This window comes from Heteronotia binoei, chromosome 15, assembly GCF_032191835.1.
Source record: "Heteronotia binoei isolate CCM8104 ecotype False Entrance Well chromosome 15, APGP_CSIRO_Hbin_v1, whole genome shotgun sequence".
Taxonomy (NCBI): Eukaryota; Metazoa; Chordata; class Lepidosauria; order Squamata; family Gekkonidae; genus Heteronotia; species Heteronotia binoei.
The window spans coordinates 30,315,511-30,459,167 of NC_083237.1; the positions used below are offsets into that span (position 1 = coordinate 30,315,511).

A 143,657-nucleotide genomic window follows, 5' to 3' on the forward strand; every position below is an offset into this window, starting at 1 on the left:
GGCTGGGCTTCCCCTGTAGTTCTTGGCATTGGATCGCCACCTCTTTCATGTTGGTTTTGATCTCTCCCACCAGTTGGATCCACTCGACCAGGGTGTCCGGCCGGACATGTTGCAGGGCCCAGTCGAGGATCCCGGGGTTCAGCCCCTTTCGATACGCCCTGATTTTCATCGCCTCGCTCCAGCCTTTGATTTTGCGGCTGTGGTTCCTGAACTCCAGGGAGTATTCCCGGATGGATTTGCTCCCCTGGCGGAGCCCTTCGATCGCGGCGATGGCTAGGGTCTCCCGCAGGGGGTCTTCGAACTGGGATAACAGCGCCTGTAGGAACCCGGCCACCGTAGTCACCTCTGGGCCACGGGTCTCGAACAGGGTCACGTACCACATCTGCGCCTCGCCCTTCAGCCGGGAACCGAGGTACGCCACTCGGCTGTGCTCGTCGGGGAAGGACGTTCCCCAGTAGCGCATGTAGCTGTTGGCTTGGATCACGAAGTATTCCACTTTATCTGCGCTCCCGTCAAAGGTGGCGTGTAGCTCCCGGGTTTTGACTTTTGATCCCGGGGGTGGAGGCCCTGGGGGTCCGGGTAGTGGCTCCGCCGGCCCCGGGGCTGGTGATGGTTGGATGGGGAGCGGCGGAGTCGGGCTTCTTGGTAGCGGCCCTGCCGGGGGGGCGGCCAGTCTTCTCTCCATTGTCGCCAGGACCCGATCTACTTGCTTCGCCACTTCGTTCAGGGTTAGATTCATGTTGCTATGCATCTCTCGGTGGAGATCACACCCTAGAATCTCCATCTCCCGCCTGATTTCTTCCAGGGGGTCGGTTTTCGGGGAGGACGCTCGCGAGTCGCCCTCGCCATGGGAGTCTTCCCCATTGTCGCCGCTGCCGCTGCCTCCGCCGGCTCCGGCGTCGTCGGGTACTCCCCTCTCGCCTTTCTCCGGCTCGCCCGGGTTGCCGCCACCTTCCGGGTCCTCCGGGGTTGCGGAGGATATTCGCATGCCTTTGCGCCGTCTCGCCCATCAGCTTGGTGGAGGCCCGGGGCTTGCACGGTGCCTTCGGGGTGAGGAAGAGAGTTTGGCTGCTCACTCTCTGAGGTCTCCTCTTTTCGGTGATGTACCACGCCGGTGACCCAGGCAGGCCGGGTATGCAGGGCTCTCGGTCGTCTGGTGCTTCGGCCATCCGCCAGAAGTAACCCTCGCCGATGAGTCCCGTTAAATAGAGATCACTTTGAAAATGTCAGCGTAGGGTTCATGGACGCTCCAACAATGGATAGACTCTTTTCATTTGAAAATAAGTTTCATTTATTGGATACATACATGTTACTGCTACAAGAGTTCTTTGAAAGTGATAAGGTACACACACACTAGCTGGCCTTTATGGCCCAGGATCAAAGCTAGGGGGTTTAAATCATTCTCACAATACAGTTGCATTCTACTTCTAAGAGGTGCGAGGTTCACACACTGATATCTTGCATAGCTAGCCGCGTCCGTTCTCTCTCCCCCACAGGCGGCCTTGCAGCGGCTGAGAGCCGGTCGCATAGTTTGCACTTCAAACACCTTTACAGCTTTTGGCGCCAAGCTCCTCTTCCCCCCCCCCCACACCTCCTGCTCTCACAGCTGAATTATAGTTACAGTTCACAGGGTTAGTAAGCAATACAACAGTTTAGGCATTCTGGTTAGCATCAATTTTGAACACAAGCTGACAGGGAGATAGCAAAGGTGCGGGATCTTCCTCTCCCCCCATTTAAACACCCCGCCGTGCTGTTTAAATGGGGGGGCGCATGGCAACTCTCTTTGCTGTCTCTCCGCCTGGTGGGGAGATAGCAAAGGTGCAGGATCTTCCTCCCCCCCATTTAAACACCCCGCCGTGGTGTATAAATGGGGGGGGGGCGCATGACAACTCTCTTTGCTGTCTCTCCGCCTGGCGGGGAGATAACAAAGGTGTGGGATCTTCCTCCTCCCCCCATTTAAACACCCTACCGTGCTGTTTAAATGGGGGGGGTGCATGGCAACTCTCTTTGCTGTCTCTCCGCCTGGCGGGGAGATAGCAAAGGTGTGGGATCTTTCTCCCCCCCCCCATTTAAACACCCCACTGTGCTGTTTAAATGGGGGGGGTGCATGGCAACTCTCTTTGCTGTCTCTCCGCCTGGCGGGGAGATAGCAAAGGTGTGGGATCTTTCTCCCCCCCCCCATTTAAACACCCCACCGTGGTGTTTAAATGGGGGTGTGCACAGCAACTCTCTTTGCTGTCTCTCCGCCCGGCGGGGAGACGGCAAAGGTGGGTCATCCTCCTCCCCTGGCAGGGAGACAGCAAATGTGGGTGATCTGCCTCCCCCCGCCATTTAGGAAAGGTCCCCTGTGCAAGCACCAGTCGTTTTCGACTCTGGGGTGACGCTGCTTTCACAAAGTTTTCATGGCAGACCTTTTACGGGTTGGTTTGCCATTGCCTTCCCTGGTCATTACACTCCCCCCCCCCCTCAGCAAGCTGGGTACTCATTTTACCGACCTCGGAAGAATAGAAGGCTGAGTCAACAATTGCTGGCGCAATGATATCATTTGGAGTGGGCTCTTGCAGGGAAGCGGATGTGCGCTTGTGAAGAGTCAGCTACAATGGAGTGTTCAAACATAGAAAGTACGCGCAGGAGTCGTCAGAAGCATTCTTATTCCGGATTTAATGTACTATCAAAAAAGTCCGCGTCTCAGTCGTTGCAGTTCGGGACACGAACGAGCCAATGACCATTGCCAGATGATGATGTTTGGACAATGGCATAAAATCCGACATGCATCTGGCTTTCATCCATGCCCATCTCATCAGTTTATGTGCGTCTGACCTTGGCCCAAGAGAGTTCTGCCATCACATTTAAAGGGATAGCACACCTTTTAAAATGTCTTCCTTCTATAGGAAATCATGAAGAATAGGGGCACCTTCTTTTGGGGCTCATAGAATTGGACCCCCTGGTCCAATCATTTTGAAACTTTGTGGGGGGGGTACTTTGGGAAGAGGCACTAGATACTATACTGAAAATTTGATGTCTCTATCTCAAAAAACAGCTCCCCCAGAGCCCCCGAAACCTCCAGATCAATTCACCACTGTACCCTATAAGAATCGATCTGCACATAGGGAATAATGAAGTGCTCAGCAGACGTTTCCCTCCCCCCCCCACTTTTCTGGCGACTCTGAAGTGAGGGATTGGCCTCTCTACTCTCGAGTTGCTGCCAACTTCTTCACAGCAACACAGACACACCATCCCAAGAGGAAGCTTTTCAATCGAAGACTGAACCTCCGGAGGTGCAAAGGCATATGGTCCTCTGGGGGCGGGAAGGAGCCTGGGAAAGCAGAAGAACTCCCACTGGGACCTGGGGATTGGCAAGCCTAGTGGCAACTCTGTGGCAGTTGGGGCTTCAGGACAGTGGCTATGGCAGCTGACTAAAAGGTGACTATACATGAAAGAGATTCATTGCACAAATATGCTAGCCAAAAACCAAATGTCATGGATATAAGTAACTAATGGACTATATTATTTCAAAAAAAAATTAAGCAACAATTTCAACAGTGATTACATCAGCAACACAGAATGGTATGAATAAAGTGCAATGCTATACACTTATAAGTGTAGTAAATTCATCCATTTCCCAGCTTTTAAACAAAATAAGTCTAATGAATATGCCGACTTATGGACTCTTTTCTTAATGCTCCTTCCTCAGAGAGGCATAGTATCAGTCCATATCACTCACAAACAAACAGCAAAATCTCAAGCACAAAATTTTCTGGAGAAAAATCTCTCCAGAAAATTTAGTGTTTGAGATTTTGCTGCTTGTTTATGAATGGACTATTGTTGACTTGTGGAAACGATTAGAGCAGGAGTGTCGAACTCATTTTTTTATGAGGGCCAGATCTGACATAAATGAGGCCTTGTTGGGCCGGGCCATGTGTGTCATAAAATGTTATGCCAGGTATCAGAGGGATAAATTTTATAAAAGGCACAGACAAACACAAAGATTTTTTAAAAGCTTAAAATAAATCATGATTAAAACATTAGTGCTCATTTGTCTTAAAGGTGCTTTCTTTGTATCTCTCTTGTGCAATCCAGGGAACTGGGCAAGGGAAGCTCTGGTTCTTTCCTTCCCCAGGTGACCAGGAGGGGAGGAGCCTCAGCTCATAGAAGGAAGAGAGGCTTGGCTCAGTAGCTCTGCTATGCAATTGAGAAAGCCTGGCAAAGCAAGCTATTCCTCCCCCTCCTTCCTCCCAAGGGAAGAGCCTTAGCCAATGGAGAAAATAGAGGCATTGCTCCATAGCTCCTGTGCAATTGAACAAGCCTGGCAAAGCAAGCTGTGATGCAGAAGGAAGCAAGAGAGAGGGAGAAGGAAGAAGATGACAACCAGTTGCTTGGAGCCTGATAGGAGTCCTCTGGGGATCTGATATGGCCCCTGCGCCGCATGTTTGACACCCTTGGCTTAGAGGGAACATTGCCTCTAAGCCTCTCTGACTAAACATGGGACACTTCTGAGCAGACCTATTTAAGGATTGCTACTTTAAGTTCTGTTGTCAGTTCTAGAAGGGGAAAGGTGGATTCTTCGTGTTCTTTGCTTCTACAGCTTCTGAATTTACTAGGCAGGCAGCTGATTTTTTTTTCTAGGCCAAGATTCTTGGATTCTATCCAAAGAGGATGTCTACAAGGTGAAGCAATGTTTTAACAAAATAGCAGAAGTTTGGGAGTGTCCAGGGGAACAGCATATCCAGTCTGGCTGTGCTTTTTGCTTTGCTGTTGCTTCACCAAGCTGGCAAGCTCCGGGCAGCAAAGCAATTTATTTTCTGGTGTTTAACATTGCTTAATATGAGAAAATCCCAGTGAAGCAGGGAAATATGTGATGTCATAACTGGGCTTTGGCACCCACTTCCTGAAGCAATAAAAAAGCCTTTCCTGCCGGAGAACTGCCCCAAGCGACACTCCACCTCACAGAGGAGCCTGGCGCAGGCACCATGGCTAGCTGGAAGCCTAACAGTGAAGCTCTGCAGCAACTCAAGGGAATTGTCCAGAGGTTTCCACTAGTTCCAGTCCATGGGATCCCCCTAATGGGACCCATCAGCCAACAATGGGCTCGCATTGAAAATTTTGAAGCACATCCGGATGACTTGGTCATCGCCACCTATCCCAAAGCAGGTGAGATGTTAGCAGAGGTCAATATAAGGCATGGGGGCTGTACAGTAGCTAACCCACTTGTAATGTTTTGTGAACATGCCTGGTGCTTTCAGTCATCCATACAAAGCTTACTTGGGACTGTGCCTGTATTTTTTTTGCAAGGGAAGGAGGAAGGAAGGAAGGAAGGAAGGAAGGAAGGAAGGAAGGAAGGAAGGAAGGAAGGAAGGAAGGAAGGAAGGAAGGAAGGAAGGAAGGAAAATAGATGGGGGAGAGAGAGGTGGAAAGAAGGCAACTTTAATTTGAAATTCATTCTCCAAGCTGCTGGTTGACTTGGCTTGGAGAAGTGATTTAATTTAAAGGGGGGGGAAAGCCTTCTTTAAAATCTCTTCTGCAGTTGTAGGAAGAGAAAAATCCTTGTGATATATGTGGGGTGACAATACAGCAGTCACTCTTGAATGGAGACTATAATGTTCCTTTTTTTACCTATGACATTTTGGAGGTTATAACATTTTGTCATATGGTGGTTGCAGGGCTTTTTTGAGCAGGAACGCACAGGAATGCAGTTCTAGCTGGCTTGGTGTCAGGGGGTGTGGCCTAATATACAAATTAGTTCCTGCTGGGCCTTTTCTCAAAAGAAGAAGAAGCCCTGAGTGGTTGTAATAATTCTTTGGATAGTCTTCTCATTTTTCCTATTGATATGGTGAATGAACTTTTCATCAGATACTAGATGGAAAGTAGGCAGGCCTAACTGTTGGCTCCTCATGGGGTCTTTCCCTCTGTACTTTCAGGTACCACATGGATCCAGGAGATTGTTAGTCTAATTCTTGCCGAAGGAGACACAGAAAAGACTCGGCAGACTCCAACACAGGTCCGAATCCCATTTTTCGAGTACTGTGTTCCACCCCCTTTTCCTTCAGGTGAGTCCAGAGAATCCTAACATCTTTAGTTGTTGAGCTACTCCTAGACTGGACGGAAGGTGGCCTGATCTTGTCATATCTCCAAAGCTAAGCAGGGTTCGTACTTGGATGAGAGACTATCACAGAAGACTTTGCAGAGGAAGACACTGGCAAAGCATTTGTTCTTCTCACTTGTTTCTCTCACTTTAGAGAGCCAGTTTGGTGTAGTGGTTAAGTGAGCAGACTCTTATCTGGGAGAACCAGGTTTGATTCCCCACTCCTCCACTTGCAGCTGCTGGAATGTCCTTGGGTTAGCCATAGCTATTGCAGGAGTTGTCCTTGAAAGGGCAGCTGCTGTGAGAGCCCTCTCAGCCCCACCCACCTCATAGGGTGTCTGTTGTGGAGGAAGGAGATAAAGGAGATTGTAAGCCGCTCTGAGACTCTGATTCAGAGAGAAGGGTGGGGTATAAATCTCTGATTTTCTTCTTCTTCTTCTTCACTTGCCTTGAAAACTGAAATCAGTTTTGACTTGATAGCACCCATAAGAACATAACAGAAGCCATGTTGGATCAGGCCAACACTCTGTGTCACACAGTGACCAAAAAACCAGGTGCCATCCGGAGGTCCACCAGTGGGACCAGGACACTAGAAGACCTCCCACTGTTGCCCCCCCCCAAGCACCAAGAATACAGAGCATCATGCCCCAGACAGAGTTCAATCAATACCCTGTGGCTAATAGCCACTGATGGACCTCTGCTCCATGTTTATCCCAATCCCCTCTTGAAGCTGGCTATGCTTGTAGCTGCCACCACCTCCTGTGGCAGTGATTTCCATGTGTTAATCATTCATGTATGTTCTCCTATATTAACTCCTCTATACGCTTTCTGGTTTCCCCCTGTCAGCGCAGGGTTCATTGAGTTTCAACAATGAGAAGACTCTTTTCTTTTGAAAATAAGTTTCATTTATTGATTACAACAATGTTACTCTTGCAGAAGGTCTTTGAGAGTGATAACGTATAGAGAACAAGCACTAGCATTTATGGGGACACATCAAAGCCTAGGGGTTTTAAATCATTCTCATAATAAAGTTGCATTCTGCCTTTCAGAGGTGTTTGATTCACACGCCTGTTATCTTCCAAGCTGGGCCATCTCCACTCCCCCTTCTAGCTGGTGTCCTTGCAGGTGCCTGGGAAGCGGCCGTGTATTCCTGCACTTCAAAACCGTTTATGGCCCCTGGCGCCCAGCTCCCTCCTCCCTTCTCTTCACCCCTCAGGCATGCCTAGAATTCTACTGGGGATCATTGGGGTTAGTCATAAGCAAATAAACAAAGTAGGCAACATGGTTAGTATCAATGGAGCACAAGCTGACATACTGCCCCCCCTAAGCTCTTGCTCGGGGTTTTTCTGGGTGCAGTAGGTAAAATTGCTTAAGCAGTTGAGGAGCGTTGAGATCCGAGGCTTTCACCCACTCGTCGCAGCTAGGCGGGAAGTAGCGCCAGCGTATGAGATACTGCAAAACCCCCCTCTGCACTTTAGAGTCGAGAATCTCCTTCACCTCGTGGTGCTTCTGGCCCCGGACCATAATCGGTTCCGGATCGGGGCCCCGGGGATGCCACCTCGACCCACCCGGATCTTGACGGATAAGACTGCAATGGAAAACAGGGTGTATTTTACTGAATAGTTTGGGCAAGTCCAATTCTACTGTCACTTTATTGATCACACGTTTTATCTGGAAGGGGCCCAGGAATCGATATGCCAGCTTCCGGGAGGTTTGGGGCAGTGGAAGGTTCTTAGTTGATAAAAACACAGTCTCTCCGACTTTAAAATCCCACCCCGGGTTATGTTTCTTGTCAAATTGCGCCTTGTAATCCTTTTTTGCCTCTTCCAAATTCTCCTGAATGACTTTCCAGGAACTCTCTAGAGTTTTCCACCATTGTTGGCACTCAGGGGATATCGGAGGAGCGCCGCTGCCTGGGAGGGTTGGGAAAGGCTTCCCCTTGTAGCCGCGCACTGCTTGGAACAGGGACACCTTGATGGAGCCGTGCAAGCTGTTGTTGTAACTATACTCAGCAAATGGCAACAGTTCCACCCAATTTGATTGCTGGAAGTTCACATAGCACCGCAAATACTGTTCAAGAAGCCCATTAACCCTCTCGCTTTGACCGTCGGTTTGCGGGTGGTAAGCGGAGCTCAACCCCTGCTCCATGCCAATAAGTCTACAGAACTCCCGCCAGACATTGGCAACGAATTGCGGCCCGCGGTCACTAATGACCTTGTCTGGGAATGAGTGGATCCGGGCCACGTGCACGAAGAACAAGTGGGCCAGCTCTTTGGCCGTTGGAAGTTTTCTGCAGGGGATAAAGTGGGCTTGTTTGGAAAAAGTATCCACTACCACCAATATTACTGTCTGACCATTTGAGGGGGGCAGCTCCACAATAAAGTCCATCGAGACCACCGACCAAGGCCTCCCCACTGAGGGGAGGGGTTGAAGCAGCCCCGGCACCTTCCCCCCCCCCTTCTCTTCGCCATGATACAGGTGGGGCAGGTTTGCACAAATTCTGAAATGTCTTTCTTCATCTGTGGCCACCAAAATTGCCGGTGCACCATGTGGAGCGTTTTCACGTAGCCAAAGTGACCGGCCAACTTGCTCGTGTGGCAATGTTGCAGGACCTCTACCCTGAGGGATTTGGGGACATAGATTTTACCCTCATGGTACCAGAACCCTCCTTCTCCCTTCTCTATTCCCTCGGGACGGTCCTTTCCCTCCGCTTCTGCCTCTGCGATCAGCTTACTCCCCCCCCATGGGCTCTTGCCCTGAGCCGCCGTTTTGGAGCGGGTCTGCACGGCCCCGGCCACCACCCCGGGGGGAATTAGGGAGTCTACGATCTCCTCCCATTCGCTCTCGTGCTGAGGCAATCGGGAAAGTGCATCCGCCAAAAAGTTCTTGGACCCTGGGATGTGGCGGAGGGTGAAGTCGAATTTGGCAAAAAACCCTGCCCATCGGATTTGTTTCCTGGTCAGTTTTCTGCGCCCCGTGAGGGCCTCTAGGTTTTTGTGGTCAGTCCAGATTTCGAACGGGACTCGGGCCCCCTCCAGCCACGACCACCATGTTATTAAAACGAACGTGACCGCATAAGCTTTTTTGTCCCACACTGACCAGTTTCGTTGCTCGCTCGAGAATTTACGGGATATATAGGTGCAAGGCTGGAGACACACCCCTTCGTCTTTCTGCATTAGTATTGCCCCCACAGCCATGTCAGAAGCGTCGCACTGGACCACGAAGGGTTTGAGCTCGTTTGGATGTACTAACACGGGTTCACTCGTGAAGAGGCGTTTTAGAGTGTCGAAAGCCTCCTGGCACTGGCTAGTCCAGTTTAGTTTTGCTCCAGGCTTTTTTGCCTCAGGACCCTTCCCTTTGGTCTGCAACAGGTCCGTCAGGGGCAGGGCCACTTTAGCGAACCCTTGTATGAACGTTCTGTAAAAATTTGCGAATCCAATGAACGATTGGAGCTGTCTACGTGTCCTCGGGGGTTCCCAGTCTAGAACAGCCTGTATTTTCGCGGGGTCTATCGCCAACCCCCTCCCCGAGACCCGAAAACCCAGGTAGTCCAGTTCCTCTTTGTGGAACTCGCATTTGGATAGCTTTGCATATAGTTTGTTTTGATACAGGGTGGTTAAGACATCCCGGACGAATTTCACGTGGGAGGGCAAGTCCTTTGAATAAATAATGATGTCATCCAGGTACACCACCACCCCCGGTACAGGTACTTCCACAAGACTTCATTGATAAAGTTCATGAACACCCCGGGGGCCCCTTGCAGCCTGAATGGCATCACCAAGTACTCAAATTGTCCCATTGGCGTGTTGAACGCCGTCTTCCACTCATCCCCCTCTTTTATTCTGACTCTGAAGTAGGCATCCTGTAGGTCGAGCTTAGTGAAGATCAACCCCTCCGAGACCGCGCTCAACAAGTCCTTGATCAGGGGGATGGGGTAGGCGTTCGACATCGAGATCCCATTAATCCCGCGAAAATCTGTGCAAAGTCTAAGACTCCCATCCTTCTTCTTGCGGAAGAGGACTGGGGCCGCATGCGGGGCGGTGGCTGGGCGGATGAAACCCCTGCGAAGGTTTTTGTCGAGGAACTTCCGCAGCTCCTCTTTCTTTACCCACCCCATGGAGTACAGTTTGGCTTTGGGCAGGGGTTGGTCAGGGATGAGTTCAATGGCGCAATCGGTGGCCTGGTGAGGTGGTAGTTCATCGGCCTCGATTTCGCTGAACGCCCCCTTCAAGTCTTACTTCCTCTATGGTCACGCACAGTTTCTCGTTTTTGGGTGGGGGTCGGGGTCCCCAGGACTCTCGCCACAGGTGAGAGGTGCACCTTCGATCCAAAAAGTCTATCGTGTGCTCCCCCCACTGGATGTCCGGTTGGTGCCTGGCCAGCCATCCCACCCCCAACACAATGTCGAATGAGCAAGGGGGGGCAATCACAAACACTTCTAAGTCCCAGTGATCTTCCACCCCCATCTCTAGCATGTCCACTAATCGCGGGGTGATAATTTCCCGCGTGCACCCGGAGTCTATAAGGGCTCGGGCGTGGACAAATCTCTTTAGTTTTACATCTAATAAAGTCAATGGGATAAACATCAGTTCCCCTGAAACTCTCACCCGTAGTGGTGCCGCTTTCTCCGAGACTTGCCGCTGGGCACCCTCTAGTGCAGGTCGGTCTCATTTCCCACCGGCTCGGTTTCCCATGGGTCTTCTCCGAGCTCCTCTAGCATTATAGAATCCTCATCAGGCACCGCCGACAGTGCGGTGCTGCTACGGCCCGACTCTTTCGGCTTGCCCGGCTTCTGGGGTTTGCCTGGCAGCCCCTTCGAGGACGGGGTGCTGGTGCGTGTCTTCTCTGGGCAGTTGGCGGCCAGGTGTTTGGGGTCCCCACACTGGTAACACTTGCGGGTCCCGGCGAAGACCTTGGGGGTAGCCCCCCCTCCAATCTTCCTCACCTCCGGTTTCAAAGCGGGTCGCGTATCCCGGCTCGGTTTTCCCTGGAGCCCTTGGCACTGGATTGCCACCTCTTTCATGTTGGTCTCGATTTCCCCGGCGAGTTGGATCCACCCGAGCAGGGTGTCTGGGCGAACCTGCCCCAGGGCCCGATCCAGTAAGCCGGGGTTCAGCCCCTTCTTGTATGCCCGAATCTTCATGGCCTCACTCCATCCTTTGATTTTGCGGCTGTGGTTCCGGAACTCCAGGGAGTACTCCCGAATGGACTTGCTTCCCTGGCGGAGCCCGTCTATCGCGGTGATGGCGAGGGTCTCCCTCAGGGGGTCTTCGAACTGCGACAGGAGCGCCTGCAGGAACCCGGCCACCGTGGTTACTTCTGGGCCCTTAGTTTCGAAGAGGGTCATGTACCACATCTGAGCCTCGTCCTCCAGCCTCGATCCCAGGTACGCTACTCGGCTGTGCTCGTCGTGGAAGGTCGACCCCCAGTAGCGCATGTAGCTGTTGGCCTGGATGACGAAGTATTCCACTTTGTCTGCGCTCCCGTCGAAGGTGGCATGCAGCTCCCAGGTCTTCACTTTCGCTCCCGGGGCGGCAGGGCCAGCGGGCCCCACTGGGGCTGGTGGCATAGCCGGCTGGGCGAGGATCGGTGCCGCCGCTCCGGCCGCCCCCCCTGCGATGCCCGCGATCGCCCGGCCGACCTGCTTCTGCACTTCACTTAGTGTCAGTTTCATGGTGATGTTCACCTCCCGTCGGAGGTCGCACCCCAATATTTCCATCTCCCTCCGCAGCTCTTCCATCGTGCTGGGCTTTGGGGAGGACGCTCGCGAGTCGCCCTCGTCCTCGTCCTGGGAGTCTCTCCGTGGCACGCCCGGCCCCCCTGGTTCCGTGCCTCCCCCGGGCCCCACCACCCCGGCGGGTTCGCTGGTGCGATCTGGTGGGTTCTCTTGGTCCTCCGGCTTCCTGGGGTTGCAGAGAAGAGTGGCGTGTCGCTGCACGGCCTCGTCCATCAGCATGGTGGATGTTCGGTGCTTCCACGATTTTGGAGTGATGAAGAGCACCTGGCTGCTCACTTTTCTCGGTTTTCGCGGTTCGGTAACGTACCATGCTGGAGACCCCGGTAGGGTTGGAATGCAGGGCTCTCGGTCGTCAGGTGCTTCTGTAGCCATTCGCTAGAAGTAACTCGTGCCGATAAGCCCCTTTTAAGGGATCACTCTCAAAATGTCAGCGCAGGGTTCATTGAGTTTCAACAATGAGAAGACTCTTTTCTTTTGAAAATAAGTTTCATTTATTGATTACAACAATGTTACTCTTGCAGAAGGTCTTTGAGAGTGATAACATATAGAGAACAAGCACTAGCATTTATGGGGACACATCAAAGCCTAAGGGTTTTAAATCATTCTCATAATAAAGTTGCATTCTGCCTTTCAGAGGTGTTTGATTCACACGCCTGTTATCTTCCAAGCTGGGCCATCTCCACTCCCCCTTTTAGCTGGTGTCCTTGCAGGTGCCTGGGAAGCGGCCGTGTATTCCTGCACTTCAAAACCGTTTATGGCCCCTGGCGCCCAGCTCCCTTCTCTTCACCCCTCAGACATGCCTAGAATTCTACTGGGGATCATTGGGGTTAGTCACAAGCAAATAAACAAAGTAGGCAACATGGTTAGTATCAATGGAACACAAGCTGACACCCCCCCCCCCAGGGGTTGACAAGCTAGAGAATGCACCATCTCCTCGTGTGATAAAAACTCAGTTGCCATTCCAGCTTCTTCCTAATAGCTTTTTGGAAAACAATTGCAAGGTATAATGAGTCTGTGTTGTCACCCTCAACCTTCTTGGTCCTAATCCACAGCACTATATAAGGTTTCCTTTTGGTCCTTACAGATTATCTATGTTGCTCGCAATGCCAAGGACAACCTGGTCTCCTATTAATAATAATAATAATAATAATAAATTTATTCTTATATCCCGCCCTTTATTACTTCTTCGACCAGCTGCATTTGATGCAGCCAGACCCAGGACCATGGAACGGATATGTGAAAAAATTCATGGAGGGCAAAGGTCAGTTCTAGGGCAGTGTCTCCAAATCTTGGGTCTTCAACTTTTGCTTAGCACTTGGGTGTTGTGAATACAGCCAAAAATAGGTCAGAAGCCTCCATCCAGTAGCTAGAGGGAAAATACTGGAAACACTGAGTGTAGCATTCTCTGTTAACAAGAGGAGCTATTATGGTCTTAGGGGGCAGGATTCTTAAGGTTGGATCCACTAAGCTGTTTTGCTGGTGAAAAAGGCAGAAGGTGGGTCTTTTTGACCACCAAAATGGCTATGATCAGGATCATGGACCCAACATAGACAAAATCTATATGGGAGGGGTACTGTACTAAGAAGAACTGGGTAAGATTGAATACAAAAGTTGGCTGGACACTGTCCTTCAGATCTCAACCATGCCTTATTCCTCACTTAGTTCCATGGGGCTCTTGGTATGACCATGTGCAGCATTACTGGGAGGAGAGAACGAATCACCGTATCTTGTATCTTCTCTATGAGGACATGAAAGAGGTTAGTCTCTGAACTCTGTAGCTTGTTACAGATTGTTCAGAAGTGTATATAAAACATTCTTCTTACATTTTAGCCTTGCTGTAAAGCGTCACTGATGTATATGACATTTTAAGCAGTATTCTAAGCAAATTGCTGTCCTTAATAAACTTACAGTCTTTATGTCCACTACTGGAGAAACAAGTGTGTGGTACAGTGATTAGTGATGGATCTGGGTAACTCAAGTTTGAATCCTACCTTTGCACAGAAGTTTGCCGACTGATTTTGGGTCACTCACACACTCTCATCCTAACCTACCTCACAGGGTTGTTGTGAGGATAAAATGGAGGAGGCGAACAAAGTAGCTTGCTTTGGGAGCCCATAGGGAAGAAAGGCAGAGAACAAATGAAGTAAATAAACAAGTGGAGGGGAAAGTTGGCATGGGGAACAATGTGTACAGATATAATGGCATACTCTTGAGTTTTATTTGATTTGGTATGAGGAATGAGAAACTAAACAACCAGTGTACCTTTTTAAAACACTGTACAGTTTCCTTCATCACATTGTTCCATCACATATATTGTTCCCGCATGGTGTAGTGGTTAGAATACTGGATTAGGATCAGAGAGACCCTGGTTCAAATTCCTGCTTGCCTTGAAACTTACAGGGAGACCCTGAGCCAATCATTCTCTCTTAACTTTACCTACCTTGCAAGGTGGTTGTCAGAATAAAAGGGAGGACCCTTTGGAGGTGCAGTAAATGAATATCATATGGCTGCAGTATGAGTCTATGTAACAGTAATTAGATCTTGTTCCTGTGCTGCCTTCCACATCCCTGCACTCCAAGATTTCTTTTTCATTCCCTTGTCTCAAAATTAAGCCTTCTGATTTTTTTTGCCCTTTGGAAAAGGCAAGAGGGAGAGCAGGCAGAAAGGAAGAACGGGCTGGCTTTCCATGCAAAGAGAGTAGTTTGTTTACTTTGTAAGGACTTGGCTTGGAGACACAGCAGAGCTTACAAAGGCTTTGTAATGGGAACTATTCAAGGAACTCTCCTCTCCAGTTCTTGAGGGGCAGTGGGGGAGGGAAGCTCTTTATCCCTCATTGTCCATCAAAATCTTCATGCAGATCTCAAAGGTAGGGCAGATACAGTACTGTGATTCTTAGCTTGTTTTGCTGCAAGAGCACTCAGAGAGAAGAGGGGGAATGTTTTCTCCCAGGAGGGAAAATCCTTTCTTTCATTTTCATGCACAGGAAGGTAACCAGCTCATGCAGGCACATGCAAATGAAGCAGCCCTTTTCTCAACTTCATGCACATTCAGAACTTTAAACATCTCTCTTTTAAGGCAATGGGAGAGAGGCAGTTTGGAAGTGCATCTCCTCTTTCCACTCAGAAGAATTCTGGTCCAAGACATTCAGCTACACTGGCATGAGAGAAGACTCCATTAAAAATACCTCACACAGCTAAAGCATTCTTAGAACTCCTACTAGTACTTCAGACAGTGTTATTAGGTTAGGGATAGTGAGAGTTAGCTGAGAACTGGCCGAATAGACTGATAAGAGTAGGCGCGCCAACAAGGAGAGACTCCACACCAGTTCTTCCAGAACTATAAGTGTATTTACAGATATTCACAGAAGTGTAGTATATATACAGTATTCACAATACAGAGCTCCGAAGTGCTTCGCCAGACTACCAATAATACAGAGAGGAAAAAGTCTCTGGCACTCAGCTCCTTATATAGTTCAGCCCACCTATCAGGTGAATATGCTGACTCATTGTGACTACAGCACTTTCCAGGCATTACATCAGCCTACCTTGTGATCCTTATCACATGACTTCAGTACTTTGACAGTAGATGATCTACATGCTTAACTTGTAAGCTATCCAGTCACTGACACACCTCCTTAGATTATAAATTAATGCATGCCTAACAACATTGTTGGTTTGACATGTTTTTCTGTGCACAAACATTTGGTATACAGGTCTGCAATATTATCGTCTGTGGAACATTTTACCAAGGACATAACACCACGACTAATTTTCTCCTTCACATTGTAATACCTTATTAATATGTTTGTTCCTCCCTTTTGCACGGAGGTTCTCAGCCAACTGTTTGGCAGCAGAACTATCACTCATTACAGACATTGGCAATTTACAATGCATATTCATATCCTGTAACATTTGTACAATCCACTCAATACTGAGTACACAGTCATTCAATGCACTAAATTCAGCCTCACACGTGCTGCATGCAACTAGTGACTGTTTTATAGCCTTCCATTGAATGAGTGAGAAAACACATTATTTTCGTACAGGGAACAATACTCTCTTTTCATGGCTGTCAGCCAAGCTTCCTTCTCCTCCTCCGGCAGTGATAAAACCTCATTATAACTTTCATGCTCAGTTATATATACATGATTAACACTGTTATTGTATCCATATTGGACAGGAGGAACTCCCTTGGTGCTCCGGGAAGACACTCTCGGCACCTGATCAGCACTCTGCTCATGCTCAGACACTTCCTGTTTTACATTAATAGGCACTTACTCAGATTCTGATTTAATCTCTAACTCAGAACTATTACCAGTTAATGGCAACCACACAGGAGTCTTTCCCTCAGTTCCATGAATTCTTTGCCAATTTCCATGCTCACTGAAATTTGCTGATCTGCTTAATGTGATCTTTTATCTGCATCACTGAATCTGTATGATTTCATGTGTGTCTGATACCCTAGAAATACTAGTTTCTTGGACCTTACACCTCCTTTCCGTCTTAGTGGTAAAGGGATGTTAACCCAAGCTTTAGATCCAAACACTTTTAGAAATTCTAAGCTTGGTTCCTTGTTATACAGAGCTAGATAAGGAATATTATCTGTAGCTTTGGTCCATAGTCTGTTATGCAGAAATGTAGCCACCCATATTGCTTCAGCCCAATAAACTGTAGGTAAATCTGCATCAGACAACATGGCATACATCATTTGTTGAAGCACGGCACCACCGCTTTCCGCAATCCCATTCTCTGCGGGGGTTGCTGGGTTTGCTACTCTGTGCACAACACCCTGTTTTTCCAGCCATGTATTAAACTGATTAGACATAAACTCTCCGCCTTTCTCAGATTGTACAGCTTTAAGCTGCATCCCAAGTTGTTTTTGCACTTTTGTTGCCCACAACTTGAAACAATTAAACACTTCAGATTTCTGTTTAAGCACATATGACCAACAATATCTGCTATAGTCATCAATAATCAATAACAGATATTTGTTAGATGAGTGGCTCTTTGGGAATGGTCCCACTATGTCGGTATGGACCAACTCTAGTGGCTTTTTAGACACTCTCAGACTTTCTTTAGCGACAGGAAATGGTTTACTTTTCACCTGTTTACATATTTGGCAGTCTAAATATGCCTTGCAGTTCTTCACTCATGCATGTGGTAACAATGACAAAGTTTTGTTTATTGTGTGAAAGCTAGAATGACCAAGTCTGCAGTGCAGTAAATGAACACATGAATCATGTGGACATATATTAGACACTTGCTCTGCTTTTGCAGACACGCTTTCCACAACATATACACCATCAATCATTCTTCCTCGGGAATGAACTTTGCCATTTCTAGACACTTTGCAATCTGTAACAGTGAAAGACACATCAAACCCTGCTTTTGCTAATGCACTTACACTTAGCAAATTAGACTTCAGCTCCGGTACACAGAGCACCTCCTCCAGCTCACACCCCAGAGCTGGAAAACTTACCCGGCCTTTGCACACTACCTCTGACCCATCTGCGAGGTTTACATGTGTTAAAACAGGCTTTTGGGCATTTTTAATCAAAACTTTATCAGTACAGATATGACTGGTTGCACCAGAGTCCACCAGCCAAACAGACTTTAGTCCATTCGCTCCTGCAGTCACCAGTCTTGCTTGCTCATGGCTCCCAGTGTCAGAACTTGAAGAACTTCAGACGATTCCCAAACTCGTTACAAAGTATAGGATCTTTATTGAGAACTATAGTGCTGGAGGTACGAGATAACAGTAATGCCAGTACTGGCATTTGGTTACATTTTATGCAGTCAGAAGAGATACCATAAAGTCATCTTTCACACGGATTGCAGACAAGTGTCTCCTTCCCAGGCTATGTTATCAGAAGGGAGGATGCTCTCCTGCTGTGAAGGCCAAGCGGCCTGGCTTCAAAAGGCCACCTGCAGATGTGGACCCTAGGCTATCGGTTACCCTTCAGTGATCACAGAATATTGCCAGGCCCTGGGATCTGGTGTTAGTTGTTTATACAGCATAGCATGGGTTAGTATCAGGTTACAGCATGGAGTTGGTCTGGCTAACAGCACATAGGAAAGTTACAAGTTCTGACATACTGCCCCCTCTAAGCTCTTCGCCTTGGGCTTGTGTGGGTACAGTAGGTGGAATTTCTTGAGCAATTGCGGGGCGGATACATCTTTGGCTTTGACCCATTCGTCACAGCACGGGGGGAAGTATTTCCACCTAATAAGGTAGTACAACACCCCTCGTCTGACCATGGAGTCCAGGATCTCCTGCACCTCATGGTGGCTCTGGCCCTTCACTCGAGTAGGAGGTGGCTCTGGAGGGCGAGGGTGCCAAGATGTAGCTCCAGGATCTTTGCGAAGAAGGCTGCAATGAAAAACAGGGTGGATCTTACTCAGTAACTTGGGTAGCTCTAATTCTACGGTTACCTTGTTGATTACTCTTTTGATCTTAAAGGGACCAAGGTATTTGGAGGTTAACTTGCGACACCCTTGAGGCAGAGGGAGGTTTTTGGTCGATAAGAACACCGTTTCCCCCTCTTTGAGCTCCCATTGGGGGGAGTGCTTTTTGTCAAAATGGCGTTTGTACTCCTCCTTCGCTTCCTCCAGATTTTCTTGTATCACCTTCCAACCCTCGCGCGCCCCCTCCCACCACTGTTGGCAGGACGTTGGTTCAGGGGACCCTGCTGGGAGAGGGAGATGCGGGAAGGGCTTCCCTTCGTAACCATTAACTATCTGGAAGGGGGAGGTTTTTGTGCAGCTATGTAGGCTGTTGTTGTACCCATATTCTGCGAAGGCTAGTAGCTCGACCCAGTTCGTCTGTTGGTAGTTGACATAGCAGCGGAGGTACTGCTCCAGAAGCCCGTTCACCCTCTCCGTCTGTCCGTCTGTCTGGGGGTGGTAGGCAGAGCTAAGTCCCTGCTCAATGCCTGCAATTTTACAAAACTCCCGCCAGAAGTTGGCAACGAACTGCGGCCCGCGGTCACTAATGACCTTGTCCGGAAATGAGTGAAGGCGGACCACGTGGTTAAAGAATAGTTGAGCCAGCTTCTTAGCCGTGGAGAGTTTTTTGCACGGGATGAAGTGGGCTTGTTTTGAGAACGTGTCCACGACCACCAAGATGACGGTTTTCCCTTGGGAGGGCGGTAGCTCTACTATAAAGTCCATAGAGATGACCGCCCAGGGTCTGGCCGCCGTGGGGAGGGGGACCAAGTGACCCGGCGGTTTCCCCCCCCTGCGTTTGGCCATGATGCAAGTGGGGCAAGAGATGACGAATTCCGACACGTCTCTTTTTAGCTTGGGCCACCAAAATTGTCTACTTACTAAATTCAGTGTTTTTACGTAACCGAAATGCCCAGCTATGCAACTGGAGTGGCACTGTTCCAGCACGTTTTTCCTCAGGCTTTTGGGTACGTAAATCTTGCCGTCGCGGAGCCAAAGCCCCCCGTCCCCTTTCTCGAGCCCTTCGGGCCGCTCATCCCCTTCCGCCTCTGCTTCCGCTGCGAAGCGCTCTTTCTGTTGGGGCTCGGGGGCTCCTGTTTGTTTCCCTGAGCGGGTGGTGACTCCTCCGGCTACTACTGAGGGGGGAATGAGGGAGTCTATCACTTCTTCCTTTTGACTGTCATGCTGGGGCATGCAAAATAATGCGTCGGCTAAAAAGTTTTTGGTGCCGGGAATGTGTTTCAGCACGAAGTCGAATTTGGCGAAAAAACCCGCCCAGCGAACCTGTTTTGCAGTCAGTTTTCAGCGGCCGGTCAGGGCTTCTAGGTTTTTGTGGTCAGTCCAGATTTCGAAGGGGACACGGGCTCCCTCTAACCACGACCGCCATGTTTTTAGGGCAAACGTGACTGCAAATGCTTCCTTGTCCCACACCGACCAATTTCTCTGTTCGTTAGAAAACTTGTGCGAGATGTAGGCGCACGGTCGGAGCCCCCCCGCTTCATCTTTCTGCATCAGTATGGCCCCCACCGCGACGTCGGAGGCGTCGCATTGCACCACGAAGGGTTTTAACTCATTGGGGTGGGCTAGGACAGGTTCGGATGTAAATAACCTCTTGAGCTCATTGAACACCCGTTGGCATTCGGGCGACCACGTTAGGCGTGCACCTGGTTTCTTTGCTTCCTCCCCCCTCCCTTTCGTCTTTAGGAGCTCGGTGAGTGGGAGCATGACCTGGGCGAAGCCCTTGATAAATCCGCGGTAGAAATTTGCGAACCCGATGAAAGATTGGAGCTGCCGTCGGGTTCGGGGCGGCTCCCAGTCTAACACCGCTTGGATCTTGGCGGGGTCCATGGCCAGTCCCTCCCCCGACACCCTGAAACCTAGATAGTCTAGTTCCGTTTTGTGGAACTCACATTTGGACAGTTTAGCATACAGTTTGTTTTGATACAAGGTGGTCAACACTTTTCTCACTAACGGTACATGCGATTCAAGGTCTTTCGAGTAAATAATGATGTCATCCAGGTACACCCCCCCCCTTGTACAGGTATTCTCTCAACACTTCATTTATAAAGTTCATGAACACCCCCGGCGCCCCCTGTAGTCCAAAAGGCATTACTAAGTACTCAAACTGTCCCAAGGGCATGTTGAACGCTGTTTTCCACTCATCACCCTCCTTGATCCGCACGCGGAAGTACGCGTCGCGGAGGTCGAGTTTGGTAAACACCTTGCCCTCGGCTACGGTGCTCAACAGGTCCTTTATCAGGGGGATCGGGTAGGCATTGGACATAGAGATCCCGTTTATCCCGCGAAAATCTGTGCAAAGCCTCAGGCTGCCATCCTTTTTCTTGCGGAATAGGACGGGGGCAGCGTGGGGGGCCATGGCCGGCCTGATGAACCCCCGCTTTAAGTTTTTGTCAATAAACTTTTTTAGTTCCTCCTTCTCCGCCCAGCCCATCGAGTAGAGTTTAGCTTTTGGTAGTTCCTGCCGTGGTATCAGTTCGATGGCGCAGTCGGTAGGGCGGTGGGGGGGTAGCTCGTCCGCCTCCCGCTCGCTAAAGGCCTTTTTAAGGTCTCGGTACTCCATCGGGATCGTCCCCACCTCCTCCATAGTGAGGCACAGTCTTTCGTTTTGGGGTGGTGCTTTGGGGCCCCAGTCGGTTCTCCAGTGGTGGTGCTCACATCGCCAGTCAGGGAAGCGCACAATTTGCTCTTCCCACCGTATGTCCGGCTGATGCCTTGCTAGCCACCCCGCCCCCACCACCACGTCGAAAGAGGATGAGGGTGCTATAACAAAGGTCTCTATCCCCCAGTGGTCCTCCGTCCCCATAGGGGTCGCTTGGGTCTCTTGGGTGCACGGTTCCCCTTTCATTGCCGACCCGTCCATCTGCTCGAATTGGATCAGGTGGGGTAGGGGGGAATCGTTTAAGGCCCAGCGCCTCAACCAGGCGTGGGGTGATAATGTCCCGTGTGCACCCGGAGTCTATCAGGGCGCGGGTGTGCATGAAGCGTTTTAGGCTAGGGTTCAGTAAAGTCACCGCCATGAACAATAGCCCCCCGGTAGCTCTCACCGTTACTGGTGCCAGTGTCTCCCGGACCTGCTTTGCGGCACCGATTAAAGCAAGTCGTTGTCGTTTTCCACCGGCTCTGTGTCCCAGGACTCCTCACTCGACTCCTCAATGGTGGTAACATCCTCGTCAATCGCCATGGAAGCGGCGACGGTGCCCCGACTGGGCTCCTTGGCGCGGCCCCCCCTTTCTTCGGGGTGCCCGTGGACGGCTTGGGCTGGGTGGGGGTCGGTGTCTGCTTCACGGGGCAGTTGGCGGCCAGGTGCCTGGGGTCGCCGCACCTGAAGCACTTCCTGCTGGCTGCAACGGGGGTGGAGGTCGTGGGGGACCGCTTCCCTTCGGTCTTGCCGGCGGCGAGGCCTGATTTCCCCCCTTTCTTGCTCAGTTGTTGCTGGCGGCGCATCCCGACATGCTGCAAGTTGGTCTCCACCTCTCCCGCCAGCTGGATCCATCCCACCAAGGTGTCGGGTCGCCCTTGGCTGTAGCACCGGTCGAGGATGTTCGCGTTCAGCCCGTTTTTGAACGCTGTGTACTTCATCACCTTGCTCCATCCCCTCGCTGCCGCGCAGTGCCCCATGAACTCGGTGGCATATTCGCGGGTCGTGCGGTTCCCTTGCTCGATTCTCTGTAGGGCCTCGATGGCTTTCTCCTCTCGTAGGGGGTCCCCGTACTGGCGCAGCATGGCTTGGAGGAAGTCGGCCACCGTGGCTAACTCGGGTTTGCGCCCGGCGTACAACCCCACGTACCATTTTCGCGCGGCCCCCTTCAACCTGGATGCGATGTGGTCCACCCGACTCGCCTCCGTGGGGTAGCTTGCTCCCCAGTGGGTGAAGAAATTGTTGCACTGGATGGTGAAGTATTCCACTTCGTCTCCGTCCCCATCGAACGTGATCTTCAATTCTCGGGTCCCCCCCCCCTTCCGCTCCCACCGGGGCGGCCGGTGCTGCCGGTGGCGGCCCCGCAGGAACTGCGCCCGGGTTCTGCTGCATTTCTTCGGCCATCTGCACCCGGGACATGTGGACTTGGTCGTGGATGTCTTTCACCCAGTCGAACAGCTCGTTGCGTAGGGCCCGGATTGGGTCCCCGCCTCCGGAGCCGGTGCTGGGGCCTTCTTCTCTGTCGGCGTCCTCCTCGCCTCCCCCCACGCCGGTGGCGAGGGCCCGGTACCTCAGGTCCGCGGCGTCCATTGCAGCCATGGATTTTCTCGGGCTCCAACTCCGCAAGGGGAAGGCGTCCGTAGAAAAATGAGCGGGGTCTTTGATCTTGCGTCTCACCGCGTTCACCCCCCGGTCTAGTGGCCTCTCCTCTGGGGGAGTGTTGGGTTCTCTGTTGTCTGGAGCCTTTGCTGCCATCCAACCAGGTTGCCAGTTCGGATAAATCCCAAAAAGTAGATTACTGTTATAATGTCAGAACTTGAAGAACTTCAGGCGATTCCCAAACTCGTTACAAAGTATAGGATCTTTATTGAGAACTATAGTGCTGGAGGTACGAGATAACAGTAATGCCAGTACTGGCATTTGGTTACATTTTATGCAGTCAGAAGAGATACCATAAAGTCATCTTTCACACGGATTGCAGACAAGTGTCTCCTTCCCAGGCTCTGTTATCAGAAGGGAGGATGCTCTCCTGCTGCGAAGGCCAAGCGGCCTGGCTTCAAAAGGCCACCTGCAGATGTGGACCCTAGGCTATCGGTTACCCTTCAGTGATCACAGAATATTGCCAGGCCCTGGGATCTGGTGTTAGTTGTTTATACAGCATAGCATGGGTTAGTATCAGGTTACAGCATGGAGTTGGTCTGGCTAACAGCACATAGGAAAGTTACAAGTTCTGACACCCAGATGATGATGACGATGTCTTCTTCTGCTACTTTCCAGCCTTAGTGCAGAACAGTTTGATATGAGTTGTAGATCCACATCAATAGCACTTACGGACATGAAGAGCAACCGGGCCGACCTCCTGCTGCTGCCTTGCAACAGGCTTCAAACTTGGCACAGAGCTCCACTCACTCCTACCGGCAGGTGCACTGGCTCCATTCCCAGAATGGGATGCTGCAGTCATCCTGTCCTGATAGTTGTAGAGTCGAGCACATACATAGTCCATAGTCAGCATTGTACTATCCACAGCCTCCAACCATGTAATTAGCTGCAAATATTCACCCGGAAACGATGAAAGTAAAATATAAACACAGTAATCAGCTGCAACAATTTTTCCTCTTGTCTCCAGTTCCACGAAACAATCGGTCAGAGCCTTAATATGCTTTTTTACACAACTGCCTGGGCTCATCAGCGTACGGTACATTCTACGCGTCAAGGCCATAAGCAAACCAGCGGTTGTGCGCACATACATACCACGCAGTGCATTCCAAGCCTCACTGGCGGTGGCTTTGCCTTGAACGTAGATAAGTTGGTCATCTCCCACACAAAGAATAACGTGGGCAAGAGCTTTCTGCTCTTGTGCTGCCTCATTAGCTGTAGGATTCACAGGAGGGTTAGAAACAAACACCCACAGTCCTTCCCTCCGTAGAAAATATTCCATCCGGAGAGACCACACAGCATAATTATTTGAGGTTAGCTTCTCCACCGGCACAGCCTGCAGTTGCACCATATCTCCAACCTCCTCAGATAGCTGGACTCCATCCTCCCCCTCGTCACTCACCGACAAGGATAACAAGATGTCCTCAGCACTTTCCTTAGATTCGCTCATACACTTCTGCCCTGCACGTCTCTTCTCCACACGAACCTGCACAGCCCAAACCAGCCTCAACAACACAGCTCGCGGACTGGGCCCATAACCCTGACGGATAGCGAGAGTTAGCTGAGAACTGGCCGAATAGACTGATAAGAGTAGGCACGCCGACAAGGAGAGACTCCACACCAGTTCTTCCAGAACTATAAGTGTATTTACAGATATTCACAGAAGTGTAGTATATATACAGTATTCACAATACAGAGCTCCGAAGTGCTTCGCCAGACTACCAATAATACAGAGAGGAAAAAGTCTCTGGCACTCAGCTCCTTATATAGTTCAGCCCACCTATCAGGTGAATATGCTGACTCATTGTGACTACAGCACTTTCCAGGCATTACATCAGCCTACCTTGTGATCCTTATCACATGACTTCAGTACTTTGACAGTAGATGATCTACATGCTTAACTTGTAAGCTATCCAGGCACTGACAGAAACATCTTCCATCAGGGGTCATTTTGTAGAAAAATAAGTGGAGGAGCTAATTAGCATAACTCATTAGCATATGCCCCCCCAGCCAAAAGCAACCCAATGCAAGAATGGAGAGCCCCAGGCAAGTGAGGCCTTCTTTGGCTGGCTAGAGATTCATGTATGGGTCAAAAGGCCAGCAAGCCATCCACCACCCAAAATCACATAAGAAGTGGGGAAAGGGTGGCACAGGTTTCTCTAGGGGTTAATGAAGGCTGGTGGGGTGTGGCAAAGCTCCTGGTGGCTGGCTAGCTGCCCGCTTTCCTAATCCAGGGATTGTTATGCAGCTGCACCTACTATTCAATGGACAAGGTAGGTGGGGATGAAGAGGGGGAACCATTAGAAAGGTTCAGGAGCTGCACTCCTGTGAGCTCTTGCTGAATCTGAGGCCTGTCTTCCATTAAGAATAGAATGAAACTGTTTTAAAACCTGTTCCTTTTTCACACAAAATTACCATTTTGATTGCTAAAAAGAATCTTCACTACTGAGAATTCTTTGCAGAAACGCAAGATGTTTCTTCTCAGATAAACCTTTGTCATGTCATGTCGATCAGCCTAGGAGAAACCCATATGACCAACCCAACACAGCCTATAATGACTGGGAATGGTCTTGGGGTCAAAGTAAGTATTATGGTGTCTATAGGTCAAGACCTGTGGATGATGATACCTGTGGATGATGACACTGTTTTAGAGGTGAACTGGAGCCATTTAAAAAAGTCATGAGGGTCTGATCCTGATTGGACCTCTAGTATAGCACAACTGGGTGATCTCCCCTCCCACCCTATCCCCATTGTGGCTTTTCAAGCACTGAAACAACTGCTGGAGACTTGTAACATTTTAAAATGACCTAAGAGCACCTTTAAAATGGTGTTGTCATCTGTGGGTTGGATAGGGCTGCCAAGTTCCCGGGCCAGGCGGGGGTTCTCCCACCCTGGAGGTTCCCAAAGTGCCGGCCCACATTAGGCCAGTGGGGGGATCCTCCCCAATGTTGCTGTTGTAATGACGTCACTCGGAAGTGACGTCATCGCACTGTCCGCTCTAGGAGTGTCTGGAAAAACTCTATGGTTTTCCTGGATGCTCTAGCAATTTGGAAAGAAAATTCTATGGTATCATAGAGCCGGAGGCCGTGGGGGACTTGGCAACCCTAGGGTTGGATCAGGCGATGCTATAATATCTAGTTTGGCCCTCTGTGGTGCAAAGTAGCGAAACTTCTGTAAAATGAAAAAGAGTTGGTCTTTTCCCCCTTTCACTCTGCCAGTGTGCCACACTGCCACAACTGACTTCTTTGGCTAAAGACTAATATAGGGAAGGCCAATCTGAAGGGGGCCATTTGCCATTCACTCGCTTCTCTGTAAGGAAGTTTCTCATGGCATTGGGCATTTCCTGCACGGTCCTCTTTAGACACATCAGTTCCCAGATTCTCACTGTGTTTGTGATTTCTGACCAGATACTGTATGTCAGCAGGGCAGAGGACCTGTTGCCACAGACAGCATTTCAAGATATGCTTAAATCTCTCCCTCGCCCCATCAGTAACATCTTTCAGGCATAATTTTCAAACTCATGCAAAAGCATGTGAATTGCATAGAGATTTTTTTCTCAAAACAGATTTTCATCTTCTGCTTCTTCAGTTCCTTAAAACAATTTTGAACAGGTGTTGAGTAACATATCTAGAAGGTCAAAATCTGCAGAGGTGGAATGGGGAAGAATCAAATTAATGAATTGACTGTTTCAGTTTGAACTAGAATGCTTAGATAAATGTAAGCAATATTTTTGCTACATTCTTTAGTGACAGAAGCCATTTCATCATTTGCAAATAAATAGTCATACACATGACTTCGCATTCAGGAGTATGGATGTCATTCATGGGTGGATTCTACCAACTTTTCTGCTGATGGCAAGGGAGGAGGTGCCCACCCCCATGCTGGCGATCAGGGAACGTGTATGAACAAACACCAGGTGGAATGGAGGTTGTAGTAAGGAGGGAAATTTAAAAAGATGGAGTGAAAAAGCTGGCTGGATCCCCCCCCTTGTCCCTCTCTATACATTGGAGAAGGACTCTGGCTCAGTGGAAGAGTCTCTGCTCTGCTTGTAAAAGCTCTCAGATTCAATTCCAAGTGTCTTTGGTTAGAAGGACCAGAGAGGTGATATGAAAAACCTCTACCTGAGAATCTAGACAGCTACTGCCAGTCTGAATAGACAATACTGACCATGAGTGACCAGGGCCAGCCCTAGGGTTCATGGTGCCCCAGGCAGACTTGCTGCACCCCACTGCCCCTCCCTTCTGGAACTGGAAGGGAGGGGGGAACAAAGCCTCGTTGGATACTCTGAAAAGAGAACGTGGTACTGACCATCTAAGCGGGTAAAGAGAAGGCTGGCATTGCTCCTCTGAGCACACCCTTGGGAGGGGGTGGAAGGTGACCTGCCTGCTGCTCCCCTTCCCTGAGCCAGACTGGCAGGGGCACTGCGAAATCCGTGTCTGGAGTTTCCAGCGGTTTTCAAAACTTCATTTACCAGGAGAGTGGAGGCCATTTTTTCCTGAGATGGGGGGAGCTGAAGGAGGCACGTCAAAGACAGGGGAGAGGAAGTGAGGAGGCGCCTGCCCCCCACTGCCACTGCCAAGGAGAGCCAGTGAGCCTGTAGACAAGCAGGGCATGGGAAAATTAGGCATTTGTCTGGGGTGCTGGGAGGGGGGGAGCCCAATATGGCACCTCCCCTTCCCAGAGTCCTAGGCAAAAGCCTAATTTGCCTAGTGGGCTAGCTGGCCCTGTGAGTGACCAGGGGTCTGAATTAGTATAAGGCACGTTTATGGGTTGAAGGACAAAACTCTCCATGAAAGGAGAGGGCTTAATGCAAATAAAAGGTCAGTATGACTGTGCTGAAGAAATTATTTTACATGATGAAACGTGTAGAACTTTAAAAAGGATTTTGGATTTTTGCAGCCATCAGCAGTGACTCATTCCGTTTTACCGAGAGCATGCCACTGACAGATTTTTGGCTTATTTCCCCCCCCCTTCCCACCCCACACACTGCTACCTTACTGAGAAGCAGTAGGGGTTAGAGGCTGACTCTGGGAAGTCTCCTCCTACACAAGGAGATCTGGCAGCCGCCCGAATGCTTATAGTCCTCATATAGAAGAATCTATGGGAACTTTGAAACAGCCACTCATCAGACTCACCACCTGTGGTGACTTCAAGTTACAGTTTTAAGCGACCAGGTTGCAAAAGGTCTTTGAAACAGCTGGTCTCTTTTTCTTTCAGGCTGCCAGTCTCTTTGAAATAGCATCAGTATTCATTAATGTGAGTTATAAAAGCCTGCTCTGACAGGGCCCATTTGCTGCTATCTTCCCAAATGTCACATTTCTCATGGCATTAGGCAACTTCCTACATTATCCTTTTTAAATAGGAGACTGGTAAAAAGGCAGGCCAGTTCATTCTAGCATCACTTTACATCATTTAAGTTCCAGCCCAGAAAAGCTGAGGCTAAAATTAAAAATTAGTCTTTAACCTAGGGTGGCCATAATGTCTGAAGGCCAGCCAGGGACACCTTTGGGAGGGGAAAGGTAGGGTTGTGCGCGCGCTCCGCCGGAAACAGGAAGTGATGTCACTTCCGGTGATGTCATGCCACCGCCGGAAACAGGAAGTGACATCACTTCCTGTGACATCATCCCCCCCCCCGCGCCACCTGCCGGAAACGGGAAGTGACGTCACTTCCTGTGACATCATTTCCCCCGCGCCACCTGCCGGAAGCAGGAAGTGACATCACTTCCTGTGACATCATTTCCCCCAAATGCCACTGCCGGAAACAGGAAGTGACTTCACAGCACTTCCTGTGACGTCCCCAAAAATCCCCCAAATATCACCGCCGGAAACACCAAGATTATTTATAGAGAGGGAAAGGGGGAAATAAAGTTAAATAAAACTCTTTTTTAACTTTTTTCAAAGTGAGAAGACTAGAGAGAACGGGTTCCACGCTGAGAAGCCAGTCAGATTCCAGTGAGATTCCAGTGAGACTGTGCTGCATAATGCAGCCTATTTATTTTGTCCTGTTTGCTCTGTTGGCTCTATCTGCGCCACCTTCATCACTTTCGGGGTGTGGATCCCCCAGTGGGGTGGTCTCCCGACTCCCTCCGCTGGCTGTTTCTGATAGCCCTGCGCCCCCTCTTTCATTTGATATGTGTCCCGTGCGAGTGCCACCCTCCTGCCGGGAGATGCCCCAAAATGAGCCCCCTTGAGGCTTATGGCGGCAGGGCTCGGGGGAAGCGAGCTAGACTGCTGTTCTTTTGAGGGGTCATAGAGTGTTTCGAGCCCGTCCCTGTGGCATTGGTCCTATCGTTGTGGGACCCAGGGGGCCGGCGCAGCGGCACGCCGAAGCAGCCTGTCACTAATAACACAGGTCGAGATGCAGGACAGGAACCTGGAAGTGACCGACAGCGGCCTCTCCGCTGCCTCCGTGGGCCTCTGGAGGGCCTCCAGGGACCCGCGGTGGCCTCTCCGCAGCCTCCACGGGCCTCTGGAGGCCCTCCAGGGACCCGCGGCGGCCTCTTCGCGGCCTCCCCGGCCTCCGCCACCGCCGCCGGGCCCCGCGCGCGGGCGGGGAAGGCGGGGAGTGAGGGAGCCAGCGTCCCTGCACGTGCGCACACCGCCGTGCGCACACGGAAAGACGCTGGCTCCCTCACTCCCCGCCTTTCCCGCCCACGCGCGCGGCCCGCCGGCTCCCCGCTGGCTATACCGGGACTTCTAATGGTCCCGGTATAGCCAGCCCGGGAGCCGGGAATTGGTGGCCAGAACCGGGAAAGTCCCGGGAGACCGGGACGGTCTGGCCACCCTACTTTAACCTAACACAAGTTTCCTGTCTCCACCAGGACCTGGCCCGTGAGATCCAGCGTGTGAAGGATTTCCTGGAGGTTGACTTACCTGAGGATGTTGGTCAGACGATCGCCCATCACACCTCCTTCCAGGTCATGAAGGACAATCCAATGGCAAATTATGACAGTGTTCCCAGCTTCATCTTTGACAGGACGAAAAGCTCCTTTATGAGGAAAGGTGAGTAGGTGACTTAAGCCCTCTGAGAACCCAGGAACGATGGTTCCCAAATGCTTTTAGTAGGTTCCTTTCCAAAACAAAAGTATAACAGAAATATTGGAAATCAGTTTAAATTAATACATCCAGTTGAACCAGCCCTGACCTAGATAGCCCAGGGTAACCTGATATCATCAGATTTCAGAAGCTAAGCAGGGGAGGTCTTGGCTAGTATTTGAAAGGGTGACCTCCAAGGAATACTAGGGGTGTGACACAGAGGCAGGCAATGACAAAACCACCTCTGAAATGTCTCTTACGTTAAAAACAGGTCTAGCTCACCATCTAGTAGTGCATAATGCTAAAAAAGAGCTAGAACCTCTGGCTGCCAGTCAAATCTTAGGATCTCCTGGCTATACTATACACACCGCCATAGGATAATAATTATTATTATCCAGCTGAACCTATCTTTGGGGTTTTGTAGTTATCCTACCCATAATTCTTTGCTCTTTCATTTCCCTCTTCTTCTTTCCCTGTCCCTCAGGTGAAGTTGGCGACTGGAAAAATTATTTTACAGTGGCTTAAAGAGAAGCTTTTGATTCTGATTACCTGCACAAGATGAAAGGAACAACGCTGCATTTTCGAGATGTGTTATAGGCTCAGACAATTATCTCCTGGGACTTTTTTTGATGGACAAAAACGTTTCTCCTTGCTTTATGCTTTTATCACAATAAAAACAGGTAGCTTAGAAAACAGTGTGAAGTGTTTGGATGCACTGGAGGAATGACAAAAATGGGTTCCAAAAGGAGTGAGTGAAAGTCAGGAGCCTAAATGAAACAGGAAAAGTAAAAGCATGTAAAACAGGGTTACCAATTTCCTTCCCAGAGTCTATCAGCAGTTATCAGGTGAGCCTGCTTTATCTCACCAGTTCATTCCTGAGAGGCACGCTGCTTTTCAAGACACAAGAAAAGGCCACCTCGTTATTGTTGTTTTTTTTTCCTGATCAGCTGGCAACTAACATAATGGGGGAAATGAGAAGAAAATTAAATTATAGTTTTGGAAAATTCCCAATTCAAGGCTAGGGGCAGTGTCCAAACAGACAACAGATGGTTTTCTGAATTGATAACAGCTCTGTAGACCAAGTGAAGCCCAAGAATTTCAGGAAGAACACAGTGAGACGGGAGAGGGTTGCCATCCTCCATGTGGGGCCTGGGTTTCCAGACTACAGAGATCAGTTCCCTTGGAGAAAAAAATCAGAAAGGAAAATGCTTTGCAGGATGGGATCTTACTGGCATTGTACGCTGCTGAGGTCCATCCCTTCTCACACGGTGCCCTCTTTGGGTTCATATCTTCAGAAATTCTCCTACCCAGAGTTAAGAACCCCAGCAGACAAACTATATCAGTCCAGCACTAGCATATCTAAGAGGCTCTAATTACAGATCACATTTTCCCCTGGTTTAGGGCTCTCACGTGGATATGGGAGAGGGTGCGTTGGGGAGGGCCTCAGCATGGTACAATGTCATAAAGGAGCCATTTTCTCCAGGGGAGGTGATTCTGACTTGGCCAGCTCAAACAAGCCTGATCTCATCAGATCTCGGAAGCTAAGCAGGGTTGACTCTGGTTAGGAGACCTCCTTGGAATACCAGAGCTGGTGAAGAGGGACCCCTGAATAATTAATGAATACCCCTATAATAAATGAAAATATGGTTTTTGCGTCTTCAGAAGAGAATGTCTGATGCAACATTTAAAGTGACAGAGGCCACAGCCCAAATGGGTGTGAATCCAGGGTTGTAAAAGTAGATAAGAGAGGCCCCTCTGAGGAAGCTCCTTGTTAAAAACTGATAAGCAGAGGGACAGAGGAGTGGAAAATTACAGGAAGGTGGGACATGGAGTAGATAAGGGGGAAGCTTGGCTGCTTGTTTTGGGGGTTGAATAAAAATGGCTTGCATGACGAAAACTTTAACTTAGTCATTTTTGGGTGGGCTATGCCCAACTAAGTTCAGCTTTGATGTCAAAGTAAAATACTTCGTTTCATACCAAGCAATGTGTGGGACTTCGTTATTTTCCTGCTACACTGGGAGGCAGGGTCAGACTTTATTCAGCCACCTCTCTGAATATCCTCCAGGCACCAGGTAAGGGTCAGTCACCAGAGGTCATTATGACTTCAAAGTGCACTTACACATGCCCACACACACACACATAAAATACAAAAATACCACCCCCCCCCTCCAAAGAGCTGCTTTTAAAGGTACTTATAAAACTTGCTAATGCTGGCCATCAGCTTTGGAAGCTGGAAAAAGGTCTCATATTCTCCTATGTAATGTAATGTAATGTAAAATTTTTATTTATATCCCGCCCTCCCCCGCTGGAGCAGGCTCAGGGCGGCTAACAACATTTAAAAGTGAAACAGTACAATAATAAAACATTAAGTTCACATTAAAACCAATCAATCAGTAATCAAAACATTCCTAAAACTAACATTGGCGGTAAACATTATTAATTTAGCAGTAAACATTAGCTCAGTCATTGGTGAACGCCTGTTTGAAGAGGGCGGTCTTGCAGGCCCTGCGGAACTGGTCTAAGCTCCGCAGGGCCCGCACCTCCTCTGGGAGCTGGTTCCAGAGTTGTGGGGCCGCGGCTGAAAAGGCCCGGGTGCGGGTGCTTTGAAGTTTAACTTCTTTTGGCCCAGGGATATTCAGTCTGTTTTTGCCTACTGACCTCAGTGCTCTCTGGGGCTCATATGGGGAGAGACGGTCCCTCAGGTAGGTCGGTCCTTGGCCATATAGGGCTTTAAAGGTTATGACCAGCACTTTGTACTGGATCCGGTATACAATTGGCAGCCAGTGCAGTCCGCGTAGCCCCGGCCGTATATGCTCCCGTCTTGGGAGACCAAGTAGCAGCCTGGCTGCCGCATTCTGCACTAGCTGCAGTTCCCGGGTCCGGTACAGAGGCAGCCCCATGTAGAGAGCGTTACAGTAGTCCAGTCTTGAGGTGACCGTCGCATGGATCACCATTGCTAGGTCCTGCCGCTCTAGGAAAGGGGCCAACTGCCTCGCCCGCCTCAGATGAAAAAATGCTGACTTGGCAGTGGCCGTTATCTGGGCCTCCATTGATAATGAAGGCTCCAGTAAAACACACAGGCTCTTTACCCGTTGCGCCGTCTTCAGAGGCACCCCGTCAAAGGCCGGGAGAGATATTTCCTTCCCCAGAGTGCCACGACCCACATGGAGAACCTCTGTCTTCGCTGGGTTCAACTTCAGCCCGCTCAGTCTAAGCCACGTTGCAACAGCCTGCAAAGCCCGGTCCAGGTTCCCCGGGGCGGAGGCGGGGCGGCCGTCCATTAGTAAATAGAGCTGGGTGTCATCTGCATATTGATGGCAACCCAGCCCAAATCTCCGGGCAATCTGGGCGAGGGGGCGCATATAGATGTTGAATAACATCGGGGAGAGAACTGCTCCCTGGGGCACCCCACAGTCTAGTGTACGCCTCTGGGATCGCTCACCCCCAATCGCCACCCTCTGTCCCCGACCCATGAGGAAGGAGGAAAGCCATTGTAAGGCCAGCCCCTCTACCCCTATGTCGGTGAGGCGGCGGATCAGCAACTGATGGTCGACTGTATCAAATGCAGCCGACAAATCTAATAACATCAGCACTGCCACACCGCCTCGATCCAGTTGCCGCTGGAGGTCATCCACCAAGGTGACCAGGACCGTCTCCGTCCCGTGACCCGGCCGGAAGCCAGACTGGCACGGGTCCAGGACGGAAGCGTCATCTAGAAATCTCTGTAGCTGCAGCGCCACTGCCCTCTCGATAATTTTACCTAAAAATGGTAAATTGGACACCGGTCGTAGTTTGCCAATTCGGCTGGGTCTGCTGTAGATTTTTTCAAGAGGGGGCGGACCAAGGCCTCTTTCAGGGGCATTGGGAAATGCCCCTCTAGGAGGGATCTATTTATGATGTCCCGTAGAGAACATCTAAGCTCCCTCTGGCAAGATTTAATCAGCCAAGAGGGGCAAGGGTCCAAATCACACGTTGTTGGGCGAGCAGCAGAGAGAACTCCATCGACTTCCTCCAGGCTGAGGGGGTCGAAGTGGTCCAGTATTAAATCTGAAGACAGGCGCGGAGCCTCAGTTTCACTTACTGTATCTAATGTGATAGGCAGGTCTTGGCGGAGCGACGAGATTTTATCTGCAAAATATTTCGCAAATGCCTCACAGCCTATCTCTAATTCTCTAATATTTGGTTTGCCTTGTGACAGTGTTATAAGATCTCCAATTACTCTAAACAATTGTGCTGGGCGCGATTTTGCAGATGCAATCTTTATTATTTAAAGAGATTTGTGTTCCTTTATTAGCAGTTGTTAAGCATCATCATTAGTAACCATGGCCAGAGCAATTAACATCTTAAGGGGCCCAGCTCAATTACCACCTGTTGCTTGCTGCAAACCCTGATGTCATCTTAAGAACATAAGAACATAAGAGAAGCCATGTTGGATCAGGCCAATGGCCCATCCAGTCCAACACTCTGTATCACACAGTGGCCAATACACACACACACACACTGTGGCTAACAGCCACTGATGGACCTCTGCTCCGTATTTTTATCCAATCCCCTCTTGAAGCTGGCTATTCTTGTAGCCGCCACCACCTCCTGTGGCAGTGAATTCCACATGTTAATCACACTTTGGGTGAAGAAGTACTTCCTTTTATCCGTTTTAACCTGACTGCTCAGCAATTTCATTAAATGCCCACGAGTTCTTGTATTGTGAGAAAGGGAGAAAAGTACTTCTTTCTCTACTTTCTCCATCCCATGCATAATCTTGTAAACCTCTATCATGTCACCCCGCAGTTGATGTTTCTCCAAGCTAAAGAGCCCCAAGCGTTTTAACCTTTCTTCATAGGGAAAGTGTTCCAAACCTTTAATCATTCTAATTGCCCTTTTCTGGACTTTTTCCAGTGCTATAATATTCTTTTTGAGGTGCAGCGACCAGAACTGCACACAGTACTCCAAATGAGACCGCACCATCGATTTATACAGGGGCATTATGATACTGGCTGATTTGTTTTCAGTTCCCTTCCTAATAATTCCCAGCATGGCGTTGGCCTTTTTTATTGCAATCGCACACTGTCTTGACATTTTCAGTGAGTTATCTACCACGACCCCAAGATTTCCCTCTTGGTCAGTCTCTGCCAGTTCACAACCCATCAACTTGTATTTGTAGCTGGAATTCTTGGCCCCAATGTACATTACTTTGCACTTGGCCACATTGAACCTCATCTGCCACGCTGACGCTCACTCACCCAGTCTCAACAGATCCCTTTGGAGTGCCTCACAATCCTCTCTGGTTCTCACCACCCTGAACAATTTAGTGTCATCTGCAAACTTGGCCACTTCACTGCTTACTCTCAACTCCAGATTATTAATGAACAAGTTAAAGAGCATGGGGCCCAGTACTGAGCCCTGTGGCACCCCACTGCTTACCGTCTTCCACTGTGAATACTGCCCATTTATACTCACTCTCTGCTTCCTATTAATTAGCCAGTTTTTGATCCACAAGAGGACCTGTCCTTTTACTCCATGACTCTTGAGCTTACTAAGGAGCCTTTGATGAGGAACTTTATATCAAAAGCTTTCTGGAAGTTAAGGTTGCCAAGTCCAATTCAAGAAATATCTGGGGACTTTGGGGGTGGAGCCAGGAGACACTGGGGAGGAGCCAGGAGCAAGAGTGTGACAAGCATAATTGAACTTCAAGGGAGTTCTGGCCATCACATTTAAAGGGACCATACATCTTTTAAATCCCTTCCCTTCATAGGAAATAATGAAGGATAGGGGCACTTTCTTTTGGGGCTCATAGAATTGGACCCTCTGGTCCAATCTTTTTGAATCTTGGGGGGTATTTTGGGGAGAGGTACTGGATGCTATGCTGCAAATCTGGTGCCTCAACCTCAAAAAACAGCTCCCCCAGAGCCCCAGATACCCGCGGATCAATTCTCCATTATTTCCTATGAGAATAAGTTTCCACAGGGAATAACAGAGTTCCCTCCCCTCCCCCCGTTTTCTCTCTCTCACTCACACACACACTTAACTGTCTCTGGTGCAAGTGGGCATCCGTGTTGGTCTGAAGCAGTAGAAGAAAGCAGGAGTCTCTGGTGCCTCCACAACCAGGTCTGGAAAGTACAGGGGCTACGCTGCTCTTTTACACACACTCACTCGTCCGAAAGGAAAGCAAAACAAACAGAGGGGCTGCACTCTCGAGGTCTGCTGTTGCTAACCCTTCCCCATGAACTACTTCCTGCTCCAATTTAAAGGCAAACACACATTTTAAAACTGGAGCTGTTTTCAGGTCCTGCCCAAGATCTAGAGGTACAGGGTGGCTGTGGGGGAGGAGCTTCCCTCACCGGCCAGCTGGCTGGGGGCAGGGAGAAGCCTGTAAAACTGGGGAATCCTCTGCTGGGACCTGGGGATTGGGAAGCCTACTGGAAGTCAAGGTAAACAACATCTATTGGGTCCCCTTTGTCCACATGCTTGTTCACCCCCTCAAAGAACTGTAACACGTTAGTGAGGCAAGACCTTAACTTACAGAACCCATGCTGAGTCTTCCTCAATAACTTGTGCTCATCCATGTGCCTACTCATTCTGTCCTTGATAATGGTTTCTACCAACTTTCCTGGTATTGAAGTCAGACTGACTGGCCTGTAATTTCCCTGATCTCCTCTGGAACCCTTTTTAAAGATGGGGGTGACATTTGCTACCTTCCAGTCCTCAGGAACGGAGGCAGATTTCAATGAAAGATTACATATTTTTGTCAGAAGATCCACAAGTTCAACTTTGTTCTTTCAGAACTCTTGGATGTATGCCATCCGGACCTGGTGACATTAGTTTTTAATTCGTCAATCAGTTGTAGGACCTCCTCTCTTGTCACCTCAATCTTACTCAGGTCTTTCAACACCCCTTCCAAAATTAGTGGTTCTGGAGCGGGCAAACACTTCTCATTTTCCACAGTGAAGACGGAGGCAAAAAAAATTTCAGCTTCTCAGCCATTTCCCTATCATCCTTCAGTAATCCTTTTACCCCTTGGTCATCCAAGGGCGCCACTGCCTCCCTGGCTGGTTTCCTGCTTCTAATATATTTGAAGAAATTTTTATTGTTGGTCTTTATGTTTTTTGCAATATCTCCTCATAGTCCCTTTTTGCCTGCCTGATCACAGTCTTGCATTTGATTTGCCACTGGCTGTGTTCCCTTTTATTAATCTCACTTGGATTAGCTTTCCACTGCTTAAAGGAGTCCTTCTTACCTTTACAGCTTCTGTTACTTTGTTGGTTAACCATGAAGGCCTTCTCTTATACCTGTTTGTGCCTTTCCTAACTTGTGGTATATATTTTATCTGAGCTTCTAGGATTGTAGTTTTAAATATCCTCCAAGCTTCCCCAAGGATTTTGACTGTATTTACCTTTCCTTTCAGTTTCCTCTTCACATGCCTCCTCATCTCAGAGAATTTACCCCTTTTAAAGTTAAACGTGGTTGTGCTGGTTTTTTGGGGCAACTCCCTATTTATACAAATGTTGAAATCAATAATGTTATGGTCACTGCTCCTAAGCGGTGTGATCACTTTTACATCTCTCACCAAGTCTTGGGCATTACTTAGGACCAAATCCAGGATCACCCCACCCCTGGTAGGTTCTGTGAAAGGTAATTATCTCTTGAAAGGTAATTATCCACCAGGCTTTTGGTTGAGGCAACGGGAGTCCTATTCCACCAACGATTCCATCCGTCGGCCTTCCTTGTTGTGACGTCATGCTTTACAGCCTTGTGATGCTGAATCTGATTATTAACACCATCACTTCTTCTTGAGCCAAAAACTGTTGTATTTGTGAAATGTGCCCTTTCCGCTGGTCATGCACTTTGTTTCATTTTATTGTTCTACTGTTTTGGTCTTATTGTATTGTATTAAATTTGAATTGTAGGTTTTTATTGTCCAATTTATGTTGTGATTCGCCCTGAGCCCGTATGCGAAAAGATGGAATATAAGCCTACTAAATAATAAATAAATTCATTGGGAATGTTGGAAGGATTTGATGTGTCCTAAGTGCAATATCCCTGGTCAATATCACTACCTCACTTCCTGGCAGAGCTTCCAGCTTCCAGGTGGTAGCTGTGGATCTCCTGGGGTTACAATTGATCTCCAGTAGAACAAAGTAGTCAAGTTCACCTTTAAGACCTACTGCTTCAGACCAACATGGCTGCTCACTTGAATTGATCTCCAGGTGACAGAGATCAGTTCACCTGGAGAAAATCACCACTCTGGAAGGTGAACTCTATGGCATTATGCCCCTATGAAGTCCCTCCCCTCCTGAGCCCTGCCGTCCCCAGGCTCCACCCCCAAAATCTCCAGGTATTTCCCAACTCAGAGCTGGAAACCCTTTTAAAAACCGTGGAGTTTACCAAACTGTTTCCAACCATTCCTAGGGCTATTCTACACAGATGTCATGCAGCGGTGTCAATGGCATTGTTGCCCCCACATATCCTTCCCCTGACCCTTCATCTTGGACTGATAACCTTATGAAGAGGAGTTGTTGGAGACAGGAGCCATCAAATTCCCAGCAGAGAGCACTCAAACTCTTAGTAACAGGAATGGCTTACTACTCCATTTCCTGCTAGCATGTCACACCTCCAGCTGTAAAGCTGAGTGAGAAGGCTAAAGCAATTGAAGGAGAACTCTTTCTTTGTGACAGGAAGACCACCCCAAAAGGGGGGAGGGACAAATGCTCTTGTGTACTGCCTCTTTAAGAGGCTAGCACAAGCAGGGGAGTAAGAGTGACATAACTTCACTCTCTCCTGGAGTGCTGGGTCTTCACAACCAGGCCAGGACAAACCTGGGCTGAGTGGACAAGAAATAGTTTTTAGTTAAGAACAGTTATATCTCTCTTTTTCCGAGCCATGTTATCTGCCCTGAAGTTTCAGTGTTAATAAATAAACCATTACAATAAAAGAAACTGGCTGTTTGTGATTGCTGTACGCATCAAGTCCTTGCTGTGATTGCAGCAGAGGTTATAAAAAGTCTGGAGATGAGGGAAAGGTGCCCTTTCTGTTTGGGGCAGCTTTTTGGATGCACACAAGCCATGACGAACTAATATTTCACCAAGGGGCTACTACGTCTTGTCCACGAGGTGGGGAGTCCCAACCCAGAGACTGAAGGTAATGATTGACTCTTAACTTACTGCAACTTTTGTCCACCTTCAGCCACTGCATCAGCTGCGTCCATTCTTGGTGTAGTCAGATCTAGCCAGAGTGATCCATGCCTGGCAAGTACTTGGATGGGAGACCTCCCTGAAATACCAGCAGTCCAGTCTAAACTGGACTATTGTGATGCATTTTATTTGGGGGCTACCCTTGAAGAGTGTTTGGAAGCTGCAGCTCATGCAAAATGCTGCAGCTAAACTGCTGGTGGGGGGCAAGCACTAGCAGCGTACGATCCCAATATGACAGCAATTCCACCGGCTACTGATTGGCTCTGGAGCCCAATTCAAGGTGTTGCTTTTGTCCTTAAAAGCCCAACATAGCTTGGGACTGGGGTATTGGAAAAACTGTCTTCTCCCATACACTCCTGCCTGGGAATTAAGATCAAACAGAGGGGCCCTCCTGACTGTCCCACCAATCGAAAAAGCTTATATGATGGGCATATGAGAAAGGTCCTTTTCAGTGGCAGCCCCATGAATATGGAACAGTCTCCCCAGGGAGGTGTGTCTGGCCCCCCTCACTGTCAATTTTTAGGAGGCAGTTGAAGACAGTTTTATTTAGGATTGCATTCTGACTGATTAGTTTTTATTTATTGGCCGCCCTATTGAAGTATTTAGATTGTGACCCTTTTGTATGTTTTAAAATTATTTTATTTATAGTTTTTCATTGTGTTTTTATAATCATTTTATTCATATTGTAAGCCAAGGGAGAATGGTGGCTAATAAATATTTTAAATGAATAAATAATAAACTTCAAGTAAACCTTGCCTGTCCTACCAAAATCAATCAGCAAGTACCAGGTGCCCTGACCAGGATAGGCAAAGCAAGCCAGAAGCTAAGCAGGGTCGTCTAGGGTTGCCAGGTCCAATTCAAGAAATATTTGGGGACTTTGGGGATGAAGCCAGGAGCAAGGTTGTGACAAGCACAATTGAACTCCAAAGGGAGTTCTGCGCATCACTTTCAAAGGGACCACACACCTTTTAAATGCCTTCCCTCCGTTAGAAATAATGAAGGATAGGGGCATCTTTTGGGGCTCATAGAATTGGACCCCGGTTCAATCTTTTTGAAGCTTAGAGGGTGTTTTGAGGAGTGGCGTTAGATGCTATGCTGCCAATTTGGTGCCTCTACATCAAAAACAGCCCCCCCCCCGAGCCCCATATACCAGCAGATCAATTCTTAATTATACCCTATGGGAATCGATCTCCATAGGGTATAATGGAGTGTCCAGCAGACATTTCCCTCCTCACCCCCTGCTTTCTGATGACCCTGATGCAGGGGGAGGGCCTCCAAAGTGGGGGACTCCCTGCCCCCATCTTGGGATTGGCAACCTTAGGACTGACTCTGGCAAGTACTTGGATGGGAGACCTCCTTGGAATACCAGTAGTGGGGCAGGCTCTATTCAGCCACCTCCCTGAATATCCTCCAGGCCCCCAGTAGGGATCAGTCACCATGACTTCCAGGTGCAGACATACAGATAAAAAATATGTCCCCAAAATTAGCCAGTACAAGGTGTTCCCTTGCTAAACCTGGAACATGAGAATTCGTTCATTTCTTAAACTTTCTTACATTTTAATGCTCTTAAGCGTGGCCTGTGGAAGAACACCACCACACCTATTGGGTGACGTTATCTGGAGGGTGGTACTGGGGAGAGGTATCAGAAAAGCCCCCCCCCCCCAGAGGATGATAGCCTCAAAGTGCAACATCATCACAGATCACTCCTGTGCTTGCTAGCAGAAGGCTCACAAGGACGGGCAGCAATTAGGTGAGGCCTCTAAACAGCAATGCAGGTACAGATCAAGTTGGTCTGAAGCAACAGAACAAAGTTTGACTCTAGTGGCACCTTTAAAACCAACAAGTTTGATTCTGGGAATAAGGCTTTGTCACACTTCATTAGAATAGAGTTCGATGTATGACCCTGTCTGGCAAGAGTCTAGAGGCCAGTCACTGGAGGCAGCTGGTGCTTATCCAGTTTGTAACTGGAACCTCAGAGGAGTGAGGAGGAAGGGCAAGGACTTGGGGCAGCCATGGAGTTCTTCTAACATCCCAGGAGTACAATCACAAGGGAAAAGGAAGGCCCCCCCCCCCAGTTTGTTCCTTCACAGGATGATAGTGACCTTACAGTGTGCTGGCTAAGGATGACTGAGAAATAGGACTAACAAGGAAAACAGTGGGTCTCTAGACAAAGATTCCTCTTGCCCCCTACCCAGTTCAGAAGAACACACATAACATGCTTGATTAGAATAGATATGCTGCTATTATACCCCAGTGGCAACCTGCCCAACTCCCCAGACTGCTAAAGTTATGGGTCCTTGAGAGTGCATTTAGGGTTGCCAATCCCAAGGTGGAAGCAGGGGATCCCCCAGTTTGGAGACCCTCCCCCCGCTTCAGGGTCATCAGAAAGCGGGGGGAGGGGTGGGAAATGTCTGCTGGGAACTCTGCTATTCCCTATGGAGATTTATTCCCATAGAAAATCATGGAGAATTGATCTGCAGGTATCTGGGACTCTGGGGGGGGTCCTGTTTTTTGGAGTAGAGGCACCAAATTTTCAGTATAGCATCTAGAGCCTCTCCCCAAAATACCCCCCATGTTTTAACAAGTTTGGACTAGGGGGTCCAATTCTATGAGCCCCAAAAGAAGATGCCCCTATCCTTCATTATTTCCTATGGAAGGAAGGCATTGAAAAGGTGTGCTGTCCCTTTAAATGTGAGGGCCAGAACTCCCTTTGGAGTTCAATTATGCTTGTCACAGCCTTGATCTTGGCTCCATCCCTAATGTCTCCTGGCTCCACCCCCAAAGTCTTCTGGCTCCACCCCCAAAGTCCCCAGATATTTCTTGAATTGGACTTGGCAACCCTAAGTGCATTCCTAAACAGATCAACATCTTTCTAAGCCCACTGGCTTCAAGGACTTACATGGATCTGTGTTTAGTACTGGCTGTCCTTCTCTCCTGCTGAGATGGGAATTGTTTTTGAGTTCTTTGGAGGACAAGCATTATGTAACACCCACAAACACTACAAATGTAAAGATCAGGAAGGAGGCACAGGAGAAAGGTGCTTCCCCCTTTCTCCCTGCCCGTTCTGATCTAAAGTCAGACCAATTTGTCCTTTTTCCCGATGGAGATGCAAGCACAATTGAAATGGGGACTCTGCCCATATTCTCCCTACAAATCTAACAGTGCACATGCTCCAAGGGCAAGATCTCCCCCCCCCCCATTTGCTTTGAAGTATGTCTTATTCAGCAAGCACATCCTTCTTCTCTCCATCATTGTCCCTGTGAACTTGCTTCCCATCAGAGCAGCCCTGATGACTCAGAGCTCAGAGCCACTACACTGACTCTGTTAGGAAAGTAGAACAAAGGAGGGGTCAAGTTGCACCTTTAAGACCAACACAGTTTTATGCAGAACGTAAGCTTTTGTGTGCTCCAAGCACACTTCATCAGACGAGGAATCAGGTACAGTGAGCAGAGCTAAGTTTGGTGTGGTGGTTAAGTGTGTGGGCTCTTATCTGGGAGAACCGGGTTCGATTCCCCACTCCTCCACTTGCACCTGCTAGCATGGCCTTGGGTGAGCCATAGCTCTGGCAGAGGTTGTCCTTGAAAGGGCAGCTGCTGTGAGAGCCCTCTCCAGCCCCACCCACCTCACAGGGTGTCTGTTGTGGGGGAGGAAGGGAAAGGAGATTGTGAGCCGCTCTGAGACTCTTCGGAGTGGAGGGCGGGATATAAATCCATTTTTTTCTTCTTCTTCTTCTTCTTCTTCTTCTTCTTCTTCTTCTTCTTCTTCTTCTTCTTCTTCTTCTAAACATAGCTGGTAGGCAGTGGTTTAGAATGCAAAATGGTACAAGTTTAAGATCCAATGACAGAATAGTAAAATTAACAAACTGAGTAAAGCTTTGATCTGGGTAACATGAGCATGTGAAAGCAATAAAACAGTAACATGTCAAAATGTGAGGATGTCTGTAAATCACTCTATTGTTATATGCCTGGGCCAAAAAGAGGGTATTACTTTCTCAGAAGTTTTCCCCATCTAACTAATTTACCTTTTAACATGAAACATACATATAGTTTGCCATTAGAAGAAAAATACATTAAAAGGTGCAACTTAACCCCTACTTTATTCTACTGCTTCAGACCAACACAGCTGCTCACTTGGATTTATCTGTAATGAAAGGTAAGATGAGATCCCAAGTCATTCTTTTCTACTTTTGCAGGCTGCAATCGTATCCAGATGTTTGTGTCCCACTGATAAATAAAGTCACAAAGTTCCTAGCTCTGCTTTGAGCTATCCAAGGACATTAAATGTAGGCCCTGCCCTTGTTATCAGGTATATAGTGGAACAAAAGCCATAGGGCAATGAAACAGACTACTGGGACATTGGGCACAAAGGTAAATGCTCTGAGGGTTTAAAAGAACAATGGATCTGGAAATCAGCTGTCACAAAATATAGTCACTCCTTCTTTCTCACAGAGGATTAGGGCTTTAGAAAAAATGATACATGAACCTGCAGGAGAATTGCTGGTTTAATCCCCAGTTCCAGCCTGTGAGAATCCTGAACGAGGAAAACACGCCCTACTACTTACAGCCAACAGTTTTCTTGAACAAAGCAGAAATCTCAGGGAGTACAAGAGGGAGCAGCGGAAGAGCGAATGAGAGAGGAGCAAAGCTGGTAGGTGAAGTTGCCCCTTTACAGCGGTGTCAGTAGGGGGAAACAAAGGGTGTAATAGCCAGGGGTTGATTTGTAGAAAAATAGGTGGTGGAGCTCATTAGCATAACTCATTAGCACATGGAGACCCCTGAATAATTAATGAATACCCCTATATAATAATAAATGAAAATATGCTCTTGAAGCAAAAAGGGTGTTTGATATAATGGTTGGAGAAGCTGTAAGTGATAAACTAGACAGGCCTTCAATGGGTGTCAGTCACAAATGTGCATTGATAGCAGGAAACTCCTTGCTGAATAAGATAAGCAGACACACTGGAAAACTACCAGGGAGAAAGGAGAGGGGGGAAGTTAAATCTGATAACTGTGAGGGCCAGCATGCAGGCATGCTTTTTGCTTAAAACGGATGGTTTGAGAAGTGTGTGGGGTTCATTATTTTTGGAAGCCTTGCTGCTCAAATGAACCTTGCTATTGGTGCCAAATAGTAAAATACCTCATTTTCAATCAGTAAGTGTGCACCTTGTTATTTCCCTGCTACACCCCCTCACTAGTCAAAAGCAACCTGAGGCAAGGAGAGCCCCAGGTGATGTAAGGAAATACCCCTTCCAGAACATCATAATCACCAGCTTGGTTGCCAGAGCACCTGGAGAAGTAACTCACACACGTCTGGCCAGAGAGTGTGGGTAAACCTATCCAGGGGCATAAGGGACTTATGTAGTACAAGCAGCCATAACACTACAAGGGCACTCTAGACCGGTACAAGAGTGCCCACCAGAAGAGCGGACGGCTTCCCGTCATTCCGTATGACGTCCATCCCAGCCATGAAGCGGAAGAGACTGCACTGCCAGGAGCTATCCAGGTGAACGGTTATGAAGCACTGACCATGGAATCCACCGTGGAGGGCTAACACCATACACAGCCATCTTCCTACCAGGCTTGACTCCATTCCAGCAAAGTGGTCGGCTCACATACACACCAGATGTCACCTTTGGCCTGCAAGCAACCTACCCACCCCAGGAGTGGTTAATCGTCCAACTGCCACTTTGTTTGTTAACGGAACTCAAGACAAAGACTAGTGCCCAGGAGAAGACAGAAGAAGAGGAAGACCATCTTCAGCCAGAGCCAAGTTTCTTTATGTAAACTGGGTGTTACCTAGGTCATGATTTGACTCTCTATTGTCACCCTTTCAGATAAGTTCCTTATCCCCCACCCAGTAATCACCTATTCTCCTTCCCAACGGTCACTTTGGAGCCTCCCCCTGGTCCATTTCAACCTGAAAGTTTACTCAGATATCCCTGGATCCAAGCAAGTCCATTGGTCAGCCATGGGCACCCAATTAGGTGTCACCAGTGAACTTCCTATTGATTGTCGCAGTAGTCCAGCCCTTATGGTCACTGCGAAACCTCCCCTTTTTGGGAGGGCATGCATCAGCTGACCTCCTTCCTCCTCCCTCATACCTCCCATTCCCTGAGGGCTCTAGAAAGTCCTTATAATCTGTGGACTAGCTACCCACAGGTGTGCTTCTAGCAGTATCCCAATTTCTGCTGCATAGATCCATCCCCGATTCTAAGGCCAAGTATTGGGTTTCCTTTTTCCACTTCCTTGCTTGTCACCATTGGAGCCTTCCTTGAAGACTACGATAGGTAAATATCACCCTGTTTGTCTACCCTTGTGTTCCTCTGTCTGTCTGTCTGTCTGTCTGTCTGTCTCTCTCTCTCTCTATCTATCTATCTATCTATCTATCTATCTATCTATCTATCTATCTATCTATCTATCTATCTATCTATCTATCTATCTATCTATCTATCTATCTATCTATCTATCTATCTATCTATCTATCTATCTATCTATCCTAGGACTGTATGTGTGATTTTATGAGTATTTTATCTTGTATGGAAGCCTATATTTTTCTTAATAAATTTTAATTGGTTTTACTTAATTAGAGTCCCTAATATTTTAAGCATCACTTGTCTGGACGGTTAATCTTGTATACATAGGTAAAAAGATCCTGAGTTAGCCAGGTGCCCACCTGACAATTCCCCATCCTCGTTTTGAGGGCATTTCGGCTTACAGTGAGGGAGGCCTGCTTGGGCTGGCAAGAGATCCAGTTAGCCCAAGCAGGCATTGCCCACCTGAGGATCTCCTTGGCTGACACCTCCTCGGAGTCAAAAGGCCAGCAAGCCACCCGCCACCCAAAATCGCATAAGAAGTGGAGAAAGGGTGGCGCAGGCTTCTCTAGGGGTTAATGAGGGCTGCTGGGGGCGTGGCAAAGCTCCTGGAGGCTGGCTGGCTGCCCATTCTCCTAATCCAGGGATTGTTATGCAGCTGCAGCTACTATTCAATGGACAAGGTAGGTGGGGAGGAGGAAAGGGGGCTGTCAGAAAGTTTCAGAAGCTGTGCTCTTGTGAGTTCCTGCTGAATCGGAGGCCTGCTAATAGCCATTTGTGAATGGAACAGCACTTCAGGTTCTCCCATTATCCCTTTTGTTGCCCTGCCAGACAATGGATCATGAACCTGGAATGGAAGATTTCGAACCCCAGCGTGAAACACTAGTGGACATTCAGGGAGTGTCTATGTTCAGCAGCACTTCTGAAAAATGGGGTCCCATATGGAGTTTTAAAGCCAAACCTGATGATCTTCTCATCTGCACTTACCCCAAAGCAGGTAGGCTGGAGAAAAGGAGAACTGAAAGATCTGGCAAACTAGGGGTGGAGTTATGGAGTTGGGAAAACTGAAAATCTCTGACTGAATAATGGAATCTCCCTGCCTCCACCAGGGACCACCTGGCTTCAGGAAATCGTGGACATGGTTCAGTCAGGAGGGGACTTGCAAAAATGTGCTCGGGCTCCTATTTATAAACGGATACCCTTTATAGAGATTGTTCATCGTGTCCTCTCAGGTGAGGATGTGGTCTTTCAGGGCGCAGAATGGTGAAGAGGGGAAAAGATCTTACACACCTGGCTCAGTGTTTAATCTTTTCTGATTATCCAGGCTTGGAAGACGCAGAGGCAATGCCTTCTCCACGAACGCTCAAAACTCACCTCCCAGTTCAGCTCGTGCCCCCTTCCTTCTGGGAACAGAATTGTAAGGTCAGGACAAGTGGGCTGAGGGGGTACTAAAGGGGTGTGATTTAATGGCAGACAAGGCTTGCCAGGGAGGTGTTTCAACTTGTCAAATCTTTACTACATCAAGAGAATATCTTTAAGGATGTGCAGAAGGCCTTGGCTGTCTTTCATCTCAGGGACTCTCAGTTAACTTCCCACAATTAGAAAAGATTCCCTTACACACTTATCTCCTGTTTTGACATATTGGCTGTGATCACACACATTAATTAACACACTTTCAATCCACTTTCAATGTACTTTCCAAATGGATTTTGCCAGTTCACACAGTGAAATCCAGTTGGAAAGTGCACTGAAATTGGATTGAAAGCACATTATTTAATGCGTGTGACCACAGCCATTTATTGCTTCAACCCTTGTTCCTCTTAATTGGATCCATACAGCTGTTGACGCTGTACACTTGGCTTCTTGTTCCTGTTTTCTCTCAAAATTTCTTTATTCTGTTATATGCTGATTTGCTGTTCAGCCCTGCCTATAAGTTTGGATAGATTTTATCCGAAGAAGTGTGTGTGCACACAAAAGCTCATACCTTGAATAAAACTTTATCTTAAAGGTGCTGCTGGACTCTAATTTTATTCATCTGAGCTAGCCAGATTTGAAGTTACCAGAATTTATTTAAATATTTATACCACGCTTCTCTCCCTAATGGAGATCCAGAGTGACTTACAATGTCATTCTCCCCTCCTCTGGTTTATCCTTACGACAATCACCCTTTGAGGTAGGTTAGGCTGAGAGTGTGTGACTGGCCCAAGGTCACCCAGCAAAGCTTCCATGGCAGAGGGGGGATTGGAACCTGGGTCTCTGAACCCCTGGTCCAACAGCCTTTACACTTTTATTTTTTTAAAGGTTGGGGAATTAAGTTCTGCCAGTGGTAGAGATTATAGGGCTTTTTTTGTAGCAGGAACACCTTTGCATATTAGGCCACACACCCCTGATATAGCCAATCCTCCTGGAGCTTACAGTAGGCCCTGTACTAAGAGCCCTATAAGCTCTTGGGGGGCTGGCTACATCAGGGATGTGTGGCCTAATATGCAAAGGAGTTCCTGCTACAAAGGAAGCCCTGGCGGAGAACAAACAGCTAGGTAGCTAGGATGCTGGGTTCTCTCTTCCTTCCGTTCTGTTTCTACAGATAATTTATGTGGCCAGGAATGCCAAGGATAATGCAGTCTCCTACTTCCATTTCCACCGCATGGACCAAGAGATGCCAGAGCCTGGAAACTGGAACCAGTTTCTAGATAACTTCATTGCTGGGGCGGGTGAGTGGATGCTTGAATCAGAAGTAGAACACAGAGAGGCTGCACCAAGGTACCTATTTGGTCAAAGGTACACAACTAGGATTCCTGAGTTCAGTTACTAGATATAGGGAGATGGGAGTATCATGGGGTTGCCAGTCTTCAGTTGGGACCTGGTCATCTTCCAAAATTACAACAGATCTCCAGGAAGATAGATTGAGGTGGGTAGCCGTGTTGGTCTGAAGACTAACAGAATAAATACCTTGAGTCATACCTCGAATAAAATTGTCAGTCTGAAAGCTGCCACTGGACTCAAACTTTGTTCAACTGATCTCCAGATCAGTTCCCTTGAAGAAAATGTCTGCTTTGGCGGGTAGACTCTGGCACTATACCTGACTGAAGTCCCTCTTCAAACCCTGCTCATCAGGTCCCACTTCCAAATCTTCAGGAATTCCTCAGCTTGCAGTCCTATAGCAGGAGAGCACTTAAGTGAGCCTGTGAATCGCTTCACAATTTCCCTTTTACTCCTGAAAAGACACCATGTTACTAAGGTCAGGGTGTGGTGGGTAGGAGGAAAACAAAGAGTCAGATCAGAATTGTGTGGCTCATTCCACTCCTTGCTTTTCTTCGCAGTCGCTTGGGGTTCTTGGTCTGACCATGTCAAGGGCTGGTGGGAAGCCAAGGACCGTCACCCGATTCTATATCTCTTTTATGAAGACATGAAAGAAGTAAGTAACTGATGTATGAACAGACCCTATCCAAAGTATGGATTTGAGATACCAAGGAAGTTTTCTGCTGGAATGCTCCAGGCAATGGCTGTGAGTAGGGTTGCCAGCTTCCAGGTGGTGCCTGGAGATTACCTGGGATTACAACTGACCTCTAGGGACATAGATCAGTTCACCTGGAGAAAATGACTGCTTTGGAAAGTGGACTCTGTGACATTATGCCACACTGAAGACCCTCCCCTCCCTAAGCCCCACCTTCCTGAGGCTCTACCCCCCAAATCTCCTGGTATTTCCCAATCCGGAGCTGGCAACCCTAGCTGTGAGTGTTTCTTACTGTGGTACTCTAATCAAGAAGGAAAAGAAAATGCTGCATTCCTCCCCCATCAACCATCTGGTCTCTACCCATTGCCAGGACTTACCCCGGGAAATCCGAAAGGTGGCCCAATTCCTGGACATAGAGCTCCAGGAACCAGTCCTGAACAAGATTGTGCATCATACAACATTTGACAACATGAAAGCCAACCCAATGGCTAATTACAGCACCATGCCTTCTTCCATGATGGATCCAGCCGTGTCGACCTTCATGAGGAAAGGTTAGAGGCAAAGGCTGGGTTTCGGCCCGGATTACAGTGTGGGAGGGTTTTTTAAAAATATTGTTTGTGCTTGTGTGTATGTGCTTTCATGCCTGAAAGTCATGGGGACTTCTGGTGACACCTACTGGGGCTGGGACATTTCAGAGAGGTGGCTTGATATTGCGTCTGTGTTCCAGCCCTGTTATTCCTTGGAGGTCTCCCATCCAAGCACTTGCCAGGGTCAGCCCTGCTTAGCTTCTGAGATCCGATGAGATTGGGCTTGCCTGGACTATCCAGATCAGGATGTGGAAGGGGATTTTATGGGGCTTTTGGGTCTTGTGGTAAAAGTGAGTGGAGTATGGTCATATTCAGAAGAGTGGCATAGAGTTTAGCAGAGATACAATACTACCTGCATAATCTAAACATTTCTAGACTTTAGAAATAAGCAGGGCTTTTTTTGAGCAGGGACATACAGGAACGCAGTTCCGGCTGGCTTGGCACCAGGGGCTGTGGCCTAATATGCAAATGAGTCCCTGCTGGACTTTTTCTACAAAAAGCCCTGTGGAGCAATGGTGGTGTCAGGAGATGTGGCTTAATATGCAAATGAGTCCCTGCTGGGCTCATTTGCATATTTAAAAAGCCCTGGAAATAACTAAAGAAGTTCTTTCCATGAAGATAGATTAAGGTGGGTAGCCATGTTGGTCTGAAGCAACAGAACAAAGTTGAAGTCCAGTGGCACCTTTGATGTGCATGCACACAACAGTTTATACCCAGAATTAAATTTTGCTGGTCATAATGGTGCCAATGGATCCAAATATTGTTCTAAAGAAAATACTTTCTTTGGGACAAAAAACAGTCAAATCAAATTTGACATTCAAAGTTCCCACTTGCCAGTAAAGTGATATCATGTCTCTTTAGGAATCTCCAGAAACTCTGTGGTAAACCATAGAATCTCTTAAGGTAAAAACCACAGTTTCTGGACTGTGCCAGGAGCCTACTGTGTTTTGATCAAGCCAGAGGTGAGATAAAAGAAGCATAATTAGGATCTGCTACAATGTAAAACAAAAAAAGTCTCCTTCAGAGTTGTTTTGGGGAAGAGTCTCTGAGGGAGTGGTGGGTTTATAACTATTGACCAGGGCAGCTCGCAAAGAACAGCATTTTTTCTGTACATGGAAAATCTGAAATCCACTGAATTTGAATGCAATAAGCTAGATATTCATAACATGCTGCCAAATGGTGAGAAGAATGGCATGTCTTTCCTAATTCATCAGCCTTCTGATAAGGTGGTGATGTGTGGTCAGAACTTTCACAGTGCTTGACTGGATGTTACAGATCACCCACTTAACACTATGTGGCTACAAATACAAATCAGAAAACATAGACCACAGATTTCCCACACTGAGGACCTTCTCCCCCCCCCCCTTTCTCCTGTTCTGGCCTTTTGTCCCCTTTCCTCTAGCCACACCTCCTTGTATAACAAATCATAGGCTTTTATGCATGAAGAAGCCCCCCAAGAGGCTAATAGTGGCAGTCAATGCCTTTGCCTGCTCCTAGCTGCCCTCTAGGGTTGCCATCCCTGGCTTGAGACATTCATGGAGATTTGGAGGCAGTGGCAGAGTGAAGGAAGGGAGAACAGTAATGCTGTGATGTCACATCCTGTGATGTCCCATGCCGTGATGTTGCATATAGGTAGCCATGCCAGATCTCCTGCTTTGGTGAGAAACATCCTGGGGCTACTGGCTCCCTCTGCTGCTTGGTGGAGTGTTGGGAGTAAAATGGGGGAGCAGGTTTGTGCCAACTCCACAATATCTAATGGGCGTTTTCGCACTCACCTTCAGCCGACGCGACCCCCCTCTTCACCGTGCAGGATCTGCGCGGATTTCGCACTAAACGCCGCGGAGCAGCCGGAAGAGCCTGAAACTCCCGGCGCTTTCGCGGCGCAAACGGAAACCGCCAAAAAGCAGTTTCCGTTTGCGCTGCTTTTGTGCCGGGAGTTTCCGTCTCTTCCGGCTGCTCCGCAGCGTTTAGTGCGAAATCCACGCAGATCCTGCGCGGTGGAGAGGGGGGTCGCGCCGGCTGAAGGTGAGTGCGAAAACGCCCATAGTGAACCTGTAAGTGATGTCACTGTGTTAGCGCAATGCTCTAGGATTCATCCAAAACTGTGGTCCACCCTGCCATCTCCTGGAGGTGTCAAGTCGGCAGATTCAATAACGAGTCGTTGTTGATACAAAGAAACTACTTTATTGATACTGATACTTGAGGCCTGAGCCAAGCATTGAAAAGACTAAAGAACATACTGTAGATACATTGCATATAAGGGATACTTATGTGTCTCCTGTGATCCTCTCCTACTTTCAAATTCAGTGGATTTCAGATTTTCCATGTACAGAAAAAATGCTGTTCTTTGCGAGCTGCCCTGGTCTGAAACCCAACTATTGCTTGTAATCCTCTGCAGTGCAACTTGGGTTTCAGACCAGGGCAGCTCGCAAAGAACAGCATTTTTTCTGTACATGGAAAATCTGAAATCCACTGAATTTGAAAGTAGGAGAGGATCACAGGAGACACATTTGCTGACTTTGCTTCTTGGTTTGTTTTTAATCTCCCGCAGGCACTGTGGGAGACTGGAAGGAACATTTCACAGTTGCTCAAAGTGAACGGCTAGATGAAGTCTGTGTCCGAGAACTGGGAGGCAGTGGCCCGACCTTCCGCACGGAACTCTAAGCACACCTTTCTCTTCATCAAGGAAACTTTCACCCATGCTTGGCTAGATTATAGGCAATGTTCCCTCTAAACTGCAGAGTCTTGTGAGCAAAAATTCTACTTTGTGAGCTACTGGTATTAAAGTTGTGAGCTACTGCATAAATTATTGTGCTCTGGGGTCATCCTTCCTGAGCCAAGACAAAAATCTGTGGGCTGGAGATTAAAAATTTGTGAGCTAGCTCACACTTAGAGGGAACACTGCTGATAGGTTGGGTCTGCCTTAAATAAAATAAGTTCTGAAGCCGCAAGCAAGGGCCGAACACATCAAAGTTCGTGTGTAGCTTTTTAAAATAATCACTATGTGTTTCCATTTACCAACTGATTTTAATAAAATAATGGGACTTGCTTCCTAGTACTCCCATTTTGATGTCTGTTCCTGAAAACATTTTGTAAACCATAAGCATGTCTGTCTAAGGAGCTCAGTAGACATTTGACCCTCCAACTGTCTGTGCCATCTGTCATCCTCTAGAAATGTGCCTCAGCCACCGCAGCAGCAAGCTGTGCTGGAACAGGCAGCAACAGCATCCACACAAATCCATTCCCAGGCTTCATGCTGCTGCTGGGGCTGTCCCTAGACTGTCTGGCACTCTAGGAAAGGTTAACTTCTGGTGCCCCCTGTCAGACGTGTAACTTGCTGAAATTGAAATGTAGAGTAGAATGCTTGACATGACTAACGCCATGATATACCCTAGTATGAACTCTGCTTTACTAACCCTGAAAGTTGTAGCAAATGCCTTTCCTTCCCCCCCCCCCTTGCACATTGTAACCGCAAGAGTGAAATCTCACCTCTATACAAAAAGTCAGCTGCAGCTTTGAAGTCCACATCCTCAAGGACTCTTCCTCTGGGAAAGAGATAACACCCTGGGAAGAGCTGGCTGTCTCTGGGGGTGTGAAAAAGACTGTATTGTTTCCCGCCTGTAGAAACCTAGAAAAGACTGGCCCCAATCTTGGGCCAGTATCAAACTCAATCTGCCTCCATACTGTATGTGTGTTCTCAATAAATGGATTAATTGTTAAAGCAACATGGTCCGACCTTGTTTGAAGTTCCACGTCTTGACATTTTGAGTTTGATTCTTTTGGGAACTTATCCGAACTGAAAACTTGGCTGGATGGCCGCCAAGACGCCAGATAACGGAGAGCCCATCGAGCCGATTGAAGAACCGACCATCCCGAAGGGAGTAACGGTGGTGCGGAGGAAGGTAAAGTCACCGACACATTTCTCGACCCTACTCTACACCCCAAAGCAGTGGAAGCCGCGGACCTCAACGGCGTTGATGGACGAAGCGGCGGGGCACTACACAGCGCTACTGACCATGGGCCGAGGGAGGAGATGCCGTCGTGGGGAGAAGCGGGGACGAGGAGGAGAGAGAGAGGCCGCACCAGGGCGAGGACCTGCAGCTTTTACGCAGCGAGATGCTCCTCTGGGCCAGAGAGATTCAAAACGAAGTCCAAGCCAGCCACCTCCAGATCACCCGAGAGATCCAGGAGCAGCTGGACGCAATCCGGAGGCAGGTTGGAGCCATCTGCAGAGAGGAGCCCAGAGGTCCGCCCGGGGGAGAGCCAGGCGAGGAACCTAGAGATGAGCCGGAGACACCACCGGGGGGGGGAGAACCGGCGGAGCCGCCGGAGGGGCCGCCAGACATGCAGGCACAACCAGTACGGCCGGTGCCCGCCCCGCCACAGGCGCCCATCCGACCCAGGGGACCTCCGCCACCGCCTGCGCCAGCTCCGTGAGATGGCGTGAGGGGAAGGGAACTCCAGATCACCTTCGACAGGGATCCAGATGAGGTGGAATACTTCACGATCCAATGCAACAGCTTCATGACGCATTGGGGGGGGTGACCTTCCCCACCGAGGCCAGCAGAGTAGACTACCTGGCTTCCAAACTGAAGGGGGCTGCCAGAAAATGGTTCGTTAGCCTCTACGCCGCGAGGGGCCCTGTGTTGGGCTCGGTGTATGAATTTCTACAGGCGATGCTCCGCCAGTTCGGGGACCTGCTGCAGGAGACAAAAGCCCTGGCCCAACTGCACAAGATTGAGCAAGGACCGAGGTCGATCCGAGAGTATGCGGCGGAGTTTCAATCTCTCTGCTCCAAAGTGAGGGGTTGGAGCGAGCGCATGAAGTACGAGGCATTCATGAACGGCCTCAATGCGAGCGTTCTCGATCATTGCTATACCCAGGGCCGGCCCGAAACGCTCGTAGGATGGATCCAGTTGGCGGGTGAAGTTGAGACGAATCTACAGCATGTAATAATGCACTGCCAGCAGCAAATCAGCGGGAAGGGGGCACCCTTAAGACCCCCCCTAGGCTAGAGGCGAAAAAGACCCCGATCCCGGTAGTGAGCTCCACCCCGAGTGCGGGGAGAAAGTGCTTCCGATGTGGAGACCCCGGGCACCTAGCTGCCAACTGTCCTGAAAAGCCGCAAGCCACCCCTCCCTTGGCAAAGGCACCGGCAAGCACCCCGAAAAAGGGAGTGGGAAGGCCTAAAGAACCAGTTGGGGCAACGTCGCCACGTCGGTGGCGATTGACGAGGATATTATGACCATTGAGGATTCCAGCGAAGAGTTGTGGGATGTCGAGCCGGCAGGAAACGACAGCGACCTGCACTGATGGGTGCCAAGACACAGGTCGTAAAGCCACCGGCACCAATCACGGTGAGCATAACGGGAGAACTGATGTTTATACAAGTAACCCTCCTGAACCCCAACCTGAAGAGATTCATGCATACCCGGGCACTAATAGATTCAGGGTGCACCAGGGAGATAATTACTCCCCGCATGGTGGAGGTCCTTGGGTTGGCTAGGACCCCCCTCCCTCAACCCATCAGGTTTGAGCAAATGGACGGGACGACAATGAAGGGGGAGCCGTGCACAGAAGAGACTCAGGCGGTACCAGTGGGGAGAAAAGAACATTGGGGGATCGAGATTTTTGTAATAGCTCCCTCATCGACGTTTGACGTGGTGGTAAGGGTGGGGTGGCTGGCCAGGCACCAGCCCGACATCCAGTGGGGTCCCCACACCATAGACTTTACGGACTGGAGGTGCACCCACTACCTGTGGAGGGAGGAGTGGGGCCCCAACCCGCCACCGCGGAACGAAAAAGTCTGCGTCATGGTGGAAGAAGTTAGGTCGATCCCCAGGGAGTACCGGGACCTGAAGCAGGCGTTCAGTGAGGAGGAAGCCAATGAACTGCCGCCCCACAGACCCACCGACTGTGCGATCGAACTGATCCCGGGGCAGGAGCTTCCCCGAGCAAAATTGTACTCCATGGGGTGGGCAGAGAAGGAAGAACTTAGGAAATTCATCGACAAGAATTTGAAACGGGGGTTCATTAGACCCTCCACGGCACCTCACACCGCCCCGTCCTATTTAGGAAGAAGAAGGACGGGAGCCTTAGACTTTGCACCGATTTTAGGGGGATCAATGGGATTTCCATGTCTAACGCATACCCCATCCCCCTCATAAGAGACCTCCTTAGCACAGTGTCAGAAGGGAAAGTTTTCACCAAACTCGACCTCCAGGACGCTTATTTCCGCGTTAGGATCAAGGAGGGGGACGAGTGGAAGACAGCGTTCAACACACCGATGGGACAGTTTGAGTACTTAGTAATGCCATTTGGCTTACAAGGGGCACCAGGAGTCTTTATGAATTTCATTAATGAAGTGTTATGGGAATTCCTGTACAAGGGGGGGGTGGTGTACCTGGATGACATCATTATTTATTCCAAAGATCTAAAATCCCACGTGCCCCTGGTTCGGAAAGTATTAACCACTTTATACCAGCATAAGTTGTATGCCAAATTGTCCAAGTGCGAGTTCCATCAAACGGAACTCGACTACCTGGGGTTTCAGGTATCGGGGGAGGGGCTGGCAATGGACCCCGCGAAGGTCCAAGCCGTGCTGGACTGGGAGGCCCCTCGAACCCGACGGCAGCTACAATCTTTCATCGGATTCGCAAATTTCTACAGGGGGTTCATAAAGGGGTTCGCCCAGGTGATCTTACCCCTGACTGAGCTGCTAAAAACGAAAGGGAAGGGGACCGAGGCAAAGCGACCCGGGGCAAGCTTGCACTGGACACCGGAATGCCAAGCCGCTTTTGAGAAGCTGAAAAGTCTTTTCACTAGCGAGCCGGTGCTAGCCCACCCCGACGAGCTGAAGCCCTTCGTGGTGCAATGCAATGCCTCCGACGTAGCCGTAGGAGCAATATTAATGCAGAAAGACGAGGATGGGAAGCTGAAACCCTGTGTATACATATCCAAAAAATTCTCCAATGAGCAGCGAAACTGGTCAGTGTGGGATAAAGAGGCGTTCGCCGTCACCTACACCCTAAAAGCATGGCGGTCATGGCTAGAGGGGGCTAGGGTCCCCTTCGAGATCTGGACTGACCATAAGAACCTGGAAGCCCTAACAGGAAGGAGGAAGCTAACTGCCAAGCAAATTAGATGGGCGGGGTTTTTCGCCAAATTTGACTTTGTGCTGAAACACATCCCCGGGTCGAAAAACTTTCTAGCGGACGCACTCTCGCAGCTGCCGCAGCACGAGAGCCAGAGGGAGAAAGTAATAGACTCTCTCATTTCCCCCTCAGCCATCGCAGGGGGCGTAACGACCCGATCAGGGAAAAAGACCGACCTTGAGGGGCTATGGGGAGGAGAGAAACTGAAAGATGAAGTAGAAAAAGAAGCAGGGAGCCTCCCCGACAGGGTTGAAAAGTGGGAAAAGGGGTACTGGTACTATCAAGGGAAAATCTATGTGCCCCAGAGCCTCCGGTCTGAAATTTTACAGCATTGCCATTGTAACAGACTAGCCGGGCACTTCGGGTACGTGAAAACCCTGCATCTAGTAAACAGGCAATTCTGGTGGCCACAAATGAAAAAGGATATTTCAGAATATGTCAGCTCCTGCCCGGTCTGCATCATGGCAAAAAGAAGGGGGGGAAACCCCCGGGGGCTGCTCCAGCCTTTTCCAACGGCAACACGCCCCTGGGCCGTGGTCTCCTTAGATTTCATAGTGGAGCTACCCCTCTCTCAGGGCAAAACGGTGATCTTGGTTGTAGTGGATACTTTTTCTAAGCAAGCCCACTTTATCCCATGCAAACAACTCCCCACCGCAAAGAGACTAGCGCACCTCTTCTTCCACCATGTGGTACGGCTCCACTCATTCCCCGAAAAGGTAATTAGTGACAGGGGGCCACAGTTCGTTGCCAACTTCTGGCAGGAGTTTTGTAAAATAACCGGGATGGAACAAGGGCTGAGTTCTGCCTACCACCCTCAGACAGACGGACAGATGGAGAGGGTTAATGGGCTGCTGGAGCAGTACCTGAGGTGCTTTGTCAACTACCAACAGACCAACTGGGTGGAGATGCTGGCCTTTGCTGAATATGGGTATATTGGAGCTGCTGGCCTTTGCTGAATATGGGGTGGTGGTGTACCTGGATGACATCATTATTTATTCCAAAGATCTAAAATCCCACGTGCCCCTGGTTCGGAAAGTATTAACCACTTTATACCAGCATAAGTTGTATGCCAAATTGTCCAAGTGCGAGTTCCTATTATACCTATGGGTATAATAATAGCGTCCACAGCTCTACCAAGGCCTCCCCTTTTCAAATTGTCTATGGATACGAAGGAAGCCTTTTCCTGCCTTGCCGGCCCAGAATGACTTGCCCGTTTCGAACACGTGCCAACAATGGTGGGAGGGAATCCAAAAGGGGTGGAAGCTGATTCAGGAAAACTTAGAGAATGCCAAGAGGACTTATAAAGACTACTTTGACAAGAAGCACTCCCCCCAGTGGGAGTTTAAGGTGGGCGAGACAGTGTTCCTATCCACAAAGAACCTTCCCCTGCCCCAGACTTGTCGCAAACTGGCATACAAGTTCTTGGGACCGTTCAAAATAAAACGAGTCATCAATCAGGTCACTGTGGAGCTAGAACTGCCTAAAATGTTTAGTAAGATCCACCCTGTTTTTCATTGCAGTCTTCTTCGGAAGGACCCTGGGCCCACATTTTGGCACCCCCGCCCTCCAGAGCCACGTCCTATTCAAGTGGAGGGCCAGAGCCACCATGAGGTGCAAGAAATCCTGGACTCCAGGGTCCAGCGGGGGATTGAACATATTGTATTGAACATATGAAGCTGCCTTATACTGAACCAGACCCTTGGTCCATCAAAGTCAGTATTGTCTTCTCAGACTGGATCCTGTACTATCTGGTTCGCTGGAAGTATTCCCCCCCCAGCTGCGATGAGTGGGTAAAATCGGGAGACCTACGAGCCCCTCAACTGTTGAAAAAGTTTTACCTACTGCACCCAGACAAACCCCGAGCGAGAGCTTAGGGGGGGCAGTATGTCAGACGTGTAACTTGCTGAAATTGAAATGTAGAGTAGAATGCTTGACATGACTAACGCCATGATATACCCTAGTATGAACTCTGCTTTACTAACCCTGAAAGTTGTAGCAAATGCCTTTCCTCCCCCCCCCTTGCACATTGTAACCACAAGAGTGAAATTTCACCCCTATACGAAAAGCCAGCTGCAGCTTTGAAGTCCACATCCTCAAGGACTCTTCCTCTGGGAAAGAGATAACACCCTGAGAAGAGCTGGCTGTCTCTGGGTGCGTGAAAAAGACTGTATTGTTTCCCGCCTGTAGAAACCTAGAAAAGACTGGCCCCAATCTTGGGCCAGTATCAAACTCAATCTGCCTCCATACTGTATGTGTGTTCTCAATAAATGGATTAATTGTTAAAGCAACATGGTCCGACCTTGTTTATAATATAATAATAATAATAATAAATTTTATTTATATCCCGCCCTCCCCGCCTAGGCAGGCTCAGGGCGGCTAACAACAGTTCAATAAAATTATACAATATAAGGTAAATTAAAACAACAATTAAATTATACAGTAGTTTAAAAACAACAATCTAAAACCAGTTCCAGTTGTCTGGGTCGTTCCATAATTTAGACGGCGGTGATCTTCTTGATGTTATTCTGTATATTTATATTATGGCAGGGGTCACTAGATAAAATCGTTGGTGGATTAAACAGCCATCCTATCAATGGTATACAAAGGCCTGCTTGAAAAGAGTGGTCTTACAGGCCCTGCGGAATTGGTCCAGATTCCGCAGGGCCCGTACCTCCTCCGGGAGTTGATTCCAAAGGCACGGGGCTATAACAGAGAAGGCCCGTGCCCGGGTACTCTGTAATTTTGCCTCCTTTGGCCCAGGGATAGTCAGCATGTTCTTCCCTGCTGACCTCAGTGCTCTCTGGGGCTCATAAGGGGAGAGACGGTCCCTCAGGTAGGCAGGTCCTCGGCCATATAGGGCTTTAAAGGTGATAACCAGCACTTTGTATCGGACCCGGTATGTAACTGGCAGCCAGTGCAGTTCACGCAGCCCCGGCTGTATATGCTCCCATTTCGGGAGTCCTAATAACAGCCTGGCCGCTGCGTTCTGCACTAGCTGCAGCTTCCGGGTTCGACACAAAGGCAGCCCCATGTAGAGGGCATTGCAGTAATCTAGTCTTGAGGTGACCGTCGCATGGATCACTGTTGCCAGGTCCCGGCGCTCCAGGAAAGGAGCCAACTGCCTTGCCCGCTTCAGGTGGAAAAATGCCGACTTGGCAGTGGCCGCTACCTGGGCCTCCATTGATAGTGAAGGCTCCAGTAGGACTCCCAGGCTCTTGACCCGGCCCGCCGCTTTCAGCGGCGCACCGTCAAAAACCGGGAGAGGTATTTCCCCTCCCAGAGCGCCGCGCCCCACGCAAAGGACCTCTGTCTTCGTCGGGTTCAGCTTCAACCCACTCAGCCTAAGCCAAGTTGCCATGGCCTGCAGTGCCCGGTCTAAGTTCACTGGGACGCAGTCAGGCCGGCCATCCATTAGCAGATAAAGCTGGGTGTCATCCGCATATTGATGACAACTAGGGTGGCCAGACCGTCCCGGTCTCCCGGGACTTTCCCGAATCTGGCCCCCAATTCCCGGCTCCCGGGCTGGGTATACCGGGACCATTAGAGGTCCCGGTTTAGCCAGCCAGAGAGCCGGGGGCCGCGCGCGCGGGCAGAGAAGGCGGCGAGTGAGGGAGGGAGCGACCCTGCGCGTGCGCAGATCGCCCTGCGCACGCGCAGGGACGCTCCCTCCCTCACTCGCTGCCTTCCCCGCCCGCGCACGGGGCCTGGCGGTGGCGGCGGAGGCCCGGGAGGGCGTCGGAAACGCCCGCGGTGGCCGCTGGAGGCCCTCCAGCGGCCACCGCGGGCCTTTCCGACGCGCTCCCGAGCCTCTAAACCCCCACCCCCCCGTTGTCCTCCGCCCGGGAGGGCGTCGGAAAGGCCCGCAGTGGCCGCTGGAGGCCCTCCAGCGGCTACCGCGGGCCTTTCCGACGCCCTCCCGGCCTCTAAACCCCCACCCCCCTTTGTCCTCCGCCCGGGAGGGCGTCGGAAAGGCCCGCGGTGGCCGCTGGAGGCCCTCCAGCGGCCACAGCGGGCCTTTCCGACGCCCTCCCGAGCCTCTAAACCCCCACCCCCCTTTGTCCTCCGCCCGGGAGGGCGTCGGAAAGGCCCGCGGTGGCCGCTGGAGGCCCTCCAGCGGCCACTGCGGGCCTTTCCGACGCCCTCCCGGCCTCTAAACCCCCACCCCCCTTTGTCCTCCGCCCGGGAGGGCGTCGGAAAGGCCCGCGGTGGCCGCTGGAGGCCCTCCAGCGGCCACCGCGGGCCTTTCCGATGCCCTCCCGAGCCTCTAAACCCCCACCCCCCGTTGTCCTCCGCCCGGGAGGGCGTCGGAAAGGCCCGCGGTGGCCGCTGGAGGCCCTCCAGCGGCCACCGCGGGCCTTTCCGACGCCCTCCCGGCCTCTAAACCCCCACCCCCCTTTGTCCTCCGCCCGGGAGGGCGTCGGAAAGGCCCGCGGTGGCCGCTGGAGGCCCTCCAGCGGCCACCGCGGGCCTTTCCGACGCCCTCCCGGCCTCTAAACCCCCACCCCCCCTTTGTCCTCCGCCCGGGAGGGCGTCGGAAAGGCCCGCGGTGGCCGCTGGAGGCCCTCCAGCGGCCACTGCGGGCCTTTCCGACGCCCTCCCGGCCTCTAAACCCCCACCCCCCTTTGTCCTCCGCCCGGGAGGGCGTCGGAAAGGCCCGCGGTGGCCGCTGGAGGCCCTCCAGCGGCCACCGCGGGCCTTTCCTACGCCCTCCCGAGCCTCTAAACCCCCACCCCCCTTTGTCCTCCGCCCGGGAGGGCGTCGGAAAGGCCCGCGGTGGCCGCTGGAGGCCCTCCAGCGGCCACTGCGGGCCTTTCCGACGCCCTCCCGGCCTCTAAACCCCCACCCCCCTTTGTCCTCCGCCCGGGAGGGCGTCGGAAAGGCCCGCGGTGGCTGCTGGAGGCCCTCCAGCGGCCACCGCGGGCCTTTCCGATGCCCTCCCGAGCCTCTAAACCCCCACCCCCCGTTGTCCTCCGCCCGGGAGGGCGTCGGAAAGGCCCGCGGTGGCCGCTGGAGGCCCTCCAGCGGCCACCGCGGGCCTTTCCGACGCCCTCCCGGCCTCTAAACCCCCACCCCCCTTTGTCCTCCGCCCGGGAGGGCGTCGGAAAGGCCCGCGGTGGCCGCTGGAGGCCCTCCAGCGGCCACCGCGGGCCTTTCCGACGCCCTCCCGGCCTCTAAACCCCCACCCCCCTTTGTCCTCCGCCCGGGAGGGCGTCGGAAAGGCCCGCGGTGGCCGCTGGAGGCCCTCCAGCGGCCACTGCGGGCCTTTCCGACGCCCTCCCGGCCTCTAAACCCCCACCCCCCTTTGTCCTCCGCCCGGGAGGGCGTCGGAAAGGCCCGCGGTGGCCGCTGGAGGCCCTCCAGCGGCCACCGCGGGCCTTTCCAACGCCCTCCCGGCTTCTAAACCCCCACCCCCCTTTGTCCTCCGCCCGGGAGGGCGTCGGAAAGGCCCGCGGTGGCCGCTGGAGGCCCTCCAGCGGCCACCGCGGGCCTTTCCGACGCCCTCCCGGCCTCTTAAACCCCCACCCCTCCTTTGTCCTCCACCCGGGAGGGTGTCGGAAAGGCCCGCGGTGGCCGCTGGAGCCCTCCAGCGGCCACCGCGGGCCTTTCCGACGCCCTCCCGAGCCTCTAAACCCCCACCCCCCCTTTGTCCTCCGCCCGGGAGGGCGTCGGAAAGGCCCGCGGTGGCCGCTGGAGGCCCTCCAGCGGCCACCGCGGGGCCTTTCCGACGCCCTCCCGAGCCTCTAAACCCCCACCCCCCGTTGTCCTCCGCCCGGGAGGGCGTCGGAAAGGCCCGCGGTGGCCGCTGGAGGCCCTCCAGCGGCCACCGCGGGCCTTTCCGACGCCCTCCCGGCCTCTAAACCCCCACCCCCCTTTGTCCTCCGCCCGGGAGGGCGTCGGAAAGGCCCGCGGTGGCCGCTGGAGGCCCTCCAGCGGCCACCGCGGGCCTTTCCAACGCCCTCCCGGCTTCTAAACCCCCACCCCCCTTTGTCCTCCGCCCGAGAGGGCGTCGGAAAGGCCCGCGGTGGCCGCTGGAGGCCCTCCAGCGGCCACCGCGGGCCTTTCCGACGCCCTCCCGGCCTCTAAACCCCCACCCCCCTTTGTCCTCCGCCCGGGAGGGCGTCGGAAAGGCCCGCGGTGGCCGCTGGAGGCCCTCCAGCGGCCACCGCGGGCCTTTCCGACGCCCTCCCGAGCCTCTAAACCCCCACCCCCCTTTGTCCTCCGCCCGGGAGGGCGTCGGAAAGGCCCGCGGTGGCCGCTGGAGGCCCTCCAGCGGCCACCGCGGGCCTTTCCAACGCCCTCCCGAGCCTCTAAACCCCCACCCCCGTTGTCCTCCGCCCGGGAGGGTGTCGGAAAGGGCCCGCGGTGGCCGCTGGAGGCCCTCCAGCGACCACCCTGGGCCTTTCCGACGCTTCCCGGGCCTCTACCACCACCCCCCGTGCTCCTCCGCCCGGGAGGGCGTCGGAAAGGCCTCTCCGCCGCCGGACTCGTCGCCGCCGGACTCGCCGCAGGTAAGGGGGCCGAAAATGGGGGGGGGCTGGCGGGAGGGGGTGGCCTTCCTTCCTTCCCTCCCTCCTTTCTTCCTTCCTTCCCTCCTTCCTTTCTTCCTTTCTTCCTTCCTTCCCTCCCTCCTTTCTTCCTTCCCTCCTTCCTTCCTCCCTTCCTCCCTTCCTCCCTTCCTTCCTTCCTTCCTCCCTTCCTCCCTTCCCTCCCTTCCCTTCCTTCCCTTCCTTCCCTTCCTTCCTTCCTTCCTTCCTTCCTTCCTTCCTTCCTTCCTTCCTTCCTTCCTTCCCTCCCTCCTTTCTTCCTTCCTTCCCTCCTTCCTTTCTTCCTTCCTTCCTTCCTTCCCTCCCTCCTTTCTTCCTTTCTTCCTTCCTTCCTTCCCTCCTTCCTTCCTCCCTTCCTCCCTTCCCTCCCTTCCCTTCCTTCCCTTCCTTCCTTCCTTCCCTTCCTTCCTTCCCTCCCTCCCTCCCTTTCTCCCTTCCTTCCTTCCCTCCCTCCCTCCTTATGTTCTTATGTGACACAGAGTGTTGGACTGGATGGGCCACTGGCCTGATCCAACAGGGCTTCTCTTATGTTCTTATGTGACCCAGAGTGTTGGACTGGATGGGCCACTGGCCTGATCCAACAGGGCTTCTCTTATGTTGTTATGTGACGCAGAGTGTTGGACTGGATGGGCCACTGGCCTGATCCAACAGGGCTTCTCTTATGTTCTTATGTGACCCAGAGTGTTGGACTGGATGGGCCACTGGCCTGATCCAACAGGGCTTCTCTTATGTTCTTATGTGACCCAGAGTGTTGGACTGGATGGGCCACTGGCCTGATCCAACAGGGCTTCTCTTATGTTCTTATGTGACGCAGAGTGTTGGACTGGATGGGCCACTGGCCTGATCCAACAGGGCTTCTCTTATGTTCTTATGTGACGCAGAGTGTTGGACTGGATGGGCCACTGGCCTGATCCAACAGGGCTTCTCTTATGTTCTTATGTGACGCAGAGTGTTGGACTGGATGGGCCACTGGCCTGATCCAACAGGGCTTCTCTTATGTTCTTATGTGACGCAGAGTGTTGGACTGGATGGGCCACTGGCCTGATCCAACAGGGCTTCTCTTATGTTCTTATGTGACGCAGAGTGTTGGACTGGATGGGCCACTGGCCTGATCCAACAGGGCTTCTCTTATGTTCTTATGTGATGCAGAGTGTTGGACTGGATGGGCCACTGGCCTGATCCAACAGGGCTTCTCTTATGTTCTTATGTGACGCAGAGTGTTGGACTGGATGGGCCACTGGCCTGATCCAACAGGGCTTCTCTTATGTGACAATACTGACTTTGGTGGACCCAAGCACTGATTCAGTGTAAGGGAGCTTTGTGTTTGTGTCTTCTAGTGCAATTTTGTTCTCAGATCCTGTATTTACTTCATCAGTATATGGGATAAGGCACTTTCTCAACTGTGCTGCATAATGCAGCCTATTTATTTTGTCCTGTTGGCTCTGTTGGCTCTATCTGCGCCACCTTCATCACTTTCGGGGTGTGGATCCCCCAGTGGAGTGGTCTCCCGACTCCCTCCGCCGGCTGTTTCTGATAGCCGTGCGCCCCCTCTTTCATTTGATATGTGTCCCGTGCGGGTGCCACCCTCCCGCCGGGAGATGCCGCAAAATGAGCCCCCTTGAGGCTTATGGCGGCAGGGCTCGGGGGAAGCGACCTAGACTGCTGTTCTTTTGAGGGGTTATAGAGTGTTTCGAGCCCGTCCCTGTGGCATCGGTCCCATCATTGTGGGGCCCAGGGGGCCGGCGCAGCGGCACGCCGAAGCAGCCTGTCACTAATAACACAGGTCGAGATGCAGGACAGGAACCCGGAAGTGACCGACAGGCTGCTTCAGCGTGCCGCTGCGCCGGCCCCCTGGGCCCCACAACGATGGGACCGATGCCACAGGGACGGGCTCGAAACACTCTATGACCCCTCAAAAGAACAGCAGTCTAGCTCGCTTCCCCCGAGCCCTGCCGCCATAAGCCTCGAGGGGGCTCATTTTGCGGCATCTCCCGGCGGGAGGGTGGCATCCGCACGGGACACATATCAAATGAAAGAGGGGGCGCACGGCTATCAGAAACAGCCGGCGGAGGGAGTCGCAAGACCACCCCACTGGGGGATCCACACCCCGAAAGTGATGAAGGTGGCGCAGATAGAGCCAACAGAGCAAACAGGACAAAATAAATAGGCTGCATTATGCAGCACAGTTGAGAAAGTGCCTTATCCCATATACTGATGAAGTATATACAGGATTTGAGAACAAAATTGTTTCCGGCGGTGATATTTGGGGGATTTTTGGGGACGTCACAGGAAGTGCTGTGAAGTCACTTCCTGTTTCCGGCAGTGGCATTTGGGGGAAATGATGTCATTTGGGGGAAGTAATGTCACAGGAAGTGATGTCACTTCCCGCTTCCGGCAGGTGACGCGGGGAAATGATGTCACAGGAAGTGGTGTCACTTCCTGTTTCCGGCGGTGGCATGACGTCACCGGAAGCGACGTCACCGGAAATGACGTCACTTCCTGTTTCCGGCGGTGGCATGACGTCACCGGAAGTGACGTCGCCGGAAGTGACGTCACTTCCTGTTTCCGGCGGCGCGCGCGCACACTTCGCACACGCGCACCCCTACCTTCCCCCCCCAGAGATGTCCCTGGCTGGCCTTCAGACATTATGGTCACCCTAATGACAACCCAGTCCAAAACTCCGGGCAATCTGGGCAAGGGGGCACATGTAGATGTTAAATAACATCGGGGAGAGAACTGCTCCCTGAGGCACCCCACAATCTAGTGTGCGCCTCCGGGAAAGCTCACCCCCGATTGCCACCCTTTGTCCCCGACCTTTGAGGAAGGAGGAAAGCCATTGTAAGGCCAGTCCCCTGACCCCTATGTCGGCGAGGCGGCGGGTCAGTAGCCGATGGTCGACCGTGTCGAACGCTGCCGACAGGTCTAACAGCATCAGCACCGCCACGCCACCTCGATCCAGTTGCCGCTGGAGGTCATCCGCCAAGGCGACCAGCACTGTCTCCGTCCCGTGGCCCGGGCGAAAGCCGGACTGGCAAGGGTCTAGGACGGAAGCGTCATCCAGAAAACCCTGTAGTTGCAGCGCCACTGCCCTCTCAATAATTTTACCTAAAAACGGTAAATTAGAAACCGGTCGGTAATTTGCCAATTCGGCCGGATCTGCTGTACATTTTTTCAGGAGGGGGCGGACCAAAGCCTCTTTCAGAGGTGATGGAAAACGCCCCTCCGAGAGGGATCTATTTATTATGTCCCGTAAAGGACATCTAAGCTCCCTCTGGCAAGCTTTAATCAACCAGGAGGGGCAAGGGTCCAAATCGCAAGTTGTTGGGCGCGCAACAGAAAGAATTCCGTCGACTTCCTCCAGGCTGAGTGGGTCAAACCGGCCCAACTCTAAACCCGAAGACAGGCATGGAGCCTCAAGTTCCCGTACTGCATCCAATGTGATAGGCAGGTCTTGGCGGAGCGACGTGATTTTATCTGCAAAGTATTTCGCAAAAGCCTCACAGCCTATCTCTAATTCCCTAACATTTGGTTTGCCTTGAGGCAATGTAGTAAGGTCTCCAATTATTCTAAATAATTGTGCCGGGCGCGAATTTGCAGATGCAATCTTGGCTGCAAAGTAATCTTTCTTTGCAGCCTTGACTGCCATCTCATAAGACTTCATAAACGTTCTATAAGATGTTCTCGTCGCTTCGTCCCGAGTATGCCGCCACTGCCTCTCTAGTCGTCTGAGCCCCTGTTTCAGCCGGCGTAGCTCCAGGGTATACCATGGAGCCAGCCTCCTGCGAGGGCGCAGAGGACGTCGAGGTGCGATCTCGTCGATAGCCCTGGTTAGTCGGCCTTGCCAGGCCTCCACCAGGTCATCGAGGGAATCGCCAGGGGGCCAGGGATCCCCCAGTGCCCTTTGGAACCGTTCCGGGTCCATCAGGCTCCGGGGGCGAGCCAAAATAGGCTCTCCGCCCATACAGGGTTGGGGTGGCATCCCCACACGGGCCTTGAGGGCTAGGTGATCCGACCATGGTACCGCTTCTACCGCGATATCGTTTACCGAAATCCCGGACGCAAAGATCAGGTCTAACGTGTGCCCGGCCTGGTGCGTGGGTGTCGTAACAAATTGAGAGAGTCCCAGTGTCGCCATGGAAGACACTAGGTCCATCGCCTGAGTGGAGGCCAAGTCGTCGGCATGGACGTTGTTTGAAGTTCCACGTCTTGACACACACACACACCCCAATGATAATATCACCGAGTCACATGGTGGCAATACTCCCTCTAAGCTGTGGGGTTTTGTGAGCAAAAATTCTACTTTGTGAGCTACAAGCATTAAAGTTGTGAGCTACTGACATTAAAGTTGTGAGCTACTGCATAAATTAGTTTGCTCTGGGGCCATTTTTCCTGAGCGAAGACAAAAAAATGTGTTAACAGAAGGCTAAAAAACTGTGAGCTAGCTCACACTAACTCAACTAGAAGGAACACTACATGGGGAGGGCAATTCAGTGTACCCAGAAGACTGGCCCCTTAGGCAATCACCTAGTTTGCTAGTGGCAGAGCCAACCCTAGCTGCAGCCACACTCTCCATCCCACTTGCTCCCCCCCCACCCGACCCCAGTGCATATGCAATAGCTCAGGAGCAACAGTGTTTGTACTTTTGAGTCCTGACCACCTCCTTTCTCCTCAGTATCCCTTTCCCTGCCAACTGGGCTCTAGCAGTGCAACTAGTTTTGGCAAGAAAGGGGGGGGGGAAGCTTTTTGAATGGCTAAGGTTTGTGTGTGTGCACTGAAAATAGACTTGATGTTCCTCCCCTCTTCATCTAACACTGCCGGAGGGATGTCCACATGGATGTTCTTACCAGCCAGTCAGGGCTAGCCCTGCCACTAGCAAAGTAGGTGACTGCCTAGGGCACCAGCCTTCTGGGGGTTACCAAACTGGATACCCCCCATGTGACTCAGTAATGTTATCGGTGCGGGGCGGGGCACCAGAAGCTAGCCTTGTCTGAGGTGCCAGACAGTCTAGGTCTGGCTCTGCTGCCAGTTCAAAGGTTCCACTTTAAACTGGAGAAAAATATGTTGATTCCCTCCCCCGCCTTCAAATTAACTGGAAAATGACACATTAAATGATACCAATTTCACATTAGGATCCTAGCTTCAGCAAGGTATACAAAGCAGTATATACCACAGCCCCCTATAATTTTTCCAAATTGCTTTGTGAATTGTTTCATACAGTTAGATCCAAACAAACAGAAATTTCCTCATCTGAAGAAGTGTGCATGCACACGAAAGCTTACGTTCTGAATAAAGCTAAGTTGGTCTTAAAGGTGCAATTGACTCCTATTTTGTTTCATACAGTGTGACTCTTTTTTGTCTGAGTGGAAAAGCCCTCTTGAATAATGTAGTTTTGCATCATTTATAGAAAGCCATGAAAATGGGAGTCTTCCTGACCTCAGACAGGGCAAGCTGTTCCACAAGGTAGGGGCCACGATGTAGAAGGCAGATGCAGAGAGGCATCCTGGTTCTCTATCTTGTGTGCATGGAAAGGGGGGGAGGGAATGGAAGGAAGTAGCTTTCCCTAAAGAGTGTTGATCTACACTTCAAAGGGATTCAGTGACAGACCCTAAGGGTCTGTCTATCTGCCTGCAACTCTGTGGTCACTCACTCCTGGAACATTGCATCTGGTTCTTCGAATGAGAAGAAAACACTCCTTCCACACAGTCCAAGGGAAGGGTGATATTTTCCTCTTGCAGCAGCCCCTGAGGGTGTAGTTCTGAAGGAGCCCCCAACCTTCAGGTGTTTTTGAGGAGTTGCGCAGAGGCCCTGCTGGAATGGGGATCTGAAACGCCCCCCGTATGTGCAACAGCTCATCCCAGAGCAGACCTTTTTGCAATGAAATGGTTAACTTTAGTTAAAGTGGTTAAAGACCAGCCACCTGTAGGAAAAAGAGCATGTCCTGATTTTATATTCATCACACAGTGGGTGTTCTTCACAACCTGAAGGCAAATGAAATCAGGGAACAAAAATCATGTACCTCAAAGCTGAGTAGTTTTTAAACGGACAAATGCAACTTAAAAACTTTTTTTAAAAAAATCCAAACATTATTTCAAAGTTTATGGATTCACTATTTTTTTTTGAAAATGCAAATCTCTGAGTATCAGTGCTATGTACAGATGCCAACCTCCAGGTGAGAGCTGGGGTTTCCCTGAAATTACAGCTCATCTCCAAACTATAGAGATGATTTCCCTTGGAGAAAACAAATGTTTTGGGGGGAGGTCTGTAGGGCATTGTATCCCACTACAGTCCCTGCCCTTCCCAGGCTCCATACCCAAATCTCCAGGAGTTTCTCAACTTGGACCTGGCTACTCTAGCTAGGAGATAACATCACAGGAAGGCCTATGTGCCCTATTAGCTGGCCCTCCGCAGCAAGTGGTTAGCCACTGTGTGAAACAGGTTGCTGGATTAATGGGCCCCTGGACTGATCTAGGGGCCCATTAGCTTTGACAGACTGGCTTTGACAGACTAACAAACTCATGCATGCTTACCAACAAAATAAACTGATGTGTTTTTTTATGTATAAGGGACCCATGGCACAGAGTGTTAAAGCTGCAGTACTTCAGTCCTAAGCTCTGCTCACGACCTGAGTTCGATCCCCGGTGGAAGCTGGGTTTTCAGGCAGCCGGCTCGAGGTTGACTCAGCCTTCCATCCTTCCAAGATTGGTAAAATGAGTACCCAGTTTGCTGGGGGGGAAGTGTAGATGACTGGGGAAGGCAATGGCAAATCACCCCGTAAAAAGTCTGCTGTGAAAACATTGTGAAAGCAACGTCACCCCAGAGTCAGAAACGACTGGTGCTTGCACAGGGAACCTTTCCTTTCCTTTTCTTTGTTATGTATGTGTCTGCCATGCTAACCTCAACCTGTATAACTAGTCACCACCCATTCTTGTCAGGCCCAAAGGAAAAGGGTCTTGATCAGTAGCACTTTCATAGTAGTGCTTTCAATCCACTTCAGCGACGGTTGCATGTGGACTTTGCCATTTTACACTGTCAAATCCAATTGCAAAGTTCATTGAAAGTGGACTGAAAGTGTGTTATCTGGGGTGTGAAAGCACACCATACTCTCTTGTAAAGGATTAAGGAATCCTGTGTGCTTATCAAATAAGAGACACTAATTTTAAAAAATCCAGTTTACCTCACATACCTAAAGTTAACAGTGGACTTGGTATAATTACATAATAGGAAGGAATGGGTGGTGAGGCAGGTCACAGCTCTCCAACCTGAGGGACTTCCTGTAGGCAAAATGGTGGAAAATAAGATAACAAGAGAAAGACCTGGATCCGGGGTTGTGCCACAGAGTTTTTTTCCTTGGCTTTTTGTAACGAACTGCATCTTCCCCCACCAAGCTGAGAAGGAAGGGAAGAGAAAGGATCTCTTTTTCTTTTGTAGTGGAAAAAGCGCACCTTCTTTCCCCACCCAGCTTGGAGTGACAAGAAGAGCTCCCTTTAGCGATTTCATTGTGTAGCTATTTTGATAAGACAGCGCAACAGGTAAGAAAGACTGACTCTCAGCTGGTCCCCAGACCAGCTGTGAGTCATCAGGTGACCCACAAGTAGCTGCCGATTTATTGGGCAGCTGTTTTAGTCATTCAGTGCAATCCAGTTTGGTGTAGTGGTTAAGTGTGAGGACTCTTATTTGGAAGAACTGGGTTTGATTCCCCACTCCTCCGCTTACAGATACTGGAATGGTCTCGGGTCAGCCATAGTTCTCTCAGGAGTTGTCCTTAAAAGGGAAGCTTCTGTGAGAGCTCTCTCAACCCCATCTACCTCATAGGGTGTCTCTTGTGGGGGAAGAAAATAGAGGAGATTGTAAACCACTCTGAGACTCTTTCAGAGAGAAGGACGTAGATCTTCTTCTTTGGTCTTCCAAACATATCACAAAATGAGTGCTTGTAGTATCTATAAATTACTACTTCGCCTAAGCATTGTTCCAAGGTTTGTGGTCCATCATCTCTTCTCTTATTAAACTTATTCTGAAAATAAATATGAAAAGATAGGTTGCAGAGAACAATGGAATTATTGTTTCAGGGGTCTTAGATGTCCAGTGGCTAGTGGTTGTCTCAATGTGCTCTTTGATGAAGGTGTCTATTTGGAGCATACTAGACGACATGCAACCTTAAGCTGCAGTGGTAAGTTGCAGTATTGCAGTCTAAGTTCTGCTCACAACCTGAGTTCGATCCCAGCGAAAGCTGGGTTCAGGTAGCTGACTCAAGGTTGACTCAGCCTTCCATCCTTCCATGGTTGGTAAAATGAGTACCCAGCTTGCTGGGGGTAAATGTAAATGACTGGGGAAGGCAATGGGTTAGTAACAACTCAGTGCTTGCACAGGGGACTACCTTTACATTTATGTCCGGCATAAAAGGGTTCACTTTAAATCTGCAATGAGATATGATGGACATAAACCTGTGTAATATCGAATCAGAAAAAAACAGAAATGTACATGTGAGGAAAATGAGAATGCAGAAAAGACTCATGTGTCAGAACAAGAGCAAAGGCAGAGCTTGCCCCACAACATGAAACTCCACTATTCTTTGCAGGCATGCAACTCACAGTGTGCAACCTCAGACAATAAGAGGTGGGACTGGATCACAATCTCTGTTTATGCTCACTAACTGTATTGGTTTCTGAGGTCACTCCTATTGAAACCAAAGGCCCTGCCCAGCCTTTGTTATCTTGGTATATGGTGGGTCAAAGGTCAAACTCTCCTCCAAAGACACTTTTATTCTCTACAAAGGGGGCTGTTTTAAAGGCTATGTAGCATAAAAACCAAAGTTTTCAGGCAGCAGCTGTTAAGCAATATTGTTAAAACAAACATGATGGCTTCCCACTAAGGTTTTACCCAGTTATAACATCTAGCCGGTGATGTTAGCATGGGATGGTTCTGGCTTCGTGCCCAAGCTTTGTGGGAGAGACACTGTGGCCTGAAAACCACATTCCCTCAGTGCTTTCCTTGAAACACACTTCCGACGCAGTTCCTGGGCCACAAAGGACTCTTAGGAAGGGAGAGAGGCAAAAAGGGAATTCTGACCATTGGAAAGGAGACTGACTCGGGTAGGTAATTATGTTCTTTGCTTTGCTAATCGATGATGTCAGGAGCAGGGGGACGAGGAATTCATAATTTTGGAGGAAGAAAGGTTAAAAGGGGTCACCCATAATAATCTCTCTGTTTGCCTGCCCTGCCAGGTCATGGATTTCAGAGCTAGGCTAGAAGCCTTGGACCCCAAGTCCATCAAGCGTGTTTCCCTGGTGGAGATCAAGGGAGTCACTTTGGCCGATTCAACGGCAGAGGAATGGGAAACCTTATGGGGCTTCAAAGCTCGACCCGATGATCTTCTAATATGTTCTTACCCCAAAGCAGGTAAATGGAGTTGCTGGAGAGGGAGGGATTTGGACAAAATTGTGAAGAGATTTCTACAGGTCAAAGGAGCTACAGGAGGGGTTATAGAACAGTATGGTATGCTCTTCTCAGTTTTTGGGAACAAAGAGGGTTGGCTCTTGGATGGGGGACCACCAAGGAAGGCTCTGTTGAAGAAGGCAATGGCAAACTATCTCTGATTCTGACTTGCCTTTAAAGCCCCTTACAGGGGTTACCATAAAGCAGTTTTGACTTAATAGCCCATACATACATAACAGGTTGCAGGAGATTAGGGGTCCTTGACTGATAGGGTTGCCAAGTCCAATTCAAGAAATATCTGGGGTCTTTGGGGGTGGAGCCTGGAGACTTTGGGGGTGGAGTCAGGAGCAAGGTTGTGACAAGCATAATTGAACTTCAAAGGGAGTTCTGGCCATCACATTTAAAGAGACAGCACACCTTTTAAATATCTTCCTTTCATTGGAAATAATGAAGGATAGGGGTACCTTCTTTTTGGGCTCATAGAACTGGACCCCCTGGGTTCAATCTTTTTGAAACTTGGAGGGTATTTTGAAGAGAGACTTCCGATGCTATGCTACAAATTTGGTGCCTCTTTCTCAAAATACAGCCCCCCCAGAGCCCCAGATACCAGCAGATCAATTCTCCATTATACCCAATGAGATTCAGCATCCATAGGGAATAATGAGGTGCCCAGCAGACAATTCCCTAACCCCTCCCCCAACACACTTTCTGATGACCCTGAAGTGGGCCTCCAAACTGGGGGATCCCCTGCCCCCACCTGGGGATTTAAACACGAACAGGAAACCACAGCGTCAGATGATAGGAAACAAGAAATAAAACACTGTGTACAACGTACTTATGCTTATGCACATTTAATGCATTGTGGGAAGCCCTAACTTTGAGAACCCATTACATGGAAACTGTGAATGAAGCATTAGCAAGTGTGAACAGATGCCTTAGCATGGGGTAAGAGCTTTTTGGTTGAGTCATTTGTATGATATAATGTATATAACTTGGTGTTTTAATTAATTTGTGGTAATATCAGTTCCCAGTGATAATTGCGGCCATAGTAGTAGCCTATATGAAACACGACAATAGCTGGAATCGTGTCGCTGCCGCACCAGTTGAATTGAGGACTGCTGCCTTAAGAACATCATTATACAGTACGTTTACACGGTATTACCTGCATCTGGAAGTCATCAACTCAGCAAGGACTGGTACCGTTTATTTCAAGCATCCAGGATTAGATTATTTTTTTATTTGTATGAGCTATATCAGAATTGGGACTGTTAATGTGAAGAAATCATTGTGTGAATTGTCTGAAAAATGTATGATGAATATATGTAAATGAATGCGCATAAGCACATTGTGCACAGTGTTTTATTTCTTGTTTCCCACCTGGGGATTGGCAACCCTACTTATTGAATTCTGTTATCTGCATGCCTCTCTCCCCCTTCTCATCTCCCCAGGGACCACTTGGATCCAGGAAATTGTGGATATGGTTCAGCACAGAGGGGACCCACAGAAATGTGCTCGTGCCCCAATACATGAACGCATGCCCTTCATAGACGCGTTTCTCCCCAAGCCCATCCCCTCTGGTAAGAAGATGGTCTTTCTGCAGGGAACAGAGATAAGGGGTGTGGTGGAATTTATTTTGGGTTGGCCCTCTTTATGATCCTAACCATATTTTTTATGATCTTAAACATACTTTTAAACATACTCTTTATGAAATTGCTGCAAGGCGGTGAACTGAAAGTGAAGGGGAGTGGAATTTCCTTTTCCAAAATTCACTGTTTTAGTTATAGCCACTGGTTTCATTTAGTCTCTTTCAAAAGAGGATTTTCTCTTTAATCTCTTTGTGATTTTCTGTTATACCACACACTGGAGCTCTATAGTCCATTTTGTAACTATGGTGCTTGAACTTTTGATGTTACACACCACAGTGTGGCAGTGTGGTGCTCCAGCAGGAAGAGAGGCGTCTATTAGCCACAGTGTGTATATATATGCGTGTGTGTGCATGTGTATATATATATAATTTTTTTGGCCACTGTGTGACACGGACTGGATGGGCCATTGGCCTGATCCAACATGGCTTCTCTTATGTTCTTATGAGGAGCACTCAGGAAGACATTGGCTCCCTCTGAATATCTGTAAAATGAAATTTGGCAGCAAACTCAGAAGTTAAATGTCGCTTTTCAATACATTGATTCAAACCAGGCTCCAAATTCCTAAAAGAGAAGATAAATGGATTGTTGGGTGCCAGAGGAAAACTGGATAAAGAACTATTAGGCGACTTTCACTTAACAGTGCAAGTTGAATGGCTTCTTAGTGCAAGGCTGAATAGTCACCTCCTTATCTTTCAGGGTTAGACCAAGCAGAGGCGATGCCCTCTCCACGCATGCTCAAAACTCATCTCCCAGTTCAGCTCATTCCTCCTTCCTTTTGGGAACAGAATTGCAAGGTAAGGACAGCTAGGCGAGCGCTGAGGGTGAGCCAAAGCAAAGTTTGAGGAGTTATGCTTTTCTGGGCTCTAGTTTGGAACATATGAAGTCTTAATAAAAAAAAGACCTGCCTATAAGAATGTGGAGAGGTTCAGGGCTTTTTTTGAGCAGGAATGCATAGCAATGCAGTTCTAGCTGACTTGGTGTCAGGGAGTGCCGCCTAATGTGCAAATAGTTACATCAGGGGTGTGGCCTAATATGCAATATGTTCCTGCTGGACTTTTTCTACAAAAAAGCCCTGTGCAAAAGAATGGTGATGTCAGGGGCATGGCTTAATATGCAAATGAGTTACTGCTGGGCTTTTTCTACCAAAAAAAGCCCTGGAGAGGTTAATTTGGCCCAGGGTCTCCAGGACCTACCTGGGTGCTAGGACAAACAAAAAAAAACTGTGGAAGATTAACGAAGTCCCAAATACTAGAAGTCGCTACTGTTAAACCTAGTTCCAAAACTCTCTTGAAGGTGAACAGCCTAAAGAATAAATTTTAAATTTCAATATTACATATATTTCATTATTATCACAGTAAATTATACACAGTCAAACATAAATTATAACAACCAAAGTCCCAGTCCATTCAGTCCCATTTAAGCATGTCAGTTTCAGACTTCAGTAACTTCGTCCCCCCACTCCTGCAGGGCAGGTTAAAGTGCTAATGCTTGTGCTGATTCCATTGACGAAATTTACTGTGATAATAATGAAATATATGTAATATTGAGATATAAAATTTATTCTTCAGGCTGTTCACCTTCAAGAGAATTTTGGAACTAGGTTTAACAGTAGCAACTTCTAGTGGACTTCCTGTTGTCAGCGCAGGGTTCATTGAGCTTCAACAATGAGAAGACTCTTTTCTTTTGAAAATAAGTTTCATTTATTGATTACAACAATGTTACTCTTGCAGAAGGTCTTTGAGAGTGATAACGTATAGAGAACAAGCACTAGCATTTATGGGGACACATCAAAGCCTAGGGGTTTTAAATCATTCTCATAATAAAGTTGCATTCTGCCTTTCAGAGGTGTTTGATTCACACGCCTGTTATCTTCCAAGCTGGGCCATCTCCACTCCCCCTTCTAGCTGGTGTCCTTGCAGGCGCCTGGGAAGCGGCAGTGTATTCCTGCACTTCAAAACCGTTTATGGCCCCTGGCGCCCAGCTCCCTCCTCCCTTCTCTTCACCCCTCAGGCATGCCTAGAATTCTACTGGGGATCATTGGGGTTAGTCATAAGCAAATAAACAAAGTAGGCAACATGGTTAGTATCAATGGAACACAAGCTGACACCTGTTTGGACTGAAAGACAGTGCTGCTGCCCTCTAGTAAGGGTGATTTTTTTTCTTCTGTTCAGGGTATGAAAGACCCTTCGGGGGGGGGGGGTCTATGCCCATCAATCTTAGTAAAATATTAATCCAAGAAGACGTCAAGCACCTTTAGCTGTTGATTTCGGTTTTTGGGAAGGTGGGTAGTTGCCTTTTTTAAAAACCTTGAAATCCAGCCAGAAAGGAAAACGTCTAATACACATCTGCAGAGGAATAAAAGATTAATTTGACTTAAGCCTGTCGGAATCCAGACACTTAAAGACTGATTTATAATTGCAAGATAACGGAAGCCGGAGTACCAATGAATATCTGTTTAAGGTAATTTGAGCTATTTTTATTTCTACTCCGAGAGTCTTTGAACTTTATCTAAACGTTGTGGAGATTATAAACAGACTGAGCTGAAACGTAATTGAATGAAGATATTTGCCTGCCGAGTTTGAACTTTGTAAATATTAAGGCTTCAGCAGAATTTGGAAAAAGTGGGTGATGTTTTGACTTTCTGCGGTTTGTGGCGGGTGACGCAGAATTCTTTTCGCTGATGTCCTACACTCCTACAAGTTTTAAAAGTTGCTGGAATTTATAAATAGATTGAACTAAGGCATAATTGAATGAAGATACAGCTGGCCAAAACTGAACTTTGCTAACTTAATAGCTTCAAAAGAACTCAGAGAAAAGAGAAAGATGTTTTGAATATTTGTGGCTTGTGGCTGGTGACGAAGACTATTTCTATACATTCCCATAAGTCTCAAAGGCTGCGATACTAGACATGAGAACGGGGCAACCTGAACCAGGAAGTAAAAGTGACTGACCAATCAAATAAAGTCTATAAGGATTACAAAAGCTGTGACATCTGAACTAGGAAGGAATTAAGACCAAGATCAAGAAGGACCTCTCTAGGAACTGTGTTTAACCATAGAGAAAGAATGATTGCCATTTTAAAAGGAAGAAAAACTGTCAAATTTGTTAAAAATCAATATCTCAGCCTAGGAAGCTAGGAGAAAAACAAAATTAGTCTTGTTTGAAACAGCATGTTCTAAGCTATTAGACTTGGTGTTGAATTTTAGTTGGAAAACCTTTTAAGTTTCGGTGATTGTTTTGCATGTCAGAAGGGAGGGTAACCCGTGCAAGGGCCCACTCATTTGACAAAATGCAATCCAATTTGATGCTCTAGAATTGAGAATGTTAAAAGCAATGGACAAAATGCAACTGGCAATGAAAAAAGAATTTAAAAAGGAAGTTGGAGATCTTAGAAAAGATATTGAGGGCTTTAAAGATGAGGTCAAAGATAGAGTTAAAGAGGTAGAGGAAAAAGTGGATACACATGCTTCCATTTTGTTAAAACTCCAAGAGAAGTTTACAATACATAACTGCAAGCTGATGGAAACACAAGTTCGTTTGAGAGGAATACCTGAAAGGGAGGAGGCAGATTTAATGGACTACATGGTGAATATTATAACTGAGTACTTAGAAGAAGATCCTGAAAAATTTAGAAGTATGTTGGATGGTGCTTATAGAGTCAACTCAGTATACGCAAAGGACAAAGGCCTGCCAAGAGACATTGTTATAAGACTAAGATCTAAAGATCTGGCAGGAAAAATCTTAAACAAAGGTTTTCAAAAAGCTTGGATTATAGAAGGGAGCAAAGTCAAAATAATGAAAGAGTTACCAAGGCAAGTGATCAATGACAGGAAGAAATACAAGAAGTTAACAGACAAGCTGCACGCAGAGGGCACAAGATACAGATGGATATTACCTGAAGGTCTTGGCTTTGAACAACATAGAAAAAGGATTACAATAAAGAGTGAACAAGAGATGCATAGCTTTTTTGAAGAGAATAAAGCGTCTGCATCATAATGGAGTACAAGTTACTATCTTGGAATATAAATGGACTAAATTCACCACAAAAAAGAAGAACAACATTTCATTGGATTAAAAAACAAAAATGTAACATAATTTGTCTACAGGAAGTTCATATACAACAAAAAGATCGTAAATTTTTGTGGAATAGAAATTTGGGCTTGGAATTTTTTTCACTAGCAGAACAAAAGAAAAGAGGGGTAGTCTTTTATATCAAAGAACAACTAGAACCTAAACTAATATTTAAAGATAAAGAAGGAAGATATATTGCAGTAGAAGTGACAATTGAGGCGAAAAAAACATTGTTACTAGGACTATATGCGCCCAATTGAGTGAAAGTTAAGTTTTTTAAAGATATTAATCGGCAATTAGATGAGAAGACGTATGATCAGATTTTGATGATGGGTGATTTCAATGGGACAGTACAAAATAATATTGACAGATCAAGCCAAAAGAAGAATGACAAAGAAGGAAAACTACCAAATTCTTTCTTTGAGTTGATTAAACAAGAAAACTTGGAAGATATCTGGAGAAAATTCAACCCTGAAGTAAGAGACTATACTTTCTTCTCAGAGAGACATAATTCTTTCTTTAGAATAGACATGTTATGGGGTTCCAAGAGTTTGGGCCTCATAACTAAAAAAATAGAGATTCTACCAAAGGTCTGTGCAGACCATAATCCAATATGCTGGTCTATAAAATTGCAAAAGAAAACAAGAAGATGGAGAATTAATGAAGACTTGCTACAAGAGAAAGACATTGTGACATTTTTAGAAAAGGAGACTGCAGCTTTTTTCCAAATAAATGAAACTGAGGACATGGAATTTCAAACAGTATGGGATACCTACAAAGCAGTAATGAGAGGACTGTTAATTACATTGAACATTAAAAATAAGAGGGCCAAAGAAGAACGGTTGTTAGTATTACAAAATGAAATAAATAAAAAAGAAAGAGATTTGAAAAAAAGGCCAGGAAAAAAGAAGTTAATAAAAGAAATTACATTATTACAATCTCAAGTCAAACATTTGCTGAACAAAGAACTAGAATGGAATTTTAAAAGTTTGAAACAGAAATCGTTCGAAAGTGCGAATAAACCTGGAAAATATTTGGCTTGGCAATTGAAGAAAAAGAAAGGAAATAAAACTATTAATAATATTATGGCAAATGGAAAAGCAATAGTAGATCAAGAAGGCATCAAAAGAGAATGCTTCAAATATTATGCAAATTTATTTAAAGGTGTGAAAATTAAGAAAGAAAAAATGGAAGAGTATCTACGGAATATCCAGGTGGCACCTTTGACTGAGTATATGAAAAAGATTTTAAATGACCCAATAAAGAAAATTGAAATTGAAGCGGCAATAAAAGCAATGAAAGAAGGTAAGGCTCCTGGGCCAGATGGATTTACATCTAAATTTTACAAAACCCTTAAAGATGAGATAATACCCAAACTGATGAAATTGTTAAACACGATAAGAGAAAAAGGAAAAATTCCAAATACTTGGAGGGAAGCTGTTATTTCTTTGATTCCTAAAGAAGACAAAGATACTACGAATGTAAAGAACTATAGACCAATTTCACTGCTGAATAATGATTATAAGATCTATACAAGAATTCTGGCAGAACAATTGAAGCAATATTTGATTAATTTTATTAAAAAAGAACAAGCCGGACTTCTTCCTAAAAGACAAATAAGAGATAATGTCGGATAGATGTTGGAAATGTAGAAAACATGAAGGTTCTTTCTTTCACATGTGGTGGACTCGTGAAAAAGCGAAAGAATTTTGGAAGATGATACAACAAGAAATCTCCAAAATTTTGGGTTATGATTTTAAGAAAACTGCAGAGACTTTTTTGCTTGGATTACAATTAGAAAAATTTCCAAAGGAAGATAGGACTTTAATTTGGTACTTGCTCTCAGCTGCTAGGACATTGTATGCGCAGCTGTGGAAACAGGGAAAAATACCAGAGAAATGGGACTGGATTGTGAAAGTTTTATCATGGAATGAGATGGACAAATTAACTAAAACTTTAAGAGACTATGATTTAGATATATTCAAAAAGGAGTGGAAGAAATTTAAAGGATATGTGGAGAAAGAATGGAATATAAAAAATCATTCGACAATTTATTAGTATTAATGAGAGAAGAAAAATATTGAACTTTGATTGGTTAGCGGTACCTTTGTAATTGAATTTAAATGTATAACTTTGGGGAAGTCAAATATTGGAGGGAGGGGGGGTTGAAATATCATATGGGTTAGCATAGAGAAGAGACAATTAATTATTGTAACCATATGTTATTAATAAATTGTTAAAACAAAAACCGTAGCAACTTCTAGTATTTGGGACTTCATTAATCTTCCATTTTTTTTTGTTTGTCCTTGCTTCTTCCTGTGGTTCTCTAGGCTGACCTACCTGGGTTCTGGCAAACCTAGGTGGACTAGCTTAGTCAGAGCTTATGGCTTCTCCAGGTATGTTTTTCTTGCAACAGGGGGAAGCTAATCTCTCCAGTTGGAGTTTGGGAGGGTGAAGGGCTTAGAACTAGGGCTCCTTTTGCCTCCCTTTTTTGTCTTTTTTCTACAGATCGTTTATGTGGCCAGGAATGTCAAAGACAATGTGATCTCCTATTTCCACTTCCATCGCATGGGCGGTATGTTGCCAGAACCAGGAAACTGGGACCAGTTCCTAGAGAATTTCATTGCTGGGAAGGGTGAGTACAGAATGGAACTCAAAAACAGGAGGAAAAGACAGTGATTGGTTTATGGGAGAAGGCCAGGACTGACACATCAGTTCAATCTCCAGCATTCAGTATATAATGCCTACTAGATCCCTCTTATGCTCATGGTTATTAACCTGCTCAAAGAACTCCGAAAAGTTGGTGAAGAAGGACTCAGTGCATTACCCAAAATGGTAACTGAGTACGTTTAACTTTGTTGTTATCTTGTTGCTTTTTGAGACTATTCTTAATCCAAAACCTAAACTGTAGTTTACTTAGCTTGTTTAAAAACTGGACCATCTAGGTGAAATTCAAAGTTCTTTTTTCCCCCAGCCATCCAAAACGTATACCTGTACTCAGGGGTCATTTTGTAGAAAAATAGTGGTGGAGCTCATCCATGGATTGTTATGCAGCTGCACATACTATTCAATGGACAAGGAGGTGGGACTCTCAGAAGGAGGAGGTGGAACTCTCAGAAAGGTTCAGGAGCTGTGCTCCTGTGAGCTCCCACTGAATATAAGACCTGCCTGTACTAGACAAGGGATGCAGTAGGAATCCAAATGATGCAGTTCACTCTCTGCCTCTTTTGTATCCTTGTAGTCGCCTGGGGCTCTTGGTTTGACCATGTTCGGGGCTGGTGGAGAGCCAAGGACTGACACCCGATTCTGTATCTTTTCTACGAAGACATGAAAGAGGTAAGCTGCTGACATGCATAGTTCAAGGCAGTCTTTTCTGCTGAAAAGGAATTCAGATGCTAGAAATATTCTAAGCAATGGCTCTTGATGTTATGAGCATCTCACAGAGGCATACCAATCAAGCAAGGGGAAAAAATGAAGTGAGATTCCTCACAGAGAGTCCCATTTACAGGGAGTCACAAACCTCACTGTCAACATTCTTGTCTCTTTTTGTAGGACCCAGCCCGGGAAATCCAGAAAGTAGCCCAGTTCCTAGACAGAACACTTCCTGATCCACTTGTTAGCCAGATTGCACACCACACGACGTTTGAGAGCATGAAAGCAAACCCAATGACTAATTACAGCACTTTGCCTTCTTTCATCTTGGACCAATCTATGTGGACCTTCATGAGAAAAGGTAGGGGACAGAGGCTGGGTTCTGGCCACAATTCTAATAGCAATGGGAGAGTTTAGTAGCACAGCTATAGTAAGCTTTCTCACTCGGTGTGACCACCACATTTCCAGGTGTGTCAAACCAGTATTTCAGCTGGGGTGGCACCCACCTGGCTATGACCCTGCCTTTTGGGTCTGCTGGATCTGGGACAGGAGCAGAGGGAAAGTTCATGGGGTTTGGTGATGAGAGACTTGGGTGCTGCATTCCCCTAATCATCTTGGTTGGTACTTCTATACTTTTTCCAGCTCTGCAATGTCCTCTTTGAGACATGGTGACAAGAACTGCAAACAGTCAAATGAGGCCAAACCATAGATCTACACAGGAGCATTACATTATAATATTAGCCATTTTATTTTCAATTTCTTTCCTAATAATCTCAAACACAGAGTTTGTCTTTTTCACCACTGCAGCAGCCTGGGTTGATACTTTCATTGAGCTATCTACTACAATGCCAAGATCTTTTTGCTTCTCAGGCTCAGCAAGTTCAGGCTCCCAATACTGATTTGGGAATTTTTTTTGTCCCAATGTGCATCACTTTACACTTACTCTTTCATTTGCCACATTGTCCACTCATGCAGTTTGTGGAGATCCCCCTGGAGCTCTTCACAGTCATCCTGGTTTATTACATTCCTGAATAATTGTATGTCACTTGCAGACTCGGCCACTGTACTGCTTACCCCTTAGTTCCAGATAATTTATGAACAAATTAAATAGTACCAGCCCTAACACTTATCCTTGTGGAACCTGACTGTTTTTTTTCCTCCATTGTGAGAACTGTCCATTTATTCTTGCTCTTTGTTTTCTGTCATTTAACCTATTTTTAACCCATAAGAGAACCCATCTTCTTATCCCATGACTGCTAAATTTACTTGGGAGTCTTTGGTGATGTATTTTCCCCAAACAATTGACTTCACCACTGTACCAATAGAGCACATAATCTGGAGACATTTGTTTACATTGTGCAATAGTTGACCTGGGCTTCCTATGCAGATATATTCCTCCACATTCCCTTCTAAACTGCAAAGGTTCTTTTGGGGGTTTCTACATGATATTATCCTGCAAAACTTTCCCCCCCTTGGTTTGTCTTCACCTCTTGTAGGCACTGTGGGAGACTGGAAGGACCATTTCACTGATGACTTTCCAAAACCTTCTTTTGAATAACGAAGTTTGAGTCTGGTGGCACCTTTAAGACCAATGAAGTTTGATTCAAAGGATAAGCTTTTGTGTGCAAACACACTTTGTCAGATACACAAACAATGGAATAAAATCCCCTCAAGTCCTACTTACAGGAAATGGGGCGGGGGGCGGGGACAACTGTTAAGAAGGGCTACTCAAAGCCAAGATGCATGAGCTGAAATAGGATCAGGTGGCCAGTAAGATCAATGAATGGCAGCAAACTAAGCACATAAATAGAAGCACTAACAAAAGAAATGTGAGAACGAACTAGAGTTTATCAGCTGAATCTATCTTCTTTTGTATACACCTTGTTTTATGTGCAGCATACTATTATGTCTGGGGGTTAAAAAGCTGGAACTGGCCTGAGTCTCTCCAGACCTCTGAGAGGGTCTGGCTGAGTTTCCATGCCAGATGGAGAGGGCATCTCTCGGCTTGACTTCGCGAACGAAGATTTAAGAAGGGTGCAGTAGTCCACGTCTGCTGCAGGCTCGCTGGTGGCTGACAAGACCAATGCGGGACAGGCAGATCCGGCCACAGTGGCTGCAGGGAAAAGTCTGATTTGGGGTTGGTGCTGTAGCAGTGCGATTCTTCCTCAATCTCCTTTTGTCCTCAAGACCAGCTATGCGTGCGTTCTCAAAGGAAGAGACAGCCTGGTGGATGGTGTGCCTCCATGCCTCCATGGAGAAGGCATACCACAGTGGAAAAACATCTGCTTGGCATGCAGACAGGGCTGTTTGCCCACTAGGCAAATTAGGCAGGAGGAAGGCACCGAATTGGGGAAGGGAGGAGGCACGGGCGAGTGGGCAGAGAAAAGGGGAGGGGCACAGAGGCACAGCGCCTGGCAAGTCTGCCTTGGGTGCCGCAAAACCTAGGGCCACACCTGCATGCAGAAGATCCCAGGTTCAGTCCCCCACATCTTTACTTAAACGGACCAGGCAGCAGATGATGTGAAAGAGACCCTGGAGAGCCACTTCCAGTCTGAGTAGATGATACTGGCTGTGATGAACCAAGGGTCTGATTCAGTATAAGGTAGCTTCATATGTCATATGTTGCTGGGTGGTTTCTGAAGACCAATTTGCAAAGAACAGAATTCTCTGAAGATGGGAAGTTTAAGAAAAACAGGAACCACTTTCACTGACTTTTTCTCCCTTGGTTTGTCTTCACCTCTTGCAGGCACTGTGGGAGACTGGAAGGACCATTTCACAGTGGCTCAAAGTGAACACCTAGATGAAGTCTGTGCCCAAGAACTGGAGGGCAGTGGCCTGACCTTCCGCACAGAGCTCTAAGCACATACTTGGGTCCATCATGGAAACTTTCACCCAAGTGTGCCAGAAGCAAGACTATAGATTTCAAATGCATTGAATAAAATAAGTTATGAAACCAAAAAAAAAGGACCAGTCACATCAAAGTTTACACTTTATAATTGATCACTTCTGTATTTTTCATTTGCGAATTTATTTGAACAAAACAAATGGGCTTACCTGATATTACCATTTAATTGCCCAGTTCTTAATCTATTTGTGTCTCTTAAACTGTACACATTTCTGTCCAAAGAGCTCGGTTTGATATATGTAGTCATTTTATCCTCCAAAAACTACCAGGGAGTCATCCACACAGGGGGCACAGTATGTTTCATCATGACTTCCTTATTCTTGTGCAAGAGGTTATGCTGGTTTGGGAAACAATTTAAAAAAAAGTTTTCCAGAAGTGAAAATGGAAAGGCAATGACTAGGATGATGAAGCAAAATCATAAATGGACTTAGCACAGTTCTGCTCATACAAGAGCTTGTGCAACACCTGTTGTTTTCCTCCCTTTGTAAGACTCATAAATTGGTCATACAAATTCTTGCACTAGTGGAAATGCAAGTGGGGATGCAGTAAATTTCATCCAGTGCAAGAGGCTACCATGGTTGTAAAGTACTGGGGTCGACGCAGTAAGAGACCAGAGTCGGAGAGTGATTTCAGCAAGCTTTACTTCAGGAACACAACACAGACTGAGCTCTATTCAAACCTCCCGCTCCTTTATACAATTCTTGCCCCCTTCTGATTGGACCTTAACTATGTACATGGATTGGCTATTTACAGAGGCCTAAGGGCCTATCAGGGTACAGTATGAGCCTAGATGTTGATTGGCTACTTATGTTTCAACCCTTCCCCTGATTGGGCACGCTTAGGCCTTCTCTGGAACCCTGGTGTGGAGTACAAGCTTGGCTTGTTCAGCTTCCCTCCAAAAGTAACAGTTCCCTCCAAAAGTAACAGTTCTCCATTTGAACCTAGGACACAACACCCCTCCCCCCATAGTTCCAGCTATCAGGTGACATAGTCCTGGAGATATGCCGGAGGGCGGCGGTCTCGTGTCGAGTGTCGGAGCTCCGAGGGGACTGGGCGTTCTGACTCAGTTGGTGGTTCCGCGGCTGCAGAGCTGGAGACATCTGGGACGGCGGCCCCGGGAGACCTGGGTTCAGCTGCGCGGTTGGGGGTCTCCTCCTGCTGGGCCGAAGCGGGCTCCACGGAACCCTGTTCTGTGTCAGGCTCACGGGGACTTACGTTGTCCGGATCTGGAGCCTCTGACCTTGGCTCCCCGGCAGGCAGGCGACCACGGAGTTGGTCGATGTGTCACCTCAGGAGATGTCCACCCTCCAAGGTCACTGCATAGGAGACCGGTCCGGTGACGTGGTCCACCTTTCCAGGGAGCCAGGCGGGGCCAGTGGTGGCATAGTTCCGTGCCCACACTGTCTCCCCTAGGTAGAACCCTCTGGGGGCTTTAAGGTGTTCCGGCGCCGGTCGCCTGTCTGGGGCTCGGTCAGGGTGCAGCTTGTCCAGCAGGGTGGTGATGCGGCGGCCCATGAGGAGTTCGGCTGGACTGCGACCTGTGGAGGCGGTGGGTGTGGTCCGGTAGGCCATTAGGAAACACGCCAAGTCTTTTGGCCAGTCTGAGGGGCCCAGACGGTTCAAGGCCTCCTTTGCCATGCGCACCATCCGCTCTGCCTGGCCGTTGGTGGCTGGATGGAACGGGGCAGAGCGAATGTGCCTGATGAGGTTCCTGGCTAAGAAGTCCTGGAACACTGCGGACGTGAATGCTGTGCCGTTGTCGGTGACGATGGTCTCCGGCAACCCGTGGGTTGCAAAGATGGCCCTCAGAGCCGTGATGGTCGCCTGCGATGATGGCGAGGGCACCTGGACCACCTCCAACCACTTGGAGTATGAATCCACTAGTATGAGTAGAGTCCGCCCATGGAAGGGGCCAGCAAAGTCCATATGCAGTCTTGACCAGGGGGTTTTGGTGGATTCCCATGGTTGCACTGGGCCACGTGGGGGGTCAGGCCTTGACACCTGGCATGTCGGGCACCTTTTAACCCAAGCCTCAATTTCTGCATCGAGGCCGGGCCACCAGACATAGCTCCGTGCGAGAGCCTTCATGCGGACTATGCCCGGGTGTGCCTCGTGCAGGGCTCTAAGCACTTGGTCTTGCAAGGGTTTGGGGATGACGACTCTGTTGCCCCATAGTAGGCAGCCTTTGTGGGTGGATAGTTCGTCTTTCCGGGCTGCAAACGGAGTAAATTCCGGCCCAGTCGAGCCCTTGGGCCACCCCCTCCCCACCCAGTCCAAGACACGGGAGAGGACTGGGTCACGAGCGGAGTGGGCAGCAACGTCACGGGCGAGCAATGGCCTGTCCGGAAGCATGTCCATCAGTAGGATCTGATGAGCCGGGGCTGGATCGGGATCCACGTCAGGCAAGGGCAAGTGGCTCAGGGCGTCAGCATGGCCCATTGCCTTGCCCGGGCGATGCACTAGGGTGTAAGTGTAGCCGGCTAGAAAAATGGACCAACGGAGGACCCGTGGGGACAACACCTGAGGGGTCTGCCGGTCTGATGCAAAGAGGCCCAAGAGGGGTTTGTGGTCCGTATAGAGGGTAAAGGGCCGGCCGTAGATGTAATCATGAAATTTTTTGACGCCGGCCACAACTGCCAACCCTTCTTTGTCGATCTGGGCGTAGTTACGCTGCGCCGACGAGAGGGTCCGCAAGTAGTACGCGATAGGGACTTCGGTCCCATCAGGGAGTTGGTGGCCCAGAACTGCCCCCACGCCATAAGGGGATGCGTCGCATGCATGGACCAAGGGCAGGGTCTCGTCGAAATGGGCAAGGACGGAGTTGGATATCAGGAGGCCCTTGATATCCTGGAAGGCTTTAGCGTGCTGGCGGCCCCACGCCCAGGGTCGGTTCTTGTCTAGAAGCCGGTGCAGGGGTTTGGCCACTGCTGCCTTGTGGGGGAGAAAAGCATGATAAAAGTTTAGGAGGCCGAGGAAGGCATGGAGTTCTTGCTTGTTGGTGGGCGCTGGAGCATCTCTGATGGCACGCAGCTTGGCGTCGGAGGGGTGGAGAACCCCAGGAATTCCACCCGATCCACGCTCAGGAGGCACTTCTCCCGTTTGACCTTGAGGCCGGCTTTTTCAAAACGTTGTAGGACTCCTCTAAGGCGGGCGGCGAATTCTTCAGGCGAGGCTGCAGCGATCAGCACATCATCGAAGAATGGAGTGACTCCGGGAAGTCCTTTTAAAAGAGAGTCCATGAGTTCCTGGAACAACCCCGGAGCCACACTCACGCCAAATTGCAACCGCTTTACTCTAAAGGCCCCCCGGTGGGTCACAATTGTTTGGGCGTTGGCCGTGGCCTCATCCACCGACAGCTGTTGGTAAGCTTGGGCCAAGTCCAACTTGCCAAAAAATTTTGCACCGGCTAGGGTGGCTAAAACGTGGCTGACGATGGGCACAGGGTATGCGTGGGCCTGAAGAGCCTTGTTGAGGGTGCACTTATAGTCTGCACAAATCCGCACTTCCCCACTGGGCTTGACTGGAGTCACGATGGGAGTTTCCCAGGTTGCGTGGGTGACAGGCTCTAGTATTCCCTGTGCAATCAGTTTATCCAGTTCCTCTTCAATTTTAGACTTGAGTGCGAATGGAACTCGCCGCGCTTTAAGCCTAATAGGCCGCACTGTGGGGTCGAGGTGTAGTGTAACCGGGGGACCCGTGTAGCAGCCCAAGGTGCCATCGAAAATGGCCGGGAACTTTTCGCAAACCTTGTTAAAGTCCACTCCGACAGTCTTATTGACCCCCCTGATCTCTATTCCCAGGGGCTTGAACCAGTCGAGACCCAAAAGGTTTGTAAGGTGGTTCTTGACCACTAGCACTTGTAGCTGGCCCTTGAACCCCTTGTATTGGACTGGGACCGGGCCCATTCCCAAGATAGGCACCTTATTCTTCTGGAAGTCCACTAAGGTAAACTCCGGGTCCCTGAGACGAGGCCTCAGCCTGGTGGGGATTTTAAAAAATGTCTCTGCCACTATAATAGATGATGCTGACCCAGAGTCCACCTCCATTTGGCAGGGCACCCCCCCGATCCCTACATTGACCCGGATTTTGGAGGGCCTGACCGGCGAGAGTAGGTACTGTACCGGGTATAGGTGGGCGTGGAGAGCGTCGGTCTCGAAGTCTGGCTGGCCTTCGGAGTGCGCAGATCTTTGCGGGACACGTGCTCGGGATGTGGATCTGCAGGCACAGGCGATGTGGCCTTCCTTGTTGCAGAGTCGACAGGTGGCATTCCGGAATCGGCAGGTCTTTCGCTCGTGCTGGCCCCCGCAACTTGCACATGCAGGTGGTGTCTTGTGTCTCATGCCCTGTGGGGCATGGGTGGTCTTCCTTCCTGCTGAACGATAGCCGGTTTGTAGAGCTTTGTCCTCGTCTGAGTCCTCTGTAGATGGTTCAGGGTTGATCTGGTGTGCCGCAGCCTGTCTTGTCAGCCGTGGCCCTGCTGATCTGCCCTTCTCCCAGCTGGTGGCCACATCGATTGCCTTTGTTAGGTGCACTCGGAGAGGGACAGGAGTTTCTGTACTAGTTTTTCGTCCCTCAAGCCCCATACAAACTGGTCGAGAAAGGCTTCGTTGAGGTCTGCGAAACTGCATCGGCTTGCCACCCGGCGCAGGCTTGTCAAGAACGCCATCGTGGTTTCGCCTGCCTTCTGTGTCCTTTGTCGGAAGTCCCAGTGCCGGGTGAGCTTGGTTGGCTGGGGCTGGAAATACTTCTCCAGAGCGCTGATGATGTCGTCCACCGGCGTCTCTGAGAGCTTCCTGGGTTGGAGAAGAGCCCTGGCTAAGTCCACGGTCTCCGTGCCACACGTACTGATAAGCAGAACTCTCTGCATGGTAGTCTCTGTAATCTTCCGGAAGGTCAGGTATGACTGGAAGCCTTCGACCCACGAGTCCCACAGCTCGGGGCGATCGATGCTAAAGGGTTGCAGGAGGTTGGCTGGAGCCTCCATTCTTGGCAGCGTGTCTGGGCAGCTTGCAAGATGGGGTGTGCGCAGAGCGGAGGTGCGGACCCAGATGGCTTGGATTTAGCCACCTTTCCGTGTTCCTGGTTCTGTTGCTGGTTCTTACTGGCATCCCATCCTCGTCGCCAGTGTAAAGTACTGGGGTCGACGCAGTAAGAGACCAGAGTCGGAGAGTGATTTCAGCAAGCTTTACTTCAGGAACACAACACAGACTGAGCTCTATTCAAACCTCCTGCTCCTTTATACAATTCTTGCCCCCTTCTGATTGGACCTTAACTATGTACATGGATTGGCTATTTACAGAGGCCTAAGGGCCTATCAGGGTACAGTATGAGCCTAGATGTTGATTGGCTACTTATGTTTCAACCCTTCCCCTGATTGGGTACGCTTAGGCCTTCTCTGGAACCCTGGTGTGGAGTACAAGCTTGGCTTGTTCAGCTTCCCTCCAAAAGTAACAGTTCTCCATTTGAACCTAGGACACAACAATGGTCTTTTTCTTCCATGTGTATAAGAGTTCTAGCACAAGTGGAAATGTGGCACTGGATCCAACCCAATATACTGATTTTATTCATGTAAAACATTTCTGCACTGCCATTCCATTCAGACGGAATGGCAGTGCAGAAGGTGGCAAACATCAAAACATTAAAGTAGCATTTAAAACAAGCTATATAAAATATTTAAACAATTAAATACAAACGTAGAAATACAAACACACATAGCATCACAACTAGAAAGGGGACCTATAAGAATTACTGGGATTATGCTAAACAAAGCAAAAAACAGTCTTCACCACCAATGGCAGAAGACAACCATACAGGGAGACAGACAAATTTCCCTGGGGAGGAAGTTCCAAAATTTTGGCACCATGAACAAGAAGCTCTTTTCCTGCAATGCTACTCATCTAACCTCAGTATATTTAATATACCTGGTGAGACAACAGAGACCAAATAGGAACTTTTTTTAAAAAAATCATGCAGTAAGAGTTAAGTAGAATTATACCTTAGCAAAGTTATATCATCGACTTTTAGAATTTCAAAGTGTATAACTCTGTTTAGGATTGCACTGTAACAAAGAGGGCACCAAATGTGCCTGTTCATGTATCCACCGGGATCAGCTAGCTCAACCTGGAATGTTCCATTTTAGTAACCTCACCACAGAAGATGAATGCATTGTACCTCTTTAACATAATGTTAAAATGTTGCTTTATATAGTCAGAAAAAATCCATATGTTCCTTTGCATCCAATGATTGTTGCAGTCAGGAACCCCACATGGTGCAGTGGCCAACCTCCAGGTAGGGCCTGGAGATCTGGAATTACAGCTGATTCCCAGACTACAGAGAACTGTTCCATTTGAGAAAATGGCTGTTTGTGGGGTGGGGTAGACTCTATGGTATTATTATCAGGATATTTGTTTAATACAGCAGAGTTGGCACAGTCATAGACGTGTGATACTGAATGCAGTAAATAAATCCCCCAAGCAGTCTATTGCAAAGAGGGCAAACTTACATTTATTCGAGTAGATCCAGCTTACATCCGGGTTACAGTTGAAAGGAGAGAGAGAGAGAAGCTTAATCTAAAGAGTTCTTTCCTTATCACAAATGGCCAGCTTGTTCAGCATAATGTGTGTGGGAGTATGAAGGCACTGTCTCTACAGGAAGGACCTATAGAGAGCCTGTTTGGTGCAGTGGTTAAGTGTGCAGACTTTTATCTGGGAGAACCGGGTTTGATTCCCATTCCTCCACTTGCAGCTGCTGGAATGGCCTTGGGTCAGCCATAGCTCTTGCAAGAGTTATCCTTGAAAGGGCAGCTGCTGTGAGAGCCCTCTCAGCCCCACCCACTTCACAGGGTGTCTGTTGTGGGGGGAGAAGATAAAGGAAATTGTAAGCCACTCTGAGTCTCTGTTTCAGAGAGACAGGTGGGGTATAAATCTGCAGTCTTCTTCTTCTATAGAGATGTGTTTCTCCATGGAAGGTCATGTGAAGCAAGCAAGAGGACGAAGCAAGATAGAGATGTGGAGCTGAAGGGCAGCTCTCAGGTTAAGACAAAGAGAGGCATCCCATTCAAGGAGATAACACAGTCCTATACACACTTAGAGTGATGTAGCACCCCCCCTCCCAATTCCCAGGCACGCTGAGTTGCCCACTCCAACAATTATATTCTGCTGAGATCCTTCCATCCCCAAATGTTTTGGAATTTCCCAATCTAGAGCAGGCAATCCTGCCACCTGGAAATCATTGCAGGAGGTTCCACATGCAGCCAAAACAACACAAGATGGTTCTAAGTGACTTCCACAAAACCACATGCATCCCACATTGCAAAGGTGTGATTGGTTTTCAATCCAGTATTCCACTCAGGGATCCTACTGGTTTCCAGATGCTTGTTTAATTCACATAAATATGGACAAAGTCCCTGAGTTAAGCCACCAAAACATGTATCAGGTGGGACAGAAGTCAAAACATATCCATTATGTTCAATAAACAAGAAATGCTTGAGGGGATTAATGCAAGTGAGGGAGAGTTCAGTGACCTCTAGCAGCTACAGTCCTATATGATATCATTTGAAAAGTGCATATATATCAAAAAAGAACTATGGCCCATTAGGAAATCCACAGAATAACCTCAGGGGAAGTTACTGATAGAATTTAACATGTATCTCATTCAGAAATGTACATGCAGCCTTTTTATGTGCAGACTTCAGGAAGAAAGAGGAGAGAGGGGTGAGGAAGGGACTGTCGACAATCCAAGGAGACTGATATTTTATTCCAATGCCTGTAGAACTGGGGTATATAGGGTGGGCAGGTTGCTTAAGCAGAAAGGGAAACACTACTCTCATTCCTCTTGACTCCCTGGCAAATGATTAATTTTTAGTTTGGATTGGGCAGGTTGGACCCTGACAAAGTCCTGTGAGTATTGCGTGCTGGGTGAGTTCATTGAATCCATAGAGAATTCTAGATGGTGCCAATTGGACAACTTTCCCATCCGCACATAGATTAAGGTCAGCGGGAGTGGAGGAAAAAATATATGACCATGGAGGTTTCACCTAATAGGAAATCCATAGTATGATTTCAGAGGGAAGTGTCTCTCTTCAGCAAAGAATGCATGCCCTCGTACCTTTACCCTTTCTTTGCTTTCTTCAATATTCACATTCCGTTTCATAGGCCACACACAAGCATGTGGAAGCAAGAAAGAGATGAGAAACACAGACATTACAAGCAGGGAATGAAGCCAGTAGGTCGCTCTGTGTGTGTGCGTGTGTGTGAGAGAGACTGATTCTGTGTTTCTCCTCCAAGCACTGAGAACTCCCAAGGGCAATACTTAGATGTGTTGATTTCCTTTGGAGGAAAGACCACAGAAGGGTTATGGTGTTTTTTTAAAAGTATTTGCTTTATTTAAAAATGCACAAGTCGACTGCATAGGGTTGCCAAGTCCAATTCAAGAAATATCTGGGGACTTTGGGGGTGGAGCCAGGAGACATTAGGGGTGGAGCCAAGATCAAGGCTGTGACAAGCATAATTGAATTCCAAAGGGAGTTCTGGCCATCACATTTAAAGGGATGGCACACCTTTTCAATTCCTTTCTTCCATAGGAAATAATGAAGGATAGGGGCACCTTCTTTTGGGGCTCATAGAATTGGACCCCCTGGTCCAATCTTTTTGAAACTTGTGGGGTATTTTGGGAAGAGGCACTAGATACTATACTGAAAATTTGGTGCCTCTACCCCAAAAAACAGCTCCCCCAGATCCCCAGATACCCACGGATCAATTCTCCATGATTTTCTATGGGAACAAATCTCCATAGGGAATAATAGAGTTCCCAGCAGACATTTCCCTCCCCTCCCCCCGCTTTCTGATGACCCTGAAGTGGGGGGAGGGCCTCCAAATCGGGGGATCCCCTGCCCCACCTGGAGATTGGCAACCCTACACAAAAAGATGGCCCCAGAGCACACTAATTTATGCAGTAGCACACTGCTTTAATGTCAGTAGCTCACAAATTTTTGCTCACAAGACTCTGCAGATTAGCGGGAACATTGGTCCAGTAGTCAGTGTCCCAGAATTGCTGTTGAAGCTGATCCAGCCACAGTCCCTCAGAAACTGGCCTCAAGTAGGAAGGAAAGTTTTCAGGGCCTCCTTCCTCGCCATTTGAGAGGAGTAATGAACTCCAGTTCATAGGTGGTGGTCTGGGGGCTAACTCCTCCAAAAGAAGTGTGATTTCCAAAAAAGGAGAGCCCACACCAGACAAAACTTCTTCAGCCAAGGCCTTTCAGCAATCCAGTCCTTTGAGAGATAAAACGAGCTGGCCTCATGCTCCACACCCTACTTCGTCTTTCTTTTTTCTTCCAGTCCTCCTACACACACTACTCCTAATATGCATATTGAGTAGTTTAATTGCTCAACCCAACCCATAGCTCCCCAAAGCTCTACACTGGTGTTCTTCCAACTAAGCTGGCCTGCCCCCTCCCCTTCTCTGATTTGACCTCAGAGAGGAGGGGAGAGGAGCAGGCTGCTACTGCCGCTGTGTGCTGCTGCTGCCGCCGCTGCTTTAGCTGCCGCGTGTGCGAGTCCTCCTGGCCCGCCCCCTCCGCTTCTCTGATTTGACCTCAGAGGGGAGGGGAGCGGAGCAGGCCACCGCCGCTGCGCACTGCTGCCGCCGCCACTTTAGCTGCCCTGTGTGCGAGTCCTCCTGGCCTGCCCCCTCCGCTTCTCTGATTTGATCTCAGAGGGGAGGGGAGCGGAGCAGGCCGCCACCGCTGCGCACTGCTGCCGCCGCTGCTTTAGCTGCCCCGTGTGCGAGTCCTCCTGGCCTGCCCCCTCCCCTTCTCTGATTTGACCTCAGAGAGGAGGGGAGCGGAGCAGGCCACCGCCGCTGCTGTGCGCTGTCACCTCTGCTTTAGCTGCCGTGTGTGCGAGTCCTCCTGGCCTGCCCCCTCTCCTTCTCTGATTGACCTCAGAGAGGAGGGGAGCGGAGCAAGCCACCGCCACTGTGCGCTGCCGCCGCGTTAGCTGCCGTATGTGCGAGTCCTGGCCTGCCCCCTCTGCTTTTCTAATTTGACCTCAGAGGGGAGGGGAGCGGAGCAGGCCACCGCCACCGCTGTGCGCTGCCGCCGCCTCTTCTCGCCTTCAACTTAGCTGCTGCTCCTCCAAGACAGGCTCAGCAGCCTCCGAAGGACCCGGTCTTGCGGCCTTTGCGCCGTTCCTCCTCCCCTCCCCCCATTTCCATTTTTTTGGACAGCAGGGGGAAGAGGGTGCAAATTCGGGGGTCCCCCGCCAGGGCGGGAGGGTTGGGAAGCCTAAGACTGCAGATGGAAGCCAAAGGCACTCTGACAGGGTAGCAGATATGCTACCTCAGATCAGAACCCTGGAGAAGAAGAGGAAGATGAGATTGGATTTATACCCTGCCATTCACTACAGGATGGAGTCTTAGAGAGGCTTACAATCTCCTTTCCCTTCCACTCCCCACAACAAACACCAAAGGTGCCAAAGACAGAGTGTGCTCCTTCTTGATATGTGTGGAAGAGAGAGAGAGAGATGGAAGGAAGGAAGTTTTCCCCCAAGAATAGCATTCTACTTCAAAGAGACAGTATCAGATAGCTGGAAGGAAAAGATACTCTCTATCTATCTCTAAATCTATGGTGCCATCTCAGAAGTCTCAGGTGGGAGGCAGTGTACACTCCTTCACTTTCAGCAGAGGACATATCATAAACATTTTATTCTTAATATTCAAATAGAAGGTTTGAGAGAACCACACAGAGAACAAAGAGTTCTAGGAGTTATCATCAGCACAACTGAAGAGCTCAATCATTTTAAAATCACATTATCACTTAACTACTTTTTTTGGTGTCTCAGATTCATTTTTAACCTTCTCTCCTTAATTTACTGTTGTAAGAAGTTATTAAATGTCAATATTCTCATAATATTTTTATCTGTCTTAATGAAGAAGCAACCATATAGAAAAGGCCATCACTTGGACACTTGGCTTGGAACTTGCCAATATTACATGATTAGACCCAGTTCCATTGCAGTCATTTGCTGGTTGTCTATGCCCACCATGGTAGCCATTTGGTGGTGGCAGCAACTCAGTGTTATCAGAATTCCAGAAGTGTCTCCAGACTCAATGAAGTTGGGGATCCCACGCCATGTATCGTAATTTCAGGTGGCCATGTCTTTTTAGTCCCATTCTGGCAGAAGATAGAAGAGGGGTGAAGAGAAGGCATAATGGCTTCATGTTATCTTTTTCTGGCCCTCCAGGTAATGGAGCTTGAATCTGGGCTAGAATCACTGGACCTCAAGTTCATCAAGCGTTCAAAACTGGTGGAGGTTGAGGGAGTTGCTTTGGTTGTAATCACTGCAAAAGAATGGAGTCGCATATGGTCCTTCAAAGCTCGACCTGAGGATCTACTCATCTGTACTTACCCCAAAGCAGGTGAAATGAAGGAGCTTGGAAGAAGTGTAGGGAAATGGAAATGGGTGAGAGGCTGTGAGGGTCACTGGCTGAATTATGGGACCATCATGTATCTTACTTGTCTTCTCCCCATAAGAAACCACCTGGATTGAGGAAATTGTGGACATGCTACAGCATGACGGGGACCCACAGATATGTGCTAGGGCCCCCATCTACAAATGATTTCCTTTCCTAGAGATTGTCCTTCCAATACCCATCCTTTCAGTTGTGTAGGGCGTATTCTTTGGGAAACAGGTGCGAAACTATGATGACTAATTTCCAAACAAGAGGCTGATTTTCATCCTTTGCTGTTTCTAGCTTGGGAGAGGCAGAGGCCATGCCTTCTCCACGCACACTTAAAACTCATCTCGTGGTTCAGCTTTTGCCTCCTTCCTTCTGGGAACAGAATTGCAAAGTAAAAAAAACTGGTGAAGTTGGAAAAGAAGGCAAATTTTAATTGCATCCAAGAAATAGCTTTCAGACCTATGGGAATCTTGAGGGCTCCTGTCAAGAACATATGAAATCATAATAAAAGATGAGAGTGCCTCTGAATGTGCGCAGGCAGCAGAGTTTAATTGGGCCCAGCTCTTCACCTTGGAATCTAGTGGGAGTGCTGTAGCTCCATTCAGGAAATTGTGAAATACTCAGGTAATGACTCTGAGCATAAGCAGGGTTGCTCTTCTTCCAAACTGAGTTATTATCCAGACTTTTTTTTTTTAGCAGGAATGCAGAGGAACACAGTTCCGGCTGACTTGGCATCAGGGGGTGTGGCCGCATGTGCAAATGAATTCCTGCTGGGCTTTTTCTACAAAAAAGCCCTGCGTGAAACCATGGTGACATCAGGGGGTGTGGCCCAATATGCAAATGAGTTCCTACTGGGCCTTTTCTACAAAAAGCCCTGCACAAAACAATGGTGATGTCAGGGGGTGTGGCCTAATATCCAAATGAATTCCTGCTGGGCTTTTTCCTACAAAGAAGAGCCCTGGTTACTATAATTCATTGCCATCAGTGTAGTGGTCAGGTCAGAGATTTATTTATTCATTTACATCATTTATATCTCACCTTTCTATATGATTAGAGCCACAAATGCCTCAGAGTTTGTGGCTTCCAGGTCCCTTGGAGCTCTGGAAGCTTATTGTTCTGGACAAGAGTCACTTGTAAGAAAATATTCTGTAGATCTGAGCCAGGGTGAAAGAATTATGTGGATACGGATACGGATTGTGTCTTTTCTCAAATATATTTTGACAGATTATTTATGTGGCAAAGTACACCAAGAACAATACAGTTTCCTATTTCCACTTCCACTGCATGAATCGGGGGATGCCGGAGCCAGGAAACTGGGATCAGTTTCTAGATAATTTCTTGACTGGGAAGGGTAAGTAGAGATTGTTACTGGAAACTAAGAGAATGGAGACAGCGTTTGTTCACGGGGCGGTGGGGGGGAGCAAGACCTTGGGGCTGAGTTACTAGATATGGGACGGGACTGTGGCCTCTTAAGCAAGCAGGTAGGACTGAGTAGAATTTGGAAATGGTGAAATTTGTTGTGCCTGCAACACTATTTTGAACTATATGGGTGAAACACTTTGGGATGTTCCTATGTTTACTATTTTTGTTCCGTGTATGTTTTAAGGTCTGACTTGGAAGTTATTAAGTGTGATGGTTGTTGAATGAGAAATTTACATAAGGTTTTTTTACATATTTTTTCTTCACGCGGAGGCTCAGCTGATTCTCTCACTTCCTTCCATTCTCCTCACTTGTGTTGCTAAACCTCCAGGTGGGGCCTGAAGATCTCTCACTTTTACAACTGATCACCAGACTGCAGAGATCAGTTCCTCTGGATAAAATGGCTGCCTTGGAGGGTGGACTCAGTGGCATTACACCCTGCTGAGGTCTCTCCCCTTCATAAGCCCCACAGTCTCCAGGCTCCATCCCCAAAATCTCCAGGTATTTCCCAACTCAGAGCTGGCAACTCTAGGGGGAGTACCAAGAGATCAATCAACATCTATCTCTTGTTTCTCTTGGCAGTCAGCTATAGCTCTTGGTCTGACCATGTCCGTGGATGGTGGGAAGCGAAGGACCGACACCCAATTCTGTACCTCTTTTATGAAGACCTGAAAGAGGTGAGCAAACAAAACCCCTAAGAGTAGCAATTTCAGCTATGGAGGAATTCTGCAGATGGAAACACTCTAAGCAATTACTAGGATGTTGCAAAAACAGCAAGAGTCCAAGGGCACCTTAAAGTCTAACAAAATTTATGGCAGGGAATGAGCTTTTGCAAGTCACTGCTCACGTCTTCCGATAAGATGCAGTGAGCTTCTCAGGACAATATTTCAGATGAGAAACAAGCACTTCCTTGCAATCCCATCTCAGTCAGGGACAGCCATAAATTTTTCCTGTCTCCTTAGGACCCAATGGGAGATTCAAAAAATAGCCCAATTCCTGGGCCTGGAGGTTCCAGAGCCAGTTCTGAACCGCATCGTACAACACACAGCATTTGAGAGCATGAAAGCAAACCCAATGGCTAATTACAGCACTATGTCAGCTTGCGTCATGGACTAAGTCGTGTCACCCTTTATGAGAAGGGCAGGGACCAGCAGGGCTTTTTTTGAGCAGCAGGTACACAGTTCCAGCTGGCTTGGCATCAAGGGTGTGTGGCCTAATATGCAAATAAGTTCCTGCTAGGTTTTATTGGTAGGGAACCAGCCTAAGTTTCATGTAGGGGACCAGTCTAAGTTCCATGGTTCAGACTACAAAGTGGCCACAGCCCTGACCTGGATAGCCCAGGCAAGCCTGATCTCATCAGATATTGGAAGTTAAGTAGGGTTGACTGTGGTTAGTACTTGGATTGGAGATTTCCTTGGAATACCAGCAGTTGAGAGGATGGGGCAGGCTCTATTCAGCCACCTTGCTGAATATCCTCCAGACCCCCAGTCATCAGAGGTCAACATGATGAAAAAAATACAAAAGAAAAATACAAACCCCTCCCCCCCCAAATAAAGTGGTCATGGAGGTGCATTCTCTTTTTGTGTTTCTGATAGTCCAACAGTTACCATTTTAAAAACTGGAGTTGACTGAAGTATGGGGCTAATAGCTGGGCTTGTGGTGGGGCTCACTGATTCCCCCCCACCCCACTGTCCCCATTACAGTTTGAGAATTCTGCATTTCTGATAGAAAAAGGATCTCATGAGGCAATTGGGAGCGACAGGAAATCCAAGCAAGGTATTGTCAGATACTGTTATAAAGGTAGCTGTTGAAGGAGGAGGAGGTGGTATTGGATTTGTACCCCAGCCTTCACTCTGAATCTCAGAGTGGCTTACAATTTCCTTTCCTTCCTCACCCACAATAGACACCCTGTGAGGTAGGTGGGGCTGAGAGAGCTCTCACAGAAGCTGCCCTTCCAAGGACAGTTCCACGAGAGCTATGGCTGACCCAAGGCCATTCCAGCAGCTCCATGTGATAGGATATAACCTTTAGAAACTTTGAGTCGCAAGTCATCTATATAGCTTTATATATCCTCAGCTCTCTGCTGAACTTTTAAACTTTAAAAAATGCAGAAGCAGAGATAACACTAAATGGCAACCTTGTAAATCAATGTATGTCAAATGGCATATTAAATGTACAAAACAATTTATTAGATTTTTAGAGGACTTTGTCAGACCTCTGAAGGTGGATCTAATGAAGAGAAGAATTTATCCCTTCACATTTGATTAAAAATTTCATCACCTTTGGTAATGGAAAAAAATGTTCTCTTTTCACGGATGCTGATATCCAAATAGAATTTAAGTGATCTGTTATCCCCAGAGTAACCAAAAAGATGAGTACAAACCAACTTTTGTATAGATATTGTGATGCTTTCTATATAATAAAATAATAATTAAAATTTTGATTATTTGGTTTCCATCTGCATAAAAACGGTGTCTCTAATTCTGAATAAAGTGCTGCCCCTCCCAGGCTCCCCCGCCAGTCAGTTCCCTGGCAAGCGGGTTGGAAGCCCTGAAATCGGGGAACCCCCGCCGGGAGCTGGGGAATGAGAACCCTATTTATTTATTAAACCCGATTAAAATCTCCTTGTGGGGGGGCGGGATGTCGCTGAGCTATGGTGGACGCATTCAAGTGAAGCTCCGACTCTTCCCCTGCTAATTCTGGGCGCTTTGGCTACAACGTGGACTCAAAATCGTTTTGAAGATGGGAAAATCTCTCAAACTTAAATCCACAGCGAAAGCCAAGATCAAAAACAGGGGGAAACCCACAACAGAAGTTTCGTAATCGGTAAGAGATTTTTTCATACCGGGATCTCCCCCTATTCAAACGGGCTGTTCTCCCTCTGCAGATCCTAAAATGGCCCCTGAGCAAAATGTTACTGATAGCCCACAAGAAGAGAGGGAAGAAGCCCCAATTTGTAGAAGAGATCTGAACATGCTGCGAGAAGACATTCATACTTATTTTACAAAAAAAGTGGAAGCCTTGTTGGTTCCTGTTAATAAACGCATTGATGAAGTGGCTAGTGAACTAGAAGTCACTTCGAAAATGGCGGAACGCTCTGCTGAAATATCTTTGTCGTTGCAAGAAGAAGTAAAGCATTTAAAAGCAAAAGAGTCTTTGCTCAACACTAGAATAATATCCTTGGAAAATCGTTGGAGAGCCCTGAATTTAAAATTTTGAGGGATCAGAGAGGGCGTGGAGGAGAATATGGATCTTGCTGCTTTCCTATCACAATGGTTAGCTCGGGTTTTTAAACAAGAAGGTGGTGCGTCTCTAGCCATTGCTAAAGCTCTGAGGCTTGGACCATTAGTAATGGCACACAAAGAAAAACCGTGGGACATTTTGGTGCAGTTTCTCTACCCCAAGATAAGAGAAAAAATTCTGAGAGAAGCCCGGCTGCAAGGCTATTTTTTGTTTGAAGGGCAGAAGATGATTGTGCTACTAGACCTGCCAGCAGAGGCATTAGAAAAGTGGAAGAGCCTAAAGTTTTTTGCTTCAAAATTGTACCATGCTAACATAAAGTTTAGTTGGAGCCCCGTCTCAGATATCTTAGTGTATAAAGGAGGCATGCTGTTTAAAGCTTCGAACATCACTACAGGGAATTTACTTCTTCAAAATTTGAACTTAAGTCTATCAAGAACAGAAGAGAAAGAACTGAGCGCTGATGCTCCCATATCAGAGGAACCACGCATGCCTGAAGCTACTTGAACTCTCAGCTTTATAATTAGATAGTTTAGCATCACCATTTGAACTTGTGTATTTGAGTTGCTGAGTTGCCATTGCACAAACAACGGAGTTAAAGCATTCACCTTTCAAGTTTTTTATTTTTTATAGGATAAAGCATATAATAAGTTTTATAGAGTGTTAAAAATTAATGAATGATACATCACATATCCTGGTTTTATAATCATTGATGTATTTTCTTACTTATATTTTAAATTAACATTGCTAACTCTGTTTAGCCAAACTTCAGGGTTTATCTTGTTAACACTAATACTACTGACATATTTAACTAATGAAATTTATTATGGTTTTTTAATGTTTATATGAAGATGCTCCTTGGGATAATTAATCTTGCTAACTCTGTTCAGCCCAACTTTAAGGTTTATCTTGTTAATTCTAATGCTACTGACATATTTAATTACTGAAATTTATTATGAGGTTTTTAATGTTTGTATGAAGATGCTTCTTGGGATATGAATTTTTATACCAAGCTATGTTGTTACAGTAAGTCTATACTCTTAATGAAATCCAGTTAATGATTTAGTACTTTTGCACTATTATATATTATTTTAAAGTTAAGTATTTATAAATGATTTTTTCTTAAGGTCACTAGAGAACATAGCATTTATAGCATAGTTGGTTATGAATTAAATTAAAATTGCTTTTATGAACTTTATTATAGTATTTATTAGGAATATATAAAACACATTGTACTCTTAGGCATAAGGCTACAATTAACACTACAAATTGTGTATATGGAGACATTTATGATACTGTTGTCCCTTCAAGTTGTCATTATTATCTGCATTTTTTTCAAAAGTTTTGGAAGAAATTTTAATACATATAATAAGTTGCTATTTTTTATAAATCTAGGTAAGATAGGCTTAATCATTAATTGTTGGCTTTATGCTTAAAGATAAACTGTTTACATAAGTTTGAAACTACTTGGTTAGTTAAGTTGATAGCCACTGAATTATAGCCACAAGTGGGCTTGTGGTATATTGGTAACAAATACAAGACAGTTCTAGTTATAGCAAACCTTTATGCGTGAGGGTACTCAATGCTGATTGTTGATAAAAAAAATTATGTCTTTATACTCTTTAGATATCTTTATATTTGTTAAAACCAGTTTTACTTTGGAAGGGAGCTAAGGTCATTTCAATTGATACCTCGTGAAATAAGTTTCTCAATCGTAACATTGGAGAGGATATCTTTACAGTCTGCTGTATAGTACAGAAAGGAAGGGGGGAAAGGAGTGTTTTGTTAAGTTTGTTCATATTCTGGTGGTTAGAGCCTCCTCGGAGGTATAGGAAGGTTTCAAATTAGGGAGATTAGCTGACTCCTCCCTATAAATTGGTAGCTTAGAAAGAGTTGAAACCTGTGCCCCTATTGGGGCTTAAGTGGTAGAGATTAGTCTCTACTTAGTGTTTTGTGTTCATGTTTAGTGTGTTGTGTACGTATTGTATTTATTGGTTTTATTTGATTTGTTTTAGTAAACACTTGTTCTCAGGAATCTAAGCCAATGTCTCAGCTGTACAAGCTTATAACGTGGAATTGCAAAGGTCGTAACAACCAAATCAAACGCAGGCGTATAACTAATGTATTATATAAAGAAAGAGCTAACATTGTTTTTCTGCAGGAAACCTATCAAAAGTCCGGTGCCAAACATCTTCTGAAATCCCCATGGTTCACCCAAACATTCCAGGCCTTAGGCACGTCTAAATCAAAGGGAGTTGCGATTCTCATCTCAAAGAATACGCCATTCCAATGGCATTCCACAAAGGTAGATCCTTGTGGGAGATACATTTTTGTTCAAGGTATGTTAAATGAAACCCCAATTACACTTGCATCAATTTATGTGCCTAACAATTCCCAAATCAATTTTATTAAAGCCACGTTAGATGAATTAAGCTCTTTTCAAAAAGGGGAAATCATTGTTGGAGGTGATTTTAATATCATTGCTGACCTGGTCTATGACAAAACACACAAGAAGGGGAAATCATCTCAATCTGTCTTGAAACCAACTGCTCTACAAAATGTTCTAGACACTTACAACATGATAGATATTTGGCGTACCTTAAACCTTGGTTCCAGAGAGTATACTTATTTTTCTTCTGTACATGAAGTATACTCCAGAATTGATTTTCTAATCACTTCAAAAAATCTAGTGGGCAAATTTTCTAATGCAAAGATTGATTCTATAAAGATATCGGATCATGCTGCGGTATCCTGTGATTTATTTCTGCATAACTCTGATGAAAAAGGTCCCAGATGGACATTGAATAAATTGCTGCTAACAAACTCGATCATTTCAGAGGAGATAGAGCAGCACATTAAAGAGTACTTTTCTTTTAATGCCACATGTGGGGTCTCCCAAGATTATGTCTGGGATGCTTTTAAAGCAGTGATAAGAGGCAAATTAATTTCCATTGCTGCCAAATGTAAAAAAGAGAGACAAAAGAACATACTTGATTTACAAACAAAAATTTCAGCCTTGGAGAAAAGGCATATGAAATATGGTGGCAAAAGAACGCTCAAGAAGCTAACTCAAGAACGAAAAAACTTAGAGCTAATGGAAGCCTCCCAGATTCAAAAAGATATGATGTTTTTACGTCAAAAGTATATAACTAGATCAGCAAAGTCACTTAAATTACTGAAGTGTAGGGTCTCTCGCCAAAAAGCTAATTTTTTAATCCACGCCATTAAATCTCTTACTGGTCAGATGGTGACTAACTCAAAAGATATTGCTGCTTCCTTTTTTCAATTCTATAAAAACTTATACACCACTTCTAATCCAAATGTGAACTTAATTTTTGATTATTTAAAATCTAGTAATTTTAACGCGGTTTTAACACAAGAACACTCTTCCTTTTTAAACAAGCTGATTTCTCTGAGTGAATTGAATTTGGCCATTGCTAAAATTAAAAATAATAAAGCTGTTGGGAGAGACGGCTTCCCAGTTGAGTTTTATAAGCACTTTAAGGCTCAAATTGCAGAGCATCTCCTACATACTTGTAACTTTATCATGTCTTCTGGTACCTTACCCAAAATTTGGAAGGAAGCGAAAGTTATTGTGATTCACAAGATAGGAAAAGATAAACTAAGCCCATCATCATACCGACCAATTTCTATCTTGAATCACGATTTTAAAAAAATTTCTACCATTTTAGCTGAAAGATTGAATAAGATCATTTCACATTACATTAGTAGTGATCAATCGGGCTTCATCCCAGGTCGATCTATTAATGATAATGTTCGTAGAACTCTCAATCTGATTCACTACTGTAGGTCATCTAAGATTCCCTCGTTAATTCTCTCACTAGATGCTGAAAAAGTGTTTGATAAATTGGAAATCCCTTTTTTAAAATCAGTATTAAACTCTATGCAATTTGGTCCTAACTTTGTGCGATCTATAGATGCCATATATAATATGCCAAATGCCCACATTTCTATTAATCAATTCAGAACGGATAATTTAATTCTAGATAGGGGCACTAGGCAGGGTTGCCCTTTGTCACCAATTTTATTTGCATTGTCGTTGGAGCCGCTGGTTCATGCAGTCAGAGAAGACCCAGAAGTGGAAGGCATTGTTCTAAAAGACAGAACACATAAAATTAGTCTTTTTGCGGATGATACTCTGTTCTATCTTAGTAATCCTCTTGTCTTCCTTAAAAAATTAAAATCAATAATTGATCAATTTAGTATTCACTCAGGACTGTCAATTTTTTTAAAATCCGAAATTTATCCTATAGTAATTGCACCCACAGTGAAACAAAGTATTTTAACTCAATTTTCTTACAAATGGGTGGAAAAATCTTGGCGATATCTGGGGATTAATATACCGCTGAACCTCAAAGATTTAGCTCAAGTGAATTATTCTCCCCTTTTTATTTCCATTAAGAATTTGTTATCTGAATGGTCCAGAGGTACTTTTTCACTGCTTGAGAAAATTGATCTTTTAAAATCTTTATTACCAAAATTTCTATTTTTATTTCAGAATCTGCCTATCCCAATTAATAGAAGTGATTTGCAAAAATGGCAAAAAGCCTTTATGGATTTCCTGTGGAACTATAAACACCATAGACTCTCCCTTTCTATGATATCAAAACCTACGTCATTAGGAGGTTTGGGTGTTCCCCTCTTAGAGAAATTCTACATAGCATCTCAATTAAAATATATACTTTCATATGCAAATCCGTACTATGATTCAGCGTGGCTAAGTATTGAAAAGGCTTCGCTTAGCGAGGCGTTGCTGCATGAGGTCATTTGGCTTGGGAAATTTGAAAGACCAAAAATGGTCTTGAACAATCCTTTTTTAGAACATACACTTAATTTATGGAATAAATTTAGAGAGGTTTTAACACCGGCCACCTCCCCTTTTATGGCTTTTATTGGACAAACCTCGTTTTTACCAGGGAAAAATTTGAATGATTTTAAACTCTGGCGTGAAAAAAAATATTTTTCGTCTAATAGACATTACAACCAACGGTAAACTTAGTTCAATAGCCCAACTAAAAGCAAAACATAAAATCAAAATCCCCTGGATGCAATATTATCAAATACATGATACCTTGGACAAAATTATACCTCTTACATGTGCAAACAGACAATTAAATGCCTTTGAAATTCGGTTAAAGAATAGCTCTACAGCTGTTAGAGGGGTAATTTCAAATATTTATCAGTTACTAAACTTAAAGACATGGGCACAATGTACATTGCAACAAAATCAGTGGCAGAAAGACTGTGGGAAAGTTTTTTCGGAAGAACAATGGAACTCAGTATGGAAAAGCTCTTTATTTAAATCAAGATCCTCTTATATTAAAATCCAAAACTTTAAAGTCTGGTATTGCACGCCGTATTCTATGTTTCGTAGCAAATTAATCCCAAACGCAAGTTGTTGGAAAGGATGTGGAGAAATGGGCACGTTAAAACATTGTTGGTGGGAATGTCCCAAGATAAAACTATTTTGGAAATCAGTGCTAAAGATTGCTACAAAAATAATTGGATGTGATATCCCTCTAGTATCAGAACTGATTCCGCTGAATATGTGGAATAATAATCTGTGTTCTAAATTGAAATTAGAACTACTTTCTATTTTATTAATGGCAGCTAAAATCAAGGTGGCACAATGTTGGAAATATGACAAAGGTCCTAATATTCGTCAATGGTTTGATAAAGTCTGGGATCTTGTCAAGACATGGAACTTCAAACAGAGACGGATCATAATGTTGCAGAATTAATCCATTTATTTGAGAACAAACATGCTAGTTAGAAGGCAGATTGAGTTTGATGCCCCTCAAGGCTGAAACCAGCCTTTTCTACATTTCAAAGCAGGAAACAATACAGTCTTTTCACACTCTCAGAGACAGTTGGTGCTTCCCATGGTCTTATCTCCTTTCAAAGGAAAGAGACCTTGGAAATGTTAACTTCAAAGATCACAGATGGCTTCTAGGCCGAGTGTGAGATTTTACTCCTTGCGGTTACAGAATGCTTTGGGGAAAGGTGCTTGCTACATTTCTCATGGTTAGTAAAGCAGAGGTCACACTGAATACATCATGGCGTTAGTCATGTCAAGTATTTCTAAGCTACAGTTTGGTTCAAGCAAGTTACACATCTGACATACTGCCCCCCCTAAGCTCTTGCCCGGGGTTTGTCTGGGTGCAGTAGGTAACATTTCTTTAGCAGCTGTGGGGCTCGCAGATCTCCTGACTTTACCCACTCATCGCAGCTTGGGGGAAAGTACTTCCATCGGACTAGGTAGTATAGGATTCCCCTCTGGACCCTGGAGTCCAAAATTTCCTGCACCTCATGGTGGCTCTGACCCTTCACTTGGATAGGAGGTGGCTCTGGAGGGCGGGGGTGCCAAGATGTGGCTCCAGGGTCCTTCCGAATAAGACTGCAATGAAAAACAGGGTGGATCTTACTAAACATTTTAGGTAGCTCCAGTTCTACTGTGACCTGGTTGATAACTCGCTTTATTTTGAAAGGCCCTAGGAACTTGTAAGCTAATTTTCGGCATGCCTTTGGTAGAGGAAGGTTCTTTGTGGACAGGAACACCGTTTCACCCACCTTAAACTCCCACTGGGGGGAGTGCTTTTTATCAAAATAGTCCTTGTAGGTCTTTTTTGCAGCTTCCAGATTTTCTTGTATCACCCCCCACCCTTTCTTAATTCCTTCCCACCATTGCTGGCATGAACTAGGGGCTGCTGAGGTGCTCGGGCTCGGTAACGAAGGAAATGGCCTCCCTTCATACCCATTGACAATTTGAAATGGGGAGGCTTTGGTGAAGCTGTGGATGCTGTTATTGTATCCTTACTCGGCAAAGGGCAAGAGCTCCACCCAATTGGTTTGTTGATAATTGACGTAGCACCTCAGATATTGTTCCAGAAGCCCATTCACCCTCTCTGTCTGTCTGTCGGTTTGGGGGTGGTAAGCGGAACTCCGCCGGATGATGATCAATTACGGCACCACTGTAACTTTTAGCAGAGTTAGGGGAGCTGCTTTAGATCTAGAATGTAGTCAAAGGAGATGGGGGATATCACTTCATTTCTAAAGAGAGGAGTTCTAGGCAGGGGTGGAATTCTAGCAGGAGCTCCTTTGCATATTAGGCCACACATCTCTGATGTAGCCAACACTCCTGGAGCTTACAAGGCTCTTTTTTGTAAGTTTTTGGAGGATTGGCTACATCAGGGATATGTGGCCTAATAAGCAAAGGAGCTCCTGCTAGAATTCCACCCCTGGTTCTAGGGTTCATGCCTATGTAGGAGCCTTTGCCAGTAGTGACTTAATTAAGAGTGGCAGACTCTAATCTGGATAACAGGGTTTGATTTCCCCCTCCTCCTTCACATGAAGCCTCCTGGGTGACCTTGGGCTAGTCCCAGTTCTCTCAGAACTCTCTCATCCCTTCTGCCTCATGAGGTGTCTGTTGTGGGGAGAGGAAGGGAAGGAGATTGTAAGCCACTTTAAGTCTCCTTAAGGTAGAGAAAAGTGTGATATAAAAACCAATTCTTTTGTCAACAAGACAGTTCTGGCACTTATTTATAATTCGATACAGACAGGGAGGAGTTACTTACAAGTAAAGGAAAAGCAATCAGTACATGCTCAGAACAGAAAGTACCTTTGCTTTCCACCTGTGAGAAGGCGGCTAAAGCCTGAGAACAAATCATTTCCTATGCTTTTAACTGGAATACGTGAGCAGGCACTACCATTCATCCTTGGTTGCTGTTGTTTCCGCACAGAGGCTGTGATCACACACACACACATACAGGGCTTTTAAAAAAAAAAAAGCAGGAATGCACAGGAACACAGTTCCAACTGGTTTGATGTCGGGGGTGTGGCCTAATATGCAAATGAGTTCCTGCTGGGCGTTTTCTACAAAAAAACCCTGCACACACACAATAATGAACTTTCACTCCATTTTCAATGCACTTTACAACTGGATTTTACTGTGTGAACTGGCAAAATCCAGTTGGAAAGTGCACTGAAAGTGCATTATTTAGTGTGTGTGTTCGCAGCCAGAGACTATTGTTTCTGTTGTCCTCATTACTGCACTTTCCCCACACTTTCCTTTCCTTAACCCTTCCATGGCTGCCATTTCTCCCTCTGCCACCAGAGGGCCTGTGTTTTAAAGTCACTCAGGACTTGGAACCTAGAGATTTTTGCAATACACTGTTAAAACACAATAGCAATGTAGTAGTTTCTGATTTACATGAAAAACAACAACCACACAGTCCCTAGCCTTTTCCACTGCAAAAATATAAGGAAAAATCTGCAATCTGTACTTTTCCCCATGCAACTTGCCTTCTAAAAATGACAGCTGAGAACTGGTAAGAGCAGGGGTGTCGAACTCATTTGTTATGAGAAGAAGACCGCAGATTTATACCCCGCCCTTCTCTCTGAATCAGTCTCAGAGCGGCTTACAATCTCCTTTATCTCCTTTCCCCACAACAGACACCCTGTGAGGTGGGTGGGGCTGAGAAAACTCCCAGAAGCTGCCCTTTCAAGGACAACTCCTACGAGAGCTGGCTGACCCAAGGCCATTCCAGCAGCTGCAAGTGGAGGAGTGGAGAATCAAACCCGGTTCTCCCAGATAAGAGTCTGCACACTTTGGTGTAGTGGTTATGTGTGCAGACTCTTATCTGGGAGAACCGGGTTTGATTCCCCTCTCCTCCACTAGCACCTGCTGGCATGGCCTTGGGTCAGCCTTAGCTCTGGCAGAGGTTGTCCTTGAAAGGGCAGCTGCTGTGAGAGCCCTCTCCAGCCCCACCCACCTCACAGGGTGTCTGTTGTGGGCGAGGAAGGTAAAGGAGATTGTGAGCTGCTCTGAGACTCTTCGGAGTGGAGGGTGGGATATAAATCCAATATCTTCTTCTTCTTCACCACCACATCAAACTGGCTACACTACACCAAACTGAGGGCCGGATCTGACAAAAATGAGACCTTGTTGAACCAGGCCATGTGTGTCATAAAATGTCAGGTAGCGGAGATATATACTTTATAAAGCACACAGACAAACACAATGAAAGATTTAAAAAACTTAAAAAATAAAACGTGCTTAAAACATTAGCACTCGATCTTATAGGTGCTTTCTTCGCTCTTTCCTTCCTTCCCCAGGGGACCAGGAGGGGAAGGAGCCACAGCCAATAGAACAAAGAGAAACTTGACACAGTAGTTCTGCTGTGCAATTGAGAGAGCCTGGAAAAGCAAGCTGTCCCTCTGTCATGGGCAGGGTGCAGTTGGGAAACAAAGTCCAAGTCTGGTCTGAGGTCAAACCAGGGGGAGGGAGGTCTGAACCAAAGCCGAGTCAGGTAATCAAGCTGGGAGTCAGAGAGCGAGGTTGTCTAGAGACAAGAGTCAGGAAGCCAAGGGATTTGATCAGGAATGAGCGCTGTGGTGGATGCAAGGTCCTCACAGATGCGACTTGTTGCTTCCATGAGGAGCCCAGCCCCAAGCAGGGGGCTAAATGGGCCTCCGGCGATGTTCCAACTTACATGCGGTGAAGCTCCTGCCAGGACTCAGGACTCAGCAACTGTCTTCCCTGAAGGCATGCATCTCTTCATCAGGTCACTAAGTCCCTGCAGAGTCACTCCCTCAGCTGAGCTATCTGTGGGGGTGAGTCTGCTGGGCTTTTCGATTGTAGCTGTACTTCCTCTACTGCTGCTGGGCCAGGCGTGGGGAATGCTGGCTCAGGCAGTGGCAGCAAGACAGCTCCTGGAGCATAAGAGGGGACAGCTGCATGCTCTGCTGGTGCTGTCACTCTGGGCGAGGGCCCAGCATAATCGTCGCCATTGCCGTTGCCCATTACACCCTCCCCCCCTCCCCAAGGGAGGAGCCTTAGCCAATGGAGAAAATAGAAGCTTTGCTCTGTAGTTCCTGTGCAACTGAGCAAGCCTGGCAAAGCAAGCTGTTATGCAGAAGGAAGCAAGGGAGAGGGAGTTCTGGCCATCATATGTAAAGGGACCACACACCTTTTAAATGCCTTCCCTCCGCTGGAAATAATGAAAGATGGGGCACCTTCTTTTGGAGCTCATAGAATTGGACCTCCGGGTCCAATATCTTTGAAACTTGGAGGGACTTTTGAGGAGAGATACCAGCTGCTATGCAGAAAATGTGGCGCCTCTACCTCAAAAAACAGCCCCCCCAGAGTCCCAGATACCCACAAATCTTCATTATTCCCTATGAGAATCGGTCTTCATAGTGAATAATGAGTGCCCAGCAGGCATTTCCCTCCCCACCCCGCTTTCTGATGACCCTGAAGTGGGGGGAGGGCCTCCAAACCGGGGGATCATCTGCCCCCGCCTGGAGATTGGCAACCCTAGGTTAAGGCCTATTGAACACAGCGACGTCAAGCAATGGGGGACTGATTGGTGGGGCCAGAAAAGTTATACTGGGGTTTGATTGGTGGGGCCTGGACCTCCCCAGGCCCCACTGTAGTTATGATCCTGTAGGCTAGCCTGATTTTGTCAGATCTGGGAAGCTAAGCAAAACCAGTCCTGATTAGCACTTGGATGGGAGACCACCAAGGCATTCCAAGGCCCTACACAGAGGCAGGCAATGGCAAACCATCTCTGAACATCTGTTGCCTTGAAAAACCCACTAGGGGTCGCCATAAGTCAAGTGTGATTTGACGGCATTTTCCACCACCACTAGTCACTTCAGACATGAAATCGAATGGGCTTCACCTCTATTCGATTTGTGGCCAATTGGGAGTGTGGTCCTGAGTCTCCCACTTCCCAGACTAACACCCCAGCCATTACATCAGCTCTTCAAAGCCATTAAAATGAAAGCCTGAAACAATCACCGCCATAAAAGCAACATCACCACACACAAGAAATTCATCTTAAAGCATCCTGTCCAACCACCCATTCAGCTTTATATTTAAAAAAAAACAAAAAAAACATCAAATCAACCTTCTAAAAGAAAAGAATTCCTCTGGAACAGAACTCTGAAACAGATGAAACCAAGGGATATGTAGGTACTTTCATCTCTCTAGAAAACATTCCAACGGATTAGTGCTGTGAAAATAGAAAATAGGTGTACATTAAAGCATTTGGGTTGGGAAGTTCCTGGAAATTTGAGGGTGGTGTCTGAAGAGGGCAGGGTTTAGGGATGGGATGGTATATTATCTCTCTTTCATGATATCTCTAATTCATATTCTGGTGGTGACAGCAAAAAGAACGGGGCGGGGGGGAGGTGTATGTCAGAATGGTGTGCGTGCAATATATATAGACCTCAGTGTGGAATTCCTTCCCCAAATATATTCCTCACTGAAGTTTAGCTACTTGGTCTATGGTGTCAAGTCTGCTTCAACTCTGGTCAACTTTGTATTCCATCTTTGGTTCAGGGGGAAGCATTCTGGGTAAAAGCCACACTGTATGCCAATGCTGCTAGCTCGAACTTTCCTCTCCCCCCTCCCTTCCTTTGTTATGTAGTTTTGCTTTGAAATGGGAATATGTGAAAGAGATTGTGGTGCCTTCTCAGGCTGGGCACCAGGGGAGGTTTCTCGCCCAAGGCAAACAGGCCTGAGAACGAAATTGTAACATCAATGTGTGAATGTGCCCTGCATAGTGCCCCCTCCCTAAAGAATCCCTTTGAAGTATACCTTATATGATTTCACTTTGCTGTATGTTCCTTAGTCTTCCAATCTCTCTGAGTAGTCGAGAGCAATGATATCAATAAGCTAGAAACTTTTTATCAAAAAGGTCTCGTTATTGAATCAGCCGACTTGACATTTTGGAAGACTCCCCAACGAAGTTCAACCTTTCTGGCAACTTTAAAGCCTTATGGCTGAGCAGATTCCGGACAACGGAGAACTTCCCATCAACGTAGATCTGGAAGGGGCAGAGACGCCGTGCCACATCCTCGACTCCAGGAGAGCCGCGGAGTCCCCCCCCCCCCGCAGTTCCAGCTGGTGATTACACCCCGGCAGTATCAACCGCGGACCTCTACCACCATCATGGAACAGGCCCCGATCTGCCGGGAAGCCATCCTGACTCACCACACCAAGCAAGTCCGGATCGCCGGAGCAGAAGCCACCAACCCGGGTCCCATCGAGTCGGGGGAGGCGGACAGCATCGTCGTCGTCCAAGTCCCAGAGGGTGAGAATGAGGGTGCTGAGTGCAGAGGGGCCGAGAGCGGAGAATTGAGGCCCAAAGGCAGGTACGATGAGGAGTACCAGATGTTCCGCTTGATGGTCCGACGGGAGGTCAACGGAACGATCTGGAGCCTGAAGGATGAGATGCACACCCTGACGGCCCAACTGGGGAGGGCGCTGGGGGTGACCGGGTCCCGGCGGCAGCAACCCGCTCAGCCGGCGACCCGAGGCCGCCCAGGCCAACCGGCCCAGGTGGAAGCCCCTGCAAGAGGCGCAGCTCCTCGGGTACCGGCGGCCCCCCGCGACGCAGGCAGAGGGCGAGAGCTGGACGCGACCTTCGACGGGGATCCGGAGGAGGTGAACTACTTCGCCATTCAAGCAAACAGCTTTTTTTTTTCAATGTATATTTTTATTATTATTATACATTTCTCTACATGGTTTCTGATATCCATTTTACATTTTCCTCCCAACCCACCCCCCTTAGTCTATACATCCTTTTCTTCTTCCAGCCAGGGACAAAGGACTTGAAGCTTCCACTGAATGTCCACTCTCCTTTCTTCCTTCGCCCATTTCAGATAGGTCTGCCACTTTTCTTTGATTCTTGATCTTCTTTCCTCCCATGATACTTCTTGCGACATTGTGGCAGCTATATCTGACTGGACAAAATCAAAGAGATAGTTGTGCCAAATTCTTTCCTTCCATTTACTTTTATCCTTCCATCCTGCCGCTATTACCGCTTTATCCGCTGATATCATTGCTTTTAGTAAATCTTGATTATTCTTCCCTATTTTTTCATTCCCTAATAAACTCATCTGCATTAGTTCAAAGTTAATTCTCGGCTCTACCTGAAAGAATTTATCATTTCCACTACCATATCCCATAGTTTCTTGGCCTCAGGGCATTCCCACCACATGTGGGTATACCATCTCTTCTCTTTCTTACAATGCCAACACTTAGGGCTCAACCCAGGAAACATATTGGCTAAAGTAGCCGGAGTTCTATACCATTTGGTAAAAATTTTCAATTCCATTTCTCTAACCTTATGTATCTTAATTTTTTTAAACCTTCCATTATCTTCTCCCCTGTTCATTTTGTTATTTGGCCTTCTAAACTCCATGACCGTTGAAGGTAGCTTATTGCTCCTTCATTGCCTGAATTCATACTCCTGTATAGGATGCCTACTAATCCTTTTTTTGTTTTACCCATTAATTTGTAAAACTTTTCTATAGGTTCTTCTTCATTTAAATTACTCTTCTCCACTTCCTTCTTAACTTTAGTATACAATCCTGTAGCCTTAAGCCAGTATTGTATTCCTACAACTTCTTGAAACTCATGTAATGGTTTTAACTTATCTAGTATTAACAAATCTTCTACCCTTCTAAATCCTTTAGCCTTAAGTAGTTCGCTCCACCTATCTCCTTCCATCAACGTTTCTAATGGCGTCCATCTAAATACCTGATTCAGCCATTTTGGTTGCCATTTCTTCCAAACATTTAGCCCATTTTTCCTTGGTCCCACGTTTAAATTAAGTTCCTTCGCCCCCATGTTCGTAAAGATGCCATGTTTTCCTACCCCATTGTTAGCTTCATTCTCAAACCTTATCCATTTCTGATCCCCTTCCTTCTCTATCTCTAATAATGCCTTAAGCTGAAATGCTTCATAATAATTGACTATATCTGGGACTCCCCATCCAAGTTCCGATTTATGATTGTATGCTAATTTTTTTGGGAATCTAAGTTTCCTACTACCAAATATCCATTCCCTTATTTTAGGGTTCCAGTTAATCATTTTTTGCTTATCTAACTCCAATGGTATCATTTGAAAAAGGTACAACAACCTTGGCATCCAGAACATTGATACACTCTTTACTCTAGTGGTCAAACTCATCGTCCTTTTCCCCCACTGCTGCATATCCCTCTCTATCTTCTCCCAGATTTTATTATAATTTCCCTCAACTATCCTGTTAATATTTTTATAAATTTCTATCCCTAGATATTTAAATTTCTTAACTCCCATCCCCATATTAGTTATCCTATTAATCTCTTTCCTTTCTTCCAAACCAACATTAAAGTACATTATTTCAGACTTTCCCATGTTTATTCTTAAACCTGACACGGCTTCAAAATCCTCTAAAATAATTTTCGTTTCTCTAATGGCTTCTTTCGGGTTAGATATTGTCATGATTATATCATCTGCAAATAAGTTGATTTTTATTTCCTCCTTTCCCATTCTACAGCCTTCTATTCTCCCTGAATTCCTGATCCTTTCTGCTAATTGCTCTACTGCCATTATAAACAGGGATGGGGAAAGTGGACACCCCTGCCTCACACCCCTCTCAATTGGGAGCTGATCCATATGTTCGTTATTTACTCTTACCACTGCTGACCCCTCCCTATAGACCTCTTGAATGGCTTTTAAGAATAGTGGCCCAATCCCACACTTCTTCATTATGGACCATAAGAATTCATGGGACAGCGTATCAAATGCCTTGTATACATCTAATTTAAGCAAAGCAAGTTGCCCAGAATGTTTATGGTACAATACATTTAATATATTCCTTATAGGATGTGCAATACTCCTATTCTTCACAAAACCATATTGATCCTCTTTTATTATATAATATTATTATTATTGAACATGCAACCGATGAGTGTAGCTGTAGGTCCGCTTTGTGATTTTAATGTCTATGTATATAACAAATGTTTAGATTTTTAACTATAATTTATGAAATGTTGATTTTAATGCTTAATTTTAGATTTTATGTTAGTTTTATATGTTGTAAGCCGCCCTGAGCCACCTAGTGGGAAGGGCGGGATATAAATCTTAGATAAATAAATAAATAAATAAATTTTCCATATATTGTCTATTTTCTTTTTTTAATAAAACCATACTGTTAAATCTCCAGGTCCTTCCAATTTGCTCGTTTTTTATCACCAGTTCTATATTCAGTGGAGCATGGTCTGAAATCCATATTGGATGGGTTGTTACTTTCCTCAACTCCCAATTATTTGATTTTTTAAGAAATATATAATCTATACAAGAAGCTTTGTGTCTACTTGATAAATGTGTCGGCTTTGGAACCAAGCCTAAGGCCTCATGCGCTTCTACCAAATTCCTTTTCCACCTAGCCTCCTTCTCCTTCTCCTTGGTCTTATCTATGTTAAAGTCTCCTGCTATAATAACTTCTCCCTCTAAGAATTTCTGAACATTATTCAAAAATCTCCTCTGTCCTGTATTTGGGGCATATATATTTATCAGCATTATTACTCTATTCTGAAACCTACCTTTAATGAACAAATATCTCCCTTCCCTATCACTAACGAGATCTAATATCCTAATATCAATCCTTGTGTGTACTAAAATTGCTACTCCTCTCGTCTTAGTTCTACTTCTTGCTTCAGCCAATACTTTCCACCCTGGGTGTTTAATCAACGGTTTAATGTCATCCTTTGCCTTATGTGTTTCCTGTAAATACATTATATCTATATTTTGTTGTTTTACCATTCTTGTTAATCTGTTTTAGCCATAATCATTCGCCTCCCCTCCCTTCCCTGGCTGGATAACAAGGTCTATTTTGCTTCTCCTTTTTATCCCTTTTCCCCTCCCACACCCTTTCCCCCCACTCTTCCCCATCATCCCCCCTCCCCTCTTCTGGTATAGGGCTTGCGTTTGGGTTGATCTCTCCACCCTCCCTATACCTTTAGGTGGGCACTCCTCCCCCCCTCCTGGATCTTTTATTGTTTCCTTCCTTCACTTAAGACCGTAATATCCACTCCCTCTTATTTTCCCTTTTTTTAGAAGTTCCTCCTTCTCCTTAGACGTCTTATAGTCTCGTCCTCTGTCATTTCTCCTGACGTGTAGAGGACCCCTCCTCTGGTTCATCGACATTAAACTCTTCCTCTGGTTGAGTTCCTGTTTCCCCTGGGTCCAAACCCATCTTCTCCAAGAGTTTCTTTGCTTCAGCTGGGTTCCTTGCTGTGAGTCTTTTGCCTTCTTTATAGATTACAATAGTGGCTGGGTAAGCCATGTAAACAATATCTTGTTCTGAAAGAGTTTATCTGCAAATGGCTTCAATTGTCTTTTTTCTTCCAGTGTCTCACTGCAAAAGTCTTGTCTCACATATACCCTTTTCCCTTTAAATTCCAGTCCCTTCTTCTTCTTTAAAGCCAAAAACACTTGCTGCTGCACTTTTTCTCTTGTGAATTTAACAATCACTGGTCTAGGATCTCCTCCTGATCTTCTGGTTCTAAACCTATGAACTCTTTCAACCTGGTCAGCATTAATCATAACACCTGTTTGCTGTTCTGAAAGCCAATTTATTATCCCATCTTCCAAGTGTCGTGAGTCAATGTCTTCTGAAATACCATGGACGATAAGGTTAGCCCTTCTTGCTCTGTCAGAGAGGCTTTTAATCTATTCCTTTAAATGAACTATGTCCTTCTTATTTGTTGAAGCTGCCTTATCTGCTTTGTTGGCCAGCTGCCTAATATCTTGCAGTTCCTTGTTTATCTGACTAACTTCATTTTTTATCTCAGCAACAGTTTCCTCTATCTTGTTCTGAGATTGCATCATTAAAGCCTGAAATTGTGCTATTTGTTCCGAAAGCTGTTTCACTGTAGCGGCAGCCATTTCTATGCTGCTAATTACTGCCTCCGTTTCTTATCTGTTTTGCCAAAATACTCCCTTTTTCTCACTGCTAGCTCTCTTCTGAGCACGCCTTTTACTTCTTTGACTCTCTAGCCTCACTGCCAAATATTATGACCCCAAAAACTTCAATATTTACTTATCTTTGGGTCCTAAACTTTTCTTATCCGGAGAGGGGCTTCTTCTCTTCAGAGCGTGCGCATTCCACCCCAAGCAAACAGCTTCATGTATTATTGGGGGAACTCTTTCCCAGATGAATTTAGCAGGGTGGACTACCTGGGTTCGAAGCTGAGAGGGGCGGCTAAGCGCTGGTACGTGAGCTTGTGCGAAACTATGAGCCCTGACCTGGACTATGTGCACACCTTCCTTCAAGCCCTGTTAACCCAGTATGAAGACCCCCTGCAGGAGACCCATGCGTTGGCGGCTCTCCGTAACATGCAACAAAGGTCCCGCTCCATCTGCGAGTATGCGGCAGATTTCTAGGCGAATGCAGCCAGAGTCCAGGGCTGGAGCGAGCTGATGAAGATCGAGCATTTCTCTAATGGACTGAATGCCAGCATTCTGGATCGGGCCCTCACCCAGGTGAGCCCAGACACCCTGGTGGGGTGGATCCAGCTGGTGGGCGAAGTAGAGACTAACCTGAAAAGAGTTGTGATGCTACGCCAACATCAGTCAGGAAAAAGCCAGGCGAGGGGCGCCCCGGGGAAAGTCGAGCCCCCAAAAGCCAAGAGACCGCCCGCAGCGGTGCTTCTGATATGGGGACCCGAGCCACCTCGCCTCCAGCTGCCCACAGCCGGCCCCCGCCTGGGCTCTCCCACCTGCGGTGAAACCCAGTACCCCGGGGCCGAATAAGGCAACTGGCCGCCCTAAGGATGCGGCGAAAAGCAGCGCGACGGTGCCGGAAGAACCACTGGACGAGAAGGTGCTGCTCTCCGCGGAGACAGCAGACAGGTTAAAACGGACAAAAGGAAGTACTTCTTCACCCAAAGGGTGATAAACATGTGGAATTCACTGCCACAGGAGGTGGTGGCGGCCACAAGTATAGCCACCTTCAAGAAGGGTTTAGATAAAAATATGGAGCACAGGTCCATCAGTGGCTATTAGCCACAGTGTATGTGTGTATATAAATTTTTTTGCCACTGTGTGACACAGAGTGTTGGACTTGATAGGCCGTTGGCCTGATCCAACATGGCTTCTCTTATGTTCTTATGTTCTTATGAGCTGGCCGACTTAGCCTGGGCTGAGGAACCGGCGGGAAACGACTCCGGCCTGCTCTGAAAGGTGCCAACCAGCAGGTCGAGCGGGATGAGGCACCACTGATGGTGAGAGTAACGGGACAATTGTACTTTGTCACGGTGAAACTTCTAAACCCCAAACTGAGGCGGTTCCTGCAGATTCGGGCCCTAATAGACTCGGGGTGCAACCGAGAGTTGATTTCCCCCAAGGTAGTAGACGCCCTGGGACTAGAGAGCTCACAGCTGCCCCACCCCATGCTGTTTGTGCAGATGGACGGATCTGTGATGTGCGGAGAGCTGTGCACCCGGGAAATGCAGGCCTGCCCCATGGGGATCGAGGAACACTGGGACCACGAGATCTTTGTTATTGCCCCCTCGTGTTCCTACCCGGTGGTACTAGGGGTGGGCTGGCTGGAGAAGCACGAACCCCTAATCCGCTGGAGAGCCCAGACAATCAGATTTCTGGACCCCCTGTGTAAGAACCACTTATGGGACACGGCGTGGGGTCCACGGGCTCCTGTGGCTAAGGAGAGGGCGTGCGTGTTGGTGGAGGAGGCGCACCCTGTTCCGAGTGCCTACCGCGACCTGATGGGGGTGTTTAGCGAGCAGGAAGCCAACCAGTTGCCCCCCCATCGGAGCACAGACTGTGCCATTGAGCTAATCCCCGGGGAGAGCTTACCGAAAGCCAAACTCTACCAGATGGGATGGGCCGAGAAGAAGGAACTGCGCAAGTTCTTAGACCAAAACCTGGAGCGGGGGTTCATTAGGCCAGCCACGGCCCCCCACGCCGCCCCTGTGCTGTTCTGCAAGAAAAAGGACGGCTCGCTTAGACTTTTTGGCTATGTGAAAACCCTGCACTTAGTTAACCGGCAGTTCTGGTGGCCGTCCCTGCGGAAGGACGTGTCCGACTTTGTAACTAGCTGCCCGGTGTGCATCATGGCCAAATGGAGGGGGGGAAACCGCCGGGGCTCCTACACCCCATAGAGACGGCTAAGTGGCCCTGGTCGGTGGTGTTGATGGATTTCATAGTGGAGTTCCCCCCCTCACGGGGAAAAACAGTGATCCTCGTGGTGGTAGACACCTTTTCAAAACAAGCCCACTTCATCCCGTGCGCTCAATTGCCCACAGCTAAGAAATTGGCGGCCCTCTTCTTTGATCACGTGGTAAAATTACATTCGTTCCCAGATAAGGTCATTAGCGACCGCGGGCCGCAGTTCGTTGCCACCTTCTGGTGGGAGTTTTGTAAATTGGTGGGCATGGAGCAGGGGCTGAGTTCTGCCTACCACCCTCAAACGGACGGACAGAGTGTGAACGGGATTCTAGAACAGTACCTGAGGTGTTTCATAAATCAACGCCAGTCCGACTGGGTGGACCTCCTCCCCTTTGCCGAATATTGCTACAACAACAGTGCGCACAGCTCCACCAAAGCCTCTCCCTTCGCTACTGTCTTTGGGTATGAGGGAAAACCAGTCCCCCTCCTACCGGGGGGGGGGGGGAGTCAAGAGGTCCCCTCAGCTTTTGAACAGTGGTGGAAAGGGCCGAGCCAGAGTTGACCAGCCATCCAAGAAAACCTGGAGGCTGCCAAAGAGACTTATAAAAAGCAGTATGACAAGTCTCATGTCCCTGCCTGGAATTTCAAAGCCGGGGACTCTGTGTATCTATCAACCAAGAACCTACCTCTCTCTCAACCCTCCCGGAAACTGGCGTATAAGTTTGTGGGGGCCTTCAAAATAAAAAGGGTCATTAACCCAGTTACTGTGGAATTAGATCTGCCTCCTGCCCTTGGTAAAATACACCCTGTATTTCATTGCAGCTTGCTTCGTCGAGACCCTGGCTCTTCGGACTGGCATCCTCCATCACCAGGACCCCCTCCCATTCGGAAGGGGGAACAGGGCCTTTCGAGCTGCGAAGTCCAGGACTCTAAAAACCAGTTGCCTCTCCTGCGGCCACACACGGTGGCGGGAGCTTAGGGGGGGCAGTATGTCAAGTCTGCTTCAACTCTGGTCAAGTCTGTATTCCATCTTTGGTTCAGGGGGAAGCATTCTGGGTAAAAGCCACACTGTATGCCAATGCTGCTAGCTCGAACTTTCCTCTCCCCCCTCCCTTCCTTTGTTATGTAGTTTTGCTTTGAAATGGGAATATGTGAAAGAGATTGTGGTGCCTTCTCAGGCTGGGCACCGGGGGGAGGTTTCTTGCCCAAGGCAAACAGGCCTGAGAATGAAATTGTAACATCAATGTGTGAATGTGCCCTGCATAGTGCCCCCTCCCTAAAGAATCCCTTTGAAGTATACCTTATATGATTTCACTTTGCTGTATGTTCCTTAGTCTTCCAATCTCTCTGAGTAGTCGAGAGCAATGATATCAATAAACTAGAAACGTTTTATCAAAAAGGTCTCGTTATTGAATCAGCCGACTTGACATATGGGTGGGAAGTATTAAAGATAACAGGCAGAATTGTGAGATTGCTATGTAGTGGTTAAGTGTGAGGACTCTTATCTGGGAGAACTGGGTTTGATTCCCCACTTCTTCACTTGCAACTGCTGGAATGGCCTTGGGTCAGCCATAGCTATTGCAGAGTTTTCCTTGAAAGGGCACCTTCTGTGAGAGTTCTCTCAGCCCCACCCACCTCAAAGGGTATCTGTTGTGGGGGAAGAAGATAAAGGAGATTGTAAGCTGCTTTGAGACCCTGATTCAGAGAGAAGGGCAGGGTATAAATCTACAGTCTTCTTCTTCCAACCCCCCTTTTCCTCATCAGGAACCACCTGGATCCAGGAAATTGTGAACATGATCCAGCATAGAGGAGATCCAGAAAAATGCGATCAGGTCCCCATCTTCGGACAGATGCCCTTCATAGAATTAATTCTTCCAAAACCTTTCCCTTCAGGTGAATGAGGGGGTTTCGAGTGGGGCCTAGAGTTCTCCCATAATTACAAGTGATCTCCACTTGTAACTGACATCCATTTCCCCAAAGAAAAGGGCTGCTTTGAAGGGTGGCCTCTATGGCGTTATATCCCATTGATGTCCCTTCCTCCCCAAACCCCATCCTTCCCAGAGGCCACTCACAAACCTCCAGGAATTTCATGTCCAGGATGGACACATGTCCCAGACTTTTCAGACCAGCCTTCCTTTTCCTTCTCATCAGGGAAAGTGGGAGAAACAGCCTTGGAGTTTGATAACCCTAGTCCTAAATCACAGTGAGGAGAGGAAAGGGGAGGATAAAGGTTTTCTTGGCTCTATGTTGCCTTTTACATTTCAGACTTTGAAGAGGTGAAAAAAATGCCCTCTCCACGCACACTCAAATTTCACCTACCGGTTCAGCTTATGCCTCCTTCCATTTGGGAACAGAACTGTAAGGTCAGTAAAACAGAGGTGGCAGCACCTCTGGGAAGATACAATTTAATAGAATTCTTCTCTGGGACCTCTTTGTTTCTAAACTTGAGTAATCTGTGAAGCAAAGGGAGTAAATGTCCCCAAAAAAGTCCAAAAATGTCCAAAACCTGTAGGATGCCAGCCTACAGGTGGGACCTGGAGATCCCCCAGAATTAGAACTTATCTCCAAACAGACATTTGGGGAAAACTGATGTTTTGGAGGGTGAGCTGCATGGCCTTGTACCCTACTGAGGTCATTGGCCTTCCCAGCTCCACTGAAGCTTGGGCCTGTATAGGAGCCTTGCTGCCCTCAATCCTCAGGAATTTCTACACCAAGACCTAGCAACCCTACTCCCTCCGCCACTGCCAATGGCCAAGAGGGACCTGGCAACCCTAGTTCAGTGTGCACTGAGTAATTTCATGCAGGATGTGGAATCTGATTGCAATGTGAATATTTTTTTTCTTACCGAAATAAATTTTTATTACACACAAAGCCACTTACAGAGGCACTGCCTGTTTCTCAAGGCTAGGTTGCCTTGATCTAGCTGGGCTCATCTATGATTAGCCCATCAGTGCCTCATTGTAAATTATTGCCATGGCACCAAGGAAGGTCACATATTCCTGGAAGTTCACCTCCTGGTTTCCATCGTGATCCAGATCAGACATCAGTCCTTGAATCCCAGCATCACTCAAGTGTGGTCCAATGGTCAACTCCTTCTGGATCAGTTTCTCCAACTCTTTCTTGTTCAGGCTGTTCCTGTCACCTTGTAATGTACTGAGAACCGAGATGGTTTGAAGGCAACATAGTTTATTCAGTAGCACATTACAAGAGAGAGAGCACGCGGGCCGGGTCCTGCTTATATACATTACCCGGAACTGCCCCCTTGTCTGACCAGTCCAATCCTGGTCAGTCAAACTTCCCGCCACAGATCTTGATAGGCAGGGCGTCTGGCGAGCCACATCCGGGGACCCACAGGTCGCCTCAGTAGCAATCGCCATACGATACAACAGCTTATGTTCAAGACATAACACTCCTCCCCCCTTAGCTCAGGACACATAATCCTGCAAGTAAGCGGGGGCCGTGCGCTCCCTGGTTGACCTCCTTGGGGTTACTAGTGGAGTTGGAGCAGTTTCAGGTGCCGCAGGGGCCATGGCTGCTGTGGCAGATGGGGTGGCGGCTTCCCCGTGTGGGAGAAACCCCGGCCTATGGTTGTCTGTGCCCTGCTGCTCGTCGGGTGTCCATACTCTTGAGGAGTCGCCCCCGCTTCGGTGTGGCTCTACCGCCCGATTGGCCGGAGCAGTCGGCGGGGGCGGGGTGGCTCTCTTGGCGGGTGCGGCCGTGGGTCCCTCTTCACTCCGTATTGCAGCCTGCTCTTCCGGCAGCGCATTTGGTCTATATGCCTCCCCAGTATACTGCCTCCCTCCGTTGATTCGTTGTAGTGGCGGGACCCTATTACTTGTAGCACCCGGCCCGCTACCCTCTCGGGGCCGCTAGCGTAGTTCATCGCATACACCAAATCCCCTGGGAAGAATCCCCTGGCCGCTTCTCTGATCTCGGGGGAACTGCGGATGTCGGTGGCCCGGTCGGGGTGCAGCCGATCTAATCTTGTGATTAGCTTCCATCCCATTAACAACTCGGCTGGGCTGACCCCAGTGACTGGGTTGGGGGTTATCCTATTATCGAATAGGAAGGCGGCTAGGCTGTGGTCCCAGTCCCCCTGCACGATACGGCCCAGGGCTTCTTTAGTGGTGTGCACCATCCGCTCTGCTTGGCCGTTGGTGGCCGGATGGAAGGGGGTGCACCGTATGTGCTGTATTAGGTATCTCTACAAGAACTCCCAGAATTCCCAGGAGGTGAAGGCTGTCCCATTATCAGAGATGATGGTGTCCGGAATCCTGTGCGTGCTCAGGACCCTGCTCAGCGCCCGGATTGCCGCTGCCATTGAGGTTGAAGCTACCGGAATAACTTCCAACCACTTGGTATATGCATCCACCAGGATGAAGAATATTTGGTCCTGAAAGGTGTCAGAACTGGCAGAACTTCAAGTAAAGCCCAAGACTTAGTTGCAAGTATAGGCATTTATTGAGAACTTCAGAGCTGGAGGTACAGAATAACACTGATAGCGAAAGCTAGCATTTGGATACACTTTATGTGATTCTGTTGACAACAATAAAACGATCGTTCACACGGGTGGGGACAACAGTCTGTTTCTCAGGGTTTGTTATCAGGCAGGGAGGATGGAATCCTGCTGGGAAAGTGCGGGCTGGCCTGGCTTCAAAGGCCATCTGCAGATGTTGACCCTGGGCTATCTGTCACACTTCAGTGATCACAGTTTGTTTGAAATGCACAAGCACACACAACATGTAGGCTGGTTAGTTACTTGGGCAAAGCTGCCTGGGTTAGTGTTTGATTTCAATATGGAGTCGCTTAAGCTAATAGCCTACAGGAAAGTTACAAGTTCTGACAAAAGGGCCCCGCAAAGTCAATGTGTAGCCTAGACCACGGCTTCCTGTGTGCTTCCCAGAGTTGCGCGGGGGCGCTGGGCGGTTCGGGTTGGGACTCCTGGCATGCTTTGCACCTCCGGACCCACCCCTCTATCTCTTCGTCCATCCCCGGCCACCATACATAGCTGCGTGCTAAGGCCTTCATCCATACAATCCCTGGATGTGTTTCATGAAGGGCCTCCAGCACTTGTCTCCGCAGCGGGGGGAGGGGAACCACCACCCTGCTCCCCCATAAAAGACATCCCTTGTGGGAGGATAGTTCTTCCTTGTGTGTTGTGTATGCCCTGAACTCTTCGCCCTGTTTTCCCTCTGGCCATCCCCTTACCACCCAGTCAAAAACCCGTGCGAGTATTTTGTCGCGTCCCGTGGCTTTCGCTACCTCTGCTGCATGTAGGGGTCTCTCAGGTAGCATTTCGATGAGCATCACATGGTGGGCTGGGGCCGGATCGGGGTCTATGGAGGGCAGCGGCATGTGACTGAGAGCGTCAGTGTGTCCCATCAGCTTGCCCGGCCGGTGGACCTCGGCATATGTGTAGGAGTTGAGGAACTGATTCTACCGCAAAACCGCTGTGATAGAATCTGTGGCATTTGGTGGTCCGGGGCAAGGAGGCCCAGGAGCGGTTTGTGGTCCGTGGCTATGGTAAAACGTCTCCCGTACAGGTAGTCGTTAAACTTATGCACCCCTGCCACGATCGCTAAGGCCTCTTTATCTATCTGGGCATAATTTTGCTCCGCTGGGGTCAGGGTCCTTGAGTAGTAGGCTACCGGAACCTCCCTCCTGTCTGGGAGTTGGTGACCCAGGACGGCACCCACCCCGTACAGTGACGCGTCGCATGCTAAAATCACCAGCAGGCTTTCATCGAAATGGTGGAGCACATTGTTAGATACGAGCAGCCCTTTGATCGCCTGGAAAGCGGCATCCTGCTCCTTTCCCCAGACCCACATGGCGTTTTTGTCTAGGAGTCTGTGGAGGGGTTCTGCTATGGTGGCTTTGTGGGGCAGGAATGAATGGTAAAAGTTTAATAACCCCAAGAAACTTTGTAGCTCCGCCTTGCCCTTGGGGGCGGGGGCTTCCACTATGGCCTTAGTTTTGTCTGGTGTCGGGTGGATCCCCGCTGCGTCTACCGCAAACCCCAAGAACTCTACCCTCGGTACCCCGAGGGAACACTTTTCTCGCTTGATTTTCAGATCGGCCTCTTGGAAACGGCGGAGTACTTCTTGCAGTCGGTTGCTAAACTCCTCCGCGTCCGGTGCGGCGATCAAAACGTTGTCGAAAAACGGTTGCACCCCAGGGATCCCTTTGAGGAGAGAATCCATCAGGCTCTGGAACACTCCCGGGGCCACGCTCACCCCAAACTGCAACTGTCGCACCTTAAACGCCCCCCTGTGGGTTACTATGGTCTGTGCTTCTGCCGTCGCAGCGTCCATGGGCAGCTGCTGGTACGCATGGGCTAAGTCTAGTTTCCCGAAGATTTTAGACCCCGCTAATGCTGTCAGAACATGACTGATTACTGGAACGGGGTAGGGGTTATCTTGTAGTGCCTTGTTAATGGTGCACTTATAATCGGCTTCACCGGGGTAACTATCGGGGTTTCCCATGAGGCATAGGCAACGGGTTCCAGCACTCCCTGGGCTGTGAGGCGGTCTAGCTCTGCTTCAATTTTAGGCTTCAAGCGAACGGAACCCGCCTGGCCTTCAGCCTTAAGGGTCGTACGTGGGGATCGAGGGGTAAGGATATGGGAGGGCCCTTGTAGCACCCCAGGGCCCCATCAAACACCTCTGCACACATTTTCGAATCCCCGCGTCCCTAGCTGCTGCACCCCCACGATCTTTATTCCCAGTGGCCGGAACCAGGCCAAGCCCAACAAGGTGGTAAGCTGCTTTTTAACCACCAGTATGTCGAGTTTATCCCTAAACCCGTTATACTCCACCCCCACCATTGCCCATCCCAGGATCTGAACGGGGTTTTTTGAAAGTCCCATAGCACGAAGCATGCTGGTCACAGCCTGGGCCCGCCACGTAGGCACAGCTTCCTCAAGGATTCCTCCGATATTCTGGAGATGGAGGAACCCAAGTCCAGTTCCATCAGGCAGGGTTTGCCCTCAATCCTGACCAAGACTTTGACCTTTTGGGGGGTATTGTCGGGCAAGTTCATTACCTGCACGCTGGTCGAAGCAGTCGAGTAGTCCCTGGTCGACTCCTGGTTGGTAGACTGGCGGCGGCAGGTGGCCTTGGCCCGGCAAGCCCTCGCAATGTGCCCCATCTTGCCGCAGCTCTTACAGACCATGTTGCGGTAGGGGCAGTCCAGTCACTCATGTAGGTCTCTGCAGCTGGCGCACTTGGTGGCGGCTGGTCTCTCGGTCGTTCGGGGTCGCTGAGTTGCTTGTAGGCCCACCCCTGTTTGGCAGCGTAGCTGGTGTGCCTCCTCCTCGTCTGGTTGGCTGGGGCCCATCTCTTCCTGATGGACGGTGTCAACCCTCATGTTGGGGAAGGTTTTCATGGTCCGCTCGAACGAAACAGCCTCATTGAAGGCGCTCTGGAGGGTGAGCTCTTCCCTCGCGAAGAGCTTTTGTTGCAGTCTTTCGTCCCTCAGGCCCCAGGCGAAACGGTCCCTCAGGGTCTCCTCTAGCTTATCGAAGCTACAGTTGCCCGCGATTTGGCGGAGGGCCGCCAGGTAGTCCGCTGCCATCTCTCCCACCTCTTGGTCCCTCTTGTGGAAGAGGAACCGGCGGGCGATGAGTGAGGGTTGGGGCAAGAAGTGCCCACTGAGGAGTCTATCTCCTCGTACGTCCTCTCCGTGATCCTCGTGGGGGCCGAGAGACCCTTGGCGATCTCAAACGTGGCCTCTCTGCAGACGCTCAGGAGGACGTCTCTCTTTAAGCTATCCTCCGTTATCCTGTTCACTCGAAGGTAGCACTCGACCCGCTCAGTGTAGGTCTCCCACCTCTCCGGAGTAGCGGGGTTGAACTCTTCGAGACGGCCCGTGGTTCCGCTTGGGTTAGCCATGGTGGCTGCGGCGGCGGGCGTGTCGGCCTCCCACCGGTTTGCCTTCTTTGTCTCCGACCGGATCCACGAAGCCCCTAAGGAGTGGGCTGGCTAGGATCCCACCTTCGTCGCCACTGTAATGTACTGAGAACCGAGATGGTTTGAAGGCAACATGGTTTATTCAGTAGCACATTAAAAGAGAGAGTACTGCCCCCTTGTCTGACCAGTCCAATCCTGGTCAGTCAAACTTCCCGCCACAGATCTTGATGGGCGGGGCGTCTGGCGAGCCACATCCGGGGACCAACAGGTCGCCTCAGTAGCGATCGCCATGCGGTACAACAGCTTATGTTCAAGACATAACACACCTTCTCTGCTTGCATTCTTGTGAAAAACAGTAACCAGGAGGGCAAGAGCTTGGCCCAGGGGGCATGCCATCTTGACAGTTTAAGATGGAAAATAATCAAGAAAGCAACCAGAGGGGCAAATGTTTAGTGCCAGGAGAATATGAACATTGTTCTCTCAGATAGTTGTAATGACAGGTAAGTGTCTGCCTCAAACATCAGAAGAGGGCCTTTCCCTTGCCACCGATTCATCACAACTTCTGGCCTTCCCTCATCTCAGTAACATGGTGGGTTGGAATGTTTCTGGTGTCCAGACGAGCCCTTGGATTCAGCAGCTCCTGAGTTCCCCCTCTTCCTCCCCACCTTGTCCATTGAATAGTAGGTACAGCTGCATACCAATCCCTGGATGAGCTCCACCACCTATTTTTCTACAAAACGACCCCTGGTCCAGACCATGTTCAAATTCCCTTTTTTCAAATGACTGAAAGTCTGGTGAGGAATTGGAGCTGGGGCAGAAGGAAGGCCTTGGCACTTAATCTTTTGAGTTCTCTCTTCTCTGTCCTGTCTTCAAAGATCATTTATGTGGCCAGGAATGCCAAGGACAATGCGGTCTCCTATTTCCACTTCCATCGCATGAACAAAGGATTGCCAGATCCCAGAAACTGGGACCAGTTTGTGGAGAATTTCCTTGCTGCAAAAAGTGAGTGAGGACTAGAGCTGGAAAAGAGGAGTAAAAAGTTTCTTTGGTTGTTTTGTTCATGGCAGTAGGCCTGGACATATTCTGTATAGGATAGGGATGGTGCTGTTGCCTAATGGAACAGTTGGGGAGTAGGAGAATAGGGGGAAATCTGAGAACCTACAGAGCTCTTCAATATTTTCTTTTCTTTTTTGATTTTTGAAATAATCTTTATTTATAATATACACCAATACAACATGACACTGCATTAAACCAAAGACAAATACACATTTGCTACAGATACAAATATGGAGTGACATACCTTAGAAAAATAGCAAGTCCCAATAATAAGCCTTATTAAGAACCACATTTTGCTGAATCAAATATGATACTACTGGAAACCATATTACTGTAAATTTTTCTTGATAATTTTGTAAGCTAGGCACGAGATGACAAGTAGTGATTTTGCAATGAACAAAACATTCCCACACCTTATTTTTCCATCCTTAAAAAACATATGGGCTGCCAAGGGATAACATGGTGTAAATCAGGATGCCACAGTCCACTTTCTCTGCCTCTTGTTTGGTGTAGCGGTTAAGTGTGCGGAGTCTTATCTGGGAGAACCGGGTTTGATTCCCCACTCCTCCACTTACAGTTGCTGGAATGGCCTTAGGTCAGCCATAGCTCTCATAAGAGTTGTCCTTGAAGGGGCAGTTGCTGTGAGAGGTCTCTCACCCCCACCCACCTCACAGGGTGTCTGTTGTGGAGGAGGGGAAGGTAAAGGAGATTGTGACCACTCTGAGACTCTGAGATTCAGAGTGAAGGGTGGAATATAAATCCAATATTTTCTTCTTCTTTGCAGTCGCCTAGGGCTCCTGGTCTGACCATGTTTGGGGCTGGTGGGAAGCCAAGAACCGACACCCAATTCTATACCTCTTTTACGAAGACATGAAAGAGTTGAGTGGATCATATGCGCACACATGTGCTTCTTTGCGATAGTTCTTTTAGCTACAAATGAACAGAGGTCAGAAAGGCTTCAGAGAATTAAGCTGATGCTGGGGAATCTCACAGTAGTGTTCTAATCAAATGCTTGGTTTAGCATCTTTTCAGTCAGAGACAGCCACAAGCCTCCCCATCAGTCATTCTGTCTCTCCTGTAATGAAAGGAAGATTAAGAACAATTCCTTACTCAGACTGCCTTTGTGATTATTCTCAGGGGGAAGGTGGTACTTTAATACATATTTTGTTGGGATGGCCTTTTAATATGAGCCTTAGAAACAGGTTTTTAACACAGTAACTTGATGATGTTTCAACTTTGTCTCATTTCAAGCCAGTTTAAACTTCTTTTATCTGACAGATTTCTTAACCTTATCCTTGCTGTTGGCAAGATTTTGGGCGTGGAGCTCTCAGAAGAGGTTCTCAACCAGATTGTACAGCACACAGCATTTGAGAACATGAAAACCAACCCGGTGCTTAATTATTCCACTGCTCCTCCTTTCGTCATGGACCACACCATCTCGCCGTTCATGAGGAAAGGTAAGGGCCAGACCCAGTCCTTTGGGAGAATGTTAAGCCTGAGGCCTGTGGTGAAAGCAGCCAGGACTGTCACAGCAGTGACATTTATCAGTGATGAGGAAACAGTTTGGGGGGATCCCTAATTTGGATAGCAAAAAGTGGATTTGCCCAGCCATGGTTGGCCTGTCCTTGTATTAGCCTGAATAAAACTTCTGCTTCCATCTTGAGGGCCATTCCAAAGTTCATTTAAAAAGTAGGGGGGAGGGAGTCATTAAAAAAAAAATACAAAGCACCAAACAAACGAGAGAAATGAAAAATGTTGAGTGTTGAAGCAAAACAGTCAAAAGGGAGCAGACAGCCAAGTATGGGGGTGAAGAACAAGGACAAGCTTTCAATCTGATGTTGCATTGACAGATGATTGGCTACCATTGCGCTATAGCAATACTTTGTCATTGGATTGTCTTCGAGGAGAGGGCATGGCTCAGTGGTTAAGCATCTGCTTGGCATGCAGAAAGTCTCTAGTTCGGTCCCCAGCAACTCTGATTAAAGGGATCAGGTGGTAGGTAATAAGAAACACCTCTAACCTGAGTCCCTGGAGAGCTGCTGCCAGTCTGAGTAGGCAATGCTGGCTTCCAGAGACCAAGGGTCTGACTCAGCATAAGGCAGCTTTATGCATCCACACAGGGAACTTCTAGCTGCCGCTGACTGCTGTAGTGTAATGATGTGTGGAAATCCAGAGGCAACTTAAACATTAACAATTCTTATTTTATAAATATATTTTGTTAGTCTTTGAAGGGCCCTTTGCTTTGGAAATTAGCCTTCTGCTGCTAAAAGGATACCTCACTGGAATTAGCTTTCGATCTGGAGGTTGTATAGGATGAGGGGAGCTGGAAGGCCTGCAGCTACAAAAAAATGGCCCTTGTTTCTTGTTCACGGTATGTCTTCATGCAGAGATGTTGACAAAATGATTCTCAAAGAGAGAAAGTGTGAAGCCCAGTAGGTTAGAATAAGCAAGGAAATTAGGGGGAGGTGTTTGTGAGTTTCCTGCATTGTGCAGGGGATTGGACTAGATGACCCTGGAGGTCCCTTCCAACTTTATGATTCTAGATGGTTTAGCTCTTTCTGGCTTGGTTTTTCTCTCACCTGCAGGCACCGTAGGAGACTGGAAGGAACACTTCACAGTGGCTCAGAGTGAATGGATGGATGAAGTCTGTGCTTGGGAACTGGAGGGCAGTGGCCTGACCTTTCGCACAGAGCTATAGCTACCCCTTGGTTCACCTTAAATAGTCAGCAAACCTGCCTGGATGGTTGGTTGATTTTGCCTGCACTGAAGAAGATAAAGTCAAGTGGGAGCTTTTTGAAATCTTTACAGATCGTTGTTAAAACGAATTTCAGTGAAGGGAAATAAAAACGGGGTTGCTATTATTCTCTTTTCAAGATTTAGTTAATCTGTTTGTATCCTGGCCTTCCTTCAAGGAGAGCAAGATGGTACCTTCAATTTTATCCACTAAATAAATCCCAACGACATTTGACACAGAGCAGCCAGTGCAAAGTAGTGTTTAGAGTTGGGGTGGCCAAACTCTAGAGCCAGTTTGGTGTAGTGGTTAAGTGTGCGGACTCTTATCTGGGAGAACCGAGTTTGATTCCCCACTCCTCCACTCGCACCTGCTAGCATGGCCTTGAGTCAGCCATAGCTCTGGCAGAGGTTGTCCTTGAAAGGGCAGCTGCTGTGAGAGCCCTCTCCAGCCCCACCCACCTCACAGGGTGTCTGTTGTGGGGGAGGAAGGTAAAGGAGATTGTGAGCCGCTCTGAGACTCTTCGGAATGGAGGGCGGGTTATAAATCCAATATCATCTTAATGTAAGGGCCACGTAGAATAAATGTCAGATGCTTGAGAGTCACAAGATATGAATATCAGATGTTTGAGAGTCACAAGACAGGGAGGGAGGGAGGAAATAGATTGGGAGAGGTGAAAAGAAAGCAACTTTAAATGTATTCTCCAAGCTGTTGGCTGGCTTGGCTTGGAGAAGTGATTAACAGTGCAATCCTAAAGGGAGTGCTTTGGGAGCAAACTAACTACTACGTCGACGGAAGTCGGAGTTATGACAGAGCAGAGATGACTTACACCGGCGTGGGCCCATTCCAGGGCAGTAGCGCCTCAGCCCTACACCCGAGCGCAGGTGGAAGTGGGGCGGAGAGACGTACCAGCTCAAGGGGGGGTGGAGTCAGAGGCAGGCCCCAATTTAGTTGGCTCCCTAAGACCTTCAGGCCCTGACACAAACACCCCATGAGGCGTAAAGTTGTGCCACGGAAAATGCTGGCGTGCCCCATAGGCACTCATTGAAACAGAAAACAAAGACCACCGCTGCCATCATACCAGCTTGCAAACTCTTTAGGGAGCCGTGTAATTGCCTCACCAATCCCCTCACGGCCTGGTTTGGTTGAGCCCCTTCCCCAACACTCAATCACTGCTCCCCGTCTCCTAGAAAAAATTCCTGTCAAGCATTGATATTTCTCAATAATCGAGCTTTTGTTATTGAAACAAAAGTTGCTTTATTGTAAAAACTCTATAGCTTTGTCAAGGACAGAATCCTTGGAAGTAATGACGTATACAGATTCAAATAGTTACTTTATAGGAAAACTTCAAAAGGATAACATACAGATGCAATTTGAGCCACGGGTTCAAAGGCTACTACTTAGTATCTCTTTTATTGCTAAGTAATGCAAGCTAATACAAACATCTCCCTTTCTCACACTTTCTCTGAGAGCAGATAAGACCTGCCTGTGTGAATCTGAGGGAGAGGCACATTTCACTGTTACTGCAAGGCTAACCTAAACATTCTTTGGCCAGATGGCTCTATTATGCACCCTTTGGTTGTAAAGGTAAGGGGAGCAGGCCAGAGTGGTGTTCTGCTCTGTGTTTTGTGGGCTTTCATGGCACATAAAATATGCATGCTTGACATACTGCCCCCCCTAAGATCCTCGCCGAGGTTTGGAAGGATGGGTAGCATAACATTTCTTTATTAAGCCTGGTGCTCTGACATTTGAACTTTCTACCCACTCATCGTGTGCTACAGAAAAATGCTTCCATCTAATAAGGAAATATAAGACACCCCGCTTCAGTTTTGCATCCAAAATCTCTTTCACTTCATGATGATTCTGATCCCCAATCAGAATTGGTTCTGGAACTTGGGGTCGAGGGTGCCAAGGTGGAGCTCCCTTCGGAGTAGACTGCAATGGAAGATGGGGTGTATCTTACTAAACAGTTTGGGTTACTCAAGTTCTACTGTCACTTTATTGATCACTCGTTTAATACGGACTGTATGGGGTGAGGTAATGAACTCTTAGGGAGCCCCATGGCTTCCACTAACTTGGGCGTGATTATGTCTCTAGTACACCCCGAATTGAGCAGGACTCGAGCATGGATAAATCTTTTTAGACTATGGTTTAACAAAGTCAATGGGATGAAAAACAAAGTTTCCGTTATTCTCACCCTCAATGGTGCCGTTAATTCCATGACCTGCTGCTCGGCACCTCTCAGTGCAGGTCGTCCCTGTTTCCCGCTGGCTCGTCTTCCCAGGCATCTTCTCCTAGTTCATCCACTATGATAATTTCCTCCTCTCAGGAGGTCGCAGATGCGGAGCTCCCTTTCGCCAACTCCTTTGTTCGCCCCTCCGCCTTTTTCGCCTTGGCTGCGCTGGTTTTCGGAGTGAGGGGGGGGCCTCGAGGTCATTCGGGGCAATTGGCCACCAGGTGGTTTTGATCGCCACACCGAAAGCAATGTCTAGGGGTAGCCTGTTCGGTAGCTCCCCCAGCCTGGCTTGCCTTTTTCCCTTCTGGTTTTGCCCCTGACCGAGACTCACGTCCCCCCTTACCCCCTTGCTGCTGTTGGCATTGTAAAGCCACTCTCTTCATGTTAGTTTTGACTTCGCCCGCTAATTGCACCCACCCTACCAGCGTGGTAGGGCGAGCTTGCTGAAGGGCTCGATCCAGCACACTTGCGTTTAAGCCTTGTTGGAATTGCTCTATCTTTATCTGCTCATTCCACCCCCGTATTTTGGCCGTGTTGGCCCCGGAACTCTGCGGCGTACCCTCTTACTGCTTTGGACCCTTGTTGTAGGTCCCTCAATGCGGTAAGGGCTCTTGTTTCCTGCAAGAGGTCTTTGTACTGGGTCAATAGGACCTGTAGAAAGGCAGCCATGCTGTCTAACTCGGGGCTTCTGGTCTCATACAGACTCACGTACCATCTTTTGGCTGCCCCCTTCAGCTTCGACCCCAAATAATCCACTCTGCTGAATTCGTCTGGGAAGATGTTCCCCCCATAATGCATGAAGCTGTTAGCTTGTATCGAGAAGTAGTCCACCTCTTCGGGATCTCCATCAAAGGTGGCATCCAGCTCTTGACCCCTTCCATAGTCACAGGGTAACAACGGCAATGGTGGTGGGAGTTGGGGTTGTTGTACCACTGGAGGTGGCAGAAGAGGTAGTTGCCCTCCTCTTGGATCGGGGGGTTGCAGCACCCTCTCTAACTGCCTCCTCACCTCCTGGGCCATGAAGGTAGCATTGGTTTGCATTTCATCTCGTAGCCCCTTGGCCATCTCTGCCATCTCGATTCTTATTGTCTGGAGAAAGCCCTGTGCATCGGGGTTTTGTTCTTCCTCCTCCTCAACTGAGTTTGGGTCGGGACACGGCCACTCTCTCTCATCCCGGCCATCCCTTCCACTCACCTCCGAAGTGCCCTGGTCACTGTCTTCCCCCATTCTCGAACGCATAGAGAGTAGTGCCAGGATCGCTTCTCTCCGAGCTGGTGCTTCGTCCATTAAGGTTGTGATGGAACCGGCCCGATTCTGCCTTCAGACCCGGTCCAGTCAACTCCCTATTGAGTCGCCAACTCCTGGAGGGAGCTATTTCTCCTCCTGCCCCTTGGGCTTGCTGCTACCACCTGCTCAGTCTAGGGGTTCAGATTGAGAGGAACAGGACTCCCAATCCCCCTCTCCAGCTATGAGGCCAGGCCTCAAGGCCCTCTGCCACCCAGTACTTGGGTATCACAGAAACCACAGCATTTCTTCAGGGAACCCCTGGAGGATTGGCACCTTATCCAACTGCATGCCTTCCCCCTTCCCCGGGGCCCCCTTTCTTAAAGCAGCGTGGTCTAAGCGGTCGGGATCTATGTGGAACAGAGATTGACTGCCAGCATTTAAAACAGTAAAAATATTTAATTAAAAGAGAAAAAGAAAAGAAAAGAAGAACAAAACAAAAACAGTTGCATGTGAATGGTTAGCACAGCACAGCACCCGCACAGCAAACAGCATGACAAAGGAAAGGTGTTATAAACGCATCCTACTGTCCCTGGTCTAAACTTGCCCTGCCTTGGGGATGACTTGGTCTGACTGCCTGGGGGCCTCACAGGCAGGAGGCTCCATGCTCACCACATGCTCCCTTGAGCGCCAGTTGCAAACTGCCTTCTCTTCCTGCTAACTCCAATACAAAGAACAAAAGAACTTCCTGCCTCTCTAGGAGACTTTCCCCCTAGAGTTGTTGATTTGGCTCTGGAAGGGAGGGGGGGTTGGAGGGAGGCTAGGCCAAAGCCTGCTTAGGAGTTTAATGATCCCTCACAATGAAGCACCAACATTGACTAAGATGGCATTTCTCCACAAAGGTGGTGGATGTTCTGGGGACCCATACTTTAGGAGTGATGAATAGTTGTTGTATGTGCAGTGGAGACCCTCTCTCTGTCGCTCTCCAAGTGTCAAGGATGTGCCACGGAGGGGTTTTCAGCTCGGCACCGTCTCCTCGCTCCTCCCCCAGCAGTCGGTTTGGAGTGATGGGAACTTTTCCGTTGTCTGGGGTTCTCTCCGTTATATGGTCAGAAAGTTGCCAGTTCGGTTACGTCCCCACGTAGGATTACTTCCAAATTGTCAAGCATCGATATTTCTCAATAATCAAGCTTTTGTTATTGAATCAAAAGTTGCTTTATTGTAAAAACTCCATAGCTTTGTCAAGGGCAGAATCCTTGGAAGTAATGACGTATACAGATTCGAATAGTTACTTTATAGGAAAACTTCAAAAGGATAACATACAGATGCAATTTGAGTCACGGGTTCAAAGGCTACTACCTAGTATCTCTTTTATTGCTAAGGAATGCGAGCTAATACAAACATCTCCCTTTCTCACACTTTCTCTGAGAGCAGATAAGACCTGCCTGTGTGAATCTGGGGGAGAGGCACATTCCACTGTTACTGCAAGGCTAACCTAAACATTCTTTGGCCAGATGGCTCTATTATGCACTTTTTAGTTGTAAAGGTGGGGGGGGGCAGGTCAGAGTGGTATTCTGCTCTGTGTCTTGTGGGCTTCCATGGCACATAAAAAATGCATGCTTGACACTTCCGCCCTGGCCACACTAAACTCTTTAGGTAGGGTAGGGTGCATGGCACAGGACTCTGCCCCAGAGGTTCCTGCCATGTGGACTTAGGATGAAGGCGGGAGCACTTGGTGGAGGGAGCTGCACAGAGAAGGCATGTAGGCAGTTTGGTTTATGTTATTCTGGATATTGTATTTATTGGCAACAGTGTGTTTGTTAGAACATTTTAAATTTTTCTCATATGTAATACTAGTGTTTTGTGTATTATTTATGTGTTGGAGATATTTAGTACATTGTTTTCATTATGCAAGGGAGATATCTGGTATTTTCTGGTTGTTTCACCTATGAGAAGGCAGCTAGGGCCTCAGGACAAATTATTTCCTAATTTCCTGTGCTTTTAATTGACGTACATGAGCAGGCAATACCATTAATTTCTTCACTGTGAAAAGCTTCACCTACAGATTTCTGCAGACTAACCTAGGCAGTTTCCTCACAGAGACTTTTCTTTCTGCAGCCGTCATTATGCTCTTCTGTTTTCCCACACTTTCCTTTCCTTAACCTGCCATGGCTGTCATTTCTCCTTCTGTCACCAGAGGGCATTCCTTTTAAAATCAGAACTTAGTACATACCGGTAGATCTTTGCAATACATTGTTAAAACACAATAGCAATGCAGTAGTTCCTGATTTTTATGAAACAACACAGTCCCTAGCCTCTTCAATTGCAAAAATATAAGGGGAAATCTGCAAGCTGTACTTTTCCCCATACAACTTGCCTTAAAAAAAAAAAAAGACAGTTGAGAACTGAGTTCGATCCTGGCAGAAGCTGGGTCCAGGTAGCCTGCTCAAGATTGACTCTGCCTTCCATCCTTCCGAGGTCAGCAAAATGAGTACCCAGCTTGCTGGGGGGGAAAGTGTAGATGACTGGGGAAGGCAATGGCAAACCACCCCATTAAAAAGTCTGCCATGAAATCGTTGTGATGCAACATCACCCCAGAGTCAGAAATGACTGGTGCTTGCACAGGGGACCACCTTTACCTTTTAAAAAATATCATAACGTTACAGCAATAGTCGTATAGGATGCCCCATGGTGCAGAGTGGTAAAGCTGCAGTATTGCAGTCCGAGCTCTCTGCTCACAACCTAAGTTCAATCCCGGAGGAAACTGGGTTCAGGTAGCCAGCTCCAGGTTGACTCAGCCTTCCATACTTCCAAGGTCAATAAAATGAGTACCCAGGTTGCTGGGGGGAAAGTGTAGATGACTGGGGAAGGCAATGGCAAACCACCCCATTAAAAAGTCTGCCATGAAATCGTCATGATGCAACATCACCCCAGAGTCAGAAATGACTGGGGCTTGCACAGGGGACTACCTTTACCTTTTAAAAGGTCTGAAAAACCTCTTTGTTGGCGACCACAAGAACGGAGGAAAGGGGAATGATGCCAATAGAAGCTGGACCTGCCAAAATATATATCTTCTCATCCACACAACTTCTAAAGATGCTTTAACAGTGACCTTTCCAAAATGAACATGCGAAAGCCAGTTCAGCAAAGATCACAGCAAAGTTGGGGGAACACAAAGAAGCAGGGTGGACAGAGAGAGGCAGGCAATGGCAAACCATCTTTGAATGTCTCTTGCCCTCAAAACACCACTGGGGTCATCACAAGTCAACTGCGACTTGATGGCATATTCCACTGCCAATATTCATTTCAGGCACAAAACTGAATTGGTCTCAGCATTTCCCCCAACTTTCCTTTACAAAGGATGATAGCCCAAGAACACCCCAATAACTTTGTGACCAATTGGGGATGTGGTCACCGGGTCTCGCACATCCTATACTGACACCTCAGCCATGATACCAGCTCTTCAAAACCACTAAAAACCTGAAACAACCACCACCATTAAATGCAACACCCACAAGCTATTTATCCTAAAAGCATCTTATCAAAACACCCATTCAGCTTTATATTTTTTAAAAAAACCATCAAATCAACCTCAGAAGAATAATAGACAACCCTTTCCTCATCAAACAAAAATAAAAAAGTGACAGGTGCCCCCAGGGGATATCAGATATTTTCCTATGGTCACTGAGGTAACTGTTCTGATAGGGGTCTTCGAAGAGGGGAAGTTATACCATACAAGTTATACCACATTGAGGACTGGTTCTCCTCCACCCTTGGTGCCTCAGATTCCAAGTGACTGTTCATTATGAGCGCCTATACATGTAGTTGTTCACTGGCTCTACAAGCTGAGCAGAAGTGAGCTTTCTGTACTGGTATGGGTGAGGGGCAAGAACCTCTGAATCTTAGTGCCAGGAGGCAAAATCAGGGGAAGGGCTTGGCCCCCCTCCAGTGTAACCGGCTGTCCACTCTGTGAGACAAGATGTTGAATTAGATAGACCTCTGGCCTGATCCAGCAGGGCTCTTTTTATGTTCTTATGAATGTTTTTGCTTAAAAACAAAGAAGGGTGATTATCCTGAATGCGATGGTTACCTCGCTATAGACATTATGCAGTATAAAATGCAACCAAACAATTTAAGTCAGGCTGTTTTGTTTTTTTGCAATGATGCAAACCTTCAAGACCGGCTGTGAATCTTATGTCCAGCCATCAAATCTGGCCATACCAGCATGTTACTCTGGTGCTACTGAGCAATTAGAGAGAAGGACTGGGAGAAAGAGCTGATCCCTCCCTCAACACGGGATGTTTCTGACACCGAGGATATTTCCTCGGGCATGAAGTGTGTGCCTTCTCTGCTGCCACCTACCCAAGTTCTCCATCTGAGGCGGACTGCAGAGGCACTTCCTCCGCAACCTGCCTCAAACGGAGCCAGCATGAACAGCAGAGAAGGGCAAACATCCTCTAGTGTCACCTGGGAGGAAAATGTAAATGTCCTCTTATGCTATTCAGGCAAGATCCAAGGTGGGGTGTAGAAGTCTCTGCTTCTTGCTTTGGACCTTTAACACCAGCAGCTCTGGTCTCTGGTGAGGAAAGGGCAACAGGGACGCCACACATGTCACCTTTTTTCCATTGTCAGCATCCTCCACCTGTTAGCACTCCAAGGAGCTGTCTGGGGGTTACTTGAGCAATGAACAGGGCCCCGGCAGTAGGAGGTTGCCTAGGATTCTAAAAGAAAAAGAAGAGTTTATCGTTGCTGCTTTAGGGAGAAGAGGAGGTTGTGGGTCATGGTCAGCCTAGGAACTGATCTCCTTGATGAACCAAGGGTGCAGACAGAGGAGCGAATTCCACATTTTAATCACTCTCTGTGTAAAATAGTATTTCCTTTTGTCCACCCTGAATATGCTATCAGCATCGTTGTATTGAGTTCTAGTATTTTGAAAGGGAGAAAAAGTTCTGTTTGTCAACTCTCTCCACCCCTTGCATAATTTTATAAACCACTATCTTGACCCCCACTCTCCCCCTCCCCCACTTAGCCATCGCTTTTCTAAACTGAAAAGTCGCTCATCAGCCTTTCCTCATAGGGAAGGTGCTCCAACACCCCCCCCATCAACTTTGCTGCCCTTCTCTGTACTTTTTCTAGCTCTGCAATGTCCTTTTGGAGATACGGTGACCAGAATTGTACACACTATTCCAAACAAGGCTGCAATATAGATCTATACAGGGGCATTACAATATCGGCTGTTTTATTCTCAATCCCGTTCCCAAGAATACCTACCACAGACTTTGCCTTTTTCATTGCTGCAGCACACCGGGTTGACACTTTCACCGAACTATCCACGACACACTTGGGATTTTCCCCCTCTCAGTCACAGCAAGTTCTATCCCTATTAGCTTATACTCGAAGCGGGGATTTTTTGTCCCACTGTGCCATCACCTTACACTTACCAGCACCGAACTTCATTTGCCACACACCTCACCCCTAGTTCCTAATCATTTATGAATAAATGAAATAGTCATGCCCCCATATCAATCCTTGTCGGACCCCGCTGCTTACTTCCCTCCATTGTGAGAATTCTCCACCGATTCCTACTCTTTACTACCTGTCATTTAACCAGTTTTTTTAATCAGAAAGAGAACCCATCCTCTTATCCCATGACTGCTAAGTTTACTCAGGAATCTCTGGCGAGTCTTTCTCAATGAACTCCAAAAGGTTGGTGAGGCAGGACTTCCCTTTGCAGAAGCCATGCAGGTGAAGATTAAAAAAAATAAAAAACCTGGCACGATTGTGATCTGAGGGTGGAGAAATGTTTTTGTTTCAAACAATTTTATTAGTAACATATGGCAATAAATTTCAATTTCTTACATCATTAATAATTACTTTTTATCTATCCCATATATTACTTTCTACCCATTCCTCCCCCTGTTACTTGACCCCGCCGGTGTTATACTTAAAAACTTAATATTAAAGGTACCTTTAATTAATAAGAACCAAAATTAATATCCTCCTCCCACTTGTACTTAGTCATTATCAAAAATTGTCCAATGTCCTTTTATTTTCCACTCTTTTTCTATGTATCTTCTGAACTTTTTCCACTCCGTCTTAAATACTTCTAAATCATAGTCTCTTAAGGTTCATGTTAACTTGCCCATTTCACCCCAGTGTCATAACTTTTACAATCCAACCCCATTTCTCTGGTATTTTTTCTTGCTTCCACAACTGCGCATACAATGTCCTAACTTTTCCCACTCTGTCTTAAATACTTCTAAATCATAGTCTCTTAAGGTTCATGTTAACTTGCCTATTTCACCCCAGTGTCATAACTTTTACAATCCAACCCCATTTCTCTGGTATTTTTTCTTGCTTCCACAACTGCGCATACAATGTCCTAACTTTTTCAACTCCATCTTAATTACTTCTAAATCATAGTCTCTTAAGGTTCATGTTAACTTGCCCATTTCACCCCAGTGTCATAACTTTTACAATCCAACCCCATTTCTCTGGTATTTTTTCTTGCTTCCACAACTGCGCATATACTGTCCTAGCAGCTGAAAGCAAGTACCAAATTATAGTTCTATCTTCTTTTGGAAATTTTTCCATTTGTAATCCCAACAGAAAAGTCTCTGCAACTTTCTTAAATTCGTATCTCAAGATCCTAGAAATTTCTTGTTGAATCATCTGCCAATGCTTTTTTTGCTCTTTCGCAAGTCCCCCACATATGGTAGAAAGAACCTTCATGGTTTTTTTACATTTCCAACAACGGTCTGGCATCTTATTATTCATCTTTGCCAATGTCACACAGTGAGTTGCATTTGAACCCAAGTCTCCTAGGTTCTTGTTTAACACTTAACCCGCTAGAGCCAGCGGAGTATTTTACTTACTTTACCGTAGCCCACTTTTTTTTTTGCTGAGACTGAAGGCAGCTTACACAAATGTAAAACAATGTACTCAACTAGGATAGTCATTAGGGGGCCACACTAGGATCCGGAACCATCAAGTTCAAATCCTGACTCTGCCATGCAAGATTGCTGGTGACTTTGAGCCTATCACGCTCTCTTGCCTTAGCCTACCTCACAAGGTTGCTGTTGCGAAGATAAAATGGAAAAGGGGAAAACCATTTGATAAGCTGCTTGGTATCTTGATTAGGGAGGGAAACAGGATATAAATGTAAAAACTAAACACTACACCACAATGGTTTCCATGAAATGTGTGAGCTGGACAGTGGTAAGAGATCGCAGAGGCTACTGTTACATGGCTAACCCTACTGGCTTCCAAGCTCTGACAAAATTGGGCTAGTCAGTTATATTCAAGCTTCCCATGAAACATTTACATGCAGATAATTAGAGAAATAAGAGCCCCAGTGGTGCAGAGTGGTAAAGCTGCAGCACTGCAGTTCTAACCTCTGCTAACGACCTGAGTTTCATGGTTAAAACAATTTTATTTGGTAACATATGGTAACAAATTATATTTCTTGCATCATTAATAACTTCTTTTATCTATCCCATATATTACTTTCTATCCACCCCTCCCCCATTACTTGACCCCCGCCGGTGTTATTTACTTAAAGTACTAATGTTTAAAGGTACCCTTAACTAATAAAAACGAAAATTAACATTCTTCTTTTTTTCTAAGACTTAATCATTATCAAAAATTGTTCAATGTCCTTTTATTTTCCACTCTTTTTCTACATATCTTCTGAACTTTTTCCACTCCATCTTCAATACTTCTAAATCATAGTCTCTTAAGGTTCATGTTAACTTGCCCATTTCACCCCAGTGTCATAACTTTTACAATCCAACCCCATTTCTCTGGTATTTTTTCTTGCTTCCACAACTGCGCATACAATGTCCTAACTTTTCCCACTCTGTCTTAAATACTTCTAAATCATAGTCTCTTAAGGTTCATGTTAACTTGCCTATTTCACCCCAGTGTCATAACTTTTACAATCCAACCCCATTTCTCTGGTATTTTTTCTTGCTTCCACAACTGCGCATACAATGTCCTAACTTTTTCCACTCCATCTTAATTACTTCTAAATCATAGTCTCTTAAGGTTCTTGTTAACTTGTCCATTTCACTCCATGCCATAACTTTTACAATCCAATCCCATTTCTCTGGTATTTTTTCTTGCTTCCACAACTACGCATATAATGTCCTAGCAGCTGAAAGCAAGTACCAAATTATAGTTCTATCTTTTTTTTTTTGGAAATTTTTCCATTTGTAATCCCAACAGAAAAGTCTCTGCGACTTTCTTAAATTCACATCCCAAGATCCTAGAAATTTCTTGTTGAATCATCTGCCAATACTTTTTTTTTTTTGCTCTTTCACAAGTCCACCACATACGGTAGAAAGAACCTTCATGTTTTTTACATTTCCAACATCTGTCTGGCATCTTATTATTCATCTTTGCCAATTTTCTTAGGAGTCATATACCATCTATACATCATTTTAAAACAGTTCTCTTTAATACTATGATACATCGAAAGCTTCAGAGTTCTTCCACAAATATTCCCAAGTTTCCATATGTATTTCTTTATTTACATTAATTGCACACTTAATCATCTGAGATTTCACTATTTCATCTTCCGTAGACCATTTTAAAAGTAATTTATATAATTTTGAAATTAATTTTTCGTTGTCTCCAAGCAGAACTTTTTCCATTTCTGTTTGCTCTTATTCCTTCAGTTTTAATGCCATTGTCCACCAAGCTCTTTATTTGTTGCATTTGAAACCAAGCATATTTATTATTCAGCTCTTCAGCAGTTTTCAATTCTATTTTGCCACTTTGTATTTTTTAATAGCTGGCAACCACTTTTCTTCACACGTCTCAGCTGTTATTTTTTTAAACTCATTTTTTTATTTTCCAAAAAAACCACATGCAAAGGGCAAAAACAGTACATAAATACAAAGAACTAGGCTATAAGTTCACCCAGATCAAATATATGGAGGAAAAGGGAAGAGAGAAAAGAGGGAAAAAAACATTTAACTTTACTACACGCAGCTAAATCTTAAAGCCAACCAAAAGTGTTCACGGGTAAATTAATACAAGATAAAGTTCAAATACTTTTTTGGCATCTTGCTCTTCTTTGTCGATTTAGCATTTACGAATTCAAGAAATGTAAACCATTTCTCA

The 143,657-nt window shown here is 47.7% G+C and overlaps 2 protein-coding genes and 4 pseudogenes across 2 annotated transcripts; 5 read left to right on the forward strand and 1 right to left on the reverse strand.

Moving 5' to 3' along the window:
* Positions 1-4,863: 4,863 nt before the first annotated feature.
* On the forward strand, positions 4,864-30,299 carry LOC132584382 (sulfotransferase 1B1-like; annotated as a pseudogene).
* Positions 30,300-38,604: 8,305 nt separating this feature from the next.
* LOC132584385 (sulfotransferase 1C1-like) lies at positions 38,605-52,876 on the forward strand. Its single transcript, XM_060256256.1, has 8 exons — positions 38,605-38,747; positions 45,942-46,107; positions 46,220-46,342; positions 46,435-46,532; positions 47,695-47,821; positions 48,431-48,525; positions 48,935-49,115; positions 51,703-52,876. The coding sequence occupies exons 2-8, from the start codon at positions 45,945-45,947 to the stop codon at positions 51,813-51,815; spliced, it is 900 nt and encodes a 299-aa protein (XP_060112239.1). The 5' UTR covers positions 38,605-38,747; positions 45,942-45,944; the 3' UTR covers positions 51,816-52,876.
* A 19,198-nt stretch (positions 52,877-72,074) lies between these two features.
* On the forward strand, positions 72,075-84,335 carry LOC132584383 (sulfotransferase 1C2-like; annotated as a pseudogene).
* Positions 84,336-95,519: 11,184 nt separating this feature from the next.
* Positions 95,520-100,371, forward strand: LOC132583349 (sulfotransferase 1C2-like; annotated as a pseudogene).
* Positions 100,372-117,670: 17,299 nt separating this feature from the next.
* On the forward strand, positions 117,671-131,201 carry LOC132583350 (sulfotransferase 1C1-like; annotated as a pseudogene).
* On the reverse strand, positions 122,259-127,726 carry LOC132584386 (protein S100-A6-like). Its single transcript, XM_060256257.1, has 2 exons — positions 127,611-127,726; positions 122,259-122,519 (listed from the first exon to the last, which is right to left on the reverse strand). Exons 1-2 carry the CDS (start codon positions 127,678-127,680, stop codon positions 122,317-122,319), a joined length of 273 nt encoding a protein of 90 aa, XP_060112240.1. The 5' UTR covers positions 127,681-127,726; the 3' UTR covers positions 122,259-122,316.
* Positions 131,202-143,657: the final 12,456 nt, after the last annotated feature.

Bases quoted from the DNA above. Each gene is read 5' to 3' on its own strand.
- LOC132584386 (XM_060256257.1), bottom strand. From the start codon at position 127,680: ATGGCATGCCCCCTGGGCCAAGCTCTTGCCCTCCTGGTTACTGTTTTT. The intron at 122,520-127,610 runs GTGTGTTATGTC...GTACATTACAAG, and splicing joins CAAGAATGCAAGCAGAGAAG to GTGACAGGAACAGCCTGAAC.
- LOC132584385 (XM_060256256.1), top strand. From the start codon at position 45,945: ATGGATCATGAACCTGGAATGGAAGATTTCGAACCCCAGCGTGAAACA. The intron at 46,108-46,219 runs GTAGGCTGGAGA...TGCCTCCACCAG, and splicing joins CTGCACTTACCCCAAAGCAG to GGACCACCTGGCTTCAGGAA. The intron at 46,533-47,694 runs GTCAGGACAAGT...CTGTTTCTACAG, and splicing joins TCTGGGAACAGAATTGTAAG to ATAATTTATGTGGCCAGGAA.